Source organism: Marmota monax, unplaced genomic scaffold (assembly GCF_021218885.2).
Source record: "Marmota monax isolate L192 unplaced genomic scaffold, Marmota_monax_Labrador192_F-V1.1 WCK01_AAM20220418_F8-fsc00413, whole genome shotgun sequence".
Lineage (NCBI taxonomy): Eukaryota > Metazoa > Chordata > Mammalia > Rodentia > Sciuridae > Marmota > Marmota monax.
Genome location: NW_026694640.1, coordinates 1175 through 145353, shown reverse-complemented (window position 1 = coordinate 145353; position 144179 = coordinate 1175). Strand labels below are relative to the sequence as shown.

Below are 144179 nucleotides of genomic sequence, written 5' to 3'. Positions count from 1 at the left end.
TCCCTGGTTCCACTGGCCCATGGACCAGTTCCTTAGGACCACCCAGACCCTGTTTTAAATGTACTCAGATGGGTCACTGGGCTTGTACATGTCCCAAGCCTTGCAAGCCTCCAGGTCCTTTTCCTAAATGCTATCACGAGGGACACTGGGCTGTTGACTGTCCCCGAGCACATAGCAGTCCCCAGCAATCCAGCCCTTCTGGTTCCCCTTTCCAACTCTTAAGACTGGCTACAGAGGACTGATGAAACCCAGGTCCCCATTACCCAACCACTACCATCACTCCACAGGAACCCAGGGTCACTGCGAATTCCAGGTAGGCCTGTCTCCTTCCTCCTAAACACCAGGGCTACATATTCAGTCCTCGAGGAGTTCTGGGGCCTATGACTCATTCTATGACCTCTATTGCCGGGGTAGAGGGTTCACCTTACCAACCTTCATAACACCTAGCCTTGTTTGCGCTTTTGGCTCTCTAATTTTTTACCCACTCCTTTTTAGGCCTTCCACAGTGCTCTGCTCCTTTCTGGGAAGGGACATCCTCACAAAGTTGAGGGCTACACTTTCCTTATCCTCTCATATACGCTTCCATCCAAACTTGCCTGTCACTCCCCTGATCCTCACCCTTATCTTAGGACCATCCCCTATTCTGTCTGCCAGTGCCTTCCTATTACCCCCTTCTGAGGTGGACCCTACTGTCTGGGATGTTTCACCTCATACCATGAGCCCATTCACATCCACCTCAAAAACCCCCTCCATTTCTGGCCCAATCACAACATCCATTCTCCCAAGAAAAACTCCTAGGCTTACCTTCCTTCACAACCTCTTTCACCCTAACATCACATCTTTAAAACAATTTCTCACTTCCCACTTAAACTCTCTCCAGAAGACCTACAATTTCTCTCCACCATCTCTGCCTCCTAGGAAATCTGCCAAAAAATTCAATCCCATCTCCAATCTCCACCCACCTGCGTTCCCTTTACACCAGGCAAGAGGACATCTCCCTTGCTCGGATTTGCAGCAGGATTTCACCCATATGCCCCCCAGCAAAGCCGTACAAATACAAATTTATCTTGGTGCTCATCGACACCTTTTCCGGATGGGTCAAGGCTTTTCCTACCACCAATAAACGTGACCCCGCGGTGGCCAACATCCTCATTGAACACATTCTTCCTCGATTCGGCCTCCCCTCCCTGCTCCAGTCTGATAATGGTCCTGAATTTACTTTCCATGTTTCACTGTCTGTAGCTAAGGCACTCAACATCTCCTGGCATTTTCATATCCCTTACTATCCCCAGTCCTCTGGAAAGGTGGAATGTACCAACCAGACCTTGAAGAACATTCCCACTAAACTATCCCTTGAATTACATTTAGACTGGACTAAACTTCTTTCCTTGGCTCTTCTTATATTATAGATCCCCCCAAAAAGCCACTTAACATCTCCTCCTTTGAGCTCCTATATGGATGGCCTATCTCCCTGTTTGGCTCACTACCCTCTGATTCTCCAGTACCCCTTGCTCCTCATCTTTTCTGGCCCCTTCTTGCATACATTAGGAAACTTCTTTGGCAATACAGTGATGCTGTTCTGGCAAAGCCTAGTTCTGCCTCTTCCCTTTCTCCCACTCTTTCTCCTGGTGACCTGGTACTTTTTAACCCCCGCCCAAAAAACATCCCCTTCCTCCTCTCAATTCTCCAAGAGATGGACTGGACTCTATTGGATCATTCTTACCACTCCCTCAGTGGCCTGCCTTGAGAGCATTCCATATTAGGTTCATAACTCCCATTTAAAATGGTTTTCTTCGCCCTTTTAAACAGTGATGCTCACAGGCCTTCTCAAGGTGCATTTCTCCAAGGCCAGAACCCCACAAGGACACTGCAGCACCATGAGTATTATTCCAATTTCTAGGAGACTCACAGCAACTTGCTCAAACCATACAATCCCAGCCTGATTCTTTAGCTGCTGTGGTTCTGCAGGACTGAAGGAGCCTTGATCTTCTTACGGTTGACTGTACCTACAGGAGAAATGCTATTTTTATCTCAACCATTCTGGTATAAAGGACAAGATTAAAAAAAAACTTTACAGGACCCTGAATACCAGAAACAATAGCTCTCCTATTGAATGAACAATGGATTGCAGAAGACATCAAAGAGGAGATTAAAAAAATTCTTAGAGGTAAATGAGAATAATGATACAAATATCAAAATCTCTGGGACACTATGAAGGCAGTATTAAGAGGAAACTTCATTGCATGGAGTTCATTCCTTAAAAGAAGAAAAAGCCAACAAATAAATGACCTCACATTACATCTCATACATCTCACAGCCCTAGAAAAAGAACAAAAAAAACACCAAAAGTAGTAGAAGATAGGAAATAATTAAAATCAGAGCTGAAATCAATGAAATTGAAACAAAAGAAACAATTGGAAATATTGAAAAAACAAAAAGTTGGTTCTTTGAAAAAATAAATAAAATTGATAAACCCTTAGCCATACTAATGAAGAGAAAGAGAGAGAAAACTCAAATTACTAAAATCATGATGAAAAAGGAAATATCATGAAGGACACTACAGAAATATAGAATATAATTAGAAATTATTTTGAAAATTTGAACCCAAATAAAATAGAAAATATCGAAGACACAGAAAAATTTCTAGAGTCATATGATTTGCCCAAACTGAATCAGGATAATATCCACAAGTTAAAAAGGGCAATTTCAAACAATGAAATAGAAGATGCCATCAAAAGCCAAACCAAGAAAAGCCCAGGACCAGACAGATTCACAGCTGAGTTCTACAAGACCTTTAAAGAAGAACTAATACCAATACTCCTCAAATTATTCCATGAAATAGAAAAAGAGGAAACACTTCCAAACTCTTTCTATGAGGCCAATATCACCCCAATTTCAAAACCAAAGATGCATCAAAAAAAAGAAAACTTTAGACCAATATCACTAATGAGCATAGATGCAAAAATTCTCAATAAAATTCTGGCAAATCACATACAAAAACATCTTGAAAAGATAGTGCACCACAATCAAGTGGGGTTCATCCCACAGATATAAGATTGGTTCAACACACAGAAATCAATAAATGTAATTCATCACATCAATAGACTTAAAGAACTATATGATCATCTCAACAGATGCAGAAAAAGCATTCAACAAAATATAGCACCCCTTCATGTTCAAAACACTAGAAAAACTAGTGATAATAGGAACATAACAACATTGTAAAAGATATCTATGCTAAGCCCTAGGCCAACATCATTCTAAATGGAGAAAAATTGAAAGCATTCCGTCTAAAAACTGGAACAAGACAGGGATGCCCTCTTTCACCACTTCTATTTAACATAGTCCTCAAAATTCTAGCCAGAGCAATTAGACAGACAAAAGAATTTAAACAAATACAGAGAGAGAAAAAAAGAACTCAAATTATCACTATTCGCTGACAACATGATTCTATACTTAGAGGATCTGAAAAATTCTACCAGAAAACTTCTAGAATTAATAAATGAATTTAGAAAAGTAGAAGGATATAAAATCTATACTCATAAATCAAATGCATTTCTGTATACAGTAATGAATTCTCTAAAAGAGAAACTAGGAAAACTACCCCATTTACAATAGCCTCAAAAAAAAAATACTTGGGAATCAACTTAAGGAAAGAGGTGAAAGACCTCTACAATGAAAACTATAAAACACCAAAGAAAGAAATTAAAGAAGACCTTAGAAGATGGAAAGATCTACCTTGTTCCTGGATAGGCAGAATTAATATTACCAAAATGACCATACTACCAAAAGCACCATACAGATTTAATGCAGTTCCAATCAAAATCCCAATTACATTCCTCATAGAAATAGAAAAAGCAATCGTGAAATTCATCTGGAAAAATAAGAGACCCAGAATAGCCAAAACAAGTCATTAGCAAGAAGAGTGAAGCAGGTGATATCACAACACCAGACCTTAAACTATATTACAGAGCAATAGTAACAAAAATAGTATGGTATTGGCACCAAAATAGACTTGTAGACCAATGGCACAGAATAGAAGACATAGAGACAAACCCACATAAATACAATTATCTTATACTAAGCAAATAAATACAATAATCTCATACCAGACCAAGGTGACAAAAAATATATATCAGAAAAAAAAGATAGCCTCTTTAACAAATTATGCTGGGAAAACTGAAAATCCATACGTAGCAAAATGAAATTAAACCACTATATCTTACCATGAACAAAACTCAACTCAGAGTGGATCAAGGACTTAAGAAATAGACCAGAAATCCTGAACCTAATAGAAGAAAAAGAAGGCCCAAATCTTTATCATGTTGAATTAGGCCCCTACTTCCTTATCAAGACTCCCAAAGCATAAGAAATAAAATCAAGAATCAAAAAATGGGATAATTTCAAACTTAAAAGCTTCTCCTCAGCAAAAGAAACAATCCATAAAGTGAATAGGGAGCCTACAGAATGGGAGCAAATTTTTACTACATGCACATCAGATAGAGCACTAATCTCCAGGATATATAAAGAACTCAAAAAACTTAACACTAAAAAAACAAATAATGCCATCAATAAATAGGCTAAGGAACTGAACAGAGACTTCACAGAAGAAATACAATTGATCAACAAATATATGAAAAAGTGTTCAATATCTCTAGCAATTAGAGAAATGCAAATCAAAACTACTCTAAGATTTCATCCCACTCTAGTCAGAATGGCAGTTATTAAGAATACAAGCAACAATAAGTGTTGGCAAGAATGTGGGGGAAAGCCACACTCTTACATTGCTGATGGCACTGCAAATTGGTGCAAGCAATAGGAAAGCAATGTGGAGATTCCTTAGAAAACTCAAAATGGACCCACCATTTGACCCAGCTATCCCACTTCTCAGTTTATACCCAAAGGGATTTAAAATAGCATACTGCAGTGACACAGCCACATTAATGTTTATAGCAGCACAATTCACATTAATAAATTGTGGAACCGAAGATGGCCGCTGCGTACGGGGGTTGCTGAAGTGCTGAGCGTGGTGCTCAAAGCAGCGGCTTTAATAGAGATTTCGCACAGTCTGTTAAAGCTCCTTTCACCGTTAATCTGTAGTGGACCACTTTGCCAAGGAGCAGGAAGAACAAAGAAATCGAAAAAGAGACACTTGGCTGCTCAGAGCCGCGGGCGCTTTGCTCCCATCTGCTTCCTCTTTTGCTTCGCTCCGGGCGGAGAAGCTGAATGTGCAATCAGCAGTGGATTGTAAGTACCCGAGGCAAAGAAAGCTCAGTGCGCCCCGCCTTTTTTTTTTTTTTTTTTTTTTGAATATTTTTTATACAGGGAGAGTTTGTGGATTGGGATTGCTGGCGGGGCTGTGGTTTCTGTGCCGAAAATCCACTCCGCGGGAGCCGCCATTTGCTTTCTGCTTGCTGTCTTGATGGCTCCGTATACACTGTCCGGCAGCCGCACCTAGAGGTTGCAGGCAGCTGGGCTGCGTGCCGAGCCCTGTCCTCCGAAGGCTGGACTGCAGCCTCGAGCGTCTCTGTGGCCTGTTCGCCGCTGCACCTTCGGGCAGAGCCTGCTCTGGGGTCGTTCTGCACCCCCCTGCCAGGGGACCCGTGCTCCGGAGGAGGGGGACGGAGAGCCGCGGCGGCAGCCGCTTGGGCCCCTGGGGCCTGGCACCGGGCTGAAGAGCTGCGGAGGCCAGGGCGGCTCTGCTACGGGCGCAGACAAGCGCGGACGCTTGCCAGGGCGGCTCTGCTACGGTCGCAGACAAGCGCGGACGCTTGTCAGCGCGGCCCAGAGTTTCATTTCTAGAAATCTGGACTGGAAACAGAAGCAGCAGTTTGTATAATCCCAAGAACTTGCTTATACCAGGAAGCTGTAAGGGCAACATGAATATTACTGAGGAGATGTAACATGGTGGCAGGCGCAGAGAGATCAAGTCTCTGACATCTTCAACTGTGAGGGCATAGGGAGCCGTAAACTGTCTAAATGCTGTTTGCTCAGGATCACTAGGCAATGCTGAGCTGACGTGGATCTGGGGTGTACAGGCTGGGCCCCTCAGAACACACACACAGAGCCCGAATCGGAGGCAATTAAGCTCCGGTTCGCCTGCTTCATGTGACTCAGCACTAACGATCCCGCTGAAATAATTGGCCGGCCCTTAGGAACTTACAGAGGTAAAAGCCAACCGAGCCTTCATAGGCAGTGGCCACAGGACTGAAACGGGGATTGGGAGAGACAGTCAGGACCCACCCGTTGCATTGGTCATCCGGCAAAGGGAACAAACGGTCACCATTTGCATGGGATATCACCATGGCAGAGAAATGGCGTCATGGGCGGAGGAGATAACTGCAGTGAAACCAGCGCGACAGGTGTGTAATCCCCTAGCCATCTCTCTCCACACAGCGGGGGAAACCTTAAGGGCCACTCCCAGCTCTCCTGTGAACGCAATAACCAGACCGAGGGAACCAGGAGTGGCGCAGGACTCGCGGCGCGGAACTCCCGGCTACCGCTCCCACCAGTGCTGACAACTGAGGTCTCTTGCACCAGCTACCGGGGGCGTGGCTACAGGAGGGCAAGCAAATTCGCTGGGGGATCTCAGCCCCAAGCTCTACAAACTTAGGGTCTGAGGGAGGCAAACAGGGAGAGTGAGCCCAGGTGTTCATGAAAACAGGGCTCCCAGGAGCAGCAGACCTGGCGTGTAGACAGTATTGTGGTGAGCGCCACAGGTGAGCACGGCCTGGCTTGAGGAAACACAAGACAAGGCCCTAGACACTCAGGATTGGAGACCCGCCCAGTCTAGGAGAAAGAGCTGCTGCACAGTGAATGGTTCCCACCTATTGACAGGAGAAGCTTGGCCCAGTGGGCACAGCTCCACCTACTGGAAGAGAAGTTAATAGAACTCTAGGACTGCATTTATTATTATTATTATTATCATTTTTTTTTCTTTTCTTTTTCTTTTTTTTTTCTTTCTTCTTTTTCTTTCATTTTCAATTTTTATTTGTTGTTGTTCTTTAATTTTTTTTCAATGTTTCTATTTTTTTTAATTCTTTTAATTTTATTATTATTTTTTTTTAATTTTAATTTTCATTTTTTATTATCACTATTATTTTTGTTAAAATTTTTTTTCCGTCTTTTCTTTCTTTCTTTATTATCTAATCTTTGTTATTCTTGTTTCTTTTGTCTTTTCATTTCTTTTCAATCTTCTTATTCCCCCTTCCTTGAATTCTACCTCCCTACTCTCATTCTCTTTAGTGACTTCTTCCCTTCCCTTCTAATATCTTTCCTCTCAAGCATCAAATAAATCTATAAGAGTAAACAGTAACTCAGCAGTCAAACAGAACAAGAAGTAACATGAGCAGCATAAAAAAGCAAGGAAGAAAAGGAGTACAAACAATGAAGGACAGCCTAAATATTCAGGAGGACCTAGAGTCAGCAGAAAAATGGTCATATAAAGAACTCAAGGAACACCTTAGACAGATGGAATGGAACCTTAAAGAAGATACGAGACAGCAAATCCAAACAGTGAAAGAACACTTTGAAAATGAATTACATAGACAGATAAAAGAAGAAGTTAAGCATCTTTATCAGGAGATTGAGATTATAAAAAAAAACCAAACAATAATTCTAGAAATGAAGGAAACGATAAACCAAATTAAAAACTCAATTGAGAGTATCACTAACAGAGTGGAGCAAGTAGAAGCCAGAACATCAGATAATGAAGACAAAATATATCATCTTGAAAAGAGCCTAGCCAACTCAGAAAGGCTGGTTAAAAACCACGAGAAAAACATCCAAGAGATATGGGATAACATAAAGAAACCAAACCTACGAGTCATCGGGATAGAAGAAGGTACAGAGATTCAAACCAAGGGAATGAGTAACCTGCTGAAAGAAATAATTACAGAAAACTTTCCAGAAATAAAAAAGGAAACGGATATACAAATTGTAGATGCATACAGGACACCGAGCACACAAAATCACAGTAGACCAACGCCAAGACACATTGTTATGAAGATATCCAATATACAGAACAAAGAGAAAATACTAAAAGCTACAAGAGAAAGGAGGCAGATTACATTCAGGGGTAAACCAATAAGGTTAACAACGGATTTTTCATCACAGACGCTGAAAGCGAGAAGATCCTGGAACAACGTATTTCAAACACTGAAAGACAACGGATGCCAACCAAGAATTCTGTATCCAGCAAAATTAAGCTTCAGGTACGATAACGAAATAAAAATCTTTCATGATAAACAAAAGCTAAAAGAATTTGCAGCCAGAAAACCAGCATTGCAAAGCATCTTGAGCAAAACACTACACGAGGAAGAAATGAAAAACAATAACCAAAACCATCAGTGGGAAGTGCCTCTATAAAGACAGAGGGCGGGGGGAAAGCTAACCATGGAGAAACAAACTAAATTAAAAAAAAAAAAAAAGAAGATAAATAATCAAACATGGCTGGAAGTACAAACCATATATCAATAGTAACTCTAAACATTAATGGCTTAAACTCTCCAATAAAGCGACATAGGCTGGTAACATGGATTAAAAAAACAAATCCAACAATATGCTGCCTCCAGGAGACACATCTGATTGGAAAAGACATACACAGGCTGAAGGTGAAAGGTTGGGAAAAAATATACCATGCACACGGTCCTCGTAAGCAAGCAGGGGTGGCCATCCTCATATCGAATAAAATTGACTTCAAGACTAAATTAATCAAAAGGGATAAGGAAGGACATTATATACTGTTAAAAGGAACCATTTACCAACAAGACATAACAATTATCAATATTTATGCACCAAATAATGGTGCTGCGACGTTCATAAAACAAATTCTCCTCAAGTTCAAGAATCAAATAGACCACAACACAATAATTATGGGTGACTTCAACACACCTCTCTCACAATTGGACAGATCCTCCAAACAAAAGCTGAATAAAGAAACTATAGAACTCAATATCACAATCAACAACCTAGACTTAACTGACATATATAGAATATATCAACCATCATCAAGTGGATATACTTTTTTCTCAGCAGCACATGGATCCTCCTCAAAAATAGACCATATATTATGCCATAGGGCAACCCTCAGTAAATATACAGGGGTGGAGATAATACCATGCATTTTATCTGATCATAATGGAATGAAACTGGAAATCAATGATAAAAGACGGAAGGAAAAATCCTACATCACATGGAAAATGAACAATATGTTACTGAATGATCAATGGGTTACAGAAGACATAAAGGAAGAAATCAAAAAATTCTTAGAGATAAATGAAAATACAGACACAACATATCGGAATCTATGGGACACAATGAAAGCAGTTTTAAGAGGGAAATTCATCGCTTGGAGGTCATTCCTCAAAAAAAGGAAAAACCAACAAATAAATGAGCTCACACTTCATCTCAAAGCCCTAGAAAAGGAAGAGCAAAACAACAGCAAATGTAGCAGAAGGCAAGAAATAATTAAAATCAGAGCGGAAATCAATGAAATTGAAACAAAAGAAACTATTGAAAAAATTAACAAAACTAAAAGTTGGTTCTTTGAAAAAATAAATAAGATCGACAGACCCTTAGCCATGCTAACGAAGAGAAGAAGAGAGAGAACTCAAATCACTAACATACGGGATGAAAAAGGCAATATCACAACAGACACTACAGAAATACAGAAGACAATTAGAAATTATTTTGAAAACCTATATTCCAATAAAATAGAAGATAGTGAAGACATTGATAAATTCCTTAAGTCATATGATTTGCCCAGACTGAGTCAGGAGGATACTCACAACTTAAACAGACCAATAACAATAGATGAAATAGAAGAAGCAATCAAAAGACTTCCAACCAAGAAAAGCCCAGGACCGGATGGGTATACAGCGGAGTTTTACAAAACCTTTAAGGAAGAATTAATACCAATACTTTTCAAGTTATTTCAGGAAATAGAAAAAGAAGGAGCTCTGCCAAATTCATTCTATGAGGCCAACATCACCCTGATTCCGAAACCAGACAAAGACACCTCAAAGAAAGAAAACTACAGACCAATATCTCTGATGAACATAGATGCAAAAATCCTCAATAAAATTCTGGCGAACCGGATACAAAGGCACATCAAAAAAATTGTGCACCATGATCAAGTTGGATTCATCCCTGGGATGCAAGGATGGTTCAATATACGGAAATCAATAAATGTTATTCACCACATCAATAGACTTAAAAATAAGAACCATATGATCATCTCAATAGACGCAGAAAAAGCATTCGACAAAGTACAGCATCCCTTTATGTTCAAAACATTAGAAAAACTAGGGATAACAGGAACTTACCTCGACATTGTAAAAGCTATCTACGCTAAGCCTCAGGCTAGCATCATTCTCAATGGAGAAAAATTGAAGGCATTCCCCCTAAAATCTGGAACAAGACAGGGATGCCCTCTATCACCACTTCTATTCAATATAGTTCTCGAAACACTGGCCAGAGCAATTAGACAGACGAAAGAAATTAAAGGCATAAAAATAGGAAAGGAAGAACTTAAATTATCACTATTTGCAGATGACATGATTCTATACCTAGAAGACCCAAAAGGGTCTACAAAAAAACTACTAGAACTAATAAATGAATTCAGCAAAGTGGCAGGATATAAAATCAACACGCATAAATCAAAGGCATTTCTGTATATCAGCGACAAAACTTCTGAAACGGAAATGAGGAAAAACACTCCATTCACAATATCCTCAAAAAAAATAAAATACTTGGGAATCAACCTAACAAGAGAGGTGAAAGATTTATATAATGAAAACTACAAAACCCTAAAAAGAGAAGTAGAAGAAGATCTTAGAAGATGGAAAAATATACCCTGTTCATGGATAGGCAGAACTAACATCATCAAAATGGCGATATTACCAAAAGTTCTCTATAGGTTTAATGCAATGCCAATCAAAATCCCAACGGCATTTCTTGTAGAAATGGATAAAGCAATCATGAAATTCATATGGAAAAATAAAAGACCCAGAATAGCAAAAGCAATTCTAAGCAGGAAGTGTGAATCAGGCGGTATAGCGATACCAGACTTCAAACTATATTACAGAGCAATAGTAACAAAAACAGCATGGTACTGGTACCAAAACAGGAGGGTGGACCAATGGTACAGAATAGAGGACACAGAGACTAATCCACAAAGCTACAACTATCTTATATTTGATAAAGGAGCTAAAAGCATGCAATGGAGGGAGGATAGCATCTTCAACAAATGGTGCTGGGAAAACTGGAAATCCATATGCAACAAAATGAAACTGAATCCCCTCCTCTCGCCATGCACAAAAGTTAACTCAAAGTGGATCAAGGAGCTAGATATCAAATCAGAGACTCTGCGTCTGATAGAAGAAAAAGTTGGCTCCGATCTACATATTGTAGGGTCGGGCTCCAAATTCCTTAATAGGACACCCATAGCACAAAAGTTGATAACAAAAATCAACAAATGGGACTTACTTAAACTGAAAAGTTTTCTCTCAGCAAGAGAAACAATAAAAGAGGTAAATAGGGAGCCTACATCATGGGAACAAATTTTTACTCCTCACACTTCAGATAGAGCCCTAATATCCAGAGTATACAAAGAACTCAAAAAATTAAACAATAAGAAAACAAATAACCCAATCAACAAATGGGCCAAAGACCTGAACAGACACTTCTCAGAGGAGGACATACAATCAATCAACAAGTACATGAAAAAATGCTCACCATCTCTAGCAGTCAGAGAAATGCAAATCAAAACCACCCTAAGATACCATCTCACTCCAGTAAGATTGGCAGCCATTATGAAGTCAAACAACAACAAGTGCTGGAGAGGATGTGGGGAAAAGGGTACTCTTGTACATTGCTGGTGGGACTGCAAACTGGTGCGGCCAATCTGGAAAACAGTATGGAGACTCCTGGGAAAGCTGGGAATGGAACCACCATTTGACCCAGCTATTGCCCTTCTTGGACTTTTCCCTGAAGACCTTAAAAGAGCGTACTACAGGGATACTGCTACATCGATGTTCATAGCAGCACAATTCACAATTGCTAGACTGTGGAACCAACCCAGATGCCCTTCAATAGATGAATGGATAAAAAAAAATGTGGCATTTATACACCATGGAGTATTACGCAGCACTAAAAAATGACAAAATCATAGAATTTGCAGGGAAATGGATGGCACTAGAGCAGATTATGCTTAGTGAAGCTAGCCAATCCCTAAAAAACAAATACCAAATGTCTTCTTTGATATAAGGAGAGCAACTAAGAACAGAGCAGGGAGGAAGAGCAGGAAGAAAAGATTAACATTAAACAGATACATGAGGTGGGATGGAAAGGGAGAGAAAAGGGAAATTGCATGGTAATGGAGGGAGACCCTCATTGTTATACAAAATTACATATAAGAGGTTGTGAGGGGAATGGGAAAATAAACAAGGAGAGATGTGAATTACAGTGGATGGGGTAGAGAGAGAAGATGGGAGGGGAGGGAGGGGGGATGGTAGAGGATAGGAAAGGTAGCAGAATACAACAGTTACTAATAGGGCATTATGTAAAAATGTGGATGTGTAACCGATGTGATTCTGCAATCTGTATTTGGGGTAAAATTGGGAGTTCATAACCAACTTGAATCTAATGTATGAAATATGATATGTGAAGAGCTTTATAATGTTTTGAACAACCAATAAAAAAAAATTAAAAAAATAAAAATAAAAATAAATTGTGGAACCAACCTAGATGTTCTTCAATAAATGAATGGATAAAAAAACTGTGATATATATACACAATGTAATATTACTCAGCATTAAAAGAGAATAAAATCATGGCATTTGCAGGTAAATGGATGGAGCTGGAGAATATCATGCTAAGTGAAGTAAGCCAATCCCCAAAAAAAACAAATGCCAAATGTTCTCTATGATAAGGGGATGCTGATCCATAATTGGGGTTGGGGGGAGCATGGGAGGAATGGAGGAACTTTGGATTGGGCAAAGGGGTGGGATGGGAAGGGAGGGAGCATGGAGGCAGGAAAGGTGGTGGAATGAGATGGACATCATTACCCTAAGTACATGTATGAAGACATGAATGGTGTAACTCTATTTTGTGTACAACCAGAGAAATGAAAAATTTGCTCCATTTGTGAACTATGAAATGAAATGCATTCTACTGTCATGTACAACAAATTAGAACAAATAAATAAATTTTTTTAAAAAGAAATTTATACTTGGTGGTGGGCAGGCTACAGGAAACCTGCCGTGCACCATCCACCCACAGAGATTTGTCACCCTGACCTATGAGCAGAACTCTGTGTAGACACTATAAACCCAGATGCCCAACCAAGATCTATATCTACTCAGCCCTTGGGGTGCAAGGATTTAATCACTGTGCAGTACATAACCCAAAAAAAGATCCAAAGTTCTATTTAGAACTCACCTTCAGAAGCCATAACTTTCCAAATAGATCTCTGCAACTTCCAACTGGGAAGAGGAGCAGTCTAAGATGTTAAACAATATCCCAGCAGACAGTACTTCCAGTTCCATTCCCACCATACTCATGAACAGAGAAGCTGAGAGCCATCTCAACCAGCTATATTTCCAAGCTACTCCAGCAGGCAGAGAAATGAAAATCACAAAAGGAAGTTGGGTTTCATATCACCAAGCCCTGGCTCCCTTGGAGAGATACACAGCCCAAGAAGTAAGGAATAGGCTGGGTGCAGTGGCACATGCCTGTAATCCCAGTGGCTCAGGAGGCTGAGGCAAGAGGATTGAAAGTTCAAATCCACCCTCAGCAAAAGTGATGTGCTAAAGCAACTCAGTGAGACCCTGTCTCTAAATAAAAATACAAAATAGGGCTTGGAATGTGGCTCAGTGATCAAGTACCCGTGAGTTCAATCCCTGGTATCCCAAATGAAAAAAAAAAAAAAAGAAGAAGAAGAAGAAGCAAGGGACAGGATTTCAGCTACCTTTATACACTTTTAGTTAGAGTGGGGTTTTTTAATATTTCTTTTTCTAATTGATATATTTTAGTTTTTATTACTAAAAAATCTGTTGATTGGTTCATGTATATACATAGACGCATGTTTCTGGCATGGGGGGGGGAATGGTTTCTTTTCCTATTTTATCTAGTTTTTTTTCTTTTATTAACCATTATTATTTTATTCTAGTTTTCTAAGAGGTGGTGACTTTCTATTTGGTTGGTTGGTTTTGGTGGTGGACATTTTGTTTATTTGTTTCTTTTTAGTTCTGTTGTCTGACATGGGGGGGTTGGTGTTGTTCTGCTTCTACTTGTTTGCTTGTTCTGTTACTCTTACTCTTCTTATCTCTCCCTCTATAGCAAAATATCTTGTTGTCTCTCTTCTACTCCTTCACTTCCTCCTTATGGCCTTCACACATTACCTTGCTTCAACTTTCTCTCCCTTTGGATATGCCAACCTTTCAATAGACTTCAACCCCCAGCTTCTTTAATATTAATGAACTATATTTTTAACATTCTTTAAATCCCCATCCTGTTGGGGAATGGAATAAGGTCTTCAGAGGAAACCACATTATCATAGTAGTTCCCTGGGAGTGAATCAAAACAGCAATTCAGCACCAGAAGATTTAGTCTACAAAGATGAGAAAAGTGAAGAACTCTTTCACTTAAAACAGGGGCTCTAAGCTCTGGGATGAGGGTCCTGGCTGTACTTGGATGGGGTGGGTAAGGGACTAAGACCATTTAAATTCATACCAAATCTGGTGACCCCTGAGTCATCTCCTTCAGGCCTAGAAAAGGCTGGAAGATATACTGATATATTCTACTCTCTTCCCTACAGCACATGGTGTGAGATTTCAAGAAAGAGGGGTGTATCAGAGCTATCTGGCCAAAGAGAGGAAATCTCTGCAGTAAAACTCTGAATAGAGACTCTGCTAACAAGTTTGACTACTTTGGGTCAAAGCTGAGAATGAACATACTGCACAAGAACTGAAACCTCAGAAAGAAAACACTCCATTTTAAAAACCTAACCAAGAAAAGTAAACAAACAAACTGGATCCCAGAAAATGATGGAGGGTAGATAGTAAGTCCTTATTCCTATACAGCCCAGAATTGAAGCAGTAGGAAAACAGCTGGCCAGAGAGGAAATATAGTTTGAAAGCAATTTTGCCTTCCTTATTATCTAATTTTCCAACTAATTCAAGGAAAATCATTCCAATTTACCACTCAGATTAGTGGACTACTAAGAAAATGTTGTTAATAAATTTGAAGATTTGACAGTATAGGGTATTGTTCTGAAGTGGCTATAATTACTGGGGATGTGTATATTTTCTCAAGGTAGTGTTAGAGACTAGACATAGTAGCAAGTTTAAATGAAGTAAAAAGTATTAACACTGAGACATTTGCTCAAGACATGACACATTGTCAAGAAAAAGCAGCTCCCTAAAATGTAGAAGAGATAATTATCCAGGAAGATGGGTAAAAATATAGTAATATGAAAAATCAAGGAAACAAGTCACCCCAAATAGCTCACAACACAACTGACCCCATTGACACTATAGTGGAGGATATGCCAGAAAAAGAATTTAGAAAGTTGATAATTAAAATGTTAAGTGAACTAAAATAAAATATAAGTAATGAACTAAAACAGAATATAGAGTAATTTAAATAACATTTTAATAAAGATATAGAGATTCTGAAAAAGAACCAAACAGAAATCCTGGAAATGAAAGACTCAATAAATTAAATTAAAATTTCAATTGAAAACATCACCAATAGATTAAATGACTTTGAAGACAGAATCTCAGGCCCAGAAGACAAATATTTAATCTTGAAAGTAAAGCTAATAATAAAGATGTTAATAGACCATGACCAGAATATTCAAGAAATCTGGAATAACATTAAAAGACCAAATGTAAGAATCTCTGGCATAAAGGCACCAAAATACAAACTGAAGAAATGTACAACCTTATTAATGAAATAAATATCAGAAAATTTTCCAAACGTAGAATAAGATGGAAATCCAAATACATAAGGCATTTAAGACTCTAAAAAGACAAAAGTCAAAAAAGTGTCTCTCTGAGATATATTATAATTAAAATGCCTAATATACAGAACAAGAATAGAATTCTAAAAGCCATGAGAGAAAAATGGCAAGTTACACTGTGAGGTAAGCCTATTAAAATTTATACTGATTTATCAGCCCAAAACTTAGAAGCCAGGAAGGTTTGGAATAATATGTACCAAGTCCTCAAAGATAACAGGTGCCAACCAGACTGCTATGTCCAGCCAAACTATCCTTCAGAATTAAAAATGAAATAAAAACTTTCCATGATAAGCAGAAATGAAAAGAATTCATAACCACTAAGATAGCACCACAAAACATACTCAATGAAATAGTTTTCATAGAAATAATGAAAAATAAATACCAGAGGCATCATATGGATAAACTCACTAGAAGAACAGTAAATTAAAGGAGAATCAAATCTAAATTAAGCATTAGAAATAAATCAAAATGGCAGAAAACAAAAATTATCTGTCTATAATAAAACTGAATGTAGATGGTCTAAATTCTCCAATAAAACAACATAGATTGGCAGAATGGATTAAAAAATATGGCTCAACCTTATGTTGTTTATAAGAGACTTGCCTTATAAGCAAAGGCATCCATAAGCTGAAGGTGAAAGAATGGAAAAAGATATGCCATGCAAATGGAGACTGAAAACACCTAGAAGTAGCTATTCTTATATCTGAAAAAGTAGGCTTCAAGCCAAAATTAATCAAAAGATACAAAGAAGGATACTTCATGCTGGTTACAGGAATCACCCAACAATAAGATACAATGATTGTAAATGTTTATTCCCCTAACATCAGTTCACAAATGTACATAAAACAAATCTGATTCAATATAGATCCCAATACAAACAATACTGGGTAATTTAAACATACCTCTCTCACCAATAGATAGGTTATTCACACATAAACAAGTTAAAATCAAAAAAATACTATTAATCAAACATACTTAACAGACAACTAAAGAATATTCCATCCATCAACTGAAGTCACTTTCTTCTCAGATGCATCTTCTCTACAATAGACCATATTTTAACAAACAAAGCAAATCTTAGAAAAAAAGAGAGATAATTTATTGCATCCTATCAAATCATAATTAGATGAACTTAAAAATCAATAACAAGATAAAAAACAAAGAATTTAAACAATATTAATCTGGAAATTAATAATACAATTTACAGTGAGGAATGGGTGATGGAAGAAATAAGAAGAAATCAAAAAAAATTTAGAAACAAATAAGAACAGAGATAAAACATGTCAAAATCTCTAAGACAGTATGAAGGAAGTTCTCAGAGGAAAGTTTATAGCATTGAGTTCCTACATTAAAAGAAAATAAAAGATCCCAAATAATCTAATATTATACTTCAAGACCCTAAAAAAGGAAGAATAAACTAATTCCAAAATCAGTAGAAGACTGGAAATAATTAAAATTAGAGACAAAATTAATGAAACTGACAATTTAAAAAATACAAAGCATCAATGCAACAAAGAGTTGGTTCTTTGAAAAGATAAACAAGATTGATAAACCCCAGCCCAAATCAACAAAATTAGAGATGAAAACTTTTGAATTTCAGACACTTCTGAAATCCAGAAAATCATTAGAAACTATTTTGACAATTTATACTCCAATAAGCAGGAAAACTAGAAGATATTGACAAATTTCTAGACATATATGATCTACCCAAATTGAATCCAGAGGATATATAAAACCTAAACAGACCAATATTAAGCAATGAGATTGAAGTACCACAAATTAAAAACTTTCCAACAGAAAAGTTCAGGACCAGATGGATTCACAGCCAAGTTCTATCAAACTTTTAAAGAACTAATGCCAATATTACTCAAATTATTCCATGAAATAGAGAAGAAACATAAAATTCATTCTATGAAGCCAGTAGCATGCTGTTACCAAAACAACCTAAAAGCACATCAATGAAAGAAAACTACAGACCAATATACCTGAAGAACATAGATACAAAAATCCTTTTTAAAAAATAGCAAACTGCATTCAAAAGTATATTAAGAAGAAAAAACACCTGATCAAGTGGGTTTCATCCCAAGGAAGCAAGATTTGTTCCACATATCAATAAATATAATTCACCACATAAACATAATTATAGAATCATGTAATCATCTCAATAGATGCAGAAAAAGCCTTTGAAAAATTCAGCAACCATTTATGTTAAAAATATTCAAGAAATTAGGGATAGAGGAAATTTACCTCAACAGTATAAATGCTATATATAACAAAGCCAAATCAACATCAAACTGAAGTAGAGAAAGTGAAAGCACTTTCTTGAAAATCAGGAGCAATACAATGATGTCTACTCTCACTACTCTTATTCAGTATAATTCTTGAAACTCTAGCCAGAGCAGTCAGGAAAAAGAAAGAAACTAAAGGGATACAAATATATATAGGAAAATTCAAATTATCTGTTTGCTAATGACATGATCATATATTTAGACACCCCAAAAACTCCACCAAAAGACTTCTAGAGCTGATTAACAAATTCTGCAAAGTAGCAGTACACATTTTCAACATACGAAAATCAATAGCTTTCCTATACTCCATAAAGGAGAAAGAAATGTTTTCTGGGAAACAAATCAGAAAAAAACATCCCATTTACAATAACCTCAAAAAATAAAAATAAAACACTTGGGAATATATTGAATCAAGGAGGGGAAAGACCTCCACAGTGAAAACTATAAAACAGTGAAAAAAGAAATTGAAGAATCCCTTACAAATTGTATAGACCACCATGTTCTTGGATAGGCAGAAGTAATATTGTGAAAATATTCATATTACCAAAACCACTACAGAGATTCAATTCTCATAAAATTACCAATGATGTTAACCATAGCACTAGAAAAAAATCTTAAAATTCATTTGAAAGTATAAAAGACCCAGAATAGCAACAGAGTGCTGAGCAAGAAGACCTATGCAGGGGCATCACAATACCCGATCTCAAATTATATTACAGAGCTATAGTAACAAAAACAGCATGGTTATTAAAACAGACATGAAGACCAGTGGAATAGAAGACACAGAGACAAATCCACATAAATATAGGCATTTGATACCTGATAAAGGTTCTCAAAACATATGAGCTCCGAGGGGACTGTTAAGATCCAAACCTAAACGCTGCAAGTGAAGAAGTTTTACATTCTCCTACCACAAACAAAATGTCCTTTAAAATCCCCTGTACACTTTTCTATTCTATTCCATAAAGTTTTCCTAGTGCAGCCACCTCCCCCTTATCTCTGCTCACAGGCTCCTCTCTGCAGCTTTGGCAGCTCCCTGGACACAGCTTCCTCCTCCCTCTCCCAGTTCGTCCTCAGCTTCTCTCCATTGAACGTCTTAAGTAGAAATTCACTAGCTTGCATCTTCCCCTTCAATGCCCAGACCCACAAATAAATGCTTCATTAGAAAACAGAATTACACCTCCAAAATAAGAAAGTTTTCACTGAAATATATTTCTAGATGGGAGGTTTATACAGAGTAGGGATGTTTTAGTCAGCTTTTTCACTGCTATGCCTAAAATACCCAACAGAACAATTGTAGAGGAGGAAAAATTTATTTGAGGACTCAAAGTTTCAGAGGTCTCAGTCCATAGACAGCTGGCTCCATTCCTCAGAGATCAAGGTGAGGTTGAACATTATGGTGAAAGAGTGTGGCAGAGAGAAGCAGCTCACATGATGACCAGGAAGCACAGAGAGATTCCACTTACCAGATACCAAATATATACCCCAAAGTCACGTCCCCAATGACCCACCTCCTCCAGCCAAACCCCACCTGCCTTCAGCTACCACCCAGTTAATTCCATCAGGGGATTAATTCACATTAAGGCTCTCATAAATAATCATTTCTCTTCTACACTTTCTTTGCAATGTCTCCACATGAGCTTTTGGGAGACACATCTAAACCATAACAAAGGATCATGTCTATTTAATCAGCCAATACAATTCCACGTGTCATCTACCTTCTGGACTCCAAGCCTGAAAGATTGATTAAGAGAGATTTCATTTTATTTTAAGGGTTCTATGACAATCACCTGTTTTCTCAGAAATGAAAGGGGATAGACGTTTAATTAGAAATCATTTTAAACATGTTTCAAGCACCTTGAAATACCTTCTACCGTGTGAACATAAAATACTATGGTTTATAATTGTCTTAAGGCTCAACCAGAGAAATAGAATCAGTAGAAAATTTATATAGTAGAAGACTACTACAGGAATGACTTATGCACCTGTAGAATCTAGCTAACCAAGTCTAATACTCCTAGGACAGGGAGTCAGAAAAGAAAGATCTTAGTCAGGATGGAACCCAAAGTCAGAGACCAAGGTGGTTGCTAGAGTTTGGATCTGGACTCTCCCCAGAAGGTCCATGTGTTAAACAATGGATCCCACCTTAGCACTTTGGAGAGGTGGTGAGAACTTCAGAAGATGGGCCCTGATGAGGAGCTAAGTTGTGGGAGTATGCCCTTGAATGGGATTTCAGAACGCCATTCTCTTCTTGGCTTCTTCTTGTTCTTGGTCATGGAGTGAGTTTTTTTACTCCTCCAAGCACTCCTACCATGATGTGCTGCCTCACTGCAGGCCCAAAAGCCAAATGTGGACTGAACCTCGAAGACTGTGAGCCATAATAAGCCTTTCTTCCTCATAAGGTCATTATCTCATGTACAGTAACAGAAAATTGAATAGCACAGTTGTCATCCATAGGCAGAATTTCTCTTTTCACCTGGGAAAGCCCCAGCCCTCTTGTTGAGGCCTCCCAAAAGTTTCAGTTAAACTCACCTGGGATATTCAGAATAATGGCCCTTCTTGAAATCACCTGATAAGGGGCACTAATTACAGTTGCAAAATAACTTCGCAGCAGGACTAAGTGATTGATCGAATAATTGGCAACTGCAGCTAGTCAAGTTAACACAGCAAAGGAGCCATCATGCTGAATAAAAACAGCGAGAAAGAGAAGCACTTACGGACTTCACATTCCACTGTCACCATCACCCAGTCTGACATTATTATCTCCATTTTACACAAACTCTTCAGGCTGATTATTAGTTAAGATGCTATTGTAAGGCAGCTGCTTTGTATCTCAATCCATTGCAGTTAGTACCCAACTGCTCTTTATTAGTATCTAGAAGACAAAAAACACAGGAAAGAAAATCCATTTTTCCAACATCCAGCCAGAAAACCTGAGAAACAGCTTCTGACTTGTGCCTCAGTATCCCATCTACCACTCATCTCAGGGGGTATACCTCTCATCTCCTACTGAAAGTGCTCATAGGCCAGAGGCTCATTATTTAGTGTAGACATTTCATGAAGACCAGGGTTCTCAACAACAATATTATTGACATTTGGAGCTGAAAGATCCTTTGTTGTGGGAGCTGACCTGTGCATTATTAGGTGCTCTGCAGCATTCCGATTTGTACCCCCTGGATGCCAGCAGCACCCTCCACCCCTCCAGTTGCAATGGCTAGACACTGCCAAATTCCCAGGCAAACAGTAGAAAGGGGCAGCAAAATTGCCCCAGTTGGGAACTACCAGTGCAAACAGAGCTCAGGTAGATGATGCCTCTAAAGGAGAAGGTGAGGAGTACAGCAAGGTTATTTTGAACCCAAGGACCAGCTCTCTCTTCAGGGAAGCAGCCACCCCTATTGAGGTACAATGCTCTTTCACACCTTCAGGGATGTGAAGCTTCCTCAAACACTCCTCTCCTTTGCTTTTGTTCATCATTTTGATACCATGTTCAACGTGGTATCTGATCATCATTTTGACTCCCTGAGCCCCTCAAGTTTGGGAAAGGATCCTGTGGAGGAGCTGAGGCACTTCTTGCAGGTCTCCTTGCTTATTGCCCCCATAAGACCTAAGTTCCACTCCAGAAGCAACTGGATCTTAATCAGCACTCCATGTCCTCTGCCCACCAAGTGCCTAAGGCTCTTGCCCACTTCAGGCTGTCTTTAAAATAAAAAAAAAAACCTAATTGCACTGACTATACAATGTTCCTAGCATTGTGTTAAAAAAGAATGAAAATAGGTGAGATGTAGCTCAGTGGTAGAGCACTTGCCTAGCATATGTGAGGCCCTGAGTTCAATCCTAAGTATGCAGGAAAAAAACATAAAATAAGCTATATAGTTTCCATTAAGGCTAGAATTGTGCTAATTATCACTGAAATTATTCCTAAATTCACAATGTAAAGACTAACAATTTTTAAAGAACTGGTACCCTATGAAATACATTTTATATTAAAACTTTTATTTATTGATTAATTAATTTATTTATACTGATTAAGTATATATGACAGCAGAATGCATTTTGACTCATTGTACACAAATGGAGCACAACTTTTCATTTCTGTGGTTGTACACCATGTAGCGTCACACCATATGTGCAGTCATACATGTACCTAGGGTAATGATGTCCATCTCATCCCACCATCTTTCCTGCCCTCATACCTCAATCCCTCTTCTCCCTCCCCTTTGCCTAATAAAAGTTCCTCCATTCTTCCAATGTACCCCCCATTGTGGATTGGCAACCACTTATCAGAGAGAACATTCACCCTTTGGTTTTTTGGGATTGGTTGACTTCACTTAGCATGATATTCTCCAACTCCATCCATTTACCTGCAAATGCCACAATTTTTTTTCTCTTTTATTGCTGAGTAACATGCCATTGTGTATATATACAACATTTTCTTTTTGTTGTTTTGGGTTTTTTTTTCTTTTTATTTTATTTTAATTTTTAATTAATTTTTTATTTATATGTGCCAGCGGAATGCATTACAATTCTTATTACACATATAGAGCACAATTGTTCATATCTCTGGTTGTATACAATGTATATTCACACCAATTCATGTCTTCATACATGTACTTTGGATAATAATGTCCATCACATTCCACCATCATTTCTAACCCCATGCCCCTCCTTTCCCCTCCCACCCCTCTGCCCCTATCTAGAGTTTGTATATTCCTCCCATGCTCCCTCTCCCTACCCCACTATGAATCAGCTTCCTTATATCAGAGAGAACATTGGGCATTTGGTTTTTTGGGATTGGCTAACTTCACTTAGCATTATCTTCTCTAACTCCATCATTTACCTGAAAATACTGTGATTTTATTCTCTTTTATTGATGAGTAATATTCCATTGTGTATATTTGCCACAAAATTTTTTATCCATTCATCTATTGAAGGGCATCTAGGTTGGCTCCACAGTTTAGCTATTGTGAATTGTGCTGCTATAAGCATTGATGTGGCTGTGTCCCTGTAGTGTGCTGTTTTTAAGTCCTTTATATATAGACCAAGGAGAGGGATAGCTGGGTCAAATGGTGGTTCCATTCCCAGATTTTCAAGGAATCTCCATACTGCTTTCCATATTGGCTTCACCAATTTTCAGTCCCACCAGCAATGTATGTACCCTTTTCCCCACATCCTCACCAACACTTATTGTTGCTTATATGCATAATAGCTGCCATTCTAACTGGAGATGAAATCTTAGAGTAGTTTTGATTTGCATTTCTCTAATTGGTAGTGATGATGAACATTTTTTCATATATTTGTTGACTGATTGTACATCCTCTTCTGAGAAGTGTCTGTTCAGGTCCTTGGCCCATTTATTGATGGGTTATTTGTTTGTTTGTTTGTTTGTTTGTTTTTTGGTGCTTCGCTTTTTGAGTTCTTTATATACCCTAGAAATTAGTGCTCTATCTGATGTGTGAGAGGTAAAAATTTTCTCCCAGGATGTAGGCTCTCTGTACTCACAGATTGTTTCTTTTGCTGAGAAAAAAATTTTTAGTTTGAATCCATTACATTTATTGATTCTTGGTTTTAATTCTTGTGCCAAAGGAGTCTTATTAAGGAAGTAGGGGCCTAATCCCACATGATGAAGATTAAGGCCTACTTTTTTCTTCTATTAGACACAGGGTCTCTGGTTTTATTTCTAAGTCCTTGGTCCATTTTGAGTTGAGTGTTCTGCATGGTGAGAGATAGGGGTTTAATTTCATTTATTGCATATGGATTTCCAGTTTTCCCAGCACCATTTGTTGAAGAGGCTATCTTTTCTCCAATGCATGTTTTTGGCACCTTTGTCTAATATAATTGTAGTTTTGTAGGTTCGTCTCTGAGTCCTCTGTTCTGTACCATTGGTCTACTGTCTGTTTTTGTGCCAATACCAGGCTGTTTTTGTTACTATTGCTCTGTAGTATAGTGTAATGTCTGGTATAGTGATGCCTCCTGCTTCACTCTTCCTGCTAAGGATCGCTTTAGCTATTCTGGGTCTCTTATTTTCCTGTATGAGTTTCATGACTTCTTTTTCTATTTCTATGAGGAATGTCATTGGGACTTGGATTGGGGTTGCATTAAATCTGTATAGTGCTTTCGGTAGTATACTCATTTTGATAATATCAATTCTGCCTAACCAAGAGCAAGGTAGATCTTTTCATCTTCTAAGGTCTTCTTTTACTTCTTCTTTTAGGGTTCTGTAGATTTCATTGTAGAGGTCTTTCACCTCTTTCCTTAAGTTGATTCCCAAGTTTCTTTGTTTGTTTGTTTGTTTTTTGTTTTTTGAGGCTCATTTCCCTTTCTAAGGATTTGTCACTGATATACAGAAATGCCTTTGATTTATGGGTATTGATTTTATATGCTGCTACTTTGCTGAATTCATTAACTAGTTCTAGAAGTTTGCTGGTGGAACTCTTAGGATATTCTAGGTATAGAACCATATTATCAGCAAATAGTGCTAATTTAAGTTCTTCTTTTCCTTTACATATCCCTTTAATTTCTTTTGTCTGTCTAATTGCTCTGGCTAGTGTTTCAAGAACTATATTATTTTTTTTAAAGAGAGAGAGAGAGAGAGAGAGAGAGAGAGAGAGAATTTCAATGTTTATTTTTTAGTTTTCGGCGGACACAACATCTTTGTTTGTATGCGGTGCTGAGGATCGAACCCGGGCCGCACGCATGCCAGGCTAGCGCGCTACCGCTTGAGCCACATCCCCAGCCCTCAAGAACTATATTAAATAGAAGTAGTGAAAGAGAGCATCCCTGTCTTGTTCCAGTTTTTAGAGGGAATGCCTTCAATTTTTCTCTATTTAGAATGATACTGGCCTAGGGCTTAGCATAGATAGCCTTAATGATATTGAGATATGTTCCTCTTATCCTTAATTTTTCTAGTCTTTTAAACATAAAGGGGTGCTGTATTTTGTCAAATGCTTTTTCTGCGTCTATTGAGATGATCATATGATTCTTATCTTTAAATCTATTGATGTGGTGAATTACATTTATTGATTTCTATATGTTGAACCAACCTTGCAACCCTGGGATGAACCCCACTTGATCATGGTGCACGATCTTTTTAATGTGTTTTTGTACTTGATTTGCCAGAATTTTATTGAGAAATTTTGCATCTATCTTCATTACAGATATTGGTCTGAAGTTTTCTTTTTTTGATGTGTCTTTGCCTGGTTTTGAAATCAGGGTGATATTGGCCTCATAGAATGAGTTTGGAAGTGCTCCCTCTTTTGCTATTTCCTGAAATAAATTGAATAGTATTGGTATTAGTTCTTCTTTAAAGATCTTGTAGAACTTGGCTGTGTATCCATCCAATCCTGGGATTTTCTTTGTTGGTAGACTTTTGGTGGCATCTTCTATTTCGTCATTTGAAATTGATCTGTTTAAATTGTGTATATCATCCTGATTCAATTTGGACAAATTGTATGACTCTATAAATTTGTTGATACCTTCAAATTTGTTGATGCCTTCAATATTTTCTATTTTGTTGGAGTACAAGTTTTCAAAATAATTTTCTAATTTTTTTTGTATTTCTGTACTGTCTGTTATGATATTACCTTTTCCATCATGTATGTTAGTAATTTGAGTTTTCTCCCTCCTCTTCATTAGCATGGCTAAGGGCCTGTCAAATTTATTTATTTTTTCAAAGAACCAACTTTTTGTTCTGTCAATTTTTTCAATTGTTTCTTTTGTTTGAATTTCATTGATTTCAGCTCTGATTTTAATTATTTTCTGTCTTCTACTGCTTTTGGTTTTGATTTGTTCTTCTTTTCCTAGGGCTTTGAGATGTAATGTTAAGTCATTTATTTGTTGACTTTTTCTTCTTTTAAGGAATGAACTCCATGCAATGAACTTTCCTCTTAGAACTGCTTTCATAGAGCCCCAGAGATTTTGATATGTTGTATCTGTGTTCTCATTCACCTCAAAATTTTTTAATCTCCTCCTTGATGTTTTCTGCAACCCATTATTCATTCAGTAACATATTGTTTAGTCTCCAGGTGTTGGAGCAGCTTTTATTTCTTATTTTATCATTGATTTCTAATTTCATTTCATTATGATCTGATAGAATGCAGGGTAGTGTCTCTACTTTTGTATTAGCTAAGAGTTGCTTTGTGGCATAGTATATGGTCTATTTTAGAAAAGGATCCATGTGCTGGTGAGAAGAAAGTATATTCTCTCATTATAGGATGAAATATTCTATATATGTCAGTTAAGTCTGTTATTGATTATATTATTGAGTTCTTACAGTTTCTTTGTTCAGTTTTTTTGTTTGTAAGATCTATCTAGTGATAAAAGAGGTGTGTTAAAGTCACCCAAAATTATTGTGTTGTTGTCTATTTGACTCTTGAACTTGAGAAGAGTTTGTTTGATAAATGCAGATGCTCCATTGTTTGGGGCATATATATTTATAATTGTTAAGTCTTGTTGGTGTATGGTTCCTTTGAGCAGTATGTAGTGTCCTTCTTTGTCCTTTTTGATTGACTTTAACTTGAAGTCTATTTTATTTGATATGAGGATGGAAACTCTTGCTTGCTTCTGCAGTCCATGTGAGTGGTATGATTTTTCCCAACCTTTCACCTTCAGTCAGTGGATGAGTCTCTATGTGGATGAGTCCTATGAGATGAAGCTCTTGGAGGCAGCATATTGTTGGATTTTTTTTTAATCCAATCTGCTAGTCTGTCTTTTGATTGGCGAGTTTAGGCCATTAACATTCAGGGTTATTATTGAGACATGATTTGTATTCCCAGCCATTTTGTTTATTTTGGGTATTTAATGTGACTTGATTTCTCCTCTGATTAGATTTTCCTTTAGTGTAATCCCTCCCTCTGCTGATTTTCATTCTTGTTTTTCATTTCCTATTCTTGGAATACTTTGCTAAGGATGTTCTGTAGTGCAGGCTTTCTAGTTGTAAATTCTTTTAACTTTTGTTTATCATGTAAGGTTTTTATTTCATCATCAAATCTAAAGCTTAATTTTGCTGGATATAAGATTCTTGGTTGGCATCCATTTTCTTTCAGTGCTTGGTATATGTTGTTCCATGATCTCCTGGCTTTGAGGGTCTGGGTTGAAAAATCTGCTGAGATACAAATTTGTCTCCCCCGTATGTGTTCTGATTCCTCTCTTTTGCAGCCTTTACGATTCTATCCTTATTCTGTATGCTAGTCATTTTCATTATAATGTGACTTGGTGTAGATTTGTTGTAATTTTGTAGATTTGGTGCCCTGTAAGCCTCTTGTATTTGGTTTTCTAATTTCTTCTTCATGCTTGGGAAATTTTCTGATATTATCTCATTGAAGATAGTGTGCATTCCTTTGGTTTGAAAATCTGTGCCTTCCTCTATCCCAATAACTCTTAGATTTGGTCTTTTGATGCTGTCTCATAATTTTTGTATGTTCTGTCCATGGTTTCTAACTTCTTCACTATGTAATCAACTTTATTTTCCAGATTGCATACTTTGTCTTCATTATCTGATATTCTTTCTTCCAAGTGATCTAGTCTGTTGGTTATGCTTTCTTTTGAGTTTTTTATTTGATTTATTGTATCCTTCATTTCAAGGATTTCTGACTGGTTTATTTTCAGAGTCTCTATCTCTCTCGAAGTAATCTTTTGCTACCTATATTTTCTCTCTTATCTCTTTGTTGGAGTGATCAATTTTTCGCCTGTATTTGCTCATTTAGGTCATTCTTTAATTCACAGATTATTTTAATTATGAACCTCTGAACTCCTTCTCTGACATTTTTCAACTTTGCTGTCCATGGGCTCTTTTACTATACTATCCTGGTTTGTTTGGGGCACTTTCCTCCCTTGTTTTTTCACAGTGTCTATGTGTCTTCCTTTCTTGCAGTGTGGATCTGAGATATTATAGTTTCTTCCCTATATTCTTTTAGTACCAGTGCAGATTGTCTGTATCTCACCTTGATGTTAGGCTTACAAACCCTGCTGGTGTCCCTCAATGTATGCTACTGCATCTAAAGGGGGTGGCAGCAATAGCCAAGGTGACTCATGATAATAGTTAAGGTGTCCCAAGATGGAAGCAATGTCTTAAAGAGATGGGGTGAAACTGTGGGCCTCACATTCCTTTTGGGATGCCTGGTCTGAGATGCAGCTGCTTCTAGGCCCTGTCTGCTGTCAAAAAGTTAGGGGCTACTATGTGGGGAAGGCTATGGTGATGAGTGCAATGTCCCAAGATGGCAGTGGGTTAGGCTTAGGCTTCCAGGTGTGTGTGGGGGTGGGGGGTGCCAAATTCAGACCTGCTGTGGACCTGGGTCCTGTGTAAGTCAGTGTGGACAGATCTGAGCTGGTCCTGGGCTCCTGCAGTAGTCTGGTGTTCAAAGAGGCAGTCCTGTGCAGGAGGCTGGGCTCTGGTGGGTGTCTGCCCCATGGTGGAGGGGTGGACCCGGGCCTTCTGTGAGCCTGGGTCCCACGCAGGCTGATGTGGGTGGTCTGGACTGGGCCTGGGCTACTGTGGTATTCTGCTGGTCGGAAGGGATGGTCCTGCGCCAGAGGCTAGGCTCCTGTGAGTGTCTGCCCCACCAGTGGAGGGGTGGACCCGGGCTTACTGTGAGCCTGGGTCCTGCATGGGCTGGTCTATATACCACATTTTCTTTAACCATTCATCTGTTGAAGGACACTTAGGTTGGTTCCATCACAATAGTTTAACTATTGTGAATTGAGCTGCTATAAACATCAATGTGGCTGTGTTACTATAGCATGCTGATTTTAAGTCCTTTGGGTATAGACCAGGGAGTGGGATAGCTGGGTCAAAAACTTTAATGAACCTAATTTGTCCATCTGTGATGGTAAAGGGGGTTATATAAGAATTTCTGTTAATAGGTCACTAGGAGTTTTTGTTGTATTTGTTGTTGCTTGTTCATTTGTTTGTTAGTATTGAGGATTGAACCCAAGGGTGCTTAACACTGAGTCACATCCCCAGCCCATTTTTTACTTTTTATTTTGAGATAAGTTCTCACTATGTTGCTAAAACTGGTCTAGAAGTTGAGATCCTCCTGCCTCAGCCTCCTGAGTCACTATGCATGCACCACCATGCCTGGCTAGTAGGAGTCATTATTAGAAATATCAATAATCACATTTCATGGACAGGATAAAGAGCCATTCAGTATTGAGTATTTGTTGATAGAATGCCAGATACAGTCTTTTCTGTAGCATAGACATAGTTTTAACATAAACTGAGTCACTTCTGAATCCCTAAATCATGGTGAGAGAACACCAAATTTTCTCTCCCCAAAGAGGCAACTATGGTGAACCCAAAGAGACATTTCTGTTCCTTAGCCCAAATTTTACATAAGGGACTAAAATATTATATTGTTTGAGCTAGATTCATCAAAACTAATGAGCCCTTTGCACTTTATTGTTCTTCTTTTCCATCACAGACTATTATCAGTAATCCTGTGAGCCCTCCACTTCCCAGAGCTGCTCAGGGGCTCAGCCACACAACTCATGCTTAACTGCCTCCCGATCCTTCTACAAGCAGCCCTGCATTTTTGTGCAGATGGCCACACTGGAAATCAATTCATCAGATGACTCCAAAGAGCTCAGTACAATTAAAGATACACAATCTGGAGAAATCCCAAACCCTGTCAATCTACCCAGTGCTCCCTGGGTCGACCCTGATCCCACAGTGGTAAAGGAGTGACCTAGAAGAAGTGGGACAGGTTTATTCCTGTTCAATTCTCAGTGGCCATTTTGAAACTACAGAAGGAGAACAGATGGAGAAGTAACCTCAAATGAATATTCATAAAAAGAAAATCAATTATCCACCTTCTGTGCCACCTGCCCTCTCAACCCAACTTAGCCCACAGCTGTGTAGGGCGGGGGTGGGGGTGGAGGGGGGCATAACCCAAATCACCTCAAAGGCATTCACAGAGGCCAAGAGTCCAATGCCAAACCTGGAATGTTGGCACACCTGACCCCCAAAAATGGAACGTTTTGTATTTATGACCTTTAAAACAAGAACCAACGCCATAGAAAGGCGGCATGTGGGGATGAAAAGAGCCAAAAATTCCAAATCAGTCAAGCTGGTCTGGGTCTCAAATCTCAGTACCGACCCTTAACTCCTGCCCTTAGCTCTGATTCAACTGGACAGGTGACCCACACTCTGAGCCTCGTGTTTCTCGTCTGCACAGAGGGGATAATACCTCTTTCTATGGGTGGTGGAGTAGAGGGACTATGCAAAGGGAGTAAATGAGAAAACAAATATGAAGCTCCATGCATGAAAACATTCATTTCTCCTCCCCTGAGGATACTGTCCTAGGAGAGAGATCTGATACTCAAGCACCAAAACTATTCCAACTGTCTGTCTAGCAGCGAATGAAGATATGGGAGCCCTAGACGTGTCATGGTTCCAATGTAAAACTTCTAGGGACATGAGACATATTTAAAGGATCTGACGTTAATATGGCTCTTAAATATTTGTCAGTAGTTCTGTTTAATAAAGGCACAGATCCTTTATTCCCTCATCCAGATCTATACCATGGACAAGGACACCAGGGAATCTAGAGAGCTCCAAAAGTATAAATTGTGCTTTGAAAAGGATTCTATGAAATCATAGAAATGAATGGAATGAGATGTCCAGGATGGGGACCCCCATTTGCCCAAGAAGCTTTTTGAGCTTGGCAATTGCAGCCCGTCCCCACCCCAGTCTTACTGGAAAGAAACTGACTGCTCTATATCCCCTGCTCTGCCTTATTCTCGGGAAGAATCAAAGGAGACAGTTGCAACTCTGCTGCCCCCAAGAACATACACCCTGGCCCATACCAGAACCTTATTCCTAACCCCCAAAGTAGGACTCCATCTTCCTACAATGAAAACTCCAGCTCTTAACATACTTCCCTTAATGTGGAAAGGGAGGGGTGGGGGTCCATGGAGGACACAGCAGTCAAAAGAGTGGGGTCCTGGTGAAAGAAAACCATTTTTACTCTTCAGAGCTCCTGATTTGCATCCAGTCCGTCTCCTTTCTCTCTTCATTTTCCCAGTTTGTTAATCTGAATTGTGTTTGAAAAAGCAAAAGGTGGAAGGGAGATGAAGAAGAGCATGTGTAACTGATCACCTCACCAGATGAACACTCTGGCCTCTGGATTCAATCCTGCAGAGTTGAATTATTCTAATCAAACAGCTTTCCTTAGTCAACCTATAATAGGCAGCGAGTTGTTGGACGCACCAGGGTCCCTCCCTGGATTCCAGCCAGTCCGACGGTCACTTCTCTCCACAACCCCTCCAAACAAGGACCAGAAACCACCCAGAGCCGCCTGGACATCGTAATGTGTCACACTCGTCACTGGAAGTGGGACCAAGCCTGACTCCATGTGGCATGCCACATACCTGTCCTCCCTCCCAACCAGCCTAAGACTTCACCACCACCCCCAATGACCATGGCTGCCTCTCAGCTCCCAGACTCCCCCAGTCCTCCATAAATAGAGACTGACCCTTGGAAGAGGAGGGGCAGTAAAGAGAACCTCTAATCCATTCTTACTGACCCTCTTCACCAGAGAGGAGTAGCAGACTCTCGCAGCCCATAAGCAGCAGCCTTAAGGTATCTACAACAGAATATCAGCTTCAAAATCACCAAGCCATGTGTTTGAGGTGGAAACAAAGTGCAATTTTTTTTCTCAAACATGGAGGTTTTTTTTGGAGTTCCAGGTAGGAGGCAGGGGGGAAACCTTAGAAGAAGAAGAAGAGGAAATCAGGAGAAGAAATGGAAAAGTTAAGAAATAAAACTCGGGCTGGGGATGTGGCTCAAGCGGTAGCGCGCTCGCCTGGCATGCGTGCGTGCGGCCCGGGTTCGATCCTCAGCACCACATACCAACAAAGATGTTGTGTCCGCCGAAAACTAAAAATAAATGTTAAAATTCTCTCTCTCTCTCTCTCTCTCTCTCTCTCTCTTTAAAAAAAAAAAAAAAAAAAAAAAAAAAAGAAAGAAATAAAACTCTACTGTTTCCCATGGAGCCCCCAGTCAGGTCTTTGTAGAAGTTCACAGACATCCTCCTCCACTACAGCATGATTCCTACAGGCTCTGAAAAGAGCCCTACAAAGAAGACACACCTTCTGCCCTGTACCTGGCTCTCTGAAAGCCCCCCTTCATCTCACCCCTCTGCACACACCGTCTGGTCTCTGGTCCCTTCATCTCACCAGTAAGGTGTATCCGCACCCTTCTTCCTACCTCCTTTCAAGTTGGCTCACATGCTGTATCACCCAGCCTCAATCGATCTGTCACTGCCCAATTCAACCCATCAACATTCCTTATGACCCAATAGGTTCAAAATTCCCTTCTCTGGGGCTTTGAGAAAGGGCTGTTTTATAAAGCACAAGGAGGAGTCCTTTGAACTGCAAAGCTGGTATTTGCCAACACTGTCCCGTGGTTCTCTTCCATAAATTATCCTGCTTTCATTATTCCACAGAAACCCTGATGAAAGTCACTGGGGGTGACTAAAGCAAAGAGGGAAAAGCTAAGTCCTCACGCATCCTCCTCAGGAGATACAGGGTCCTTGGATGGCGGGCAGAGCTTTTGTGTGATCCTCAGGCTCAGCCCTGGTGCTTATCAGTGGAGCCTGATCCAGCTGGAACACCAGTGAGAGGCTGGAGGATTATATAAAGGGAAGATGGATGTGCCCCCTGTGAGTAGTAAGGAGGTCAACAAGTCACTTTGTTCAGCTTTAAATCTATGAGGTGTGACATATTGGCAGGCATGGAGATTGCCCTTATTTTCTTTTTGATAGTGACTCTGGACGTATTACAGCCTGGCTCACTGTATATATTCAGACCCTGACTGCCCCCCGCCCCACAAAATGCCTTTCCCCACACAACTGTGGCATTCTCCATTGGAGCCTGCAGCCCAAAGCTAGGGACAGAGCCACTATTCAGGCCCTTCAGGAAGGCCACTCAACTGCAGCGGAGAAAAGGGTTCACTTGTCTGTTCAGAAGGTTCAGGAAGAAGTGAGGATCCATGCTGGCTGGTTGAGATGGTGAGCAATCACATTAATGTTCAGCTTCAGAGAGGCCCACACCTGGCTTTCCAAAAAGCTGTCCAGAGACCCTGTCATCCCCTCCCTCACTGTCATGCAGGGAAAAGAGATTAAGGCTAAAATTCTACATCCTATATCACACACTCTCATACATACAAAGTAACTTGGGGTAGGTAGCATGTACTACACTAACAGTAGTTGGACATACTAAGATGTGCTTCTCGATCCCATACCATGGACCTCTCTCTTTCTCCTTTCCACCTCCAGTCACCAGCCTGTATCTAAAAATGTAGGATTCCCACTTAGTGAAATCTCCTCCCCAACTCTGACTAGCTATGGAAATCTCATAACTGCTTTTGCATGCACTATTACCTCCGCCTAGAATGTTCTTCTCTCCCTCCATGCCCTTTTGCCCAATAAGAAATTCCCACTTCCAAACTCAGTTGCAAGGCCTTCTCAGATTTCTGCCTCTTGCTGACCACCCCCTGCCTCCCGACCCATGTAAGTTCCTCTCATAAAACAGTTACTGCACTCCTTTGCAAGTACATGTTCACACATGTCCTCCTGGGAGACTAACCTCCCTGAGTACAGGAGTATTTTAAGTCCAGGAGTATTTTATTTTATCGGACTTTATTTTATTGGTCTCTGAGCCCCAGCCAGCACAGCGTTTTAGATGAACTGAATATATGCTTCGAGGCCGTGGTCTCTCTATTGAATTTTCAAGACTCTCCCATAACCAGCATCTTTTAGCCAGCGGTACATTTCTGCCCTGTTTTTCAGAGCAGAAAGGGAACTCAGAAAGGCTGCCCATCACCCCTGACTGGTTTCTGTCAAATCTCTCATTCTAGATAAATTTCTTAAATGAGCCACATAAAGGATTCTGTCTTCTTACTAGTGGTGATATTCTTAGTCCTCTGGACACCAACCTGAAGATCCCAACCCTACAATTAGCTCCACAAGCCCCAGCCCAGCCCCTTTCCCCTGAGGACCCCTAGGCAGAAGCACTTCTCATTTGGGGTACCTGAGGATGGGTGACCAGGGAAGCAGGATGCTTCACCAGTCATCTTTACCCTGCTGGCTTCTGCTGGCAAATTACTTTCTAAGGACACTTGGGTACATTTCTTAACCCTCTGGGACCTTAACAGATGGAAAAGAGAGACAACTAGATGGAATTAAGATGGGGGTGCCATAAAGGCTGTGGGGCCTCTGCTCATCCATCTAAACATCACTGCACTCCAGGCCCAAGGACAGCCAGCTCATCATCACAATCATCCTTGCATTTATGGGCCCTGGCCACCTTTCAAGCATTTCTCTTGGCAGAGATAGATTCCTACAAGGTGGATGATCTTGACTGTATCAACATGGAAGAAAAAGAATATAAAACTTGTACCTGATAGGGCCCTCAAACTAAGCCCCTTAGCGTTTCCCCCACCACCACCCCTTCCTGCCTCCTTTGTTAAAAATGGGAGAGGTGTTTTAAAGTGTGGTAAAAAGAGGATGTGCTCCAGGCAGCACAGAGTGAGGTTCAAATCTCAGCTGCACCATTAACTAGCTGTGTAACCTTGAGCAAATGCCTTGACCTTGCTAAACCTCAGTCTCTTCTTCTATAAACTGGAAAGGAAAATATGTAATTCAGAAAGCATATATAAAAAAAATAATTATGATAATATCTGTAAAGCACCTAACAAACAAGTTTCCTACAATGAAAGAATCTCAGTAAAGGCTGGGCATAGTAGTGCAGGCCTGTAATCCCAGCAGCTTGGGAGACTGAGACAGGAGGATTGAGAGTTCAAAGCCAGCCTCAGCAAAGGCAAGGTGCTAAGCAACTCAGTGAAACCTGTCTCTAAATAAAATTCAAAATAGGGACGGGGATGTGGCTCAATAGTTGAGTGCCCCTAAATTCAATCCCCGGTACCTCCCCCTACCACCAAAAAAGAAAAAGAATCTCAATGAATGCTACTTCCCATCACTTTAACCCAGATTCCTATAATTATTATATATGTAAAAATGGTTTCATGGACAAATAAGCTTATAAAACTTTTTAACAAATTTTAACAGATTTTTTTAAACAAATTTAAACCAGGTTCTTCTCTGCGGACTTCTCAGAGCCTTTAACCTGCTACCATAAGCTATAAATCTCCAAGAGCTTCTAGCATCCTTAGGATTCCCCCAGGCCACTGGGACCAGTTTCTTTACTATGGAACATTACTAAGGGGCAATGCAATGTTCTTTAAGAAATAATGTTTTAAATGAAAGAGAATATAACAATTAAATGTCACAGCTTCTCAGATGTCCCCTTTTTCTGAAGTCTGTAAAAGACCATTATTTCCCTTTAGAAAAGCCATCACCAAAGAAAATTCAAAGTCAACTTCCTTCCCCAATTCTACTGCTTAAAAGGACTGCTTATCCCAACCCTCACTTTTTCTTAGATACGTACCATCCAGCACCACCCACTGCCTCAGATCTTACTACTCTTCTGCCTGTGAAATTTCCCAGCACTTACCTCCCTGGTGGGGGTAGCAGAACCAAAGACAAAAACAAATATAGTGGGTTGAATTGTTAAACACTTTTTTTGGTTCTGGGTCTGATTTTATGCACCACTTACAAATTTACACTAACCAGGGATTTCTGGGCCAATTTGTAGCTGCAGAGAAATTTCCAGGTACCTTATTAACTTTGCCGACCCCTGTAAAGAAAGCAGGCTGAAGACTTCAGTTGCCAGTTGGCAAAGAAAGGAAGAGAGAATCAGAACAGTTGAGCCAGAGAGCAAGCTACCACCAGAAAAGGGCTTGGGCTCCCCAAGGCTATGGTTTAGCCCCCCAAAATGAATTCTATGATCATCACTTCTATTCATCAATTATGGATCCTAGCCTGTTGTGAACCAGTCAATACTGCTGCAAGAGGATTTGCATTTGTAGAAGCAAGGAATTAATATGCACATCAGTCCTTCCAAAACTATCTATCGGGTATGAAGAGACACTATACTCACTTTCGTCCAATAAAGTCCTGCCTGGAGTTCTGCCGAATAGCTTTTCACTTTAGTTCGCGGATTAGACTCAAGGACAGTTTATCCCTTCATGCAGATAAGAATGTCAGATGGCTCACCTGCACCATCACGGTCCCCTGAATCCAGCAGCACACTTAATCCTGCCGCTAAGTCAGATGCGAAGCACGAGAATGTGAACTTGGAGAGGTGGATGAACAGGAGAAAAGGAACCTTGAAAAGAAGAGTTAATGTTAGCAAGGTTGGGTTTCAAAATCCCCATCTACTCCCACTCCCACTTCTTCACTGCTCCCTAGAGCTCCCTCCAGATTTTACCTTAGTAATATCCACCCCAGCCTGGGACAAGACACACTGAGAAACCCCATGTAGAATCTTATCTCCACACCAGCTCTGTAAATAGAAGCTTCCCATTAGCCAAATGATAAAAATTAAAGCACAAAACACACCTAAGAATGCCCAGGCAGCATCTGTATCCCAGGTGAGGCCAGAGGTGACTAAGAAAATAGATAGCTCACCTGCCTGCATCTGCCTAGTCATTGTTGTGTTGCCATCCCAGGGTCTTTTAATATCACTGGACTTGAAAACTATAGAAGTGCTCCTATTGCAATCTTGCAAGATATGTCTCATTCATAAAGTGCTTCCTATTTACAGTGTACTATTCCACATAATTTACATTATTTTTATATATTCTGTGTAATTTGCAAATTTCATCCTCACAACAACCCAGTGAACCAGGTACATCTCTTATCCCTGTTTTGCAGAGGAGAAAGCTAAGTTATGTAAAGGTCAAATGCCTTTTCAAAAGTTTAAGAACAGGACAAGAACTGAACATACTTTTCAAAAGAAGAAATACAAATGGTCTCTAAATACATGAAAAAAATGTTCAATATCTCTAGCAATTAGGAAAATGCAAATCAAAACTACATTGAGATTTCGACTTATTTCAGTCAGAATGGCAATCATCAAGAATACAAATAATAAGTGTAGGTGAGGATATGGGGAGAAAGGTAAGTACTTAATAAATGGTTAATTCTTACATTAATTAACCCCACATCTTTTTCTTTTGGTACAATCCTGTTTTACAGGTAAGAAGCTATGTTTTGTTTGGGCTCTGGTTTATAGTCAAGAGGTTACTTCATCTTTGCAGCAAGCTTTAGAATTCACCAAAACATAAAAGGAGATGAATGGCATAAGCCATATCCCAGCCAAAGCTCTCCCAACCAGACACTAAAACCTCACTAGGGGATTCAGGAAACTCCCTGGCAAATCAGTGTGAGACACTTTCAGCAATGATCCCCCATCAGGTGCCAAAGCACAAATAATGTTGGAGAGCCTCTTCCCCACCAGGCTTTTGACAAGAGCCTCTTTTCACCCTGATGGCCTTTAGAACCCCCTGGGGAGCACTCATAATATAAAGGATGCTCAGGCCCCACCCATGCCCCAGATGCTGGTTCTGTCCAGCCAGTGAAGGACTCCAGCAAGTGAGCACCTTCTCAGAGCTCCCAGGTAGTTGTAACTTGCAGCCAGGCTGAGCTGGAGGGTTGGACCCTGATGTACTGCACAGTCTCTCAAAGCTTCCCTACAACCACAGTCCCAAGGATGAGCCTCACTACGGAATGCTTCTGTTAAGTTTCTCAGGGAGCCTTCCAACAGAGGGTCGCCGACTTCTACCCACAGAAAATTGAGATAACCATGGAGAGATAACCAGATAATTGAGGTAAGTCCACAGTAGATAGAGTGCAGTCAGAGTGAAGAGTCCCAGAAAGATCACCATTTCACCAGCAGGGGGTCAGGTAGGTACTCAGGAGCCAGGCCACCTGAAACAGCTGCCTCCCCCCACACACACACTCATATAGTGATAGTCCAATGCATAGTCCACAGCTGCCTGCTCAGCCTAAAGTGGGACCTTTAGGGTACAATCACGTGGCAGCCACAGCCCTCCCATCTGTGTTTCCCAGTGTTCTATACTATACAGTGTTCTCAGGCACATGGCAATGAGCCATTCACTGGTATATCTATCTCTTCTGAGGCAGAGGCCAGCGCTCAAGCATGGTTATCTCTCCAACATCTGGCCCTGTTCCTGCTGTGTGATTGGTTCCCACATTGACGTCATTGTTAAAGTTCATCCATAAAACCAACCAAATCAAGCAGCATCACCCAACATCATCTTATTTGTGAGAAAACCATCATAACTTTAAATGGGTTCAACATACGCTTTCAAATATATATTGAAATATGTGGGATCCTCCCTGGCCCCTTGTCTCCCCAGACACAAATCCCCAGACACACTTTCTCCTGACTTCTGTCTTAAGTTTTCCTTTGTTCATTTCCAACTTATCTATTGACCTCACATTCTGGGTGAGAGAATATGATGTTGTGGGAAGCGAACCTCAGTGTTGTCCCTGCCCCTCCAGCACCCCAGGTTCTGACCTGCAGGAGGGCAATGAAGCACTTCACCATTGTGCTGACTCTTATTAACACAGACCCACAGAGTGGAAAAAGCTGATCCCAGTTCTCGGATTTTGCAGGGCTCATCTCTATCCTAATTATTTTGGCATAGATAGCTCACCTACCTGCATCTGTCTAGTCTACAAAACCAAACTGCAGAACTCGAGGAAGGGGCACCATTAAACTAAGACCAGGTGCTGTAGGCAGTTGTGATTACCACTCACAACCTAAATCTACACTTGAGAAATAACCTGTGCTTCCCCCGAAGATTCTTCAAGAGATTCCTGGTGCCAATTGCTGACTCCAGATATCATCTCCAACCTCAGGAAGGAGAAGGTGAATATAGGAATGGGAAGTGGGAGCCAAGAGAGGGTACACATGACAAGAAGATGAAAACAGAGGTGAGGGCTTGTGTGCTCAGGTGTGTGTGACCCCAGCTGATTAAGTATATGAAGGATCCTATTTCTTTGCCTGGCACTCAGTCTTCCAGCAAGACAAGCTATGGTCAAATCTCAGCTCACCACTTACACACTGTAAAACTTTGAGCAGGTAATTTATCCTCTCTGAGCCTCTGTTTCTTCATGTGTAAACTGGGAAATCCTGGGCTGTGTCATAGTGCTGTCATGAGGTTTAAATGTATACACACACACACACACACACACACACACGTTGGAAAATAGCTTGGTACACAGTAAGTGTTATCCATTTATTATAATTATCTAGACTTTTGTCCTTTCTGGTCACCTTACTAGATGACATCACACTCCCTAACCCTAATCTATTCAACTTTCATCAATTCATTCAATAACTGTCTACTAAGAGCATCTAGACTGTGTCTGCATAGCCAACCTCAAATTCTTCCAAAGCAAAGCCACCTCCTCCCCAAAGCCTTCCTGGTTATCCTCTGTAGACATAGTTCCTACTGCCTCAATTCATGGAGCATTTCATTTTTCCTCTTTTATAGCATTTTTTAAAATTTAATTCAAATCAGAGCTTAAAGCTCCCTGAGGACAGAATCAGTGTCTGACTCATCTTTATGTTTTCCACAGCTTAATCTCTCATATAGAGTGTGAAGTCAATAAAAAAGTATGAGGTAAACAAAGGAAAACTTTGGATGAAAACTAGGAGAAAGCAGCTCCCTGATCCTCTTAGCAGAGCCTGTTTTTAAAAAGGTAGACAGGAAACCATCAATTCAATCCCCCTGACCAAAAAAAAAAAAGAAAATACTAACTACCTATTACATGCAAGGCATCATGCAAAACAACACAGAAATGTTTTTTGAAAAATGAGGAAAACCCAATTCCTTCACTATAAGAACTAATAATTGAGGAAAGGGTAAGGGCCCAGTGTCCATCCTCAGCCCTGAACATCTGCTCCCCCACCCCTACTCCAGAAGTTACTAAGTTTCCTAAGACTTTCCCAGCACTAAACTGCTCCCAGACCCTCCTCACAACCCTGCTAGGGCCTTCCCAACTGCCCAGAGCACTGAGATCAAACCTTCCATGCCCCCTAAAATTCCTGACTTTCTCACACTTCACCATGATCTTGGTAAATATCCCCATTTCCCCCAATTTATCCCAATCTCTGCCTCTCTACCACATTAGTAGAAGACACAACCCTCTGCCTTTCAAAAGCCACCTTACCTGGGCTCAGAACCCTTGGTCCTGGTTTTGACTTTCTTTCTCCCTCTCTCTGAACTTCCATAAGTTATTTCTCCTACACTTACCAGAACCAGTTCTGTCCCTGGACAACTCTGGACAGTTCACTTAACTTTATCTATAAGAAGTAAAATAATAAGACTGGGGTTATGGCTCAGTGGTAGAGTGTTTGCCTAGCATGCATGAGGCACTGGGTTTGATCCCCAGCACCACACAAAAAAATGAACAAATAAAATAAAGGTATTATGTCCACCTACAACTAAAAAAATATTTTAAAAGAAAGAAGTAAAATAATAAAAATGCCCCTCTGTGATCTGTCACATATCTGAAAGCATTTGTAAAGCAAAGGACCTACAAAAACATCAGCTATCTTCCGGTCTTCCTGAGGCTAGAGATCCTACTTTTATTCTTCTTTGGATTTTCTCAATATCCTGAAATGGACCTCGTTTGCAATAGGTATTCAACAGATAAGATGACTATCTGATTAATGAATAAGTCCCAGGATGAGGGAATCAAATCTCCTACACTAATTTGACCTATCAGTTTATCTCTAAGTGAGAGCGTTTTTACCTTAATACCTTCTCATTCTCAATCAAATAAGAAAATTCCTGCTGGGCCCCATCACTCAGAATACAATCTTTCAGGTTCCACTGAAACAGAATCTCACCCTTGAGCTCCTAAAATCTCTAGGTGGAAGCTAAGTTGTTGGGTATGTCTGAGGTTCATGAAGGGCATCAGCTTGTTATGGACTTTGAGTATGATCAATCATAAAGCTTCGTGTTACTGTAAAACATTATTTTTAAGCTGTTGTGGTATAAAATTTGGCTAATTTCTTTATGCAAGTATATAAATATTATTCAATGATATAAATAATTTGTTACATTGACTTGTTTGTCTGTGAACGTTGGATCTTCAGAAACCCCAATGAACATAATGTGGCATATACCCAGAGTTCTCCAACTTTGAGGAACAAAAACACTTTCCTATATCATTCCACTATCCTCTTACACTGCCATCCTCTGCCTTAAATTGTCAAATCCCTGTCACACTAGTCTGCATCAGTCCCAGTGCTTGAATCTGCCAAAATATTGTTGCTTCTATCTCAACTCAGCTGCATCCTCCAATGATATAATAGCCAAAGTTGGTGGCAATTTTTTTTACAATATTTATAACTCTATCCAGCCTTTCTTTCTTGAACCTCTGGGTCAATGCACAGGAAAAGATAGAAACTCCTCATTGCCTATTGCTCCTCAACCCTAATCCACACATTTTCCCCCCAGTTCAAGCTTCCGCCTCGGATCTCCTCAGCCCTCTGGGCTCACTCACTCCTTGGCTTCAGTAAGACCTTGATGAGGACACACATCATCTCTAGGGCCTCTTCCTGGGCACAGGCTGCAATTTCCAGCAGCATCTTAGACACCTCCAGCCAGGTTTCCTGCAGTTGAACAGGCCTAAAACTAGATTAGCTATCAATTTCCCCAACCAGGTTCTCTCCCAATTCACATTCCCAATCACAGGTGCCATGTCTCTGTCCTCAAGTACAGACTGAGCTCCTACCTAGTCTGTGCAGGTCCAGTCCAAGGGCAGGAAGTACAGAAGAAAGAAAGAAAAAGTCCCTGCACTCCTAGGGAGGGAACTAAAGACAATGAGCAAAAATAAATAAATATACAATATAGTCAGTCTTCTGTCTCTGTGGTTTCTGCATGGACTGATTCAACCAACCACATATCAAAACTATTTGGGGGAAAAAGCAAAGAATGATTCTTTACTAAACATGTACAACACATACAGACTTTTTTTATCATTTTTCCTAGACAAGGCAGTATAACACCTAATTTTTTGTAATATTTATATTTTAGTTGTAGTTGGACACAATACCTTTATTTATTTATTTTTATGTGGTACTGAGGATTGAACCCAGGGCCTCGCATGTGCTAGGAAAGCACTCTACCGCTGAGCCACAACCCCAGCCCAGTATCACAACTATTTACATAGTGTATACATTGTAGGAGGTATTTTTGATGTAGGACAGAGAGGCTGGATAGCTGATGATTTTCAGGAAGCAGGTTGATTGACTACAGGGTCCAGAGAGGTTATTGACCAAATCATTCTCTGGACCAAGAATCTGGAAATTCTTTAAACTTTATACCTATTGGAATGAGGGGCTTGAAGATTTTACATTTTTGTAGGGGTCTACATAACAGTATTACATATACATTTTGTGTGTGTGTGTGTGTGTGTGTGTGAGAGAGAGAGAGAGAGAGAGAGAGAGAGAGTGTTCACAGAAAGTACTTTTTGTCCCATCTTTTTTTAGACTAGTCAGAGGTTTTATAAGTTTTATCACCAAAGCAGAAGTGACATCATCAAGTCTGTGGCCAAGAGATAATTGCAGAAGCAAAGCACGTGGTTGAAGAGAAGGATAAGGAATCAGCCCACAGGAGGAGTATGGATGAAGACAGGGACAGGAAACATTCTCCCGGACTCCTTCTTCCATATATCCCTAACCTCTTATCTCTGGTCTATCATCTTAATGTCTTAAATCTTGAATCAATCAGTAAATGTGATTTATTCATCTCATAATGTTGATCATTTTTATTGCCATTTTTTTTCATTCTCATCATGTCACTCCCAACCAAATTATTGCAAATCTTCTGCTCTATAAAATATGATAAAAATGTAGGCTTTAGCCAGGCACAGAGGTGCATGCCTGTAATCTCAGCACCTCAGGAAACTGAGGCAGGAAGATCTCAAATTCAAGGCCAGCCTCAGCAATTTAGCTAGGCCCTCAGCAATTTAGGAAGACACTGTCTCAAAATGAAAAATTTTTTTAAAAGGGCTAGAGTTGTGGTGAGCACCACTGGGTTCACAAAAAATAATAATAATAACAATAATAATAATAATAATAATAATTGTGCTTTAATGTTCATACACAATCATGATGACCCCTTCCCCATGCATATTATTAGGAGGATCAGGATTTTTCCTTAATTCTCCTCTGCAAACACTCTGAGTACAATCCAAGGTTGCACAGCTGATCCGTCAGTCAGCCCAGGCAGAAAATCCAATGCTCCCCTGGAGGTCAACCCCTGGAGTCCAGACTCTGTCCCCTGCTGCCTGCTGTCCTTTCACTCTCTTGCTACAGTAGAGGCCTGAATCACTGCTGAAGCAAGAAAATGAGGCAGTGAAAAGATAGCCCCCAGTATCCCCCAGAGTCCTGTTGATCCTCAACATGGAGCCGCAGACAAGGGAAGAGAGTAGAAGATGGCCCAGAATATTTCATAAGCAAACCTGGAAGCAACATCCATCCACACCTAACTGCAAAAGAACCTGGAATACTGGACCTAGCAGCATTTCCAAGAAGAGAAAACAGATTTGGGGACAGAGGATGGTAATGACACATAACATTCTTATTAACTTGAGGCAATAATATTTGTCTCATAGCAATAGGCTGAGGATGGGAAATTATAGCCTTTTACTTGAGAATCTTCAGTGGATGAATGATCAGACTCCTGATTTCCCTTCCTGCCTCCTCTGTGGTCTCTCTTCTCCCCAACCCTTTGACCCTTTATTTCCTCTTCAATGTGTCTGAAAGTTCCACTTTTCTTAAGTCACTGTCAACTTTCCCCTTCATTGGTAGGGGTTCCCCATTGCCTCCAGGACAAAGTCTGAACTAAGGCTTCCACTCCTAAGGCTTCCACTCCACTGCCCTTGTGCAACTGCTCTGCTCTGGGAAGTCACCCCATGGGACTGTGTCCATTGTGATCTGACTCAGCCCACATGCACATCTGACTCATGTTTCAACAACTAACTCAGTTTCCCACCTTCTCTGTGAGCCTCTACTTACCACTCAGCTCTCCCTTCCTCACCTGGAGTCTTGTGGCAACATTATTTCTTCTTACTGGACATTGTGGCCCTTCTTCAAGTCATTCATTAACTCACTTCTGGGTTGCACAGCTTCTGGTCTTCCACTCTGTTGTAATTCCCTGAGACAAGGATCATGGCCTATTCTTCCTTTAATTCCTTTTCATTACCTATACTTTCACTGTCTGCAGAAAAAGTCAAATGACTACTATGTGTTGATTAAGGCATGAACTACAATAGTGAGATGTACTAGAAAGAGCTCAGATGGGAGCTTACAATCCAAGCACACAAGCTGCATGACTAGGGACAAAGTCATCCTCGAAGATGTCGCTAAATCAGAGCTAACTACAGCTACCTGACAGGGTTGGTGACAGCAGTGAGATAACTATAAAAAAACACCTAGTAAGTACCTAGAAAATAGAGTGCCCTTGACAAATACCAGTTCCCTTTCCCAGTCACCCTACTGGAAACTGATGACATAGAATGACAAGGGACCAACCTCTTAAGACATAAGCAAAGTTGACCAGTGTACTTTACATTCCAAAGCTCAGGGGTCCTGTTCCAGGAAGCTTTGCTCTTGGCAATGTGTGGTGACTCTAGGAGGGACTGGGACAAGGATCATCAGATGACAAGATGACACCAAGCTGAAAATCAGAGGTGTTTCAAGAACCATGTAAATCCCAGTGGTTTGACCTTGGAAGACGCAGGAGATTGATGGCCCACTCCTTTGTCACTACAGAAAGGGGGATGTTCTTTCACTAGTCCAGAAAGACCTGGTTGAGTGACCCAGTGGTTAGGACTCTGGTCTGTTCTAAACCAAATGAAGAAAGTTGGAGGTTCAGTCAGGGATGGACCTGCAGGCTTACATCCCCTGTATGTGCTGGCAAAGTTCATAACTGGCCAGTAGGAGAGCGTCCTGTGAGACACCCAGTCCAGCCCCAGCTATTTCTAACATGATAAATGTATGAGACCCAGGATAAAAACACAGCTTTCCAAGCTAGGACTTCTGGCTGTGATTTGCCTTTGTGTCCTCACATGTCTCCCAATGTCATAACATTTACCTTTCCAAGGGTTCTGAGCATCCAATGCAAGTTGCTAATGTTCCCAGAGTGTTGGTACCATGCTTGCTGCTCCGTCCCTGATAGCTATCATTACATTATTCCAAGCCACTAAACTGAAGAGCAGGACCATATGTTGTAACAATGTATTAAGCATGGATAGGGCTCAAGTTAGGGAAGTCATAAACAAACCAACAAACAAAAGTAAAAGGAATTAGAGTACTGGGAATGGCAGTTGCCCATCTCTGCCCCTGAGACCCCTCCTTGGGTTCAGCAGCTCTTCTGAGGTCAGGCATGACTGTCTGTCCTCTTTATTTTCAAGCCTTCTCCATTTCCCAGAACTGTGGACTCATTTTGGAGCAGCTCATGTGCAACTTTCCTGCCCACCTAATCCAAATTTTACAGGTGTGAACACAGGAAAGGTGAAATGAGATTTTCAAGGTCACAGACCTTGAAGAGTTGGTAGAGTTGGTATGTAGGACTATTGACTCCAATGTCACCCTTCACCCCATTCCTCCCCACCCTCTCCAAAGCAACCCTTCATCCAGGACTTCACAATGGTGGCTACAGTATGGAGAAAAGTGACCAGATATGACTGAACTCGCATGGGATTCAGTGATTCCAAAACCCACAGAGTTGGGTCAGAAAGCCCCCACTGAGGCTACTGTGGCAAAGGCACCAGTGAGTGAGCTGACCAGACCCATCCCCACAGAAGATGCTCCTGTCCCTGTGTTCATTGACTCGGGCCATTTCCATGTTACTACCTTAAAGTGATCAGTGCTACTGGTGAAAAGTAGATGCTTGGAAAGGTGATGTTGCCTCTTAAATATGTGGTCAGCCTCTCACAACTGAGAAGAGCCCAACCAGATCACCAAAAAATGCCCCCACGTTACAAACTCCCATCAACACAACAATCCGCCACAAGCTCACATCTCAGCAGCCAAAGGCTAGTGAACACAGTGCCTGGGTGACAGGGCCGTTCAGTCTGCACACATCATGGTCAGAGCCATATCCCAGACCTAGGACTGAGTCCCAGCTGGTTCTCATTTGCTCTCAGGCCAGGCCTGCTGCATGGTTTCTTTTAATTCATGTATTTTCATCATTTGATATCTGTAGCCAAAAGCCTGTGGGCAGTAAACGTCCCTTTCCATCAGTTCAAGCAAGAAAATGTACCTGCCATGGTCCTATTTGCCTCACTGGGCTGCTGACTTATTTTAAGAACTGAATCTTTCCTGTTACTCTATTTTTCACTGTGGGGCATTGGCACTCCCCAGACAGACATGAATAACTTGAGTCTAGGGCAGGAGCGTCCCCTCGTGTGGTGACCTAGCGCCACCTAGTGACCACTCGTTCAACAACAGCCAAATGAAATAACGGAGGTAACAAAGAACCATCATGTTTTGTGTTCCCATGAAGTTTTATACACATTCTTCTCTAGTCACGTAACAGAGTTTCCCTAACAGTATTATGTTCGTCTTATTTTTAAAATAAAATTCAAGGCAACAGCAAGAAAGCTGAGTAAGTTTTTCCCTTGTCAACTCTGTTTCATGCTTTCCTGCTTTGGTGGCTGTCATTTATAAATGATGAGCTCATGAGAGGCAGACTAATGCAAACTCCAGGTGCCCAGAGCACAGCCAGGGAAAGAGACAGCCTCCATGGGGCCTGATGCAATCGCCTTGTCTTTATTTAACCGTTGAGACCAGTGTTTCTAAACTTTGGGTGCAAGATTATCCCGGCAGAACCTCTAAGGGGCATAAATACCAGTGTTATTATTATCTGCAGACTGCCACCGCCATTCATATGGAAGAGGTGCAAAGTCCTTCTTCTGGAGCAACTGGGATTGGAGATGGGCTGCTCACGGCTCCCTCAAGTCATTGCTCCTTGCCTCACCAGTGGAATTATCCTCTTACCAAAGAGGCCCTCGTGTTCCCAACTCATTGCAAATATCTAAGCCAGGATTTCTTCTTGACCTTGGCACCATTGGGTGAGATAAGTGCTTGTTGCCTGGGAGACTGTGAATGTTTAGTTAGTATCCCTGACCTATCCAGATATCAGGAGCACCCAAGGCTGTCCCCACTCCCACCCCTGTTAAAACAATCAAAATATCTTTAGACATTGCCACACGTTCTCCGGGAGTGCAATCTCATCCCTGATTGAGAACTGCATATCTAGAACTGCATATCAAATATACAGGAAAGAAGAAGATAATGAGGAAGAACTCTTACTACCATTTAAAACACATGAATTAGGGATCCAACATGGCGGCGAGAGGGGAGGCAGCGCTTTCAGTACCTCCTCAACAAAGGGGTCAGAGAGACGCATGGATACGCTTAGATATGACCTGCTGAGAAACTCCTAGCAAAATTCCACTAAAGAGAGACCGGCCGGGAATTGGAAGGATTTTTTGGAGGTGACAGTCTGCGCTAGACGAGTGAATCTCCGCCACGCAGCGCAGAGGTCCAGACCCGCCAGCCGCTGCCCGCGCGACTCGGCGACTGTCGGCTGCCTGCACGCGGCCCCGCGTCAGGGCAGATAGCCTCCGAGACGCAGCGCAGCAGGAGTGGTGCAGGGACTCTAGGAAGAGGTCTCTCGCCAAGCCTTCATGAAATAGCAAACCGGGAGCTGAAACCAACCAGAGACAGACCAGTCCCACCCCTCCCTTCGGACACTCTGGCAAGGAGCCTGGGGCCTGCCATAGCAGAGTGGTGACATCACCAGAGTTCCGCCGACAGAATTCCGTCCCAGCGGAATCCACATTAGCAGGTGTGTGACTCCCACCCCCTCCAGATACAAGCAGCCAGGAAACCACCGGAGGCGTGTCTGTAGGGAAGCAGAGGGGATTCCAGATCCCCACCTCCCCTTAACACCAGCGGCGACACCCAAGATCTTAGCCGCCAGTTTCTGGGGGCGTGCCCACCAAAGGGGTCCTGAAAAATTAAACTGTTGGTTCCCAGATCACCCCACCACAGCACTGGGGCTTAATTGAATGACAGAGAGGGTGTTCATCGTTCGGGATATAGGACACGCGGTGGGGCTGCAAGTGTAATCAGATCCTTGGGGAACCGCCTCTGGTGAACAGGACCTGGCTGGCTGGCTGGGAGGAGGAACAGGGGGAGGGGCCGGATAAGTGAAAGGGCTCTGGACTAACAGGATTGAGAGACTCCCAGGAGCCACCATACAGGGATTTCTGTCAGCACATAGAGGGCAGAAGCTCAGCTCAGAGGGCACAGCTCCGCCTATTGGAAGAGAAGAAAATGGGATTCAGCCATAGAACAGGGGATGCCAGCATGGCAGAGATCTGATGTCATCGGAGAGCGGCCGAGGAGAAAACTTCATCGGTGCCAGCGGCGACGGAAACAGTTGGTCCCCTGGTAGGGAGGGTGAGTCACAGATACCCGAGTCTCTCTCGCTTTGTCGTCAAGCCAGAGGCGAGGAGAGGGGCCGCCGCCCACGCCCCCAAGGTAGGAAGACCTGCGACCAACCTGCAGATCAGGCCCAGCGGTCTGCAGGCGTGGTAAGAGGGGCAGGGCAGAGCCACCGCCCGCGCTGGCAAGGTAAGCAGACCTGCGACAGACCTGTGGATCAGGCCCAGCGGCCTGCCAGCGTGGTACACACTTCACCCCAACTGGAGTAGGGGCAGAGCAGAGCCTTAGCCCGCGCCCAGATCAGGCCCAGCGGCTCGCCTGTGTGGTGGTCAAGTGACCCCAATTGGAGTGGGGGCGGAGCGGAACTGACACCCTTGCCCACAAGGTGGGCAGACCTGCGACCAACCTGCAGATCAGGCCTAGCGGTCCCCGGGCGTGGTAGGAGGGGCAGGGCAGAGCCTTCGCCCCCACCTGCAAGGTAGGCAGACCTGCGACAGAACAGTGGATCAGGCCCAGGGGTCCGCGGGCGTGGTAGACAACTCACACCAATTGGAGGAGGGGCAGAGCAGAGCCCCTGCCCGCACCTGCAAGGGAGAATTTTCAACTATACAAGAGCAACATAAATATATAGGGGGGGAAAAATTTCAAAAACACAACAGTTTCACCAAGAAGAAAGAAACGCAAGCAGTATGAAAAGACAAGGAAAGAAAGGACTACAAGCAATGCAGGTCAGCTCAACTTTAGAAGAGGTAACAGCTGCAGCAGATGGAATGTCAGATAAAGAATTCAGGATATATATGCTTCAGATGATCTGGAGTATCAAGGAAGAAATTAGACAGCAAAATCAGACAATGAAAGATCACTTCGACAAGGAATTACACAAACAAATCCAGGAAGCAAAGGATCAACTATACAGGAAGATAGAGGTTATAAAAAACAAACAAACAGAAATCCTAGAAATGCAGGAAGCAATAAACCAACTTAAAAACTCAATTGAGAGTACTACCAGCAGAGTAGAACACTTAGAAGATAGAACATCAGACAATGAAGACAAAGTATTTCAACTTGAAAAGAACATAGACAGCTCAGCAAGACTGTTAAGAAACCATGAGCAGAACATCCAAGAAATATGGGATAACATTAAGAGACCAAACTTAAGAGTCATTGGGATACAGGAAGGTATAGAACTCCATACCAAAGGAATGAGCAATTTATTCAATGAAATAATACGAGAAAACTTCCCAGACTTGAAGAATGAGACAGAATCCCAAATTCTAGAAGCCTACAGGACGCCGAATGTGCAAAATTATAAGAGATCCACACCTAGACACATTATAATGAAGATGCCCAACATACAGAATAAGGAGAGAATTTTAAAAGCTACAAGAGAAAGGAAGCAGATTACATTTAGGGGCAAGCCAATCAGGATAACAGCTGATCTTTCAACACAGACTCTGAAAGCTAGAAGATCCTGGAATAACATATTTCAAACACTGAAAGAAAATGGGTTCCAACCAAGAATTGTGTATCCAGCGAAATTAAGCTTCAGGATGGAAGATGAAATTAAAACCTTCCACGACAAACAAAAGTTAAAAGAATATGCAGCTAGAAAACCATCTCTTCAAAACATCCTCAGCAAAACATTACAGGAAGAGGAAATGGAAAATAACAATGAAAACCAACAGTGGGAGGTAGGACAGTAAAGGGGGGGGGAATAATCAAAGAGGAAAACAAACCATGTTTAGTAACATAAATAAACAAATATGGCTGGAACAACAACCCATATCTCAATAATAACCCTAAATGTTAATGGCTTAAACTCACCAATTAAGAGACACAGGCTAGTAGAATGGATCTCAAAACAAGACCCAACAATATGCTGCCTACAGGAGACGCATTTGATAGGAAAAGACATACATAGGCTGAAGGTGAAAGGTTGGGAAAAATCATATCACTCATATGGACTTCGGAAAAAAGCAGGAGTGTCCATACTCATATCAAATAAAATAGATTTCAAGCCAAAGTTAATCAAAAGGGATAAAGAGGGACACTACATACTGCTTAAGGGAACCATACACCAACAAGACATAACAATCATAAATATATATGCCCCAAACAATGGTGCAGCTATGTTCATCAAACAAACTCTTCTCAAGTTCAAGAGTCTAATAGACCACCATACAATAATCATGGGATTATTATAATCCCATCACCTCTCTCGCCACTGGACAGATCTTCCAAACAAAAGTTGAATAAGGAAACTATAGAACTCAATAACACAATTAATAACCTAGACTTAATTGACATATATAGAATATACCACCCAACATCAAGCAGTTACACTTTTTTCTCAGCAGCACATGGATCCTTCTCAAAAATAGATCATATATTATGTCACAGGGCAACGCTTAGACAATATAAAGGAGTAGAGATAATACCATGCATCCTATCTGACCATAATGGAATGAAACTGAAAATCAACGATAAAAGAAGGAAGGAAAAAGCATACATCACTTGGAGAATGAACAATAGGTTACTGAATGATCAATGGGTTATAGAAGACATCAAGGAGGAAATTAAAAAATTCTTAGAGATTAATGAAAACACAGACACAACATATCGGAATCTGTGGGACACATTGAAAGCAGTTCTAAGAGGAAAATTCATTGCTTGGAGTTCATTCCTTAAAAAAAGAAAAAACCAACAAATAAATGATCTCATGCTTCATCTCAAAATCCTAGAAAAAGAAGAGCAAAACAACAGCAAAAGAAGTAGAAGGCAAGAAATAATTAAAATCAGAGCTGAAATTAATGAAATCGAAACAAAAGATACAATTGAAAAAATTGACAAAACTAAAAGTTGGTTCTTTGAAAAAATAAACAAAATCGACAGACCCTTAGCGATGCTAGCGAAGAGAAGAAGAGAGAGAACTCAAATTACTAGCATACGGGATGAAAAAGGCAATATCACAACAGACACTTCAGAAATACAGAAGATAATCAAAAATTATTTTGAATCCTTATACTCCAATAAATTAGAAGATAGTGAAGGCATCGATAAATTTCTGAAGTCATATGATCTGCCCAGATTGAGTCAGGAGGATATAGACAACCTAAACAGACCAATATCAATTGAGGAAATAGAAGAAACCATCAAAAGACTACCAACTAAGAAAAGCCCAGGACCGGATGGGTATACAGCAGAATTTTACAAAACCTTTAAAGAGGAACTAATACCAATACTTTTCAAGCTACTTCAGGAAATAGAAAAAGAGGGAGAACTTCCAAATTCATTCTACGAGGCCAACATCACCCTGATACCTAAACCAGACAAAGACACTTCAAAGAAAGAAAACTTCAGACCAATATCTCTAATGAACCTAGATGCAAAAATCCTCAATAAAATTCTGGCGAATCGGATACAAAAACATATCAAAAAAATTGTGCACCATGATCAAGTAGGATTCATCCCTGGGATGCAAGGCTGGTTCAATATACGGAAATCAATAAATGTTATTCACCACATCAATAGACTTAAAAATAAGAACCATTTGATCATCTCGATAGATGCGGAAAAAGCATTCGACAAAGTACAGCATCCCTTTATGTTCAAAACTCTAGAAAAACTAGGGATAACAGGAACATACCTCAATATTGTAAAAGCAATCTATGCTAAGCCTCAGGCTAGCATCATTCTGAATGGAGAAAAATTGAAGGCATTCCCTCTAAAATCTGGAACAAGACAGGGATGCCCTCTCTCACCACTTCTGTTCAACATAGTTCTCGAAACACTGGCCACAGCAATTAGACAGACGAAAGAAATTAAAGGCATAAAAATAGGAAAAGAAGAACTTAAATTATCACTATTTGCAGATGATATGATTCTATACCTAGCAGACCCAAAAGGCTCTACAAAGAAACTATTAGAGCTAATAAATGAATTCAGCAAAGTGGCAGGATATAAAATCAACACGCATAAATCAAAGGCATTCCTGTATATCAGCGACAAATCCTCTGAAATGGAAATGAGGACAACCACTCCATTCACAATATCCTCAAAAAAAAATAAAATACTTGGGAATCAACCTAACAAAAGAGGTGAAAGACTTATACAATGAAAACTACAGAACCCTAAAGAGAGAAATAGAAGAAGATCTTAGAAGATGGAAAAATATACCCTGTTCATGGATAGGCAGAACTAACATCATCAAAATGGCGATATTACCAAAAGTTCTCTATAGGTTTAATGCAATGCCAATCAAAATCCCAACAGCATTTCTTGTAGAAATAGAGAAAGCAATCATGAAATTCATATGGAAAAATAAAAGACCCAGAATAGCAAAAACAATGCTAAGCAGGAAGTGTGAATCAGGTGGTATAGCGATACCAGACTTCAAACTATACTACAGAGCAATAGTAACAAAAACAGCATGGTACTGGTACCAAAACAGGCGGGTGGACCAATGGTACAGAATAGAGGACACAGAAACCAATCCACAAAACTACAACTATCTTATATTTGATAAAGGGGCTAAAAGCATGCAATGGAGGAAGGATAGCTTCTTCAACAAATGGTGCTGGGAAAACTGGAAATCCATATGCAACAAAATGAAACTGAATCCCTTTCTCTCGCCATGCACAAAAGTTAATTCAAAATGGATCAAGGAGCTTGATATCAAATCAGAGACACGCCGTCTGATAGAAGAAAAAGTTGGCTACGATCTACATACTGTGGGGTCGGGCTCCAAATTCCTCAATAGGACACCCATAGCACAAAAGTTAATAACTAGAATCAACAAATGGGACTTACTCAAACTAAAAAGTTTTTTCTCAGCTAAAGAAACAATAAGAGAGGTAAATAGAGAGCCTACATCCTGGGAACAAATCTTTACTCCTCACACTTCAGACAGAGCCCTAATATCCAGAGTATACAAAGAACTCCAAAAATTAGACAATAAGATAACTAACAACCTAATCAACAAATGGGCCAAGGACCTGAACAGACACTTCTCAGAGGAGGACATACAATCAATCAACAAGTACATGAAAAAATGCTCACCATCTCTAGCAGTCAGAGAAACGCAAATCAAAACCACCCTAAGATACCATCTCACTCCAGTAAGATTGGCAGCCATTATGAAGTCAAACAACAACAAGTGCTGGCGAGGATGTGGGGAAAAGGGTACACTTGTACATTGCTGGTGGGACTGCAAATTGGTGCAGCCAATTTGGAAAGCAGTATGGAGATTTCTTGGAAAGCTGGGAATGGAGCCACCATTTGACCCAGCTATTCCCCTTCTTGGTCTATTCCCTAAAGACCTAAAAAGAGCATGCTACAGGGACACTGCTACATCGATGTTCATAGCAGCACAATTCACAATAGCAAGACTTTGGAACCAACCCAGATGCCCTTCAATAGACGAATGGATTAAAAAAATGTGGCATTTATACACAATGGAGTATTACTCTGCATTAAAAAATGACAAAATCATAGAATTTGCAGGGAAATGGATGGCACTAGAGCAGATTATGCTAAGTGAAGCTAGCCAATCCCTAAAAAGCAAATGCCAAATGTCTCCTTTGATATAAGGAGAGTAACTAAGAACAGAGTAGGGACGAAGAGCATGAGAAGAAGATTAACATTAAACAGAGATGAGAGGTGGGAGGGAAAGGGAGAGAAAAGGGAAATTGCATGGAAATGGAAGGAGACCCTCAGGGTTATACAAAAGAACATACAAGAGGAAATGAGGGGAAAGGGAAAAATAATACAAGGGGGAGAAATGAAGGTCAATAGAGGGGGTAGAGAGAGAAGACGGGTGGGGAGGGGAGGGGAGGGGGGATAGTAGAGGATAGGAAAGGTAGCAGAACATGACAGTCACAAGTATGGCAATATGTAAATCAATGGATGTGTAATTGATGTGATTCTGCAATCTGTATATGGGCTAAAAATGGGAGTTCATAACCCACTTGAAGCAAAGTGTGAAAGATGATATATCAAGAACTATGTAATGTTTTGAACAACCAACAATAAAAAAAATAAAATAAAAAAAAAATAAAACACATGAATTGCCCCCAGAAATCTTAACAGATAAGGCACTGTTCCCCTAAAAGGCACAGATTGTGTACTAAGACCTTGGTAGTCTCATCTTATTTAATCTTCACAACCAAGAAACTGGTCTGTGGATTCTCAGAGGAAACATAAGAAACTTAAGTTATGAGATGTTAAGTCACTTGGCCAAGGTCACAGAGCTGGTAGTGGAAGAACTACCATAGGAAACTTAAGTTTTCCTGACTCCAAAGCCAGAGTTCATCATCACCTCCGGATTCTGAGACGGCAGATGAAGGAGAATTCTGGAACAGTCTTAATTGTCAACAGACCTGCTACAGTGTGTAATAATAGATTCAGATTTAGACTTAAAGACATAAAGACTGTAGCTATTTTCTGTAAGAAATTTGATCCTAAGAGTTGGTACTAAAGGGGAACTACTGTAAGCTAATGGAGGAGCCCTGGGTCGTTTTTCAGACCCTGAGGCTAATATGTGACTGGATGGCCTTTATTATGGCTCAGTTAGTCACACTTTTAAAGCCTCTGCTCATTCCTTTACAAGATAAAAGCTTTGTTAGACCAGTGAGTCTCAGCCCTGGCTGCAAATAAAATCACTTGGGGAGTTTTTAAAAAGAAATGCTTAAGCCCTACCCCAAGCAATTAGACCAAAAATCTCTGGGGCCCCAAAGACATTTTTTTTAAAGCACCAGGTAAGCCTAAAGTGCAGACAGAACTGAGCCTATGGGGCTATATGAGCTGTAAGGTGCTCAAGTGCTACGTTTCTATCTTAGATGCCCACACCCCTTGGACTAGAGGCCATCTCTTCTCATCCATTGTGCTCTTAGGACGCATAAGAGATGGGGGTTTTGTTGGTTGGTTGGTTTGTTGTCACTGGAGATTGAACCCAGGAGCACTTTACCACTGAGCTACATCCCCAGCCCTTTGTGTGTTTTTGTTTGTTTTTGGTTTTTTGTTGTTGTTTTGTTTTGTTTTTTGTTTTGAGACAGGGATTCACTGTTTCACTAAGTTGCTTAGGGCCTCACTAAATTGCTGAGGCTGCCCTTGAACTTGAGATCCTCCTGCCTCAGCCTTGGAAATATCTGGGATTACAGCCATGCACCACAGTGCCTGGCATAAGAGATGTTTTGAGAGGTGGCTAGTTTCTCTCTCTTAGGACTGTCCCAAAAGTCTTGAAGAATTTCCTGGACCTCTCTCACTGTCTCAACAGCCCTCCTGTCTGTGAACCATTTTCAAAGTCTCATTCTACCACCAAAAGCCCCAGAGCCCAGCTCAGTCACTGTGGAACATGGGGGTTAGAAACCCATTCCAAAGGCTGCAAAGAACAGGGAACATGACAGGAAACAGCTGCGTCCACTGAAAGATGATCTTCTTCTTGGCTCCGTTGAACACTTGCCTGTTTGACTTTGATAAGTTTCATTCTAATCCGTGATCTTTCGAGACATGAGAGAACCTCCCCTTTCTGAACATGACTCACTGACCCCTGTATCAGCACCCAGGAGAGGGTGATAATGTCTCAATCAACAGGTGTCTGGGAGCAGTTTTGGTTACACTCGTGGAGCTCTAGACCAAATCCCCTGGTCCTCCTCCTTCCCTTTGCCTCCTGCCACCCCTCTTTCTGCAAGTGACCTCCTGCAACAGCTGCGCACAACACTCTCAGATTCAACTAATAATGCAAGTAATTAACATGGATGTAGTACTCCCCAGATATGGGAAAAGAACTTACATGCACCATTTCATTTGTCCTTCACAGATACACACATACAAGATAGTATTATTGTCATTATCGTCACTGGCACTCCCATTTTGAAAAGGAGAAAAGTGAGCCATCTGGATTTGCTCTTCCTCTTCCTCAGCTTTAGTCTCCATGATTCCACCAATTCTCTAAAGAATGAACATTCCCCCACTAGTCGATGAGCCCTGCAGGGGCAGGACCACACCTGGTTTGGCTCACCACACTGTCACTAAACTAGCAAGAAAGCCAGGTGCCACCCCAGGTGCTGTGTGCCTGACCTCTGCTTGGTGGAGGGTGAAACCGTGAAGGTTAGAATCAGGATCCTGGGAGAGGGCTGGACCCCAGGGAGTGCAGGCCTAAGGGCTGCAGGAGGGGGGATGAAGAGGGGAATACTCAGTGGTGTCACACCAAGATTTTATCCAGGTCACCTTTGACCTGGACCAATGACCAATGAGGATCTTTTCAGTGTACCTGTGGGGGCAGGTGTGTCAGGGTTTTTTTGTTCCTGGGACCAGAACAACCTAGAGGAGGAAATGTTTATTTTGACTCATGGTTTCAAAGGTCTGGATCCTTGGTTGTCTGACTCCATTGTTCTGGGCCTAAGTGAGGCAGAACACCATGGCAGGGAGGCTGAGGGACAGCAAAGCTGCTCAGCTTATGGTAACTAGGCAGAGAGAGAGAGAGAGAGAGAGAGACAGACAGACAGACAGACAGACCAAGAAGGAGACAGAGCAACAGAGAGGCAGAGGAAGAGTTCAGGGACAAGGTAAAAGTTCCCAAGGGCACAACCCCAGTGACCTAGTTCCTCCAACCATCTTCCACCCGCCTACAGTTGCCACCACCTCTGAGCAGTCCATTCAAATTATGAATCCATCAAATGGATTAATCCACTGATGAGGATAGAGCCCTTATGATCCAATCACTTCCCAAAAGCCCAGCCTCTGGACACTGCTGTCTTAGGGACCAGCCTCAATGCATGAGCCTTTGGGGGACCGTCCAGATCCAAATGGTAACAGAAGGCAGATGGGGTGAGTATAAAGAGGGGGAGGCAAGGGGCAGAAGCAACGTGTGCAGACAAGTGTTTGGAGTCAAGGGAGAGTTTGATCATTTTAGGTTACCATGTTTTCTGAGGCAGTCTGTCCAGGGGATAAAGAGAAGAGTGAGTGCAATAGGGTTCCTGAGAGGACAGAAAGGTAGAAGGACTGGCTATGTTTGGGAAGGCAGGAAATGGACCTGACCATACAGGTCCAGGTAGGCAGAACAGGAAAGGGAGGCAAGGCCAGCCCTCTTCTGATCTCTTCACAAACAGCATCATATTTACAGACACACCTCAGAGACACTGCAGATTCTGTTCCAGATCATGGCAATAAAGGAAATATCACAATAAAGGCAGTCACACAATTTTTTTTTTGTTTCTTCGTATGAATGTTTTGTTCACCTTATACAGTAGTCTATTCAGTGTGCAATAACCACATGATGCCTAAAGTATATACATATCTTAATTAAGCAACATGTTATGGAGCTGGGTTGTGGCTCAGTGGTAGAGTGCTTGCCTAGCATGTGTGAGGTACTGGATATGAGTCTCAGCATTGCATATAAATAAATAAAATAAAGGTCCATCAACAACTAATAAAAATATTTCTTTAAAAAAGAAACATGTTAATGCTTTAGAAAATGCTAATAATCATCTGACATATTAGAAAAATGGCTCCGACAAACTTGCCCAATGTACGGTTCATCGCAGGCTTGCACATGCTCCCAATTACTCTGCTCATGAAAACTTTCTTAGACCCACCTCCCAGATGAAGAACAAGAGCTTCAAATGTTAGGTAACTTGCAGGACCAGCAAGGGGCAGAGCTGGTCTGGGAACCAGGACCCTCTCACACTGAAGCCCCAACTCTGACAATTGCACAGCAAAAAATGAGCTGGAACCAAAAAGTGTTTTTTATGGACTCTGATTTTGTTTGGTTGTTGTTTGTGTGTGTGTGTGTGTGTGTTTGTGGCTAATGGCTTTGGTTTTTGTTTGTTTGTTTTGTTTTGTTTTTGTTTTTTAACTTTCTTTGACCAACTCTCAGAAGACAAAACCCATAGAAAAGTGCAGAAAGCCAGGTCTTTGATGTGGCTTCTGCTACCAGTTTGTGCATAATGTGACACCAGTCCTTTCCCTTCCTGAGTTGTAGCTCCCTTGTCTCCAAATTGAAGGCCACTCAATGAGCTCAGAGGTCCCTTCCGGCCCTTACACTCTCACATCTTCTGACCTTGAGCCTGACCTTGGACTAGCTGGTTATGGTCTGCTCCCAGGAAGAGAGGACTCAGGACATCCAGCTCTCAAGGAAGAGCTGGAGCTTCCAACACCAAGCAGGAAGGGGGATCATCATGGGCTCTGTCCTGCTTTTGCCCCACCTTGGGACTGTGGGAGCTTCCACCAGGTGAACAGGGGCAGCTGACAGAAAGGAGACAGTGTGGGCAGATGAGGAAGCAAAGAAAACGTTCACCTGGAAGCAAAAGAAGATCCTTTAACACAGAAAACAGCCAAGGGAAGTGGTTTGGACTCAACTATTTTCCATGTCCTTTCCACTGTTATGGATAAAAACCAAAGTGGAATAGCACTGGTTCAGGACACTTAAATGGAGCCCGGAGACCTTGTTAAGCAGACTTTGGCTCATCCATAACTGAACTTCTGAACTAAGGTGTCTGTCACACATACCCACTCGGGTACATGCTGACCTTGGGAACTGGGCTGAACAGAAACTTCTGGAATGAAATTCACTAGGCCTTGAGTACAGCTGCTAGGGAACAGACAGACTTGAGTGGTGGGAACACAAGGTTAAGGAAATAATTCCATAATATGGGCCCACATGCTTTCTCTTTTAAAAAGCAATTTACCTGCAGTCCTACCTGGCTTAAGTAGACAGGATATATTACATTCCTCAGCAAACTACCTGGTATGTGCAGGAGAAATGCAGGCCCTAAATACCAATGAAAAGAACACAAGTCACTCTGAAAAACGGGACTTCTGTGACAGGCCAGATCCCAGAACTCAAGGACATAAGACTAAAATCCCCTACCCATAAAATCTGTAAGAACAGGAGGTTCCAGTCAGAACCAGTCAGCCTGGACCAAAGTGACCTAGAGTTGTCATGGTAATGGGCACTTGAAAGCCTGATGTTATCCTGCTGTCAGTCAAAAGTCAAGAGGTAGGGCTGGGGTTGTGGCTCAGCGGTAGAGCACTCGCCTGGCACAGGCGAAGCACTGGGTTCTATCCTCAGCACCACATAAAAATAAATAAAATGAAGATATTGTGCCCAACTACAACTAAAAAAATATATTTTTTAAAAAAATTATAAAAAAAAGTCAAGAGGTGGGGGCTAAGGTTGTGGCTCAGTGGTAGAGCACTTGCCTTGCACATGTGAAGCACTGGGTTCTATCCTCAGCACCACTTAAAAATAAATAAAATAAAGATATTATGTCTATCTGTAACTAAAAGAGAGAGAGAGAGAGAGAGAGAGAGAGAGAGAGAGAGAGAGAGAAATCAAGAGGTGGACCTGGGGAGGAATTGTCTGGAAAGTTCCCTGGAACTCCGTACCCATCCAATAAAACTGAAGTACAACAGAGATGTACCATCCCTCTCCTTTCTGAGAGGACCCAGTCTCCCCTGAGGCCCTTTTTCCCCTTTCCCAAGCCTTCAAATAAACTCATGCCTGTTACTCTGAGCAACATGTCTGAAATCTTTTTGGCATGATTGCAAGAATTTGGGTTTGAAGGGGGTCCTCCACGCTGCCTCAGTTTCTCATTAGGCCTCGGCCCTGTAACAAAACCCCAACCCCCACCCCTTCTTCCTGAGACTGTGACCAATCGCTTTCATATAAGACAGTTTGACCTTTGCCACACCAATCACAATTCCCAACCAACAAAAGATGTAATTAGCAAACCCTTGCAATTTAATCTAGAAAAGCTGTCACACTAGGGAGTGTGGTCTTTATCCTGCCTAGAATAAGGCCCTGTAGGTTCCTGAAGCAGAGGAGGGAGCAAAGCCTTGCAGGGGGCAATAAATGTCAAGAGCAAGGTCAGAGAAAAGAGGACAAAGAAAAATCCAGACAAGCTAAAGAAGCTGAAGATGTTCAAAATTCCAACGGGGGAGAAGAAGCAGAGGAAGTAGAAATGAGGGAGAAGACATATCCCAAATCACATCCTGATTTCTCCTGTCTTAGTAAATTAATATGATCAGAGATGTCATTCATTCAACATTTATGGAGCATCTACTATGTGCCAAACACTGTTCTTGGTGCTAGAAATACAGATAAAAAGCCCTACCCTTAAAGACCTGACAAGGAGAGCTAAATGAAGAGTCATAAACATAATAAACACGTTACCTAGTAGGAAGAAGGTTAAGCCTTCTGGGGTGAAAAAGAGCTTGATAAGAAGGGTGGTGCAGCTTTAAGCTCAGCAAGATCTCACTGAGAGACTCAGCAGATAGGTGGAGATAAGGGAAGGACCCACTGAACACTGGGAGAGCATGATATTCATTCTCCTTTCATTCCTTATGAATGGATGTGCTGGGGCCACAACTTTGTTCCTTAATAAATGGCTCATTAAGCAAAAGGGAATGAGGCATGGTTCCCAATCCCAACCATTAAAAAAAAAAGAGCAGGGACAGAACTTTCCTTATTCGATCCAGTTCATCTGGTATTACATGAGAACTCGACAAATGAGTTGCATCAATTGATTCATTCATGATCAGTAATTCACTGGGAGAAAGACACCCCCTCCATAAGTCTCCCTTTAAATGTCAAACTTTTTTGACATACCATTTTTCATAGAAACAATATCAGCGGGTTTTTAAAGGCATAAACATAACTTATGATTAGAACACGATTTCATTTTTTATTTTCCCTTCCAGTCTTTGTGTGCATGACATATGTACAATTTCATGTGTTGTAACCACAAACATAGGATTTTGAGTGTTTTTTTTTTTCCCAATTACCATCATGTTGTAAGAATTAGTCTTTCGCATTTCCTAGCCCTTGTAATGGATAATGAATGCCAGGGGTCATTCACTGCCTGCCAGCTAAAGCAATGTTATTTTCAACATTTTTGAATTCTACAATGGCCAGGGTCTAGTGGGCTCCATAGCTCAGTTGTCAGAACACTGGCCTTGTAAACCAGGGCTCACAAGTTCAATCCTCCCAGGGGTCTTGTACTCAACGTGCTTTTTCAAATATCAGACCTGAAAACACACACACACACACACACACACACACACATACACACACACACACTCTCTCACATACACGAGTAAAAAATGCCAAAACGGACAAAGTGATTCCTGGCAATTTACTTTGACAATATTATTCCTACTGAAATTGATGTTATGTATCCCTAACGTGATTACAGGTTAGAAAAGACTTGAATGCAACCAAAAGCAGGAAAAAGGGAAACCACAAAAAGGAAAAGAAAAAAAAAAAAAAGCTTACACTGCAGCCTGAACTGCAGTCCACAACACCAGAAATGAGGTGTGAGGTTTCGCGGGCTTGTTTTCAACCCCTATCTCCAGGAACCATCCACCGAATTAACCGAGGTGTCGGACTTAGCCAGACAAGCGGTGAACTTGGCCGCGCGGGAACGGAGCGGACCAGGCGCTGCAGTAACGCCTCGCAGTCGGCGGGCGGCGCTGTGGCACCGCTCCCCATCGCCTGTCCCCACTGCCGCGGGTGCGTCCCCCCCACACCCTTCCCGGGCCCGAGCGGTGGCCAGCTCCGCCTGGATGCCGGCCGGCGCTGTGGCTGACACGTGGCAACCGGGCCTGCAAGTCCAGCCTGGGTCCAAGGTCCTGCCCTTTGGAAGGGCGGGGAGCGACTCCCAAAAATAGAGCCTTGGCTACTTAGAAGTCAGACGTGTGCTCAGCCTTTCTCTTTTCTTCGTTTTTCTCCCGAATTCCAGAAAGCCGCGTGACTCCAGAGTCACCAGAGGAGGATGCCAAGAATCTTTTATGAACACACGAATTTTCCCGACTCGAGATTCCGTTTCCCAGATCTTCGGACCAAAACTCGATAAAGGGCTGTGTGTAAGGTCGCCAGGAGTCACTTGTGCTCCTGGAGTATTTGAAATGTGGCAAACTTGAATTGAGATGGGTGAGGAGTGAAGTACACATCGGATTTAGAAAACTCATAACAAAAACTGTTGTGTTTTTTTTTTAAGTATAAACTATGTCATTGGTAAATTTTAATTGATTACAGAAATAATAATAATTTTCAACATGCTTGGTGAAATGGATATTTAAATTTACCTAGTTTTTAAAGGTGGCCATTAGAAATTTTCGAGTTACATCTGTGGCTCCCTTTAAGATCTCAGGTTATCTTTCTGTTGAATGGTGCAGGTTTAGTGTGTCAGAGTCCTATGACCTTATCTTCAAGTTAATTCTTAACCTGTGCTCACACTAGACAAACAATTGTAGGTGAACTCTTTTCACCTGTGGTCTCCAGGAGTTCTGCACATGGCAAGAAGTAAGCATCAAATTCTCTGAGATGAAATCAAATATCTCCCCAACATAATCTTAAAACTCTTCAAAGAGCAAAGAAACTTGCTCTTTAAATTGAGTTAACTAAGAGTTCTACAACTGTAAGACTTTGTATCTTGGCTGGCAAGTTTTGAGCTCTGAAGAAACACACTCAACACATTCATATTTTGTTGGTTATTTTGCTCTTCTGTGGTTGGGCAATCTACTGCTAGGAATGCTGTGGAGGTGATGTGTTCTGAGTGCCTAAGGGAAATAGGACATAGTGGTGCCAAAAAATTATCCATAATTATGGAAAATGTGTCAGAACTTCACTAACACCAAATGCTTTTTTGAAAAGTCATTTCAGATTCTCAAATACCTTAATACCAGATCTTCCATCAAAGAAACAGAATTATTAAAAAGGAGATCTTTGAAGCATTCTAATTCTACCTGCCTGCAACCAAGATGTCTCCTCTTGTTCCTCCCCATACTGGTCTCTGAAAAGAGCAAGCACCTGCATATATGTGTGTTTTGACTTTCTGAACTTTTCAACACCCTAGACTAGGCTACACGAAAGCTGAAAGCTAAATACATTTTGACTTTGCTACCCCCATAGAGATTTTCTTTTTTTTTTTTTTTCCTGGTACTGGGAATTGAACCCAGAGGTACTTTAACACTTAGTCACATCACCAGCCCCTTATTTTGAGACAGGATCTCTCAAAGTTGTTTAAGGCCTTGCTACATCGTAAGTGCATAAGGCCTCAAACTTATGATCCTCCTGCCTCAATACAGGCTTGTGCCACCAAGCCTGGCCCTCTCTTAAGTTCTTAATTTCTCCAGTACTTCATTCAAAAGCCACAACCCCTTCATTGACTGGCCTCGGGCTGAAGATGTGGCTCAAGCGGTAGCGCAATTGCCTGGCATGCGTGCGGCCCAGGTTCGATCCTCAGCACCACATGCAAAACACAACCCCTTCATTGAAGGCCCTCCAGGGAGGCAGATACACAGCAGTTGGTTCAAGTCCAACTGTAATCAATTTGTTTTCTGTTCCCTCCTCACCATGGTCAGGTTAGGTCAGGTAAGCCGCACCTTCCTCCTCTTCAACAGAGGTCCATGGCAACACATAAGAAGCAAGGTGTGGGGATTTCAAGATGAAATATATAAATCTGGCACATAAGAAGTATTCAGGTAGAATGGTAGAATGTAGTATGTTTATTGTGCCCTTCACTAAGGTCAAACAGGAGGGGCTGGATGTTTAGAAGTCAGTCTACTTTTAACCAGTTCGGCCTTGGGGAAAGGAGAACACCAGTTAGAGGGGCTTTCCTGAGAAGCCTGTCACTAAGAGGCCTTCTCCTGATCCCTGGATGTGAGAGGAGAACACAGTATGATTCTTGGCCAAGCCTGGTGAGGCATGCTAGATTTCCTGATGCCAAACAAATATCCAGGAGATCAAAGGACATATGTTAGTTTAAGTAAATATTGATTTATTATCTCAGGTTGAAGGCATTAACAAGATAAGATGGGCCGTCCAGTGGGATTGCAAGCAGGTTGACAGACTGGTGCATGGATAGTCCAGGTGAGGTGGGATACGTTCTCTTGTTAGAAGCACTACATACGGGCAAGGTGCAGTCCTTCATTCAGTTGATGGTGAGATTTCCCAGGGAGAAAAAAATCACATGGGCCCTGCCCCCAAATCCACACAGACTTCCCAGACTTCTAAGGCCCACATTCAGCAGCAGTTTTCCACTTGGCTCCCTGGGGTGGTCCTCTCTCGAGTCTCCATCAGCTACCTTGACCACAGCATCAAGGGAGACTTCTGCCTGATGGCCTCTGCTTTGCCGATGGCTTTATCCCACCACGGTGGGTTTGCGGGTTCTTCTTCCTCTTCCCCTGGGGGCCTGGGGACCACACTCTGGCTTTCTTCTTTGCACCAGGCCTTCGTGACGTCTTCTTACTGCTTGTGCGAGAAGCAGGCTTCTTGGAGAAGCCTCTCTGAGATGAAGCCTGGTGTGAGCTAGAAGCTAATGTGGCATTGGATGATTGTCTAGCAGCTTTCTCCGACTGCTCCTTTAGCAAGTCCAAGACTGTCACTGGGAGACAAGCATTTATTGAGTGAGAAATCTAAATCCTAAAAATAACTATAAAAGAAGCACCAACCAGAAAACTTACAACTGCATGAAGATTTTTTAATTAACTTTTTTTTTTTTTAAGAGAAAGGGTATCACTATGTTACCCAGGCTGGCCTTGAATTTCCAGGCCCACGCAATCCTCCTGCCACAGCCTCCTGAGTAGCTAGAATTACAGGTACACACCTCCATACCTGGCTTGCATAAAGATTCTTTAACCCTAATTCTTTTTATTAATGTTTTTTGTAGTATTTGGGATTTAATCCAGGGCTGGTCTCCCACTGAACTGCATCCCCAACCCATTTTTATTTTTATTTTGAGACAAATTCTCACTAAGTTGCTGAGGCTGACCTCCAACTTGCAATCCTCCTTCCTCAGCCCTCCAAACCCCTGTGAATACAAAAATTCCCTTCAATGGCCTTGATCTACATATCCTCCTTTTTTGATAGGGTCACTCCAGAGATATATGGCTCTGGAATATTTCCCTTAAGATGGTATCCATCTTCTGTAAGTCTTTCCTGTCTACCCACTTTGTCTGGAGGAAGAATTCCTCAAGTTAACTAGGGTACCTTCTCAGTGCCCTGGACTTATATAAGGGAACCTCAGGGCTATATTTACTTATGTGCCATCCCTCCTCCCACTTGACTCTGACATCCTACAGGTCCATTACTGTATCTCCAGGGCTTATCACAGTGCCCATCACAAAGTAAGCACTAAATAACTGATGCTGGATGAATGAATATATGGCCATATAAATAAATGAAAGAAAAAACCAAATGAATGACTAGAGGGCAATTAGTCACAGTAGAGGCAGGTGTCTCTCCCATTCTGATTTTTCGAAGGGATATACAGACTGAGCAACAAGTGGCAATCCTCTTAGAGAAACCAAGTCCCTCCACCCTGTTGTTATAGTGTCTTTGCTGAGGGCTCTTCCTGCAGCTCAAGGTCAAGATTGATACCTAAGACTCAAAGAGGAACTCACCAGCAAGTGGCCTGAATTGGATTCGCTTACTGGTGATCTTCACCAGCAATGGCTTATATTTGCACTTGCCTGGGGGTGCTCGCCTAAAAACACAGACAGAAAGGGTAAGGACAGCAAACTCTAAAGATGCAACCAGGAGATCAAGGTCACAGGAAAGCATATGTTGGCATGAATTGGAGTCATCCTTCTATTATCCCAGGGATTGGGTAGAAGGAATAGGAATACCCCACAGGCTCAGAGGGAGAGGAGAAAGGCATGGGCATCACAGGGCTTGGGACCTGGGAGACAGTGCAGTGTGGGGTTAGGAATATGGACCTGGGGACAGACAGAATCAGGTTCACATCCTGGTGATCAGCCTTGCTAATTTCTCACCTATAAAATGCAAACTATAAAATACTACTCATCTCACATGGATATGGCAAAGATTAAATAAGAGCTGTGTGCCTGGTGTACTATAAGTGATTAACAAAGAATGAGATTTAAAAAAAAAAAGGCACTCGGAGCAAGGCCTAGCACAGGACATGTGTTCACCAGATGATGTTGGTGGTGGTGGTTCCCCTTTAAGGAAAATCCCTCCCAAAATGCATGGCAGAGCCCTAGGTAATGCAAGCCTCTCTGTCCAGCAGCACACTCCTTCTTAAACTGCTCATCCCTGGGTGCATCTTCTGAAATAGAATGGACTTTGGGCAATGTGAGAACTCCCATTATGCAAAGCAGAGCTGAGACTCCCCCCCCCCCCCAGCAATCCCCACTTTTTCTCTATCTGACTCCAAATCTCCCTTTTGCTAGCATCATCCTTACCCCAGGTGGGGGAGAAAAAAGTAATCTGAATTATTTAGGAAGTATTTCTGTAGCACTTAGGCACTATTCTAAATATTTAATAAATATCAACTCACCGGATGCTCATAATAACCCTGTAAGATAGGTACTATCATTAGTCCTATTTATTTAGTTTTGATTTATTTTTGTTCCCAGGGATTGAGCCCAAGGGTGCTTAACCACTGAACCACATCCCCACCCCTTTTTTTATTTTTTACTTTGAGGCAGGGTCTTGCCAAGTTGCATACAGCCTCGCTAAGTTGCTGAGGCTGGCTTTGAACTTGCAATTCTCCTGCCTAGGCCTCCCAAATTTGGGGGATTACAGGCATGTGCCACGGCACCCAGCTACTTAAAAGGCTAAGAATCAGGCTCAAGGTCAAGATTAGTCAAAGGCAAAGCCAAGATTCAAAACAAGGCTCTAGGGTCCTTGTTCTCAAGCACGGTATTTGGCTACCTCTAAAGGAAGGGCAGGAGAAAAAGTCAGAAAGAAGCAAAGGATACAGAAATCCATCCATGCCACCCCGAATGCCGGGACAGGTGCACGAAGTGCAAAGACAGGCTGAACAAGCAAGCAGAGCTGAGTCTGGCCCACTGCAGCTTTAGAAGTCTGTGTGATTCAATGTAATGATGACTGAGCCAAGTAAGCAGAGCTGAAATAACTGATCCCAAAGGAGAACTGAGTTCCTATCTTGAGCCCCGTCTTCCTAGCCACCTTAAGGGAGTGATTTAACTTGCCTAGGCTTAGGTTTCCTTAGGCCTAGACTGAGCCGTTAACCTGCTTCACTGGGATGCTGCCACCATTCCAGGAGAACGTGCATGCACAGCACTGAGGGTAGCCCACCACACTGTAATAACTCAATAAATGCCACTGCCGAAAAAGGCGAATGAGTGAGGAGATGACTTCGGTGGTGGGAGAGGCCTTACTACTACCTTCTGTCTGGCCTCTTACAGCTGCTCTTCTGTAAGAGCTGAATTACCTCCAAACCAAATAAGGAAACTACCAAAGGAAAGAAAAAGTGATTCACACAGGAAACCTTTGTGTGGAAAGACCAGAACCCTCCACCCCAGGCATTATCAACTCACATGAGCACTCTCTCCCTCCCCTGAGTACAGGGGATGTATGCACAGAAGCAGAGACACTCCAGTACCAAGTTCACCTCTTGGCACTTGCTCTCCATTCTCAGCAGAGCCCCACAGGCACAACATAGGGGACTGAGCCTCTTCTAGGAATTTCTGGGAACACACAACCCCAGAGCCCAGTTAAATAGAAGCTGCACATAGGCCTAATGGCTACTGAACACCAGTCACATCTGGGAGACTGGAGCCTCAGAAGGTCATGTTACAAGTCTATCTGTCAGGTGATTAAATCCTGGGTAGACGATCCTGCTTTGAGCAAGAATCCTGAGATAATTGCAGTGCACTGCCCAGACTGCTCAGCGTGGACATACTGCCTCACCCTACAGGAGCAGAAACACTGACCAGACTCAACAACTTCACCAATGAGAAACTGGATTGTGGCTCTGACCCGTTCTGCTGGAAGATGGTTAGTCTCTGAGAGAAGTGGGCAAAGCAACAGCAGTAAACAAAAAAAAAAAGAATCCACTAAGTGATCAGATACTACCACTGATTCCAGAGAAGGTCAGATGGAAATAGAAAGAAAGCTGACTGCTGAAGGTATTGGCCAAATACCTTGAGACCTCAACCAAGTCCAGGAGACAGGGCAGCAATAGTTGCTCAGGTGGTTGGGGGTGTATTCCTGTTGTCATATTGCCTCCAGACAGAAATCTCCAGAAGACTATCTTTTAAAAAATAGGTGCCACAGGGATAGACCAGTCACCATGTAATGGCTCAAGGTCCTGGTTTCCAACTGCAACAAGACCATTTCCCAAGGAGCCCATAATTCCTAGGGACACATTGTCCTACACACTTGTTTGCCCAAACTACTCTCTTCTAGGGCATAGATGTACTTTGTGATCATTTTTGGTAATTCTTGGGAAGTAAACACTGTTTTTAGGTCACTTCCATGGAGAAAGGGGTTAATAAAAATTAATAAAAATGTGCCTGAGAAGAAATGACACCAAATCTTACCTTGAAGGATCAACAAATTTGTAAATAGATCCATGTGGCGCGTAGGCACTTGGGTAAGAGGTGGCCAGGAAATACAGCTCCCCTGAGTAGACAAGCAATAACAGGTCATCAGCAGGGCTGAAACAGGGATGAATGCACAGAAAATGAAATGAGGTAATGGTCCTCAAATGCAGTGAGCCCCAAGAACGGAAGGAACTCTGTAATCCTGATTCAGCCTTCACTGGACTGTGAGCTCCTTGAGGATTAAATCCACCTTTGAATCCTAAGACCAGCTCAGAGCCCAACTGGGCAGCACACACCTGTAATACCAGCAATTAAGAAGGCTGAGGCAGGAAGACCACAAGTTCAAGGTCAGTCTCAGCAACTTAGAATGATCCTTTCTCAAAACAAAAAATAGAAAGAACTGGGGATGTAGTGAAAGGATGCCCTTGGGTTAAATCCATAGTAAAACAAACACACACACAAACACCCACAAAGACCAGCTCAGAGGGTGGTCCATCAGAACCAGACAGCCTTCTCCTTTATCATCTCTTTGCACTGTGAAACTTCACCTCAGTGAATCTCCATTTCCCCCTGACCCAGCCCTCCATACTGATAAGATTCTCTGAGACTTGGAAATCCACCATCCATAGACCAAGGACCATTATTGGTTGCTTGTCTTCTGTTTTGTTTCCCCTCAGCCTCAATCTCTTGTCCCCCCACCCCCACCCCCTTCCTTCACTCCCTGAGCCATTTATTTCCTCGTGACCTTCCCTACTCTTCAGCCTTTCCTCTGGCTCCTCATTGCCCTCCAAAAATCACCTCCATGCCAGGCGCAGTGGCGCACGCCTGTAATCCCAGCTGCTCAGGAGGCTGAGACAAGAGTATCAAGAGTTCAAAGCCAGCCTCAGCAATGTTGAGGCACTTAGCAACTCAGTGAGACTCTAAGTAAAATACAAAATAGGGCTGGAGATGTGACTCAGTGGTTGAGTGCCCCTGAGTTCAATCCCCAGTACCAAAAAAAAAAAAAAAAAATCACCTCCATTCACCTTCTCAAGTGCCCCACTTCTCCCTATATCCTTCTGTTTAAATTTCAGAAAACGTTATCAATTCCATTCCCACAATACCTACCTTATTCCACCTGACTTTGTAGTTATCTGTGAGGGACAGTACAGATGAGCCCCACAGTTAGATAGATCTGGGTGTGAATTTTGTGGATTCTGATGACACTGGTTACCAGCTTGTTAGCCTGGGTGACCTCCTAATCTGAATAAACCTCCAGATAGTTATTCATTCATAAAATGGGGATCACAATTGTGAGGCATTCACTTAGGAAGTGTCTGATAATCTGATAATAAATAGAAAGCATTACTTTCTTATTTCTCTATTTCTTAAGTCCACATGTAATCTGGGTCATTCTCCAACAGGAGTCCCTCCAAACCATACAAAGACTTCCTAGTCTCAAAGGAGAATCGGAAACCCTGTCCTGCTGCATATTCCCTTCACATAACTACCAACAGTGTAAATTATACATCTTCAACTTGCCGTAGACTTCCCATGTATAGTTAAGGGGAAACAAAACTAGAGGGAATTTTCTTCATTTTATTTATGTTTTTTCTTATTTTTCTAGGGATCAAACCTAGGGCCTTGCACTCTAGAAGCAAATCCCAGCCCAACAGAGGTGAATTTTAACTGTAGTTTCCAATTGATATTTTCAGTATCTATTTTTCTAATTTTTTATTTGTTTTAACTGGTTACACATGACAGCAGAATGCATTTATGCATTTTAGTATATCATACCTAAATATAATTTCTCATTTTTCTGATTGTACATGTTGTAGAAGAATCACATCAGTCATGCAATCATACATGTATATAACATAATAATGTTTGTTTCACTCTATTATCCTTCCTATCACCATATCCTCTCCCCTCCCTTCACTCACCTTTACCTAATCAAAAGTAACTCAATTCTTCCACAGCCTCCCCCCATTATGAATTAGCATCCACATATCAGAGAAATCATTCAGCCTTTGATTTGGGGGGATTGGCTTATTTCACTTAGCAAGATATTCTCCAGCTCCATTCATTTACCAGCAAATGCCATAATTTCATTCTTCTTTAAAGCTGAGTAATATTCTATAACACACACACACACACACACACACACACACACACACACATACATATCACATTTTCTTTATCCATTCATCTATTGAAGGGCACTTGGGTTGATTCTATAGTTTAGCTATTGTGAATTGAGCTGCTATAAACATTGATTTATCCACATCACTGTAGTATGCTGATTTTAAGTCTTTTGGGTATAAACTGAGGAGTGGGATAGCTCAGTCAAATGATGGGTCCATTCCAAGTTTTCTAAGGAATCTCCCTACTGATTTCCATAGTGTTTGCATCAATTTGCAGTCCCACCAGCAATGTGTGAGTGTTCCTTTTTCCCCCAACATCCTCGCCAACATTTGTTGTTGCTTGATGATTGCCATACTGACTGGAGTGAGATAAAATGTTAGAGTAGTTTTGATTTGCATTTCTGTAATTGCTAGAGATGTTGAACATTTTTTCATATATTTGTTGATTGATTGTACTCTTCTGGAATAAGACAAGGATGCCCTCTTTCACCACTTTTATTCAATATTGTCCTCTAATTGCTCTAGCCAGAGCAATTAGACAGAAGAAAGAAATTAAATGGATACAAATAGGTAAAGAAAAACTCAAACTATCATTATTTGCTGATGACATGATTCTATATTTAGAAGAACCAAAAAATTCCACCAGGAAACTTCTAAAATGAATAAATGAATTCAGCAAAGTAGCAGGATATAAAAATCAACACCCATAAATCAAACGTGTTCTTATACATCAGTGATGAATCCACTAAAAGAAAAATTAGGAAAACTACCCCATTCAAAATAGCCTCAAAAACTAAAATAAAATACTTGGGAACCAATCTAATAAGAGGTAAAAGACCTCTACAATGAAAACTACATAAAACTAAAGAAAGAAATTGAAGAAGACCTTAGAAGATGGAAAGTCTGCCCATGCTCCTGGATAGGCAGAATTAATATTGTCAAAATGACCATACTTTCAAAAGCATTATACAGATTTAACACAATTCCTATTAAAATCTCAATGAATTCTTCATAGAAATAGGAAAAGCAATCATGAAATTCATTTGGAAAAATAAGAGACCCAGAATAGCCAAAGCAATCCTTGGCAAGAAAAGTAAAGCAGGAAGCATCACAAGACCAGACCTTAAACTATACTATAGAGCTATAGTAACAAAAACAGCATGGTTTTGACACCAAAATAGACACATAGGCCAGTGAAAAGTGTGGGAGGTCGACTAGCACGTGAGTGCATCTGTCTCCCCTTCTGATTGGTGTGGCATCATCATTTCGTTGGTCACTCTATGATCTGGTTGCCTAGGTAACCGAGAAGATAGCCCCAATCTTTAGGGTGCAAGGGACTGTGTCTTCATGCATGGGTGTGCCTTCCTACATCCCCATGGGTGGAGCTATGCTCACCTGTTCCTTTGTGATATTACCCCTTGCCCTGTTTGGGATAGAATGTTCCATGGAAACACTATTTGTGTGTCCCCTTCTCTTACTGTGCCCTTGGTGTGGCCTTCCTAGATGTCAGACAACCTGCTGACAACAACATCATGAAGCTAGACTCAGCCCCTTGAAACCTAACCCCTTGCCTCATTTGAATACCTTCTCCTCAATAAAAGGGGTCAACACATGTGGGCTCTGTCTCTCTCTTTCTGCAGACCCTTAAGGTCAGAAGAGCTATCACAGCACCCCCAAAGAGAAAGGTATTTCTGTCTCTTGTGTGGTTATTTCGTGCAGCCCAGTTCCCCTGGAGTGACCCCTGAGTGCTTTAGTCGCGAGCAACCCAGCAAAACAAAATAGAAGACACAAAGGCAAACCCACACAAATACAGCTGTCTCATACTAGACAATGGTGCCAAAAACATTTACTGGAGAAAAAGACAGCCAATTAACAAATGGTGCTAGGAAAACTAGAAAGCCACGTGTAACAAAATGAAATTTAACCTCTATCTCTTGCCCTGCACAAAACTCAATCCAAAGTAGATTAAAGACTTAGGCACTAGAATTGAGACTCTACCTACTAAAAGAAAAAGTAGACCCAAATCTTCACCATGCTGGCTAGGATCTCACTTCCTTAACAAGACCCCTATAGCACAAGAAGTGAAATCAAGAATCAATAAATGGGATTGGATTAAAACTAAAAAGCTTCTTCTCAGCAAAAGAAACAATCCATAACTTGAAGAGAGAACCTACAGAGTGGGAGAAAACCTTTACCACATGCACCTCCAATAAAGCATTTATCTCTAGGATATATAAAGAACTCAATAAACTTAACATCAAAAAAAAATATACAAATAACCCAATCAATAAATGGGCTAAGGAACAGAACAGACCCTTCACAGAAGAAGAAATATAATCGATCAACAAATATATGAAAAATTGTTCAACATCTCTAGCAATTTAGAATCTATTTTAAGGAGGAAAAACTACCATATATCATTTGAAACAAAATACATGCAATATGAATTTACTGCAAACATCATTACTTTGGCCAGCCCTCTTGGAAATGAGCTTAGGTGACCGACATTCAGAAATCCAATCAATCAAAACGGCAAGGGGTGGTCCCACACCAGCCATTCACTCAGCAATTATTTATTTATATCAGCTGTCAATTCTGAGCTCAGTAAGTAAACTGTGGCATTAGTTGAGGGAGAGTTCTGGTTCCACTAAAAAATAATTCACCTAATGCTGGTGACTGATAACATAAAATAATGAAAAATTTTTTTAAAAAAAAAGGTTTTTAAAAAGTCTCCAAGTGGAAAGAATATGCTAAAAGCAAAAAATACAAATTCATTTATGCAACAACAAAAAAACCCACCAGCTCTGGGAGAAATTTATTTGCCTGGGGAAGATTCTCACTGGCTTCAGGGCTGCCCTTGGGCAAATACCTGGCAAGTCCACTTCCTAGAATTCAGCCAAGGACACTTAGTTTTGTTTACCAGATGTACTGACTGGTTTTCCAAAACTACCTGCTTTCTCCTGAGTCGCCTGCAGGCTCAACAAACCAAACCACCAAACCGAGGGGTCTGTGGCCTCCTGTAAAATAGTCACAGAAGATGGCTGCCCAGTGTTCCTGGGCGGCCCTGCCTCTGGGGCTCCACCCTCCAGGGGGCTCATCCACAACCACCCACTTTCCATCCTCCCGCCTGCCTGTGGATCCTCTCCTTTCTTGTATGTTTGTACCTCTAATTTGGAACTCACACTGGTGTTTTTCTGTTAAAAAGGCTTGAACTTTCCAAAATGCCTTCTACTTCTATAAAACCTTCATCTCAAACTATCTATCTACTCATCTGCTAGCTGAGAGGAAAGAATCCAGGAGCTAACCGATCTCTTTATAAATTCTACTCAAGTAAAGATCCTGTACAGCCACCCCGTGGCTCAGAGTGGAAAGAAACCAAACACTCAGGAACTCTTCAAGGCTCTGATGTCCACCTACAGAGAATCCCAGGACTGGAAGAGACTCTAAAAGAGAACTTTATTATCTTCTTTGCCTCTAAGCATGTCTAGATCCAGTGCCAAATACTAAAAAGATCACTATACACACCTGTATAAAAACAAAACAGAATTTATTTAAAATTTGGAAGTGTAATCTCTCAAAATGAAACATAATGTGAAGCTAAAATTAAAAGTCAGTTCTCTAATTATAAAAGTCTTGGAAAATTTTTAGAGCTGAGTGTCTCTTCTCCCCTCTCCTATGTGAGCCCATGCCTAGCTTCAATGATGCCATTATCATGTACCTAGCCACTTCCTATCTACCTAGTTGTCTACTCTTTCTTCAGATTTCTCAGGAAATAAATTCTCCCTTACTCACAAATTCTTGGCAGGGTCAGGCCAACTGGTGAGCCAATCATAAGAGGTCCCTTCTGCTAGGCCATCCCAGGAGGGTAAGCGTTCACAATCCCTTTAGTCTGGCCCCCTGGCCTGCACATGGCCCTGTAACTGTGATTAAGAATAAAGAGGGACGGGCTGGAGATATAGCTCAGTTCGTAGAGTGCTTGCCTCGAATGCACAAAGCCCTGGGTTCAATCCCCAGCACTGCAAAAAAAAGAATAAAGAGGGAACCATTTGTGAATCTCTTCATAGTCAAAGGATCAAAAAGACCAAAATGCATACTTGATATGCCCCTCACAATGAGATGTGCAGGTCAAACAAGACAAGTAGGCTGGCACAGCAGCCTATTTATTTGTTGGTTTGTTTGTTTGCAGTACTGGGAATTGAACCCACGACCTTACATATGATAGGCCACTTTACCACTGAGCATCACCCCTAGCCTGAGCCTGTTTATTTGTTGGTGAAATGAACCTAATAATTACATCACAGAGGTGTTGTTGTTACCAGTTAAGGTGGAAAACATGAAGTGTTTTGAAGAGTACCCAGTATGTTAAAAGAGATGATTAAATGATAATAATAGTAGAAGCAGTATTTACTGTATAAATAATGACAACAATAATAAATGTTCAGTTGATACTTGTGATTATCCAAGTAAAGTAAGCAGACATCAAACTGCTCTGCACATGGATTACCTGCTTCATCTTCAGCAAAGGAGATGATGAACTTGCTATAGGTGCTGATCAACCCTGGGAAAGCACAGGACGAGGTGCTCCCCAGGCAAATGTCTCTCTTCTTCCATTTCTGGGTTTTTCTATCTTCCTGCAAAGCCATAAGTCGACTAGATGAAAAATAAAACCTTGTATTTTAGGAATCCATATTTCCACTCTGCAGGATGTTTTTCCACCTAGAATCAGCAATCATTGAGTGCCAAGGCTAGGTCTCCCACAAAGAGATCAATAACAAGCCTCCCTCAAAGAAGAACCAAAAAGCTGCTTCAGTGATACTTCAGACCCACTTATCCTCCATGGGGAAGCACATTTTCTATTATAAGTTTAATGCCCTGAGAAGACTGCACCACTGCAAAAGACTCATCTTGGGCTGGGGTTATGGCTCAGTGGCAGAGCAGTTGCCTTGCACATGTGGGGCACTGGGTTCGATCTTCTGCATCACATAAAAATAAATAAGCAAAATAAAAATATTGTGTCCATCTAAAAAAAACTCATTTTTTTATTGGTTCTATGACCTTCGGATAGTTGTCCAACATCTCTAAACCTCAGTTTCCTAATCTATATAATGAAAAAAAAATTATAAAGTGAACCAGTCACAGTAGTGCACATCTGTAATCCCAGTGAATGGGGAGGCGGAGGCAGATGGATTGCAAGTTTTAGGCCAGCCTCTGCAAATTAGTGAGGCTCTAGGCGATTTAGTTGACAACTTGTCTCAAAATTAAAAAATAAAAATAAAAAGGGCTGGGGCTTGGGGTGTGAGGCACTGGGTTTGATTATCAGCACCACATATAATTAAATGAATAAAATAAAGGTCTATCAACAATTAAAAAAAATTTTTTTAAAGGGCTGGGGATGTAGATCAGCAGTAAAGTGCCCCTAAGTTCAATCCAAAATACCCCAAAAAATATATAAAAGGAGGGTAATGATAATATAGTTTACCATGTATAAAACTGCAAATATTAAGTAAAATAAGCTATGTAAAGATCTCAACAATGCTGTGACACATAGAAAGGACTCAAAAACTACCAGCTGTTATTATTAAGTTATATGCATGCATGAATATGTCACAATGAATTTCAATATTATTCATAATCATAATGCACCAATAAAAAAAGAAAAACTCAACTAGCTGTTGTATTATTATTACTATTATTATTATTGATATTATTATTATCTATACAGAAGCAAGTAGATGCTCCATATATCTCTAGCATCTATCTGAAGAAGAAAAGGAAGCTGGGTAAGCCCAGGGTGCTTGGTGAATTGCCTGAACAGTTTTATAAAGACCAAGCTGCCCAACACCAGGTGATTCTGAGGCATATACTTCAATTAAGAATCACTGCAGGGCTGGGGCTGTGGCTCAGCGGTAACACACTTGCCTGGCATGTGTGAGGCACTGGGTTAGATTCTCAGCACCACATATGAATAAAATAAAGTTTATCAACAACTAAAAAAATATTTTTAAAAAAAGAATCACTGCATATCATCCAGGTGTGGTGGCACATCCCTGTAATCCCAGCAGATCAGGAAGCAGAAGTAGGAGAATCAAGAGTTCAAAGCTAGCCTTTAGCAACTCAGTGAGACTCTTGTCTCTAAATAACATATAAAAAAAGGGCTAGGGATGTGGTTTAGTGGTTAAGCTCACTTGGTTCAATACTCAGTACCAAAAAAAAAAAAAAATCACTGCATATCAAAAAGTGATATGTGAAGGGGTTATGTGTTTTGGGATGGATAAAGATAAATGAAGTCCCAACGATCTAATAAGTAATGATGAAGGACTAACCAATTAGTAACTATATCATCTCTACAACTAAGAATTGAAGCATGAAAATAACTACATCTTTCCTAAATAAGATGAAGTAATGGGGACTAGATTTACCATCCCACCTTAATGAGTCAAAACCTGTACAAAATAGAATAAGAGTGGTTTAAAAGATATTGACAAGGGCTGGGGCTGGGGCTCAGTAGTAGAGCATTTGCCTAGCACATGTGATGCACTGGGTTCGATCCTCAGCACCACATAAAAATAAATAAATAAAATAAAGGTATTGTGTCCATCTACAACTAAAAAAAAAAATGCTAAAAAAAAAAAAAAAGACATTGACTATCAGGCAGCATAGGTGTGTCTTCCCTGAGAGATAGAAAACAGATGAGATGAGCCTTGAGATTGTTCTAGATTCTTCCTTGAGAAAGTTCCCAGCACAGAGAGGGAATACATAGGCAGAGCCCAGTAGACTCCCTGAGTTGAAAAGATAGATCTAAGAGTCCAGGAAGATCAAAGCAGTAAAAGTTTGCAGGTCAGAAAATGGAGAGAAGAAAATTACACAGAGAATGATCTTCAGAGATCTTCAAATACTCATCAGTGGGCTCAACAGCAGGCATGAGAGGGGACTACCTGAAGCAAGGGAGAGAATTGGAAGGGAAAGTGCCTGATACTCGTTCGGGGTCAGGAATGGTGCATGCATCATTCACAGGACATTGGCAAAGCCTCAGGAAGGTTTGCCTTAATAGTAAGGAATTGAGAGCTCTAGAAAAAGTACCACTTTGGTCAAATATTAACAGCAAGAAAGGATCAAACTATTGTTGAGGAACTTGACTGTGACCCAGAACAAAACTCAAAAATATTTATAGGAACACAAAAATATGCAGCACCTACAAACTTATATTAATACTTTTCTGGTATTAAATAAAAAATTACCATGCAAGTAAAGAAGGAGGAAAATATAACCCATAATAAAGAAAGATCAATTAAAATTGACACACAACTGACACAGGCATTAATATTAGCAGACAAAAACATTAAAGTAGTGGGTATGGTAGTACATGTCATGTAAGTTACACCCAATAAAAGTGTTCAAATAAAAAAGGCAAAGGCGACATCAACACTTCTTACCCACTCATGAAGTCTCCAAAGATATAGAGGCCATTGAGATTTGGAGATTCACATCCACGATAGACATAGCCCCCAGTGACTGACTTCCCCACTGCGTGGCCATAAGCATAGATTGGCAGAATGTCATCTATCCAGAAACAAGGAAAGACAGTAAGTTTCATCACCAAAAATTAAAAGGAAAGAGGGGGCTTTTTTTCTTAGATGTTGATGGACCTTTATTTTGTTCATTTATTTATATGTGGTGCTGAGAATCAAACCCAGTGCTTCACACATGCTAGGCAAGCGCTCTACCACTGAGCCACAACCCCAGCCCCCAAAAGAGGCTTTATAATGCAGTTACCTGATTCAGTGCAGGTCATCAGTAGGACAGGTAGACAAATGGATTGTGTTTATTTTTTTTCAACAGGTCAGCCACAGTATTTGTGAGCTTCCCAATTGACTGTTATCTAAGCCCTACCCTCCCCCCATCTATAAAGCTGTGTCGTGGAAGATTCAGAAACATAAATTTCTCCCCAAGGTTGATGTAGTAGTCAAGTTTAAGAATATGAAAAGTATTGTGAGGATCTGTAAGACTGCTTTGTAACTTAAAGAATCAAAAAGACCAAGAAACAGTGATAGATTCAGCACACTGGAATTTTGATCCAGATGTGGTTTTTAAAACACTTCTTGATTATTGATGCTCAGGGATTATATTCTCCCTTGAGTATAGGTGGAATATCATTTCATTGGGCTGTTACCATTTGAGAAATAAAGAGAAACATGCAGCCACCAATTCTGCTCTTCCAGTGGATCTGAAAATAGTTTGCCCAAACCTCACATGGGTAACTTATTTAAAATAGAGATTCCTAGTCCATTCCAATCCCCCACCCACCCAAGATGCAAACCTATCAGAAACCAGAATAGAAACTATTTGAAACTAGAGCATCAAAATCTACTTTTAAAAAAATAGTCTTAATTAGCTTTATTGTTTTATCCTAGAATTGGGCAACATTCCATTTCATAATAGAACAAGTGTTCCTATGGTCTGAGCAAGAGTTTGGTTAGCTTGAAGAAATCAGAAAAACAAAAACTGGTCTTTCAAAGTTACTTTTTTTCTAGGGCTGGGACAGGGAGACAGAATAATAAGAAAATGACTGATGAGTTAACAGCAAAAATCCACTTCTTAACAAGCACCACTAAGGTGTCTAGGGCTAGTGGTGGGAGAACAACTCAGGGAAGCAGTGTCCCAAAGGACACAAGCAAGGACTTAAAGGACTTGCAGGACACTAGGATTTTATTCCTCCAGGAGGCTACCCACTCAACTCATTCAAGAAAGCACCCAGACAGCTTCTTACTTACCCAAAGAGGCATTGTGACCAAGATTTTTGTCGTAACACTCAAACCCTTCCTTTGCCCTCCATCCATAGTTCCCGCCTTTAACAATGAGGTCAACTTCTTCAAACCTGTTCTGGCCCACGTCGCCACAGAACATCCGGCCTCGGCCTTGGCGTGTAATGGGGTCCCCTCGGTCCACAGCACAGCGCCACATGTTTCTGATCCCATAGGCGTAGATGGTGGGTTGGGCCCCTGGCTCAGAAACAAAAGGATTGTCCAAGGGCACTCGGTAGCGCTTGCCCTCAGAGCCTGCCCTGTTCACATCAATCCTTAACACTTTCCCAAGCAGGGAACTTCTGAAAGACAGAAGACCAAGAATCCGGCTCAGGTAAGCATGGACACAAGACCAGAGGTGACCACCGAGGAGGGCTGATTAACAATGATGACAGGAAATGACTGGGAATCACATAAGGATAAGTACCTTTTTTTTTTTTAAATATATACAGGATGTTAAGACTTCCCTATTTTTGACTCAAGGAGAACTACTAAGCAAAAGGGTCCACGTAACCCTGAAAAAGTTGCGGCTTTAATTGTTTATTTTAATGATGAAAACTGTTTCTCTACAATTTGGTCTAATCATTGCTTTTAAAGATGGCTTTATTATTTTTCAGATAGCAAAGGGGTCAGCAAATAAAACAGAGACTTTTATGGAGTGGGGGATATCAGGGATTGAACTCAGGGGTACTCAACCACTGAGCCACATCCCCAGCCCTATTTTGTATTTATTTAGAGACAGGGTCTCACTGAGTTGCTTAGTGCCTCACCATTGCTGAGGCTGGCTTTGAACTCACAATCCTCTTGCCGTAGTCTCCCAAACTGCTGGGATTATAGACATGAGCCACTGCACACAGCTTTAGAACAGACTTTTAAGAGGCTTTGTCAATGACTTTGATCTCTGGGCTTTGGTGTCCTCAATTGTAAAGCAGAGGAGAGTGACATTACTTAACAGTGTGATTGGGTTCAATGAGTTATGGTGCATATAGTACTTAATGCAATTCCTGAATCATAGCATTCAATAAATGTTAGCTTTTATTATTATTAATTATAATATTTATAATACTAGGAATAATGGGAACCAAGTGCTGACTGGGTACAAAGGAGAGAAGAACCACTGACCTTTATAGGCAGCAGAGCATCAGTGAACTCTGGCACTATACCATTTCAAGCTAAAAATCTGGTTCTCTCACTTACTTGCTGTGTGACTTCTGTGCTTCTATTTTCTTGTCTGTAAAATGGCTCTCATAATACCTACACATCATAAGATTCACTCATTCCACAATATTTACAGAGTGATGGGTGTGCTGAAGGTAGATCAATTAACAAAATAGATAAAATTTCTTAACCTCAAAGGTTATTAAAATTATAATTCTCAAATACACATTACGTATTTGGAACCATCTCTGACACACAGTTAGCACCCTATATGCACTAGTTCTCTTTAACTCACTTTTTTGGGGGGAGGTTTACCAGGGATTGAACCTGGGGGCACTTAAACCTCTGAGCCACATCCCCAGCCCCTTTTTTATATTTTATTTGAAGACAGGGTCACACTAAGTTGCTTAAGGTCTCACTAAGTTGCTGAGGCTGGCTTTGAACTCTCAGTCCTCCTGCCTCAGCCTCCTAAGCCGCTAGGATTACAGGAATGTGCCACCACTCATGGCCACATTAGCTCACCACATTAACGTTTTTAGTGTCCCCAGGGCCTACTACCCTGAAACACTGAGCTTGGTAACATAATTGGATTAAAGATAATTGAATGATTGATTTCATGGATAGTGTTCTATTAACATATATTTAAAATACTGATCTTTCTTTACATAGTATCTGAAATTTACATTAGGCATCCATAATATTAACTACCAAAGTATATGATGTATATTGTTTATAGGACAGAAAACCAAATGTTCCTCTCATTTGCCTAAATGGGACTATATATTGCAGAAAGCACTCTGGGTTTGACTCCATGTCAACAAAAACACTATACCAAGGGTTCACTCTAAGGGGGCAGGGACCTTGCTTCCATCCATCTTACTTGTTCTGAGCATTTCCAAATTTGCCAAAGGGATCCCCAGCCTGCCCTCCATCCCCAGTGAATATGTACATGTAGCCATCCAGACCAAAAAGAAGTTGTCCACCATTATGATTTGAGGCTGGTTCTTCTATCTCCAAGATGACCCTGGAAAAGAAAAAGAAACTTCACACTTTGACACAGCTAAAGCTACATCCTCTAGAGATACCCCAAATAGACTGGTCCAAGTCACCAAGATCTGCAAAGTCAGCCAAGACCTGCTTCAGGAATCACAAAGCAAGTAGCTTGGGGTTCTGAGATGATCCTTCTTTCCTTCTATAACTCCTTCATGGATCATTTTTATTCAAGACCATGACTTCACAAGCTGAGACACAGTCAGCAGAACAACCCTCCCTTTCTAGCTCTTGCCTATTAGTCTCTGGCTCTATATGAACTTTCAATTTCTTTGTTTGAGCAAGTTAGCAGGGATGGATCTATCCATTCCTCATGCTTTCTCCAATCTTTCAATCTGTCTGTGGTAGAAAAGGAGGCAAGGTAGAAAGAAGAGGAGAAATGGGCAGGGTGGTAGAGTGAAAAGAACATGAACTGGGGTCAGCTAGAACTGGGATCATCTGATCTTGTATCACTAGTGTTATGGCCTTATGCCATAGCTTCTTGCAAGATCCCACATTCAAGCTAAAGGGCCTGGAATCTAAGGGCCACACAGTAATTAGAAGCTGTAATTATTGAAGCAGTGATTGAACTCAGGGGCACTCCACCACAGACCACCAGCCCTATTTTGCATTTTATTTAGAGACAGGGTCTCACTGAGTTGCTTAGCACCTCGCCATTGCTGAGGCTGGCTTTGAACTCACGATCCTCCTGTCTCAGCCTCCTGAGCTGCTGGGATTACAGGCGTCTGCTGCTGTGCCACCGCTCACTGTATTTTTTATAATCACTTCTCAATCCCTCTGGCTGCTAGTTCTTGCTTATCCTCTGTAAAGACAACTAAGTCAGGCTCTAATTCGGATTGTCACATGCCATAAAAACCCTTGCCTAAAGAGTCTAACTTGGGCTGTCCTCATTAATTGACGATTCCTTTAACATTTTAAGCTAGTGTTCTAAAACCAGCAAGGTTCCACCTCTATCATTTCAAAGGGCTGATCCGCATTATTTCAGAACACAGTAGAGGTGCATTTGCATGAGTCCATCTCACCTCTCCGATTTGGGGTCAGCTTTATTGGGATCAGCCTGAGAAACCTTCATCTCACTAATCCGGATCTTTTCTACCTTCTTCTTGCCCAGGCATGAATAATAAATATAGAACTTTCTGTTGCGACGGAATTTGGGGTGAAAAGCCAATCCCAAGAAGCCCCTCTCATCCCCGATCCATGGAGTGGTCAGTACGATGCTCTTGAGATCCAGGAAAGGTTGCTCCAGGCGACTCCCGTCAGGCAGGTACACCCACACCACTCCCACCTGCTCGGCCACAAAGAAGCGATGGGTGCCGTCCCCGGCGTGCACCATGGAGACCGGGTTCCTGAGCCCATTGGCCACCTCGGCCAGGCAGAGCTGCAGGCAGCCCTGATGGTCCTCGGCCACCACCCCCAGGTTGCGATTGAGATGGTCATTCCTCAGGACGTTGGGGAAGCAGTAATCCTTGTCCGGAAGATTGAGGAGTTGGCAGAAGTGGGCACCGTCCTTTTTGTGGGACTCTCGGAGACCTCTGTCATTGGTTAGGAGGGAGATGACAGAGTGACAGTCAGAATGGAATGCCGAGCAGTAGTCAAAGCAGAGCCCAGGAAGGTTCCGGAGGGGTGTGTGAGGGTTCTCGGCATCGTAGAGGTGGGCTGCATAGGGCGAACATTCCTGGAAGACAGCTGAAGGTCAGTCTCAATTTGAGCAAGCAGAGAAACGGCCAAGGGGAAAAAAAAATAGGATTCTGTCAGCAGTAGTGGTGCCTGCCTGTCATCCCAGTGACTCAGGAGGCTGAGGCAGGATGATTGCCAGTTCAAAACCAGCCTCAGCAATTTAGTGAGGCCCTAAGCAACTTAATGCGACCCTGTCTCAAAATAAAATAATAAAAGGGCTGGAGATGTGACTCAGTGGTTAAGTGCCCCTGGGTTTAATGCCTGGTACCAAAAAACAAACAAACAAACAAACAAAAAAACGGACTCTGGAGGGGATTTATTTTGTTTTGTTTTGTGGTACTGGGGATTTGAATCCAGGGGTGCACTACACTGAGCTATAAACCTTTTTTTTTTTTTTTTTTTTTTTTTTTTGAGACGAAGTCTCACTAAGTTGCCCAGGCTGCCTCAAAACTTGAGATCCTCCTGCCTCAGCTTCTTACTGGAATTATAGGTGTGCACCACTACCCTGGCTGGATTCCAGATTCTGGAGTTTTTATTACCAACTACTAATAAATCACTTCTTGGACCAACATTTTTTATCCGTTAATGCTCCTGGAAGGCAGAAAGAAAAGGGGAGCCAGGTGTGGTGGTGCCTGTCTGTAATCCCAAGTGGCTCAGGAGGCTGAGGCAGGAGAATCACAAGTTCAAAACCAGCCTCAGCAACTTAGCAAGTCCCTCAGCAACTCAGTGAGACCCCCGTCTCTAAATAAAATATAAAAACGGGCTGGGGATGTGGCTCAGTGATGCAGCACCTCTGGGTTTGATTCCTGGTACCAAAAAAAAAAAAAAAAAAAAGATAGGGGAGGGGGACACACTCTGTACTCACTATTTTTAGCATTTCATCTTAGTTCTTGACACTTGATGTTACTAGATAAACATTTTAAAGAGAAAATGGTATCAAAGATCTCAATTTTCCTTTCTTATAAATGCTATATCTGCAAGATTTTCTTTCTTTATCAGTTCTTAAGCAATTTGGCAAAAGTGTCACATTTATTAAATCTGGGTGTTGGAGACATGAGACATTATTTCATTCTCTGGTTCTCCATGTTTGAAATATTTTGCAGTTAAAAGGTAAATGATCAAAATGGACATTAGATGTACCACTCCCAGAGACTGGGTGTCTAGTAATTTCTTCAGGTATTTGTAAAACTATTTGTGTCTGATGTGTTCAAAGCACTGCGCTGGGAACTATACGTATTTGAATTGTGACGTTTGGGCAATATGACTACTCTTTACACAAATACATATGAACAGTGTGTCCTAAAAAGTATCTGCTACTTGGTCTTCCCTAGATTTACAGAAATTTTAAGGTGAAAATACAATTTTGTGGACAATCAGCTCCCAATGGTGATGAAAGAGAGTCAACTGAGCCTTGGAAAGTAAGAAAGACAGATTACCTGTGGAGTTTGGAGAGGCAGAGTAAAGGAGAGTCCATTAGCCAAACCCCACTGATTACTAATCTCTCTCCCAAGCCCACCTGTGGGCTGACTCAGTTGCCTGCACTCTCTCAACACTTCACAAAGGGAGCAGCAGCACTTTTTATGCATAGTTGTGTCCCTGTCTTCTCTTTTTTCCTCTGGACTGTAGATTGCAGAACAAATTCTTGCTTATTGGGCAAAGAAAAAGAATCCAGAGTTTCACACACAGTGTCTCTCCTGGGACTGTCTGGGTCAGCTGAGAATAATTATCAGAGTAACAACAAGCAAAATGACCTGCTCCTGAGTGTCACCTCACTGACTTCATCCAACTCTGGGAGGTGGAATAAAGGGAGAAGGGACACAAAAATAAGAACAAAATACTAAAGGGCAGAAAGGACGATGGAAATGTCACCACCAGCATGGCACACTCTTACGCAGCTGTTTATAGAGTTTGCAGAGTTGCTTATAACTAAACAAGCATTTTTCCAGTTCATGGGTAAGAAAATCCAAGCCCAGGCAGCATCTCTACTGCACGCCTTAACTATTGAGTCTCTCCTGCATGCCACATCCTGCTTTCGGCACCGGGCACCAGCAGCGAGTGCACAAATTCTCTAATGAAGCTCACGCTTCCAGGTGTTCAGAAAAGCAATTAATTGACCAATGCTGTTGCTACTATACTTTAATGTGATGTGATCACAAGGTCACAAGATCTGGAGTCTGAACGTCTAGATTTGTGCCCTAGGACTGTTTAAACTTGGACAAATGATTCTGGTAAAGGTGGAACTCATAATACCTACAAAATCATTGCCAAGAACACACTACATGTCTGGGGGAAGAAAGAGTGCCTTGTAAGTTTTAACAGACATGAGTCAAGTTGTTTGGCTGAAATTACTCTTATTCCTCAAATCTCTGAAACAAAAGAGATGTTGCATGTGACTTTTTAAAACATCACCAAAGAGAGAAGTTGGAAGGAAGAGACATTTTCACCAGGGGAGCTCTCAGAAATAAACAACCTGAGTACTGCTCATAAAAGCCAGGCTTCTGCAGGGTGCCAATGCACATGCCTGCAATCCCAGCATCTGGGGAGGCTGAGGCAAGAGGATTGCAAGTTCAAAGACAGCTTCAGCAATTTATTGAGGCCCTGAATTTAGCAAGACTATGTCTCTAAATAAAAAAAATAAAAAGGGCTGGGGATGTGGCTCAGTGGTTAAGAGCCCCTGGGTTCAATCCTTGGTCCAAAAAAGAAAAGCCCAACTTCTGACACCACATGGCTATCCCAGAGTTAATTCTAGAGGAAACAACAAGAGGTGGTGCTCTAGGTGAAAGAGTACAGCCCTGGGGCAGTGCCACCCAAGTGGAGGACTTCTGCACCAGGCTCAGTGGTAATTCCTGCCTGGACTCTGGGGGGCTCATATAATCTGTCTTTGCAGCATTCAGGGAGTTGGGGTGGCCAGTGCACTTCTGAATAGTGGCAGCAGCAAGGGACATGAATGCCCAGCAGGGTCTCAGATAAAAGGCCTGTCTGGACTTTTGTCACATCGTTAGAGTACACCTTCCTCATAGCCACTTCTTTCATCAGCTCTCTCCCTGCACCCCTAAACACCCTCTTCCCATAAAGTCTGTGTGCAGCCTGTACACATCAGGTTTCCAGGCTGAACTCAACTCAGGCGATGCCTCCCAGAAATGTGGATTTTGGCTACTGATGAGCCTGGAGAAGCAGAAACTCTGAGTCATCGCTTGTCAGCAGCTTGAAGCTCTCTCAGTCCAGTTCTGGAGTGTTGGGCAGCCAGTACACCACAGAGAGCCCCATAATCTCTGCCACCGTTACCATCACACCAGAGACCCCCTTGGCACAAAGCACCCAGCTAAGCAAGGGCTGGACCCCAGCAGATGCCAATGCTTCCCTCCCTCACATACTCCAGAAGTGTCACAGGTGTGCTGTGCCCAGCTCTCTGATCATTGCAGAGAGAACATGGACAGCATTGGTTCTGAGAGCTCCATGAAAAATACCTCTCTTATTCTTTTGGCTCCCGGGGAAATGCCCCAGAGGGAGATCTCTGAGGAACTTGTGCAAGCCAAACTCAGCACACCTGTGCCTCAGTGTACAGAGCACATAGCTGTCCGGCAAGGCACCTGGCAGACAGGTAAGCTCTAAAAGGCTGAGTGTCCAAAGCACCCTCCCGCTAGGACTTGCCAGCAGTCCAGCACCCTTTACCGCTGGGGTTGGAAGGCACATTGCCAAGCTGGCTCCATCGTTTCCCCTCGGGTTTACACTCAGGCCTACCTGGCAAAGGATGTCTTTAATGTAACCTCCGCACAGCTCATGGCCCTTCAGATCGAAATAGTTCATGATGTCCCAGTACCGAGTGGCGATGCGGTTGTCCTTGCGCTGGTCACAGCAGCCAAAGGACTCATAGTCGGAGCAAAACTCAAGGTGCAGGGGAGGCCGAAAGGGAGGCCCATAATCCAGGCACTGGGGGTGTCCCCGCAGCAAGCCCATCTGGCCCACAAATGTGAGACATAGACAGACAGTGCCAGGAGAGAGCCTGGGGCCCCAGGAACAGCGACCATCACGCAGATCGGGCTTGGGCTTTCTCAGCATTTTGGCCTTGGGAACACTCCCTCCGGCTGCGGTTTGCTCAGGTTGGCTTCCCTGCTCTGCCCACATTCCCTCCCTCTCTTCCTCCCTGCTCCTCAACCCCCTTTCTCTTTCTTCCTTCTACCCCCATCCCCGCCCCTAGTTCCAAGAAGTGGTTTCTGAGCAGTGTCCCTCCTGTGGGCTGGTGGCCAAGCGTCCCTTGTGGAAGGAAAAGGAAGTTGTCCCTACCTCCTCCGTCCCATCTAAACATGAAGCTTGTGCTATTCTCAATGCCAGCGCTGAGTCGTTGGGGCACACGGTTTCTTAGCCAAAAGTTGCAACAGTGTCAACAGCAGAGGGGCCTGATTCCTTAAAACTGCACAGAATTCTGTAGAGCAGGCCGGAAAATCCACACTTGTTTACTATTTCTTCACAGGCCGAGTGGCCCAGAGGCCATTCTGTGAGAACACCACATTACTGAGTCCCAGACAGCAGGCTCTGAAGGCAGGCTTCCAGGGCTCCTGTGGTGCTGAAGGGCACTGTGGAGACTCGAGTGTGGGTGGGGGGAGACGGAGGGAAGCTTCGTGGAAGCCAGGGTGCCCTATGGCCCCTGAGGTCTGATAAGGTGTGTATGTGGATGGGAAGAAGGAAGGACATGTCGTGAGTCTTGCATCTGCAGCAAGGAGTGAGGAAAGAGAAGACAGTAAAGGAAGAGGAGGGTGTCTTAGTCAAATCAAGCTGCTGTACCAAATATCACAGGGTAATTTATAAATGACATTTTTATCTCATGGTTCAGGAGACTAGGAAGTTTAAGATGGGGGACAAGTTTTGGTGTTTGATGAGGGCCTTATTCCTTGTTGATGGCACCGTTTGCTGCATCTTCATGACATCACATGGCAGAAGGGTCAGAGTGAAACAAATCAACCCTCAAGCCCCCTTACAGAAGCCCTAATTGAATCCTAAAGGCATCACCTTTTTTTTGTGTGTGTGTGTTTGTGTGTGTGTGTGTTGGAGATTGAGCCCAAGGCCTTAGCATGCTAGGCACTCACTCTAACAGAGCTACACCCTTGGCTGCTATAGTTTGTTTCTTTGTTTTTCCTCCCAGGTACCAGGGATAGAACCCAGGGATGCTCTGAGCTACATGCCCAGCACCCTGCCCTCCCCATCTTTTGAGCCAGTCTCACTATGTTGCCAAGTCTCACTTCAAAATATCCATTCTCCTGCTTCAGCCTCCCAAGTTGCTGGAAGTTATAGGTGTGCATTACCAAGCCCATCTTATAGTTTAGACCCTGAATGTCCTCTTAAGGTCCATGTGTTAAAGTCTTGGTTCTTGACTCATGGTGCCACTGGAAGATAGTAGAACCTCTTGGAGGTGGAGGAAGTTAGGTCACTAAGAACGTGTCCTTGAAAGGGATAGTGGACCCAGGCTCCCCAACCAACCATGGATTGAAACCTCTATAACTGTGAACCAAAATAAACCTTTCATCTTTATTAAACTGATTACCTCAGGTGATTTTGACAGTAACGGAAAGCTGAATAACACACCAGCCCAAGGCCCTGCCTCTGAATATTAACACACTGGCAAATTAGTTTCAGTATATTAATTTTGAGAGACACATTAAGACACAGGAGTGTGGCCCAACAAGGACTGTTTGGGATAATTTTACCAGGAAGCACAGGATGTTTGGGTTATTTTTGCCAAGTCTATACCAGCTTTAGGGGTACTCCTCCTCACTTAGTGTAAGTTCCAACACCACTTAAGAATGTGTTTTGCTCTGTATGTGTCCCTTACACATAACAGGCCTTTGGAAATTCTTCTTGAATGAGTAGACAAATAGCCACAAAACCAAACAGAGGCACAAATAGGGACACAGGTCCATGGGGACATCTGGTCCCTGAGCTTACTCTTTATTTTCCATGTTTCCAGTTCACTTTGAAATTTCCTTTCTTGCAAAAGCTTACCTTTGAAATGTAAGTTTTTAAATTTTTTATTTCTTACATACATGACAATAGTGGAATGCATTACAATAATAATTATCCATTCAAAGCACAATTTTTCATAACTCTGTATATAAAGTATGTTCACGCCAAATTATGCCATTATACATGAGCTCTTATTTTTTTTGCATTACAATTCTTTTTTTTTTCTTTTTTTTTAAATTTTTTATTGTTGGCTGTTCAAAAGCATTACAATTCTTAATACACCTTTATACCACAATTTATCATATCTCTGTATGTATAAAAGGTATGTTGACTCCAAACTCACATCTTCATACATGTATTTTGTATAATGATGACCCTCTCCTTCCACCATCCATGCTATTTCCCTTCTCCCTCCCCTTCCCTCCCACCCCTATTCCCTATCTAGAGGTAATCTTCCTCCCTTGCTCTCCCTCCCAACCTCATTTTGAGTCACCCTTCTTACATCAGAGAAGACATTTGGCATTTGTTGTTTTTTTTTTTGGGGGGGGGGGATTGGCTAACTTCACTTAACATAATCTGCTCTAATGCAATCCATTTCCTTGCAAATGCCATGATCTTATTCTTATTTTTAGTGCTGAGTAATATTCCATTGTGTATAAATGCCACATTTTTTTTTTATCCACTCATCCACTGAAGGACATCTAGGTTGGTCCCACAGTTTAGCTATTGTGAATTGTGCTGCTATAAACATTGATGTGGCTGTGTCCCTGTAGGATGCTGTTTTTAGGTCCTTTGGGTATAGTGCAAGAAGAGGAATAGCTGGGTCAAATGGTGGTTCCATTCCTAGCTTTCCAAGGAATCTCCATACTGCTTTCCAAATTGGCTGCCCTAATTTGCAGTCCCACCAGCAGTGTATGAATGTACCTTTTCCCTGCCACATCCTTGCCAGCACTTCTTGTTGTTTGTCTTGGTTCCAATGTGTTGCTACAGAGGGTACCCCACCTGGCTTCCACTCACACGCAGCCTTTGCCAGCATGTCAAGAGGGAAGCATGAGCCTCAACCTAGACAAGTCTACATTACAGTGTTCTCAATTATAAAAGCCCAAGCAGCATTTAAAATCCAAATATTTATAACCAAGGAAAAAGTCAGAGGGAGTACTCAGAATGATTGTCAATACAGCTCTGTACTGTTCAATATCAGACCTAGTTGAGTGTTCCTTCTTATTTGTGGTGCTAAGGATAGCACTCAGGCCTCATGCACACTAGGCATGTGCTTTATCTAAGCTACATCCCAAGTCCCTGCTTTTTAAAATATAATAAGGCATCCACGATTCACTGGTGACTGTGCAGTTTCCATTGGGTTGTTTGCCCAAAGGTCAGATAATTCATTGCTTTGTAAACCTTAGGCACGAAGAGTAAGTTAGACTAAGTCAAGTGAGTTCACAGCCACTGTGACCTTCTGAGAAAGGAGGCAACACCTGACCCAGAACTATGTAAGAATGAATGAATGCATTCTTTCCTTCCATATAGAACTGAGAGTATCTTTGACATTTGTCTCAGTTTTCCTTTTGCCATGAAAATATGGATATCACATTGTTTGGGGCAAAAACTCCCTGCAAGACTAGCAAGGGAAGGTCAGCTGGCAGGAGCTCATAGGATGTAGTGACAGTATGAGCTTCTAAAACATCCTATTTCAGATAGAATTACATAATGTATATGATTGTATCATAATTATGCAATAACTAATTTTGCAGTAGATGTTGTATCAATTTAACAAATACATATTCTTGTGTGTAAAGTATTATACTAGAAGAGGAATGTTTAATGGAAAATTGATAAGCAACTTTTATGCTGAGAAGGCTAAAAGTGACCCTACCCCCAAATAAAAACAGATTATACTAAGATAACAGTAAGGAAGGAACAAATTGCTATTCTGAATCCAAGGAAAGAGATGACAACAGGCTGCAAAGGAATAAGAAAATCTTCTACCTGAAGGTGAAGTACAGGTAGAAAAAAAAACAGAAAACGTTTTTAACTTGAGTGTTAGGTGAACTTAGTAAATTAGTCTGGAACTAAAAACTAGAACCAGACTGAATCACCTCAGATCTCATTCTGAAGCAAACTTTAAAAAAAAAAATCATTTTTAATTTCTAGGGCTGCCCTAACGAAGAACCACAAATTGGGTGGCCTAAACAATAGAAATTATCTCTCAGTTCTGGAGACTCAATGTCTGAGATGAAGGTGTCAGCAGGGTCGGTTCCAGACCTTTCTCCAAGCTTCTGATGGTTTGTGTTGTATTTCATGACTTGGAGATACCCAATCTGTGGCTTCATGTTGGGATGGTATTCTTCCAGTGCGTGTGTCAATTCCCTTCCCGTTTTTTTTTTTACCCCTTTAGTTGTATTTGGACACAATACCTTTATTTTATTTATATTTATGTGGTGCTGAGGATGGAACCCAGTGCCTCACACATCCTAGGCCAACTCTGAGCTAAAACCCAAGCACCAATTTTTCCCTTTTGATAAGGATACCAGTCATCCTTGATTAGGGCCCACCATAATATCTGCATTTTAACTTCATTATTCCTGTAAAGACTGTCTCCAAATAAGGTCATATTCTAAGATACAGGCTAAGGTTACAGGGGGAGTGGTCATCTGATATAGGAGCATGTGGGGACACAAAATGAAAAGCCTACCAATTGCTTGAGCCAATGGCCTCTGGGTTATGTATGAATCCCTTTCTATTCTTTTTCTGGCTACCCAGCTGTGCAGGTAGTAAAAAGTGACTTACCTGGGAGGCGATACAGATAGCACCAGTGTGATCTTCAGAATCATACTAATTAGGTTAGCAACCTTGCACTAACACCTACTAGCTGTGACCTTGGCAAGTTACTGGCATCTCCAAGGACTCCATTCACCTCCTTGGTAAAATAGGAATAACTCATAGAAATGTGGTGGTGTTATGATGAAATGTAAAGTCCATAGTGCTTCATAAATTCTGGCCATTGTTATTATTCACGGAACTGGCTTTACTTTCAGTGGACCTAAATAATTTCCACAAGGGTTGACTCATACTGCTTTTATCAAAAAGTCAGATATGAACATGCTAAAAAAATTCTAGGAAAGCTTTGTGTGAAAACCAAGAACTATATCTACTCACCTCACATTCTGAACCTCCATTCTGTAGCCATTTTACAGCTTTTGATAAAGGTTTCAGGGAGTAGATAGATGCTCTGGCTATCTTGGCCTATGTTTTGAGATTTTTGAACACATTATCTGGGAATTTCATTCCTCTAGTGGTAGTCTTTCATATACAGAACTCCTACACAACCCAATCACCCACTCCCAGCAGTAAAGTTAGACCTATTTATGTGGTGGCTTTAGCTTGATTTGTTCTGGCTCTTTTGGAATACCTACTTGTTTTATGTGTACCTTTTAAGGCTGGATATTTATTGATAGAAGTGTTTTTATTAAGTGCAAAATAATACTGAACTATAAATTGACAAAGCATAATTTATCCCCCAATTTTCTTGCAGATGCTTTAGAGTTAAAGTACAGGTAGAAAAGAACAGAAAACGTTTTTAACTTGAGTATTAAGTAACGTTCATAAAAAAAGTACAATGGAAAAAATGTGTGGCTTGTCATCTAAATATTAGGCTTACTGTAAAGTTAGTGAGCGTTCATGGAACTCAGTTACTGGTTATCTGAACACAAAATGCATAAAAGGCAGACATTTATGAAGCACTTCCTTGAACACCCGAACAGCTATCACAACATGCTATCATGCCAAGCTTGTGTTCTCAAAAAATTGTCCCTGGGCTTAACTGTGTGATGCCGGGTTACTACTGCACTGGTAAGGAGTCTTCCACCAGGCAAATGCTTACTGCTGCATTCTAGTTTCCAAGAAAGGAGTGAGGACACCTGTGTTCTAAAACATCTAAGACTGATGTGCTAGGCAATAACAAAACCTAACAGCCTTTTTTAAGTTATGCAAGTGCCAGTTGAAACAGCCAATTCCCACTACCTCTTTGATCCAAATTACTCCTTCGTGGTAGAAGGTTCTTTTTCTATCTGGCAGAAAAATTCTCAACCCTAAATTTCCATGTCTTAATACAAAAAAAAAAAAAAAAAAAAGAGTCACTTCCTAAAATCCATCTCTCTTTCCAAAATTCAACAGAACTCATCACTAATATTTTTCTTCATCGTGGTAAATCTAACATGGGTAAATTTAGAGTCTAAAAAAACAAAAATTCATTTTGCACCACTAGTTGTATTTTATTACATAACAGCAAGAGGCAAGTTATCTGCAAATAATAACTGCTACAGAGCTATATTCTCTAATTAAACATATTTATTTTTTCAATCGGAGAATCATTCCATAAAAAACGTTTTATTTTACATTACAAAAAAAAAGAAAATATGTGTGTGTATATATATTTACAAGGAACAAAGGCAGAGGCATTATTTTTCTAGTTATAACTTACAGTAAAAGGAAATACAAAAATACTTTCTATAGTCATATAAATACTTTCTATAGTCATACTTTCTTAAACTATCAAATAAATACATTTAGTAACAATCTACTGCTACTACAGTGTGGCTACAACTGTGAAATAACTAAAATTTAATATCAGACTCCTGGATTTACAATACTGTATTTTTTCACTGATTTCTTTATCCGCTTAATTTTCTTCTTTAACACTTGATGATCTTGTTTTAAAATATACCGAAAATATCTACAACCTAAAAAATAAAATGAGCAAAAAATTTTAATACTTATCATCCAAATTTTTAAAGTACATGTGTATAGTCTGAAATTTTTGCTTCAACTCTATATATACCAGTATGGCCCACACATATTCTAAGAGCTGCCACCAATGAAATGTATTACTTCACAAAGATGTTTTTGATCCATTATAATTAAGGCATATATTTTAGCTTTTTTCCTTCTCCTTCCCCAAACCCTATAGTGATATACACATTATTATGTATATTCGTACATTAAAGGAACATTCTCCAAGATCAAATTAGTACTACTTTCCTCTCAACTTTAGCTTCTAAGTCAGCAAAAGAGGCATTTATCACAGTCAGAAAAAGGTAAACAAACTACAAAATACACATCTTTGTAAATCCACTAGAGAGCTTAACTAGCAAAGCAACCAAATAGCTGAATTTCAATCAGAAAAGGTCCCTCCACAGAGCAAGGGCCCATCTTGTTTCTCATATAGCATGGGAAAAGCTAACATACCCCATTCTAAGCACAAAGCAAAAGCAGACCACAATCAGAATTTGAGTACTGTGGTGTAATGATGATAACCAGAACAAGAGGGAAAAAAAAGCTCAGCTTTTGAATAGATTCACTCTCTCCACACTAACACCCAGACAGGAGAGATGTGCCCATTTTCAGGCATAACAACACCTGATATTCCTAGACAACTTCAGAATTCATAAAGCCCTTTGATGTGATGTTCACTTGATATTTCACAAAGGACAATCCCAGTGTCCGAATCCCTTTGGACAATCCCAAAGGTTAATTGCTTGACCCAAGTCACATGACGAGTAGAGAATGAGAAAGTTAGTCTAGGTCTTTGGATTCCAAATTCATAAAGTAGAAGATAACAATCTAAATAACATTTATGTTCCTTGTCATCCATGTATTAAAAAGCCATTTTAAAATTACTTTCTAAAGCACTTTCTTCCTATAAAACTAATATTTTATTAATTTTAGTAACCATCTGAAACATATATTAAGGATACACTGTTGAAAACAATACAAACCATAATCCAAAGTGAACTGAAGAATCTCTTTAGGACACCTTAAACTCCCTAGCAAAATATATCTTACTAGTTGTTATCATACACATCATTTCTGTACATTTTGTAGCAGTTTCATTTCAGTACTGGCTAACTTTAATATTTCAGTGGTACAAAGCCAGTACGAATTTTATTGGCCAAAATATTCCATAAAGAAACAATCAATTTCTCATTCCTTTTAAGAGGACTATTTGACAAGTTAATGGGAGGTATTCTTAAGGAGAATTTTTCTCCTTACAGGAACATTTAAGTGTATATAATACAGATCTATTAAAGAACAATGAGGTATGAAAGAACATTCTTGATTAGTAGACAGTCTCAGTAAACCTATGCAACAAGGCCAAGCAGTCAGTGATTGTGAAACAGTCTTGCATGGTGCATCTTAATGCCCCCAACAACACCCAAGTCAGAGCATGAGAAATAATCACTATCAACAACATGAAAGCACTATTTCTAACCCTAGGGGATTCCTTATAAGCACATTACCAGTTCCCAACTCATGATCCACTCTTCATTTATTTTTGTTGTTGTTGTTTGGGGGGGGTACTGTTGACTGAATGCAGGGATACTCAACCACTGAGCCACATACTCATCCCTATTTTTGTATTTTATTTAGAAACAAGGCCTCACTGAGTTGCTTAGTATCTCGCTTTTGCCGAGGAGGGCTTTGAACTTGCAATCCTCCTGTCTCAGCCTCCAGAGCCATTGGGACTACAGGCATGCACACCCAGCTCAACAATTATTTCTTGAGCATCCAGAATCCTTATGGACCACACTAGATAAGCTCTACAATGAAAGAATGGTCATATTCAAAAGATAAAATTAAAAGAAAACAAAAATGTACCTTTTCCTAACAGTATTCCAGCTATAAAAGCTTTCTCACAGGTCAAATCTGTATCTTCCTTCCAATCACTTTTTGCCCAAAAGTAGCTGAAGTGAAAGGTTGGCCACCAGCTTTTCCTGGAATTCCATTCTTCTTGAACCCACGCAAGACGATTCCTAAAAACAAAAATGTCAAAAGGGAAGGTCAGTGATGGGGACAAATCTGTACATTAGAATTTGATTTTAGCTATAGGAAGCTATTTCTAGACTAACATCAGCAATAACATAAAATCAAATACTTTTTAATTCTCTTTGATCTCCACATTCTAATTTCCTCTTAACTAAATAGCCAGTTCATTACAGTAAAGTGATGCAGTGATTCTGAAGTAAAAATCCTTTAAATTTCAGATATTCCATTTACTATTGATCTTGAGCAGGTTGCTTAACCTCTCTGATTCTCAATTTCCTTGAGGATAAAAATGATACTTATTTCATGGCATTGTTATTAGGACTAAACTAGTCCAGTAGTAATAGCAGGTTTCACATAAAGCTCCTTTTACAGTATCTGGTACAGAGCAAATGTCCAATAAATGCTATCATAATTATTTGAAAGTTACTTTAAAACCTTAAATTATATGCTACCAAAATTTAATTAAAATGACATTATTATAAAATACATAAATACATGGATCTCACAGCTGAAGAGCAATGATAAATGTTCATCAATAATTTGAGGATATACTTATTTAGCACCTGTATGTCTCCTGTGGCAAAACTTCTAGAAATTTAAAAAGCAAACATTATGTTTCTTGGCTTTCAAAAGCCCTATGGTAGCTGGGTGTGGTGAAGCCCTGTAATCCCAGCGGCTCAGAGGCTGAGGCAAGAGGATAGCAATAAGCAACTAGGTGAGAGACTTTCTCTCTAAATAATATACAGAATAGGACTGGGGATGTGGTTCAGTGGTCAAGTGCCCCCTGAATTCAATCCCTGGCAAACCCCTCCCCTGCAAAAAAAAAAAAAAAAAAAAAAAAAAAAGCCCTATGGTTTAGCAGGGGTTTAAATAGTCCTTTATATTTGAAAGGAGTTTACATTGAGTGTACAATCGATCTGAATGCTTGCCCACTCTCCACAAAAATTCATGTTAAAACCTAATCACAGGCTGGGGTTGTGGCTCAGAGGTAGAGCATTTGCCTAGCTTGCGTGGGACACTGGGTTCGATCCTTAGCACCACATTAAAAAAAAAAAAAAAAAAACTAAAGATATTGTGTACACCTATAACTAAAAAAATAATGAATATAAAAAAAAAAAAACCTAATCACCACTGGAAATAATTAGGACATGCGGAGATGAATCATGACCTAAATTAGTGATCTTTTAGGAGAAGCCCCAGGCAATTGCCTTGCTCCCTTCCACCAGGTGAGGACATAGGGAGAAGGAACCCTCTATGAACTGAGAATCTTGTTCTTTATCAGACAATGAATCTGCTGGTACCTTCACTTTGGACTTCCTAACCTCCAGAACTTGTGAAAATAAATTTGTTATATAAAAGCCACCCAAATTATGATATTTTGTTACAGAAACCCAAATAGACTAAGATATACATTTTTCCCCCAAGATCAGTTTAAGTCTGAAACAAGTTTCCACTTACCCTGGGTACCTTATACAACTAAAATTAATATATAAACAATTTTGTGATATCCTTTATTCTGCCAAAAAAATAGGTAAAGTTTTATATATCCAGCTCACAATGGACTTACAAGATGTAGTATTTGATAGTACACAGTATCTGGAGAGAATTGTTGTATGTTAAGTTTGTGACTTTGTATTTTCTAGCTTCTGACACTCAGAAGAAAAGAGCTGAAGAAATCCCAAAATACAAGCAAATAAATGTTGTGTTTATTACTCACTCCATTAAGAGCTGTCTCAGATATCTAGCCAAATATTTCCATGCAGTTATGTTCTTAGTGCATCCAGCAAAATCCAGGACTCCAAACAATACTTTCAACCCCAATTTACGGAGTTCTTCTTTTTCTGCAACATTCATAACAGTTCAGGTTTAAATAAGGTATTGATTGAAGAAGTGCATAAAGCTAAAAAGGTATGTATAGCTGATGAAAATGAATTATGTAAGCCTTCTAGTTTGGTTAATGGTTTAAAACAATTCATTATGCTCATACTCCTGAAATAAATCAGAAGAACGCTCAATAATATCAAACATGCTAATGAGGTCCATGTGTTCAGTTTGATCCCTATATTGACTATATGCACTAATTCATATACTATGGAGAACATGGGTTAAAGTCCCTGCCCTATTTTCCCATCTTTGGAACATTCTCTTCCCTTAGGTAAAAAAACCGATGCAATCTTTGCACCGATTTATTTGGATTAGTGGACTGATTTTCACTAAGAAGCATGTTATTTTCTATACTGAAGCCCAGGAGGCATTAAAACAAAGTGAAATTACATAAATTGAAGGCAATTTTCTTTTTCCAATTCAGAACTGATGTTCTATAGCAGGAGTAGTCAAACTTCTGTAAAGGGTCAGATAATAAATATTTTAGCTATATTAGTCTCTATTACAACCACTAGTTCTGCCATTATAGTGCAAAAGCAGCTATAGAAAATGCATAAATAAATAAGTTCTAATGGAACTTGATTTATAAATACAGGCATGGGGTCAATTTGGCCACTGGGACACAGTTGGTTAATTCCTTGACTATAGCTTATCTGTACAAAGAGGCAGAAAACAAAAACTTGTTTACCTGATTTTCTAAGTAACATATGGAATTCTAACATCAGTCTATGCGAGGGTACAATCTGATACAAATTCTGGAAAAAAAATAATCTTGTAATTTATACAAAGACATTTCTCAAATTTCAGCTTACGTTCAAATAAAGCTCTCAAATATACTCTCAGTAAGTTAATCAAGGATTTAAAAGATATTTTGCTTTTATCCAATTTTAACTTGGGTATAAAAAGTATTCTCTGTAAAGAATTTTTTTAAATAAAAATCCTGCTAACATGATAGACAAGATTATCAGAGGAAACAGATGGGGAGAATTCTTAATTTGCATCTTATACATAGCTACAATATTTACCACACTTAAAATAATTTATTTTCAGAAGCAAGGACTGGCGGCGGGGAAGAAATCACACAGAAAATACTAATCAGAAGAGATCACAGATTACAAAGTTTTATATACACATTACATATAAAATATTGTGAAATGCCTTTATATAATACATAAAACAAAAATTCAAAAAGGGGCAACAATTTTGGAGACTGGACTTAGGAACACAGTACCCTAAAGTTATTTGGGTAAACAATTTAACAATTGTTTTAAAGTATTTATTTTTTGTTTTAGGTGGATACAATATCTTTTTTTATGTGGTGCTGAGAATCGAACCCAGTGCCTCACACATGCTAGGCAAGCACTCTATCACTTGAGCCACAACCCCAGCCCACAATTTAACAATTCTTCTACACAACAGGAACAAATTTAAAGGTTTTCCTCTCTGAAAACAAGGACTATTTTTATGAATATACAAAACCCCAAAACTTTAAATTATTTCTCATTTTAATACACATAATACTAAACAAATTCACTGTCTACTTTCCAACGTACTTTGAACTTAAAATGAAATAATTCCCAACAAAACAAAAAATAGTTTGTTAACTTCTCTTAATAATTTGTAAAAGATCAATCAACCATGTTCAATAATAAAGATCAACATACCAGTATCAGAGAATATTATTAAAACTTGGTTCCTACCAAAATCACATTGTATACGTCTTAAGTCACTTAGTTTTAACTTTTTATTGAAATATATGTACTAGAAAGGTATAAGTCCTATGACATTGAATAAATCGTCCCAAAATTTAACACACCCAGGTGACCAGTACCCAGATCAAATAAAAGACCATCAGAATTATAAAATTTCTCCATCAGGAAGATTCCTAGGAAAACTGGGAATGGAACCACAATTTGACCCAGCTATATCCCACTCTTTGGTTTATACCCATTTTCTGCCTTTTCCAAGACTCCGATTACAGTATACTATAGAGACACAGTCACATCAATGTTTATAGTAGCACAATTCACAATTAGCTACATTGTGGAACCAAGCTAAATGCCCTTCAGTAGATGAATGGATAAAGAAAATGTGGTATACACACACACACACACACACACACACACAATGGAATATCACTCAGCATTAAGAGAGAATAAAATTATGGCATTTGCAGGTAAATGGATGGAGTTGGAGAACATCATGCTAAGTGAAGTAAGCCAATCTCAAAAAAACAAATGCCAAATGTTTTCTTTGATATGAGGATGTTGATCCATAACAGGGAGGGGTGGGGGGAGCATGGGAGGAATGGAGGAACTTTAGATAGGGCAAGGGGAGGGGAAGGGAAGGGAGGGAGTATGGGGGTAAGAAAGGCGGAGGAATGAGATGGACATCATTACCCTAAGTACATGTATGAAGACACAAATGGTGTGACTCTACTTTGTGTACAACCAGAGACATGAAAATCCTGCTTTATATGTGTAATATGAATTAAAATGCATTATGTTGTCATATAACAAAATAAATAAATAAATATTTTTTAAAAAATTTCTCCATCAACTTTAGAAAATTCTTAGCCATTAACTGTTCAAATACATATATATTTTTATTATTATTTGTTTTTGTCCCATTTTCTGCCTCCTCCAAGACTCCAATTAAAGGTATCAGACGTTTTCACCAAGTCCCCAATACAATATTTTTATTTTATTTTTTTAGTATTTTTAGTTTTAGGTTGGCACAATGTCTTTATTTTATATTTATGTGATGCTGAGGATTGAACCCAGTGCCTCATATATGCTAGGCAAGCACTCTACCACTGAGCCCCAAACCCAGCCCCCAATACAATCTTTTTTGCACTCTCCACACTTTTTGCTCTGTCCTTTAGGCTGCTTTTTCTACACATTACACTAACCCTCTCTTTTGTTATACCCAATCTGCTATTAAACCCAACAATTTGAGCTCTTAGATCCCAATACTGTACTTCTCAAAAGGAAAACAGCATTTCTCCCTAAGTCTATCTTGTCTTAAGAATAAATGTTCACCCTATTGATTTCCTAATCGACTTTTAAAAGAAGACTAACAGATAAGAATTCTGTTAGTCATCTGTATAGGCTGAAAAGAACCTTTCTTCTTTCTCCTCTAAAATAGCAGATTAAAAACTGACCACTAAATATATAAAGGACTACTATAGGAGATGGGGGTGCAGTTTACAGCACCCGTAGTGTATTTGAGGCCCTGTGCTTAATCCCGACACACAAATTTCTACAATTCAATACTCCAAAACCAAACAATCTAATTCAAAAAAGGGCAAAGGACTTGAATACTTGGAATAGACATCTCTACAAAGATGATAAATGGCCATAAAAAGATGTCCTAGCATCACAAGCCATTATTATGAGACACCACACTGCTGGAATACAATACTACTAGAATAGCTACTATCAAAATGAAAAAAAGTTAAGAGTTGGCAACAATGTAGAAAAACCGAAAACCTCATGAATTGCTGGTAGAAATGTAAAACAGACATAACTAAAATGACTATAACCCCCCCAAAATCTAGAATATCAAACAATATCAAATGTTGGACAGGATGTAGAGAAGCTGAACTCTGAAACATAGATGGTGGGAATGTTAATGGTACAATCACTTCAAAACATAGCAGATGGTTTCTTAAGAAGTTAAATATCTATTTTCCTTACTCAGCAATTACACAGCTACCCAAGAAAAACAAAAATATATGTGCACTCACAGAAATACACGAATGTTCTTAGCAACATTATTCGTAACAGTCAAAAAGCCAAATGTTCATCAAAAATTTAATGTATAAAAATGAAGTATTACTCAGCATTAATAAATTGCTAATACAACATCATGGCAAAAACTCAACAATATGCTGAGTAAGAGAAGCCAGACCCCCCACACACAAACAAAAAAAAGTATAAAACTAAGATTACATTCATATGAAAATCCAGAAAAGATAAAATTAATCCATGATTTCAAAAAGCAGACCAGTGACTGCCTGAAGGCAGGAATATGTGGGTAATGGGTTGTGAAATAAAGAACTTTTGGGAGTGACAGCAATGCTTTATATCATATTATTATGAAAGTGACATGGATATATGTTAAAACATCCAAGCATATGCTTGCAATAAGTACACTTACTATATGTAAGTTAAATTTCAATCGTTGATTTAAAAAAAAAAAAATGCAGAATTCTCCAACCAGAGTGGCAAAGGGTTTCTAAAACATAGATCCTCTCTCCTCAGTAGAAGTAGAGTGTCTTCCTAGAGCCTGCAGAGGGAGCAACTTTCTCTGTATACCTCAGCATACCATTCATACAATGTCATTTTCTATGAGTGCTATAATATAAAAAGTTAGAAAACAATAACCCCGAAATGTTTGAACATAAACCCCCAAAACTGTTCAAATAGTGAAATAAAAAATCTATACCTTAAGCACACTTAACAGTTTCGCTCTTGGTGCCTTTTCCTTCTTTAGAAAATTGTATAAGTATATATGGGCATTCGGATTTGATGGGAACTTTTCATCATAAGCATAATTAGTAAGTATCTTTCGGGCTTCATCTTGATCACCATAGAATTCCAACATCTATATAAAATAAGTTATACTATCTTAGCTGAATTTTATAAGATACAAAAGATTACACAACTTTACTGCTGAGTACAAAATTGACAAATAGTACCACAGAAGGAACATGCTTCCACTAGCATATATATTACATCATCTATGAAAAAAAATCACCTTAAAATAGAGGACTATAAAGTTCATTTTTCCTTATGCTATTTTTTTACTGAAAAAAATATAGTAATTTCAACATAAGAACTATTCCTATAAGAAATTCATGTCCTCAAAGCAAGAATATATATAATTTGGGGGTGGGGGGACAGGGATCGAACTCAGGGGAACTCGACCACTGAGCCACATCCCCATCCCTATTTTGTATTTTATTTAGAGACAGGGTCTCACAGAGTTGCTTCACACCTCGCTTTTGCTGAGGCTGCTTTGAACTTGTGATCCTCCTGCCTCAGCCTCCCCAGCTGCTAGAATTACAGGAGTGTAATCCCATCTCACCCAGCTTCATAGCAAAAATATTAATGAAGAAAATATGATGCCTAATAACCTCAGTGCCCCACCTATAACTTCAGTCACAAAAGAGTGCATAACAATTATAGCTTCTTCCATTTTGTTTCCATCTTTTCATATTCAGCACTTTAAGTACTCAAACTTTCAAAGAACGATTTATTTTGAAAATTTATTCCTATTGTTCAGTATCAAAGCCCTCTGACAAATGACTTTTTTAAAAAAAGAATTTTTAGCTGTAGACACAATACCATTATTTTATATATTTACTATTTTTTTTAATGTGGTGCTGAGGATCGAACCCAGTACCTCACACATGCTGAGCAAGCACTCTACCACCGAGCTATAACCACTGCCCACAAATGGCCTTTTTACAATTACTGTGAGATGAGAGAGAATCTTCATAAACTTTCTAAAAGCCATTACTCTTCATCTCATATATTGTGACCTGGTTTCAGATTTTTTGTTCACTTCTTTTTATATCCCACCAAATCATAAAAGATCTTTCAGCTTTTAAGCTCAACAAGAATAATACAGAACAGACACTTACAATTATATTGTTATTTTCTTTGTAGATATTTGGCTATCTTTCGGGCTTCATCTTGATCACCATTTGGTGATCAGTCATTTGGTGAAGGCCCAGATAGTTTATCCAGTAATGAAAAAAAAAAAGTAACATCAACAGCTTATTAATAAACAAAATGCCAGGTGCAGTGATGCACACCAGCAATCCCAGCAGCTTGGGAGGCTGAGGCAGGACGGAGTTCAAAGCCAGCCTCAGCAAAAGCGAGGTGTTAGCAATTCAGTGAGACCCTGTCTCTAAATACAAAAAAGAACTGGAGATGTGGCTCAGTGGTTGAGTGTCCCTGAGTTCAATCCCTGGTACCTGCCACCACCTCCTCCCCCCAAAAACCCAAAATTATTTAGACCAAGAAAGAAATATGCCATACTCTTTCTCTATTTATTTAGTTAGATTTACAATTTTATTTTTTTTTTTTGAGAGAGAATTTTTTAATATTTATTATTTAGTTTTCGGCGGACACAACATCTTTGTTTGTATGTGGTGTTGAGGATCGAACCCAGGCCGCACGCATGCCAGGCGAGCGTGCTACCGCTTGAGCCACATCCCCAGCCCAGATTTACAATTTTCTCCATTAAATTTCCTCCTGATCAATAAAGATAATTAGGCATGCAATCTCTGCATAGGCTTAAGACAAAAATAAAACCAATACAATTTTATGAAAAGTCTACTTACCTCTACATAACTCTTCACAAAAGGGTCCCAAACTCCAGGAGTTTTAATCAATCCACAAATATTTACAGATGTCTTCCAGCTGTCACTGAGCATACTTTGGGTTGCTGAACTGTATGCATAATCATTTTCATCTGCCGGAAGATAAAAAATTTTTTAAAGTCATTTGGTGAAGGCCCAGAGTTCAATCCCCAGCATCATAAAAAACAAAAAAGAGAGAGAAAAGTTGTTTAGTATTGAGAACTTCTGTTAAGACAATAGTAAACTGAGCTATTGTTAAAAGAATAATACATCATGCTCAAGTGGGATCTATTCTAGGAATGCAAGGTTGGCTTAACAACTGAAAATCTATTAATGTAAATAAAGATCTACTGATCTAAACCAAATCAGTAGACCAAAGAACAAAAACAACATGATCATCTTGTGACCATCGACAATCTAGGAACTTTCCACAATCTGATTAAACAGTATCTATGAAAAACCCACAGTAAACATAAAATTTAATAGTGAAAGATTGGATGCTTTTTTCCCTAAAATCAAGAACAAGATAAGAATGTCCCCTCTCACTATTTCTATTCATTATACTGGAGGTTTTAGCTAGGGCTTACAGCAAATTATAGAAAAGACATCTAGACTGAAAAGGAAAACTATATTTTCTGTCTATAAAATTCTAAAATTCCATTAAAAATTTATTAGAATTAATAAATGAATTCATCAGTGCTGCCAGGTACAAGATAAATACAAAGAATGAATTTACAATGAAGAAGCAAACAATGAAATTAGGAAAACAATGCCATTTGTAAAAGCATCAAAAACTAAAAATAAAAGGTGTAAGTTTTACAAGAGATGAAAAGTTCCATTTGAAAAGTAATATTGTTGAAACAAATTTCAAAAGACCCAAATAAATATAAAGACACCTCAGGTACACAGGTTGGAAGACTACTATTGTTAAACTAGTCTACAGAGTCCTATAATTCCTATCAAAAGCGCCAAGTAATCTTTTTGTATAAATGGACAAGCTAACTATAATTTATATGAAAATCCCAGGGACTGAGAATAGAATAAAAAAATTTTTAAAAAGAACAAAGTTGGAAGATTCATACCATGACTTTACAAATTCATTACAAAGCTACAGTAAGCAAGACAGTATGATATAGGTGTAAGGACGAAAATACATAGATCAATGACAGAAAATTGAGTGTACAGAAACAACACCTTCATGTTTATGGTATCTGATTTTCAAGAAGGGTACCAAGACAATTCAGTAAGAAAATACTTGTTTTCAACAACTATGTTGGCACAACTGGACATTCACATGCATAATAATTTAGTTAGATTGTTTCCTAACTCATATCACACACAAGAATTAACTCAAAATAGATTAAAGACCTAAATGCTAGAGTTAAAATTATAAAACTCTTGTTAAGTGAAAATCTTTGTGTCCTTGAAGTGGGCAATGGTTTCTTGGATATGCCAACAAAACCACAAGCAACAAAAGCAAAAACACATAATTGGACTTCATCAAAATAAATTAAAAAAATTGTGTGTTTCAAAGGACATCAGCAAGAAAGTAAAAAGGCAACCTACAGAATAGGAGAAAATATCTCCTATTAAGAGACTTCTATTAAGTCTATCTATTAAGAGACTTCTGTCTAGAATATATAAAGAACTCATGACCCAATAACTAAAAATTAATGGTTTAATCAAAGTATATGCAAAAGATATAAATATAAATTTCTCCAAAGGCATACAAATGACTCACAGGCACATGAAAAGAGCTCAACATAATTAGTCCCTATAGAAATGCAAATCAAAACCACAGATACCATGGACTTTAGTACCCTTCCATTGATAATGGTGGTAATTTAAAATAGTGCAGCTATTTTGGAAAACAATCTAGTGCTCCTTCCAAAGGTTAAACATAGTTATATAATCCAGAAATCTCACTCTTAGGAACATATTCAAGAAAAATAAAACTGTACATAAATATTCACAGCAATATTATTCAAAAAGTAGAAACCACCCAAATGTCTATCAATTGATAAACGTGGAATGGTTAAATGTGGATACAATGGCATGTTATTCAACAACAAAAAGGAAAGAAATACAGTTACTTGCAACCTTAAAATCATTATGCTAAGTGAGCATATATTGTATAGATGGTTCCACTTGCATGAGATTCCCAGAATACATAAATCTCTAAAGACAGAAAGTAGATTAGTGGTTGCCTAGAAGCTTATGAAGAAATGGAGAGTTCAGGGTTTCTTTCTGGGGTGATGAAAATGTTCCAAATTTAATGGTGGTGATGATTACTGGGCAACTCTATGAATATATTAAAAACTATATGCTTTAAGTGGGTATATTTATGTGGCATATAAACTATACTCTCAATTTTCAATAAAGCTATTATTTTCTTAAAAAATATGAGACCACTATACCCAATAAACTAGCAGATATAAAAAAATTCTGAAATTAACAAATGTTAAGGAACATACTGACAAAAGAAAACCCTAATCAGATTACCAGTGGAATATAAATTGGTACTACTTAGGAAAGAGTTTAGCATATTATATATTGCCATGGTTTTTGTTGCCCAAAGACACACTATGATAACTGGCTTGGGCCTCAGTGTGGTGCTATGGGAGATGAAAACAGTGGGGGATGGAGCTTTGTGGGAGGTCCTCAGGTCCTCAGGCTAATTCTCATGTAACCTCCTGTGTTCTGACAAGAGGATTGTTAGAACAGAAAGAGCCTGGCTCCACCCTCCTTTTCCTTGGCACTCATATTCAAGATGTGACCACTTGCTCCTACCTACTGTAGAGCCACCCAATCTTGGATACTGAATCTCCAAAACTATGAACTAAACCTTTTCTCTTTGTAAAGTTAGCTTCCTAAGGTATTTCATACAGTGACAAAGATGCATATACTCTATGACAATTCTACTCCTAGCAATGCATGCTTATGAGGGGTTAATCTCAAAGCAGCATTAAACTATAATACACTAAAGGCCATCAATAATAGAAGGAATAATTAGTGTGATAACATATATGTTTTATAGCAGTAAAAATAAACTAGAGTTACATTCAACAATACAATTGTCTTAAAAACCAATGTTGAATAAAATATACAAGGCCCAAAAAATAAACACAATAAAAAATTTATATATAGGCAAGAAATTCATACATAAGCAAAACTAATTTTGTTTACCATTTAAAGAAAAGCAAGAGAATGAAAACCCTAAAAGACCTTACAATGATTTTCGTGATACAGAATGGGATGAAGTATGATCAGGAAAGCACATATAGAAAACTTTTACATTAAGGTGACAGCAATGCTGTGTTCCTTAATCTGGATAATAATTAGAGGGATGCAACTTTAAACTTATGCATTACAGCACTCATTTATTTCATATGTTTTTCTTGTCTACATTATATTTCATAACCTTAAGATTTAAACAGCTATAACTAGTAGAAGCACAACATAATACCACAATAAAAACAAGTGTTGATATTCTTTTCTAAGTGAACCAATATGGACTCCATATTGCTCCATACAGTATCTCATCTTCATCTCTTGTAGCCAGAGAACAAAATGTCAGCTGCATAAAAGTACTGAATCTAGTCATGAGAGTGACAGTCTAAATGTCATATTCCAATTGCTTTAGTCAAATATTTGCTCAAGTTTTTTCTAACCATGTATAAAAAAAAAAAAGTAAATAGTGATTGTAAAACTCACCTAATCAATTAATATCAACAAGCCTTTTTAGAAGGAAAATTTATACCAGAAATGATAGCAAGGTTAAAATAGAGGAAAAAAGAAAATTATATCAGAAATGATAGCAAAGTTAAAAGAAATAGAAGACAAACATGTGACATCAAAAGATGGCCTTAATCTAAATAAGATACAGCATAAAATATACCTGAAAAAACTCAGAACAATTAAAAAGCAAGAGATGAAAAGCCAAATGACATAGGCTGAACAGGCAGCTGATATAGAAGGTTTAAAGTATTATGAATCAAGTGCCAGGGCAGGTTTCAAAGAGTCTTAAAGGACAGAGGGTATGATAGATGAAGAAACTGCAAAAATGTCACAAGATTAACACTAGGGCCTCCCAGAAGAATCTTGGGAGACAAGAAGAGGTAATACAAGAAGAAGGATGGGAACTGAGATTGGTGAAATCTACATGCCTAGGGACAAAGGAAATATTACTTACTACATAAGGATAATAAGGAAATAGTGTTTATCACCTATAAGGTGATAAATACCAGGGCTAAAATTGGGAAGAAGGATGTGAAAATAGAAAAGACTTAATTCTGGAGAAGATATGGAGGAAAACTACACAAGGGAAAGAAAAGTGCAGAGAATCATGTAGCTTCAAAGAATGTATATCTGGGAGTAGGAGAGGATGATATCACCAAAGAAGGGTTAAGAGAAGGGGAACTCAGCTTGAGAACTGAGTGCTCAATTTTTGGTATGGCCAGTAAATCAAAAAAATTGCGTTACAACCTTTGTACAGAAATTACTTTTTATCTTGCCCTATTCTTTAAACGTTATTCTGGGGAACAATAATATGGAACAAACTAAACTCTAAACACACAAGAAGAAGAGTTTATTACATGAAATAATGGCTGCTAAAGAAAATTTATAACCTTTCTCATAAATTCAAAGACTTTCTCCTAGATCAAACTCCAACCAGCTCCTCTAAGTCTAGTCCCTCTTTGGACTATGCCCCAATCCTGGTCTACCTATTAAGACTTTAAGAAACACTAAGATAATTTCTTTTCTTTTTTTTTTTTTTTTTTAATATTTTTTAGTTATAGATGGATGCAATATCTTCATTTCATTTTATTTATTTTTATGTGGTGCTGAGGATTGAACCCAGTGTCTCACATGTGCGAGGCTAGTGCTCTGCCACTGAGCCACAACCCCAGCCCCAAGAAACACTAAGATAATTTCTAATGCGAGGCTATATCCCTAGGATGACCTTAGGGCTCCTTAAAGGGTATACTCAAGGCTGCTTAAAGAATTTAGTTTGTTCTAGCCAACACTCCTAAAGATAGGGCTCCTGACTCTTAACCTCTGTGGGAGAGTAGATGCCTCACTTGCATAAACCCAGTTAGTAAATCCAGATGGGTTTTCACATGGACTATTTCCCCCCTCTTTAGAATTTTTTACTTTTCTTACTCTACTCAAGGCACTGTCATCCCGCCCCCTTTTCTATTTAAGACACTGAATCGCCTCTATACAAACTGCAATGGAGCTTAGCTCTTAACCTACTGAATAAAATGTGTTTTCACCACTGAGGTCCAGCTGTTTACCTCTGACCAAAATTTAAAAAATCATTAAAATGGTCATGAATTTAGCAATGAATCATCTAATTTATGACCAAGAAGTTTTATGATATATCAGAAATATCATAAAGGATGATCAAGAATTTGTCTGAATGAAGTCAGTAGATGGATTACTAGATTACTCCTTAAGATCCCTTCTGCTCTTCAGTCTCTTCACCATAAGAAAATAATTTATTCATATTCACTCACCAAGCTTTGACAATTCAGCTTTCTTTTTGGACCACGTATAATACTGCAAAAGCCCTTTGTAGGCCTGAACAAGGTTGATTAATATTTCCTGAGAAGACGATTTTTCACCATATCTCCATGTCTCTGCCTGACTTAGATTTCTGTTTGCATCCTCAAGCATTCCATGATGCATAAGGTACAATGCATGTTGTAAGGAGATCTGCACCAGTAATAAGAAAAAGCCCACTGTCACTGAAGTCATTAAGATAACCATTACTCAAAAAACACAGTAAATATATGATGGACTAAGTCCTTGATTGGATACGAAAGATATGACACTGTCCCTGTCATCAACAATTTCAACCTAAGAAGAAAGACAGATGAAATGACACTATGTAAATGAAAGCTAAATTATGTAAACTTACAAAGAGAAGACAGTACAATAGTGAAAAAAACAAAAAACAGGGGTTTTGAAGACAGTGTCCTGGCTCATATGCCAATTAAATGCTAAATAAATCTGAGTAACTTATTCGTCCTTTTGTCTCACCTGTTTTATGAGGCAATTCTTAATCCTTCAGAAGGGTGTTGTTAGGATTAAATGAGATTTAATTTTAATTTAAAAAATTAAATGAGATTTAACTTTTGCATACTACTAATTCCTAGTTTGGGCTACAGTAGACAACCAATAATATAACTATTTTAAATATATTAAATCAGCTCAAAAGAAAACATCTTAACAGGGAGTGCTGGAGAATGATGTCAATTCCAATGGAAAGGAAAGTGCATGCTTCCACTTATCTAAAACATCTAGAATGGGCATATTCATAAAAACAGAAAAGATATTAGAGACTGTCAGTAGCATGGGGAGGAGTAGAAAATGGGGAACTCTTGTTTAATAAATATAAAGATTCTGTTTGGAGTGATGGAAATGTTTTAGAAATAGTGGTGATAGTTTACAACATGGTGAATATAGTTAATACCACAGAACTGTATACTTAAAATGGTTAAGATAGCATGTTCCATTATAAACAATCACAGTTTAAAATTCCAGAAAACAGGAAAAGTAAAAACAAAACAAAATTTAAAACTAGCTACAAAGTAAATATTTTAGGCTTTGCATGGCACATGACTTCTTCATAATTACTCATTTTCATTAAAAAAACAGCTATTGACAATATGGAAATGAATGTGTGTGGCTGTATTCCAGTAAAACCTTATGGCCTTGAAAAATAATTAAAAGCAAATTATAAAATTTTATTGAAAAGTACTCTGTTAGTTAAAAAAAAAAAGAGAGAGAGAGAGAGAGATAATCTTGGAAATGTCTCAGCCCTTTTGGTAATACTTTTAATAAAACATATTAACTTGGAGAGAAGGTTCCATGCAAATAGGAATTAAAATGTTTTTACACATTCAAATTCCCCACTTGTTTCGCTTTTTCCAAAAATACCAACTCAGCACAAATAACTTGGGCAAACAGTAGAAGCACAACGTCAACATCTGATGGACTGGTTTTGGCAGCCAGATAAACAAAGAGGAGGTATTTCCCATCAGACAACATGGAAGATGATATGAAACTAAGGAATGGCTGGCACAACACTGCTTTCTTTCTTATTTATCCCAGTATCTGACCCTTTCTTCATTATTGTTTACTTTACACTGATACAAACAATTCAGAAAACAATATGAACACTGTAAATATAAGTTCACAAAGTCTATATTCTTACCTTTACATAATTCAGGACACCAATATTTTTCATCCGGTCAGCAAAGGTATTGAAAGTCTCCACATTGCTTTTGGGGTGATAAAAGAGAATTTCACTTCCAAGCCTCCAAATAACCTGTCAAAGCAGAAATTATTACCCAATTTAAGTCCAACCCTGCCTTTATTCTATTTTTCCTGTAAGTTTTGTTTTTCTGATTACATATAAAAACCACCTAAAATTCCTTTCCCTAGATACCATAATTGTCTATGTTATCGTACTTTACCCAGTAAAACTAACGTTAGATCTCACATGACAAAATCTTTTCCATACTAGTTTTTAAATTCTAGGTAAGTATAACAGTGCTGTTATTAGATTAGCAGTCTAAAAGAGGAAGAGGCAGCTAAGATATCATTAAGTATAAAACTTAATTAGTATAGGAAGAATAAGTCAGAAACTAGGTTTTGGTAATATTGGCTTCTTAACTGGTCTCAGCCTCATCTTTATTCTCAGCAAAGTGAGTGCAACAGACTAGTTTCTTAAGATCTTATCAATATTGAGTATATTTATTCCAATATTTACAACACAAATTTAAGAACTATCATCAAATATAAACAAGTTTTAATAAAAAATATTTTCTCTTCAGATCACCAATCCTGGTGAAAGAACTTGGGAGTTCTTTTTACATGGAAGCAAATGTCTATTTCTCTTACCCCCATTTAAAGTACTTCAACCATACCAACTTTAAAGTGAACTTCAAAGTCAATTATTTCTAGAAGGCACACATTGGTTGTTTGGTACAATAACTTCATATTCCCAGTTAAAAAAAAAAAAAAAAAACAGGGCTGGGGCTACAGCTCAGTGGTAGAGCGCTTGCCTTCCATGCATGAGGCACAGGGTTCAATCCTCAGCACCACATAAAAAATAAATAAAGGCATTCTGTCCATCTGCAACTAACAAACAAACAAACAAACAAAAAACCAAAAACAGATCAAGACTTCATTGTAGAATATCAAAAGTAGCATTGAGGAGCTTAAAGAAACCTGCAGAGGGCTGGGGAGTAGCACAGTGATAAAAGCACTGCCTAGCAAGGCAGGTACTAGGTTTCATCCCCAGCACCACCAAAACAAAAACAAAACAAAAAACTTAAAGATTATCCATTATCTATAGTTATCTACAGTTGTTCTTAAACCCAGTCATAAGAAAGAATTACCTGGGGCACCTATTAAAACTAAATATTCTAAGCCACCATGCCCGTAATCCCAGCAGCTTGGGAGGCTGAGGCAGGAGATCATGAGTTCAAAGCCAGCCTCAACCATTCGGCAAGGCCCTAAGCAACTTAGTGAGACCTTGTCTCAAAATAAAACATAAAAATGGCTAAGCCAGTGGTTAAAAGCCCCAGGGGTAGGGTACCAAAAATAAATATACATACGTACATATGTATGTATGTGTGTGTGTGTGTGTGTGTATATATATATATATATAGAGAGAGAGAGAGAGAGTGCGCGCACACGTGATAGATAGATATTTATTTATTATTTGGGTTTTTCTTGAGAAGTATTGGGTATTTAACCCAGAGTGCTTAATCTAAGTCCCCAGTCCTTTTTATTTAGAGACAGGGTTTCACTAAGTTGCTGAGGTTGGTCTTGAACTTGCAATCCTCCTGTCTCAGCCTCGAGCTGCTTGGGATTTCAGCTGTACTCCACAGTGACTGATGGAATCTGTATTTTCAACACATGCCCTAGGTAGTTCAAAAGGATTCAAACAAGTAAATTAAATGAAGCCACTCATTTAATTTCTTCATTTTATAAAACAAAATCTGGACAAAAGAGAGGTATATAATGCCTCTCTGTAATGTAAATCATTACTAATGATTTACAGATATATATAACTTTAGTCCCTAAATTAAAATTTGTCAATAATTATATTTTCTTTTTACACACATACACACACACACACACACACACACACACACACACACACCAAGTAGCATCAATGTACTATTTGGTATTTTTGGTTTTGGCTCCATTAGATTGATGCACTGGTTACTATATTAGTAAAAGCACCTAAAATAGTCAAGTAAAGTTATTTGTGGAGAAACTGCTTTTTACGCAACAAATTTAGCAGTATATGCCAGGCATTATTTCAGGCACTGTTTTACCCCTTCCCTCAGAAATGTACATTTGATATGGAGAGTCACACAAGAAACAAAAAACATAATTATATTAACAAGTGTTACTGGAAAAGAGTGAGAAGGACATGGAGATCAAGAGTGCCAGTACAAAGTAGGAATAAGAAAGCAAGAAATGCAGTTGTAATTTTAAATAATCAAGGTAGACCTCAGAGAGGTCACAGAAAAGCGGTCATACAGAAGGGCAGACGTGATGATAGCTGAAGAAAGATCTTTCCAAGTAAAATAAATAAATAAATAAGGTAAAGATTGAGGCAGAATATGCCTGGCTTATTCTAATAAGAGCAAGGCTAGTAAGACTGGAAAAGAAAATACAGGTGAGCAAGTAACAGGAAATGAGATTAAGAAAAGAAAAGGTCAAATGGGAATGGGTGAACACATCACACAGGAACCCTGATTACAGTGTTTTCAGCAGAGGAGTGAATGAGGACTTAAGGTTTTAAAAGGTTTACTCTACATCATTAGACAATAGGAAAACAAAAATCATTTTAAAACCACGATAAGATATCACTTTAAAACCACCAGGATGACTAAAATCAAAAAGAGACATTAAGGCAAGGATGTAGACAAGTTGGAACTCTCAAATATTACTGATGGAAATATAAAATGGTGGAGTCACTTTTGAAAATAGTCTGGTAGTTTCTTGAGAAGTTAAATACAATTACTACATGATCTAAAATTCTACTCTAGGAATATACCCAAGAAAAATCAAAACAAACATCCACATACAAACACTTGTGCATGAATATTTATAGAAGCATTATTCACAATAACCAAAAAGTATTATCAACCCAAATGTCTAACAAACTGATGAATGGATATATAAAATGTGGTATGTCCATATAAAAAAACATTTGCCAATAAAAAGGAAAAAGCACGAATACTTTTACTACAACATAAATGAACCTTGAAAACATTTTACAAAGTAAAAGAAATCATTCACAAATGACCATTACATTATAAGATTCCATTTATATGAAATGTCCACCATAGAAAATAGTAGATTAGTAGCTTCCAGGGGCTACGAGTCAGTGGAGAAGCAATGAGGAAAGACTGCAAATAGGTACAGGTTTTCTTTTTGTAGAAGATGAAACTGTCCTAAATTTAGATTGTGGTTAATGTTTGCACAACTCTGTGAAAATATGTAAAATATTAAATTGTACAAGTCAGTGAATTGTATGGTGTGCTAATGTCTCCATAAAGCTATTTAAAAAACAGACAAAAAGAACACTCTGGTTGGAGAAAAAAACTTTCAAGTTTTGTTGAACGAGAGTACAAAACAGGTGCAAAACCTGTGGAGTAAGTGGGAATTAAAATGATTTCTAATGAAAAAAAGAATTAACACCTTTGTAGATGAAAGGTGTTGAGGGTTCCAGCTTCTCTACACCCTTGCCTTGTTGTCTCTTTGACTTTAGTCATCCTGGTGGTTTTAAAGTGATATCTTATCGTGGTTTTAAAATGATTTTTGTTTTCCTAATGTCTAATGATGTAGAGTGAACCTTTTAAAACCTTAAGTCCTCATTCACTCCTCTGCTAAAAAACACTGTAATCAGGGCTCCTGTGTGATGTGCTCACCCATTCCCATTTGATCTTTTCTTTTCTTAATCTCATCTACAAAGGTGTTAATTTTACCCTATACAGAGGGTAAAATAATACAAGGTAAGAAGGAATTATTATTGGAATGAATGAATACTGGGAAATTTGAGAATGCACAAATCAAGACTATTTTTAGTCTTGATATAAATTCTACATCCAACATTACTTTTAGCAGCTTTTAGTAAATTCAGTTTGAAATCCCCCTAAAGCTATTGTGAATGGAGCTAGAGGCAAAATCTTTCAGGAATCTGCTGTTTCTTTCAGCAGACTCACACTCTGTTTACCTCGGGTGCAGCCTGCTTTTTGTAGGTGTCTGAATCTTCCAAGGTCTGCAAATAGCTGTACATATACTCTGCAGCTTGCTGCCACTCATGCTTCAGAAGAGCTTCTTGGATAAAATTTAAACAAGCACCTGTTGTCTGAGCAAAATCTTTCTTCTTTTTCCCTCCAGTCACTGTAAAGATGAAGGATAAGGGTCACCCAGTGACTCCAATTCAACTATTACAAAAACTTAATTTCTGATAAATAGAACAGTAGGTATTATATAAATTACATTCTTGGGCTACTACAGTCACCAGATCCTTCAAATCTCATTCAATCATCCTTTCATCTTGGCATTAAGCAATTTGTTGAACAAGAGAGTAGAAAACAAGTGCACAACCCATGGAGGAAATGGGGAGAATCTCTCAATAAGATCCCCAAAAGCACAAGCCCTGGTAATTAGAATGGGTAAAAATCACCAGTCACCCTATGCAAGCACAGTCTTTATTATCCACCAATATTCTGAAAATTCCAAATAAACTTATTTATTTTTATAGTACTAGGGATTGAACCAGGAGTATTCTACCACTGCTAAGCTGTTATAGTCTTTCTTTCTTTCTTTCTTTTTTTTTTTTTTGTTAGACAGGTCTTGCTAATTTAGCTGCCTAGGCTGAATCTCAAACTTGCCATCCTCCTGCCTCAGCCTCCTAAGTATCTGAGAATACAGGCATGTGCCACCTCACCTAGCTGGGCTTTTATATTTTAAGTACCAATTTCCCAGTAACACAATAATATTAAATGCAAACAAAATTAAAACAGCTATAGTTAGCGGAACCGCCACCCGTGCCCGCAGGGTGAGCAGACCTGTGACCAACCTGCAGATCAGGCCCAGCGGTCCGCAGGCGTGGTAGGAGGGGCAGGGCAGAGCCGCCGCCCACGCCTGCAAGGTAGGCAGACCTGTGACAGACCGGCGGATCAGGCCCAGGAGCCTGCCGGCGAGGTACACACGTCACCCCAATTGGAGTAGGGGCAGAGCAGAGTCGACGCCCGTGCCAGGAACAGGCCCAGTGACCTGCCGGCGGGGTAGTCACAACACCCCAATTGGAGTAGGGGCAGAGCAGAGCCACCACCCATGCCCGAAAGGTGGGCAGACCTGCGACCGACCGGCGGATCAGGCCTGGTGGCCTGCCGGCGTGGTACACTCGTCACCCCAATTGGAGTAGGGGCAGAACAGAGCCGCCGCCAGCGCCCAGAACAGGCCCAATGACCTGCCGGTGTGGTAGTCACGACACCCCAATTGGAATAAGGAGAGAGCAGAGCCGCCGCCCGCGCCTGCAAGAAAAAAACGCAAGCAGTATGAAAAGACAAGGAAAGAAAGGACCACAAGCAATGCAGGTCAACGCAACTTTAGAAGAGGTAACAGATGCAGCAGATGGAATGTCAGATAAAGAATTCAGGATATACATGCTTCAGATGATCTGGAGTATCAAGGAAGACATTAGACAGCAAAATCAGACAATGAAAGATCACTTCGACAATGAATTACACAAACAAATCCAGGAAGCAAAGGATCAACTATACAGGGAGATAGAGGTTATAAAAAACAAACAAACAGAAATCCTAGAAATGCAGGAAGCAATAAACCAACTTAAAAACTCAATGGAGAATACTACCAGCAGAGTAGAACACTTAGAAGATAGAACATCAGACAATGAAGACAAAGTATTTCAACTGGAAAAGAACATAGACAGCTCAGCAAGACTGTTAAGAAACCATGAGCAGAACATCCAAGAAATATGGGATAACATTAAGAGACCAAACTTAAGAGTCATTGGGATACAGGAAGGTACAGAACTCCAAACCAAAGGAATGAGCAATCTATTCAATGAAATAATATGAGAAAACTTCCCAGACTTGAAGAATGAGACAGAATCCCAAATCCTAGAAGCCTACAGGACGCCGAATGTGCAAAATCATAAGAGATCCACACCTAGACATATTATTTTTTTTTTTTTAAATTTTTTTTTAATATTTATTTTTTAGTTATCGGCGGATACAACATCTTCGTTTTGTATGTGGTGCTGAGGATCGAACCCGGGCCGCACGCATGCCAGGCGAGCGCGCTACCGCTTGAGCCACATCCCCAGCCCCTAGACATATTATAATGAAGATGCCCAACATACAGAATAAGGAGAGAATTTTAAAAGCTACAAGAGAAAGGAAGCAGATTACATTTAGGGGTAAGCCAATCAGGATAACAGCTGATCTTTCAACACAGACTCTGAAAGCTAGAAGATCCTGCAATAACATATTTCAAACACTGAAAGAAAATGGGTTCCAACCAAGAATTGTGTATCCAGCGAAATTAAGCTTCAGGATGGAAGATGAAATTAAAACCTTCCACGATAAACAAAAGTTTAAAGAATTTGCAGCTAGAAAACCATCTCTTCAAAACATCCTCGGCAAAACATTACAGGAAGAGGAAATGGAAAATAACAATGAAAACCAACAGTGGGAGGTAGGACAGTAAAGGGGGGGAAATAATCAAAGAGGAAAACAAACCATGTTTAGTAACAGAAATAAACAAATATGGCTGGAAGAACAACCCATATCTCAATAATAACCCTAAATGTTAATGGCTTAAACTCACCAATTAAGAGACACAGGCTAGTAGAATGGATCACAAAACAAGACCCAACAATATGCTGCCTACAGGAGACGCATTTGATAGGAAAAGACATACATAGGCTGAAGGTGAAAGGTTGGGAAAAATCATATCACTCATATGGACTTCGGAAACAAGCAGGAGTGTCCATACTCATATCAAATAAAATAGATTTCAAGCCAAAGTTAATCAAAAGGGATAAAGAGGGACACTACATACTGCTTAAGGGAACCATACACCAACAAGACATAACAATCATAAATATTTATGCCCCAAACAATGGTGCAGCTATGTTCATCAAACAAACTCTTCTCAAGTTCAAGAGTCTAATAGACCACCATACAATAATCATGGGAGACTTCAACACACCTCTCTCGCCACTGGACAGATCTTCCAAACAAAAGTTGAATAAGGAAACTATAGAACTCAATAACACAATTAATAACCTAGACTTAATTGACATATATAGAATATACCACCCAACATCAAGCAGTTACACTTTTTTTCTCAGCAGCACATGGATCCTTCTCAAAAATAGATCATATATTATGTCACAGGGCAACTCTTAGACAATATAAAGGAGTAGAGATAATACCATGCATCTTATCTGATCATAATGGAATGAAACTGAAAATCAACAATAAAAGAAGGAAGGAAAAAGCATACATCACTTCGAGAATGAACAATAGGTTACTGAATGATCAATGGGTTATAGAAGACATCAAGGAGGAAACTAAAAAATTCTTAGAGATAAATGAAAACACAGACACAACATATCGGAATCTATGGGACACATTGAAAGCAGTTCTAAGAGGAAAATTCATTGCTTGGAGTTCATTCCTTAAAAAAAGAGAAGAAGATTACCACTAAACAGGGATGAGAGGTGGGAGGGAATGGGAGGGAGAAGGGTAATTGCACGGAAGAGGGAAGGAGGCCCTCATTGTTATACAAAATTACATATATGATGGTGTGAGGGGGAAGAGAAAAAAAAAAGAAACTACAAAAGGGTTGGGGATGTAGCTCAGTGAAAGAGTGCCCCTGAGGTCAATCCCCAGTACTGCAATAAAAAAAAAAAAAAAAAAAAAAAAAACAGCTATAGACATTAGCATTTATATCCCTTAAGTATTAGCGATTCCTTTAAGGATATCTGGACTTAGTTAACAACCTCATTATATAAGTGACTGGTTACTATGCTTTCCTTCCTACACAACTACCAGAGCCCTCTAGGCCAGCAGTCTTCTGGCTGGGTACCCTTACCCCTGAAAATACAATAGACCAATAGGTCCTCTTAAAGCAAAGATCCTCTTAAAGCAATCAATTTGCAGATTCTACCTCCTTGTATATTGCTTCCTGAAATTAATCCCCTAGAGTGCTATGCCCATAATCAAGGTCTCACAATCAAAATCATTACATATTACCTGAAGGTATTTTCAACACATGATGAAAACTGAATGATTCTAATATTTACTTTTGCAAGTCAAGTGATTCCCAATTCTTTTATCAAAACTGTAGAATGTTCTAATAATTTTAACTAGACCATGTAATTTTTTGTGAGTAACTCATGAGTTGAAAATCTGATACTTGCTTAACTAAATTCCATTCTACTTCCTTATGTGACTAAAGTTTCTCAGAGTTTACATTCATTAAAATATAGAATTAATGCCAGATGTTTTCTCATTCTAAAGTTAACATTCCTAATGATACATGAAGTAACTGGGGTAAGATTAAAAAATTAAAATACTTAAAACTTAACACATATCTCAACCCAAAAGAAATTTTAAAACTTAAAAACTTATAGGACGTTAAAAATAAGTGCAAATACAGACATACTTTTACTGCAAAATGTACTACAAAAACAAGAACAATACAAAATTTACATTTATAAAAAGTTTTTTCATTGAATGTTTTAAGGTTGGCAATGGAAGGACATTACATCTCTGCTATTTAGATTCTACCAGATCTACTTTTTAAAGTAATATAATTTAATGTAATTAAAACACCATCATGTGCTGGAAATTTGATAAACTTTTTAGAAGAAAATTTTTAAATTTTTAAATTGTACAAAGTAGGACACAGTTAAAAAAAAGAAATATGACAGTGGAAAAGGTCAAAGACTATATTGATCTAGGTACATATAAACCACTAATAAGGTACATATAAATCACCTTGGGATCCTGAGCCTGGCTACTGGATGTGGTTCTGAAACTAGCAACATTAGAATCACCTAGAAGCTAATTAGAAATGCAGAATACAATGCTCCATCCAGATCTCCAAATCAAGAGGCTGCATTTAACAACACCTATACTCAAGCTGTTTAATCAGCAACAATCCCTGGCAATTAGCCCAGAAAACTAACAAAACACACTTTCCTTGAAATATTCTTTGTTCATCTAAAGGAATATTATGCTCAGGTTAAGTTCCCTTCATCTCAGTGGTTAGAAGTGAATGCTCTAAAATCAGATAGACATGATTCCTGATAGCAATACTTAGGAGTATAAATTTGTGAAACTCAGTTTCTTCATATTAAAATGCCTACCACATAAATTTACTGAGGATTAACTGAGATCATCAAATAAAAAGACAGAGTAAAAATTTTTTTAAATGGGAGCTAAACTCTAGGATTCTTCATTGAAATAACTCATACCTATTCCAAACTGAGAATTTTAGTTACTTTTGGTATATCTTAATCCAAAAATTTCTGGATTGTACAGAAAAACAGCCACCTTTTCATCTGATAAATATCACGTGACCAGCAAGATTCATTGCAGTGATATCTCGGGTGGCAATCTAAACAAGACAGACAAATGCCAAAGTGAGTTTGGAATTAATCATAGGAGCCAAGGAATCACTGCCAAAGGGGAAAGAAGGCTGGGATAAGAAAGACATTTTGACACAATAAAGAAAGTGTTGATTCAAACGTATTCCTGGGGTTATACCACCTAACATGGCAATGTACAAATAACTGATTCTTGTATATATCTTTAAGGAATTTATCCTATAGAAAATTTTGCCTGTATTTACATTAGATAAAAATGAGGGAAAATATTATTTTTTTGAAAGCTATGTGCTTCTCAAAAGAAGAGACTATATCTTCTTCATGTATAAGTCCCCAATATTTAGACTTATATATTAGATATTAGTGCTCAGAAAGCACTGCTGAAAAAAAAATGTGGCTGCAACATAATATAGACTGTATATTAATTCAAAAGAAAAGGATTCTAAAAGAAAAAAGAATATTTATTATGATTCCCTTTCTGCTTACAGTCAAAACAAGAAAACAACTTATATATTCTTAAAAACTAAACCAGCATGGTTCATTTTGTATACATACTGAATCTACTACTTCCTTGCACTAAAGTTAAAATGGTTCCGTTATTTTACTTACCTACAGTTTCTAAATGCTTCTGAAGCCAAGGAAAATACATTCCTGTACCAGTGAGCACAGATGTTTCCACCTGGTCATCCTTTGAAATGGTCTTTGTCAATTCTTCACTGAAATCACTCATACCTATTCCAAACTGAGAATATCAGTTACTTTTGGTATATCTTAATCCACAAGTTTCTGGATTGTACAGAAAAACAGCCAATAATAAATATCACTTGAGCAGCAAGATCCAATGCATTGTAGGTTTTTAAAAAAAAAAAAAAAAAAAAAAAAATATATATATATATATATATATATATATATATATATTTAGTTGTAGATGGACACAATACTTTTATTTATTTATTTATTTTTATGTGATGCTAAGGATTGAACCCAGTGCCTCACACATGCTAGGCAAGGACTCTACCCATTTAACAACAACTCCAACCGGCATCTGGCAGTTCTTTTAAATAAAGAATGAATTTGCCAAGGCCTGTAATCCCAGCAGCTCTGTTCAGCTCAGTAGGCTAAAGCCAGGTGGATCACAGTTCAGAGCTAGCCTCAGCAACTTAGCAGGGCCCTAAGCAACTCAGTAAGACCCTGTCTCTAAATAAAATACAAAATAAGGCTGGGGAAGTGGCTCAGTGGTTAAGTGCCCCTGGGTTCAACACCTGGTACCCCCCCACCCACCCAAAAAGCATTTAATTATGTCAGAAACAGCCAAAATAAATAATCCATTACTCAACTATTACTACGTTCCAAGCACATAAAGATATTTCCCCTTAATTTTAAAAAGTTCAAGCCTAGAGAAAGAAACAACAAATGCAAATAACAAATACAGTACAAATAGTAGTAGCTAATATTTATTGGATCTTTACTACATACCCGGTCTATTTAATTTGGGGCTAGGGATGTAACTCAGTGGTAAAGTGCCTGACTAGTGTGCATGAGGCCCTGGGTTCTATCCCTCCCACACAGCATCACACACTCACACTACATACTAATCTCCACAACAACCCAGAGGTGGGCACTATTGTTTTCTTCCATAATATGTTGAAAAAAACTAAGGGAGTGAAATTATGAAACTTGTCACATACACACACACACACACACACACACACACACAAAATGAGGACAAGGAAGTTCAGAGAACACAAAACTACTAGGCATGACTAGAACTAGGACAAGGGATAGGTAGGACGCAATGATATTTCAGGTGGCAAACGAAACTAGAAATACAAATGCCAAAGCGAGTTTGGAATTAATCCTCAAGAGGCTCAGTGTCTCTCTCCCTCATTTCCCACATCGACCCAAGCATTAAAGCTTCTGATCCTACCTCCTAGAATTTCTACAATATTTTCTCTTCTCTGGAATTCTACAACACCCTGAAATTGTGTTAATCACTGAATTAGCTTTCTAACTAGTTACCCTGCCTAAAATACTGCTTTTCCACATTACTACCAGAATTAAGTCTTTTAAAGTCAATTTCCGTGGTTAAACACCTGAGTTTGAAATGTGACTCTGAATGAGACCCAGCATGTACTTTGAGGAGTTATAACACAAATTCTCTCTTGTCAAATCCTCAAAAACCAGAATCGGTAACACATGGTTGCCACAGTAACCAAAGCTTCTCCACCTTGCTCTCATTTCCCAGAACCCAAGGTTTTAGAGCATTAGGAAAAAAACTCGGAAGGAAAACACAGGTAAATCCAAGCACACCCTTTTTGTCTTCTTCTAAACACGGAAGCTCGTAATTACACTCGCAGCACTTACCCACCTACCGCCGGGGCTCCGCAGTAAACCGCCTCCCACTCCAGGAGAAAGCTCTCACCGGAAATTGTCAGCGTGCGCTTGCTCTGAGCATGCCCAAAAACCTGCCTTGGGAGCATGCGCAAAACCTAGCCCCGCCCCAACTCCTCCTTTGATGGTGGAAATGGAGTTGCCCGCCCGTTGAGCCGGTACCGGCCAACAGAAGTGAACCAGGAACTAACTATAGGCTGCTGCCTTCCCATTTGTTTGGCCAGAGATTTACATCATTCTGTCCCATCCAGAAGGTGTAAGATTTCCATTGCAAATAGAGATTGTGGAGAGGGGACGGCGGCTGGACCAGGGGAGTAAGATGTCACTTTAACCGATGGTCCTTTGGATTTTGCTTCGCTTTCCGACGCCCTGTGCAAACGGAAGCATGGCTGATGGTTCTTACAAGAAAAATACATGAGTAGTCTTTTAATTGGTTCCTTGATCATTCTTTTCTCTTTTATTGCAATTTTAGCTTTTAAGTGACTGGGCTGCCTTCTCTACTATTTGGTCATGAATTTCTTTTTTTCTTCTCAACAAGGATTGTTCTGGGGACCCAAGTGCTGTCAGCTTTTATAAGGAATGTTGATTACTTTATATGAAATAGGATGGAAGGAGGTTGATTAAACCCTGTGAAATGAGAGACAGTTGAGGAATTCTGGGAAAGATGGCCGTGGACAAGGATTCGTGGGATCACAATGTACTTCTACAATATTTGTGAGAGGGATGTGTGAGATAAGGATCAGATTTTTTTTTAATAGCATCAGGTAACAAAACCAACACTAATGAGTGAAAGCTAAAGGGAGGCACCTTGAAAGTCATTGCAATAAAGAATTTTGTTCATAACTAGGACTTCACAAATAATGACTCTCCCAGGATTCTCTGAATTTCCCCTCTGAGAGTGGACCATTTGAGTAGAACCAGAGTATCAAAGAAGAAATTTTAAAGTCTAGTAAAAGTTTATATGTGGATTTTTCAAAATGCTACAAATAGTTGATTCTTTGCTGTCTTTAAACAATATACAGTAATCACAAGAAAAGTTCCTTCTGTTCTTTGTGTCATTAGTTCTTGGCCTCACTCAAACCTAAATGATGATGTGGAGGAAGAGAGCACACAAGATAACATGGTTATTAGCTTCTAGTTTAGAGGCTTGACCTGGCGAACATTTCTTCCCTTTTCATGAGGTATAAAAATATAACCAAAACCCATCAGGACAGATTTTATATGGCTAAAAATTCATGCTCTCATGAAAATAGGGAAGAGTTTTTCTGATTTTTCTTAAAGTTCTCAAACACATCTAAATAGTAGATAGAAAAGACAGTGGAATGAGATTACCATCATTACCCTGAGTATATAAAGACACAACTAGGGGCTGGGGATGTGGCTCAAGCGGTAGCACACTCGCCTGGCATGCATGCAGTCCAGGTTCCATCCTCAGCACCACATACAAACAAAGATGTTGTGTCCGCCGAAAACTAAAAAATAAATATTAAAAAAATCTCTCTCTCTCTTTAAAAAAAAAAAAAAGAGTAGTTAGCAAATATTTTCTCCCATTCTGTAGGTTCTTTCTTCATGTTACTAATTGTTTTCTTTGCTGTGCAGAAGCTTTTTAATTTGATGCCATTCTGTTTATTAACTCTTGTCATTATTTTCTGAGCTTTAGGAGTTCTAATAAGAAAGTCATTGCCTGTACCTATATGCTGGAGTCTCAAACCTATATTTTCTTCCAAGGATTTGCATAGTTTCTGGTCTAATTCCTGGGCTTTTGATCTCTTTCAAGTTTGTACAGGGTCTAGTCTTATTTGTCTTCATATGGATAACCAATTTTCCTGGCACCATTTGTTTAAAAGCCTGTCTTTTCTCCCAATATGTTTTTGGCACCTTTGTCAAGGATCAGATGACTGTTAACTGTGTTGGATCTTTTTTCTGTGTCTTCTCTTCTTTCCCATTGGTCTATGTATCTGGTTTTATGACAGAGCCTTGCAGTGGTTATTTCAATAGCTTTGTAGTATAATTTGAAGTCAGGTATTGTGATGATGCCTCCAGCTTGCTTTATTGACTTATAATTGCTTTGGCTATTTTGAATATTTTATTCTTCCAAATGGATTTCAGGACTGTTTTTTCTCGTTCTGGAAAAATGACATTTATTATTATTATTATTATCTTAAATTTATATATGACAACAGAATGCATTACAATTCATATTACATATATAGAGCACAACTTTTCATATCTCTGGTTGTATACAAATTATATTCACACCAATTCGTGGGTATTTCGATGGGAATTGCATCAAATCTTTATGTTGCTCATAAAATCAATTTCAAACATATACAATCATATTAGTAGTGATTTTAGTGTCCAAAAAGAGATCTACTAAACAATAATTACTAGGCTGGTTTGGTGACTTGTAGTCCTAACTACTCAGAAGTCCAAGCCAGGAGGATTGCTTGAGTCCAGGAGTTGGAGATCAGGTTAGGCAACATAGCAAGACCCCCATCTTAAAAATAATAATAATTACTGATGTCAAAACACATCTCAATCATTATGATAGTCACTAACTCTTCATTGTTTTCCTTGAAACTCTAATATACAATTAGTGAATGTCAATTTAGGACTAATTGTGCTGTTTTATAGAAGAGAAAGCTGATTATAATGGTAAATGAAATCAGCTAGCATGAACTGATTTGTGTTTATTTAATTACAATTATCATGCTGATGACTCTACATATTAAGTCTCCACCTATAGTCCCCTAGGTGCTAATTTTAAAAACATGAGTTTTCATTAAAAATAAGAAAAGAAACCCCTCCATATGCATTTCAATAATTCAAATTGTATCATAATTTGACTATTAACACAAAGGAAAATCAATGCAACTAATTCAGATTTAAATTTAAGATTACACAGTGCAAAAGAGGAAATAGTCTTGGAAAGGGAAGTAGAAAAATGTAAGATCCCTCTTAGAGGTCAGAAAAAATAAATTCAAAAATGTGATTTTTTTTTTAAAAGGTAGTGTTAACTTGAAGTGGAAAACAAAAAGCAAAAAACCTTTGAAGCAAAGTCAGTTGTGTTTACAAGGGCCTTTGGGTTTCTTTGATGTTTTAGTGCTTCTGGTTTTTAAAATGTTGATTTGTGGAGGATGGGCACAGGGGATTGAATCTAGGTGCTTAACCACTGATCCACATCACCAGCCCTTTTTTACATTTTTTTAATTTTGAGATAGGGAATCCATAAATTACTTAAGGCCTTGCTAAATTGCTGAGGGTGACTTTGAACTCAAGATCCTCCTGCCTCAGCTTCCAGAGCCACTGGGATTACAGTGTGCATCATGAAGCCGGGCCTTAAATGTTGATTTTATAATCTTTCTTTTTAGCTGATAAGAGAAATTACAAAATACAGAATACTTGCAGACCAGAAATGAGAAGTTGAGGAAAGCCAGAAAGGACCAGTTGGCGGAGTGGGGGGGGGGGGGATGGGTGGGTGACGACTGGAATCACGCAGAGGGTCCCTTGTGAAAGGGAAGGAAAGGCAGGTGATTGGATGAGAAAGAGAGTCCTAGTTGCCACGGCAGCGACTAGAGGAGAAGGTCTCCACTAGAGGAGAAGGTCTCCACTAGAGAAAGACGGAGCTCCTGCTCCGTGCATTCTCCAGTAGAGTCTGTGCATCAACCCCCAAATATCCCTGCTGACGTGTCACCCGGGAAAGGCTTAAGCCTTCCCGGGCGCCACGCCTCCGCGCCTCGCTACCCACCCGCCCCCTGAGCCCCGCCTCCGGCTCCGCCCCCGGAGGCCCGCCGCAGCCTACTCCACCGCGTCACCGGCTCCCCGAGATGACCACAACATGGCTGCGGCGCCGGGGCTGCTCTTCTGGCTGTTCGTGCTCTGTCCGACCTGGCGAGTGCGGGGCCAACCGGACCCAAGCACCGGCCGGCGCTTCTCGAAGCACAAACTCTGTGCAGATGACGAATGCAGCAGTGAGTGCTCAGGCGGGCGGGCGGCCCGGGGTCTCCGTGGTGGCTCTTCGGGGCTGCATGGGGCTCCGATCCCAGGGTCCCCAGCCCCGCGGGCTGGGCTAGGGGGTCGCAGGACGACGGGTGGGGCGCAGGAGTGACAGAGCCTCGGGACCCTGCGTGTGTCCCCTCCGGCTCTGCTGGCGCCCCGGCCAGCCCACTCGGGTTGCAGGGGGCTTCGACTCCCACTTGTTGCCAGCGTTTTATTTTTCTCTACTGACAGAGGCGGGGGTTGGGAAACATGATTCCCCAGGGACAGCTCTCAGTTTATTCCCTTCCAGGATTCGCCTAGGATCTCAGTGGGTGATGGGGTTGCGCGCTGCGCGCCCGCGGCTCCCCACGCTGTAGCAGAGTGCTTTTCTGCCCCCGCCACAGGGACCTGGGCCAGTGCGGTATCAGGGCAGATGCTCTCCAGGGCTCGGTGGCCCTAATCCCAGCAGCAGGTTGATGGTGGGGCTCCTTGGGAAAGGCTCACTGGCCCCTTCGTCCTTTTGCTGCACTGGGAATTGGGCTGGTTTTGCCTTTTAACAGGGACTAGAGTTTAGGCTTGGGAAGAGCACCGAGTCCAGGCACGCAATGTGTTCCGAGGTCTCCGCCCGACTCTGCTTCAGTCCTGTCATTTCTGTGCATAGAAACCTCCCTTCATATTTGAGGTAGGGTAGCAGGTGGGCCAATAATCTTTTGCTTTTGAAAGAGGCCAAGGATCTGCACCGGCCACCTGGGAACTGCAGCCTCTTCTGTGCACAGGAAGCGGACAGAATTGCTTCCCAGTCCTGGATTGGAGGTGGGCGGTGGGGAGGATGTAGACATTCAGATTCAGATGAAGAGGTTTGTTGCAATAACAATAATAAATACTCCAAGATTTTTATAAGCCAATAATTCAGTTTTAGACTCAGTCGCTAGTGTTGTTGGAACCTCTTTCCTCTATATATTTACTGGCCCAGAATACTTTTTATGGCCTCCCGCTTGATTTCTAGTAACCTTGTAACTTGATGACCGTGTTGTCCATAAATTATAAGCAGTACATATTTTAAAATATTCATGCTAAAAAGGCCAAGAAGTTTACCATTGAGCTCTTTATGCCTAAATTGGTGTTACCAAAAACAAATTTTATAATTTGAATTGTTTGTTCCACTCCAATAAAGAAAAAAGATGTCTCCAATATATGTTAAGCAGTTCCTAGAGGTAACCCTAAGGCTGGAGTAAATAAACACTCAGAAAAGCAAAGCAACTGCCATGATATTTCCTTTCAGTTTTGGGTGAACAAAATCAGGCTTCCAGCATGGTAAAATGTTTGCTGTTCTTTGCTATCAAGCACTATCCTACGTGGGCTACCTGGACAATCTCATCACTGATGCTTCCTCAGTACTAAGACATGGTGTTGGTAAGGTTCAGTGGGGTAACATAACTTGAGAAATGGCCTGTGTCCAAACAGATGTGACCAAACACAGCAGGTGGGTCTGTGTTGTGTTGTAGGAAGTAGTGAGGTGTGTATGTCAGGTGTCCTTGTGTGCCTTCCAAATAAGTGCTCAAAAAAAAAGAACTAAATAGGTGCTCCATAGTATGCATTATGTTGTCACCTAATATATTACTGATTTGTAAATCCTTTATGACCTAAGGGGGAACAAGAGAAACATTGCCATTTCCACTTGTGATGAAAATTCCCTACCTTAAAGTGTCTCTCACCTTCAACATGGCCTCTTAATTATATATGAATTAGGATGCTGACAGTTCTGAAAATAGTCCTATTTTAGCTTCAAAAAAAAAACAAGTTACCCTCTCCAAATCTGTGTTTGTTCCTCAGACATATATTTTTATAAAACACACATTCTTGTGTATTTTATTGCTAATTGGCTTTTAGAAAAAGTGTTATTTCCATTTCTTCTTTGTGCTTTTTACATACATCTATTGTCCATTTCATCTTAAATCAGAAACTGTGTATTTGGTCAACCAAAAGAAAAATGTTGCTTCTACCAGTTTCTAGATCAATTGTGATTCTAGTCCTGCATTTTAAGCATGAAGGTATTGCCTGACCTTTTCTCATGGTTAAACTTGTTCCTTGTCAGATAGGATACCCACTTTTGATTTTGTTTATTAAAAAAAAAATACGAATGAGAATGTTTTGAAACAATGTTGAATATAGTCAACAATATTTGCTCAGAGAAAATACATTTCCTGGTAATTTACCCAGATCCTGAACACAGAGACAGCAACTCTGCTGCAAATGAAATTGACAGTGTTTACGGCTGCATGGTAGCACTTGCAGCCACTTAAAGGTAATGTCTTTTAGTGGTTAGTTCAAGTTAATTAACCCCTTGGGGGTTCCTGGATATTCTTCCCTCTTCCCTATTACCTCTGCATGAAGCCATACTTAAGCCTGTCCGTGTCTACACTTGGATTTACATATTTGCAAAATGAAGCTTTTTATGATTATGAAACAGAAAAAAATTGAGGCCTGCAAGAACCAAGAGTTTCACTGAAACCAGCCATGGTTGGTGGTAGCCACATTGCTTTTTATTTCTCAGCACAGAGAAAAATAGAGAAGCTTCCTTTTCCCTTGTCTAATTGCAGGGAATATTGTATTTTATAGCAATAAAATCTCTAAGGATTTTAGATACTTTGAGCAGGTGAATTAAAAGTGATTCCAGAGAGTACTGGAAAAACTTGATTTTTGTTCATAGTGGGATTCATATTTCCTGATGAGTCAATATGGACTGTGAAAAATCAAATCCTAATGTTTGTTTTTCTTTTTTCAATGTTCATATACAGTGTTAATGTATCGAGGTGAAGCTCTTGAAGATTTCAGAGGCCCAGATTGTCGTTTTGTGAATTTTAAAAAAGGTGACCCTGTATATGTCTACTATAAACTTGCAGAGGTATCACCAGAATGTTGGGCCGGAAGCGTAAGTAAAAGTTTGACAGGTGTTATATTCTTACTTTTGATGGGTTTTTCAGCAGTGTAGATTTAAATGACTGATTTCTTGGGGTCTTTGTAGAGTTAACCTGACCTCTCTGCCAGGCCCTGTGCTCCTAACACGACTTAGGCCTGGCACAGCATAGAAAGTCAGGAGACTTTCTGAAACAGAACTGAACTGGTTGTGGTTGCTACCCCTCACATCAAGTTCCAGAAGGCTCTACACATCATAAAGGTTGTCATGGTGAAAACCTGACAATTCTTAGCTTTGCTGCTTCAAAAGGGAAGGATTCATGGACATTAGAGTTAATCCTGTAAATTAAGTCTGAGATAGTAACTCAGGCATGCATATTTAAAGTTGATTTTTTGTGTATTTTACCTAATCATTTGTGCTGTTTTTACTCTAAAGAAGCAGAATGTTATGTTCATTATGTGCTTTTGTTTTTTCCCCCTTTTTTTCTTTTTTGCAACTTCTGGGTCATCCATTTCCTGCTTTTCCTATATTCTATGACTGAAGGTTCCCACAGGGGTTCTACTTCCAGCCAGTTGTATGGATCTTCTGATGAAAGACATGACATTGTTTATATCATGCTTTGATATTTTAAATGGGGAGATTCACTAGGAGTGACCTCATTGAGAGACTTATGAGTATTGTCCTTTTCATTTAAAAAAATGTGATATGTGGATTGTTTACTTAAAATAGTAGCAAGGGTCTTTGATGACTGTAGGAATGTTCCAGTTTAGAGACATTCCGGGTTGCATCCCTGAAAGTTCTCACCCTAAATAAAACACCACACAGCAGAAAATAAGAGTAATCCCTATGGGAAAACTAGTTTCATTTTGTTGCCATTTCTGATTCTTAGGGAACGATCTTGAAACATGGTGCCTCTAGGTACAAACTTTATATTTAGACAGAGTCCCAGTTGCAGTACTCCATATAAAGAACCATCTATTGTTTCTTTCAAGTATACCAAATAGGATTGGTAATCTTTAAACTTGGAACTGTTTTTCCATGTACCTAAGTGGCATTTTTCATATAGTAGTCATCTTTCTCCCCTTCTTTGAGCTTTTGGATAAATGGGCTTGATTTACATTTTCTTCTGTCACATTGTAGCCTGTTAACTATGTTCATCCCTAGGACTCTGGCCATTCTGGGTGGCAGCACTCATCTTGTCTTCCTGAGGAGCCCTGCTTTCAGCACCTGACCAGAAAGGATCTTTGCCGACTGATGAGTATTTGGGTGGCACTTTGTTTGCATTGCTCCTGTGGCATTCATTTGTCTTCTTTGCCTTCAGTCAGGTTGTGTTTTATCTTAGCTCCCTATAAAGTAAAAAACTCAGTTAGGAAAGGACCCCTGTCTAATCCATCTTCCTTTTGAATATTTCCTTTCAGGGCAGTGGCACTTAAGTACATTTGTTCTGATAGTAGCTTATGCAGAATTTGTTCTCTTGTGGCAGTTCTTTGCTCCCCACCCACAAATCAAATCAACAGCACCTTGGCAGGGATGATGTATGGAAGCAAAATTAGATATAAAAATTATTTCCAGTCATGAGCTTCCATGATTCTGCATCATTTCTTTTTCATATCACAAGAAATGGGATACCACCCAGTGTGTAATTATGGAGCTTTATATAATCTATGGTCTCAATTGACACAGATTAAGAAGAGATAAATGTGTTTCCTTTCTCCATACATCTCTGGTTTCTTTCCCTTTTCCAAATTTAACCTTAATAGAATTTTCAACAGAAGGGAAAATTGTATTTCCCCTCAGACTCGCCTCTCATGTCATGAGTGTTATACTTAGGAAATTAAAAACTCTTTATTTAGTTTTCAAAATGATTCTCCTTTCGAGTTTTTAGTTTTCATTCTGCAATGTTGTTGGTTTTCTAGAGTCTCAGACTTTATCTGCAGTGATGAAGCTTTTAATTGCTCCGTCTTATCTAATCTTCATGGCAGTATTCTACCACTAATACTGGCTCTCAGATGGTTTCTAGATATAACAAGAACATTCATGAATGGGGATATTTTAGAGGTAGTGATAAGATGCCTTTTTTAATTTTCTTTTTTGGGCATTTGATTTGCCTATCAGTTTCCTTTAATTATTGGCAAGAATCTTCTGTTCCTTTTAGTCAGTAGTTAGTAATAAGAGTGTCTTTCTCAAGGGGAACTTTATATACCTTTTGTACACTTTATGTAACTTCATATAATTTAGCTGTTGGTGCTGAAAATAAATGGCGTTCTTTTCTGCAGAGGATTTATTTTCGGTGAAACTGAAGCTTGATATGTGGTTTCGTATGCATTATATTGTAATTTTATTTTCTCCCCAAGTACTTGTAAAAGTAGATTTGGAAAAAGCTAGGAAAGCATATACTATCAATACATTTGCTATAGTGGTAATACATTTTAGAGATTTTGTATTGTTTTTACTTATTAATTTTCATGACTGCTGTGTATTGGTTAAGAAAGACATAAATATTGGTTTATGAGCAATGCTACAAAATGTACAGGTAAATTCTTGCTAGAGGTTATTTGGAATTGCATTTATAACCAGCTTTGATTTACATAGTTTTAACCATATAATATACAGTAATCTCCTATGCAGATCTTTTATTTACTTCAGAAGTCTTAACTTTATGTGCTCTGTGTTGAGAATTAAGCTAAATGTAAAAAAGAAAACTTCAGTGGTTGGAAATGTTGTTTTAACAGTTCTGTACTTAATTTTTATTTGGAATAATAATCTCAGTGTAATTGTTATAGCAACTTTCTTTCTTGGTTATACCATATACCTATCTATTATGTGTATATTTCCTGCCACTTCTGAGAAATCTCTTATTTATATTCCTTGTACAGAATTTATTTGATATTTGTCTCTTTTGCACTATAGGTTGGCCATAGTTTTGGATACTTTCCAAAAGATTTCATCAAGGTAGCTTGTGAATATACTAAAGTAGAGCTACAAATTCCAACAAATGTAAGTTATGGATTTCTTTTTTGTTCTCAATTGTAAACTGGCTTATAAATCCACCAGTTATATTCAGTTAACTGCTTCTGAAAGTTTTATAATGTGTTTGGGGGGCAATCTAACATTTGTGTATCAGATTTTCATTTGAAATCAGACTACCTGTAAAAAAAAAGTTTGAAAGGCATTCAAGGGTGATTATATTATAATCTGAAAGTTGTCTAATATGTTGAAACAGATATTCTTGTAGAAGGCTGTTTACTCAACTATGGGGCTTTTCTCTTCTGTTTTATATGTGAAAAATAATTTAATATATTTGTACTTGGCTATTAAATTTAAGAGGTAAATAATTTCATTTTACAGGCAAAACTCATTGGATAGTTATTAGACATTTTAAGTATATTTAGGTTAAATTAATAAACTCTAACTTTTATACTAGGCTAGAAATATGTACTTACAAAGGTTTTCTTATTCTTAGTCATATATGGGATCAGTCATGTTATAGATTTGGAAAAGGGGACCTGAGCGTTTCAGGTGATGTTCAGTCTCAGATCTTTTAAGGCCCCAACTGCTTCCTTTATACAGCATTCCTGTATGGTGCTCTGACTTAAATTGATTTTGTGACTGAAAGGATTTTGTGTTCTAGAATTCTCACTTCAGCTGATTATTTTCTAAAGTTTTAAATTGTATAGTAATGGATGCCCACCAACATTGAAACATCTTTGGGCAGCTCTTTGTCGTGGCTGTAGAATATGCAAGCTGCTAGGCTAGGACAGTTCTTAGATTAGATGGGCTGAATGGATAAAGTCATCCTGTTTGTTGCTGTTGTTCCTAAAATTTCTTCATAATCTCGGGCCATAAAATCACTTCTGTTGCTTGTTGGACTTCATTGTTGGTAAAGAGAGTTCTTGGGATTTAAGCTGTGACAGCAGTTCACTGATTACAGAGAACTCATGTGTTTTGAACTCTGCCTTCTCATTATATTTCCCATTACATGCATCCCTCATGGCTTAGAAATGCATGTGATGGGGAGAGGAAATCACTCATCCCTCCTACATTGAACTGCCTCCCCCACCCCCGGAACCCCCGCAGAATATTATGAAGATTTAATTAGGAGATGGAATTTTTTATTTTTAATTTCCATTCATACTATGGCTCCTTTTATATCAATTTGCTTACTAGTGGCAAGAAGGAAGACTAGATAAATATATAGATAGTCCTGAGAGAGATCTTAGTGACTGTGAAACCCTGATGAAGAGGAAGGTGTATACCTTGTTGAATCTTGTTTTCAGTTTGTTCTTGTGGTAATAATAATGTGAGGAGCCTCCTTAATATCATTCTTTATTCCATCAAATGTACTTGTATCTCAGTAAGATACTTTAAAACTGATTCATCTTTCTCAGTGCTGCAGGATCTTCCAGCTTTTCCTGAGCAAAGGATTAAGAGTTAAATTTCTGAAACATAGGTGTAGATATTAAGAGCTGGAGGATCCTATAAGTGATACCTTGCCTTTCCCTACTTATGCTCAGAGCAAATTGAGAGAGACCCAAGAGTCAGGCAGTTGGAGACCAAATTGTCACCATTTTTACTCATTATGCTTTTTAAAGAATATGACGAGAGAGAGAGAGCGAGAGAGAGAGAAAGAGAAAGAATAGACTTTTTAATACTGTAGTCTAGAAAAAGACAGATTTACTCAGCCATAGATGGAGTGAGCCAATGGGGGTTGGAGGAGGGTAATCTGGTTGATCCTAAAGATTCTTTAGAACCAATCCTGTATTTGGGAGCGTGGATGAGTTTGCTTTTGTGACTCTTTGTTATTGACACACTAATGTTTTTCTTTTCCTTACCAGGAGACAGATTTTGTCTGTTTTGATGGTGGAAGAGATGATTTTGATAATTATAATGTAGAAGAACTTCTAGGATTTTTGGAATTGTATGATTCTGCAAATGAAGATTCTGAGAAAGCTATAGAAAAAGTGGAACAATTTCCTGAAGTCTCCCAGGACGTTGAACCTGAACCTAAACCAGTAGTAGCAAACTCAGAGCAAATTGAAAGTGCATTCTCAGAAAACACTATGGATCTTGAGGAACAATTTTTGGCTCAGAAGAACCATCCTCATGCATATAGTCAAACAGATAATGCTCAGGGTGAACAAACTTCATTTGAACCTTTTGAAGAAATACTACCAGATAAATTGAAAGTGCCAGAAAGTGAAACCAACAAAACCAGCAATAGTTCTCAGGTCTCAAATGAACAGGAGAAGACTGATGCTTATAAGCTTTTGAAAAAAGAAATGACATTAGACTTGAAAACCAAATTTGGCTCTACTGCTGATACACTTGTGACTGATGATGAGATGACCAGACTGGTGACTTCACTAGAAGATGATTTTGATGATGAGGAATTGGATGCTGATTATTATGCATTTGATAAGGAAGAAGAGGAGAATGAGGAAAGCTTTGGGGAGCTCCCGTTACTAACCTTTATAAGTGAAGAAGACGTGAAATTCCCAGTGGAGTTTGGAGTGCAGAAATATTCAATAGGTGAAGAGCAGAATTCAAATGAAGAAGATAAGGTTGAGGTAACTCTGCCCCCGGGCATCAAGGATGATGATAAAAATATACTGACAACCTTGGAGGATACTTTATTTATTGGCACAGGTGGTGATGAGAAAACAGATATGATGGATTTGGAGAATTCTTATTCAGAAGAAGAAAAAGAAAATGAGGAAGCTTTAGTCCCAGATAGAAAACAGAAGAAACCACAAGCAGCAACAGATTATATTTATCCTGAAAGTGCAGAATATGGTCTTTTTGTGGAAACCTCTAAGATAGATAATGATGAAGAGCCAAAAGTGGACATCGAACTTCATATTAAAGGAAAAGAGACAGATGTTCAGGAGCCTAAGAAGCACCTGATGCAAGATGTTTCAGAATTAGAGGATGAGAAGGTAGAAGGGATGATTGCATATACTTCTCCCCAAAGCAATAAGCTCAGCTCATTGCTAGCTGTTGAAAAGGACAAGGACACATTAAAATCAGCCTTTGAAAACAAAGAGGATGACCTAAAAGAAGCAGTTATCCATACCTCAAAAGACTCAAAAGAAGTGAATGAAGAAATGTCTTCATCTGGAGAGAAGATTTTGGAAGATAGCTTAGAGAATAAATCTCTACATAAAACTGTAGGGAGTCTGATGACCCAAGAACAGAGTAAACCACCAGAATCCTTGGGTATTACAACATTCCTGGGAGATAATCAAAATGATGCATCCAAAGATGGAATGGAAGAGCCAGGTTCAGTAAATACACCAACCCTGCACATAGACTCAGGGGAGCATCAACCTCAGGAAATTAAAGAGGGACTAGTTCTGAAAACTGAAAATCAATCTGGATTCTCCTCTCCAGATGGAATTGGTTTGTTAAGAGAACCGGAAGAAGAGGTCCCCAGTCCCAGAAAAAATCTTTCTTGGCAACAAGAAAGAGATGTGGTTGTTACAGTTAGTCAAGTAAATGAGAAGATAGGGCTTTCCAAGGATGAGGGTAAAGAGCAGTCCTCGGCTGAAGAATTGATTCAGCCTAAGGCAACACAGGGGACACAGGAAATAAAAAAAACAGAGCAAACTGACGAGGTAGAAGTACCAGGTCTCCATACCGAAAGGACAGCAGCAGTAGAGGAGGATTATTATCCCCCTGAAGAGCTACTAGAGGATGAAAATGCTGTAAGTGCAAAACAGTCAAAAGAAAAACATTCTGGGATTCAGAATGTTAACCAGCACGTTCTTGAGAAAGCAATTTTAGAGACTATCAATCCTGATCTAGAAACCAAAGAAAACAAACAAAAAATGAATATAATTTGGAAGATTTTTAAGAAAACTGAAACCACATCCAAAAGGGTAGACATGATGGACAAGGAACGAGGTGATATGGAAATGGGAAAGGAGGAAAGTCCTCTGGCAGATGAGGAAGCCCAGGGACTCTTTGACGGAAGTGACGAAGAAAACACTCAGACTTCAGGGATAAGTGAAGTATTTCAGGGTAAAGCTTCTGACGATCTTGAAAAAGACAACCCTAAGGAACATCTGAACACTTTAGGGTCTACAGAAAAGGCTACTGGAAAAGAAATCTCAAAAGAGGACCTTGAGGACGTAGGGCATATCACCGATGCAAAAAGCCAGGGTCCTGCTTCTGCAGACCTTGAAGATGAAATATTCCCACAGAGTCCACATATAGCCCTAAAGTCAGAGCTTAGCGATCAGGAGGAAGACTTGCCCATAATCCGCAGCTTCTTTACAGAACAAAAGTCCTTGCAACGCTTCCTGAAGTACTTTGATGTCCAAGAACTGGAAGCCATGTTGCAAGAAATGTCATTAAAGCTGAAGTCAGCACAGCAGGAGAGCCTGCCCTATAACGTGGAAAAAGTTCTAGATAAGGTCTTCCGTGCCTCTGAGTCACACATTTTGAGCGTAGCAGAGCAAATGCTTGATAATCGTGTGAATGATAATAGAGACATAGGAATAAAGGAAAGTAACATATTTGAAGAGGCTGCAGTGCTTGATGATATCCAAGACTTGATCTATTTTGTGAGGTACAAGCACTCCACAGTGGAGGAGACTGCTCCATTGATAACAGCGCCTCCTCTAGAGGAAATCTTGGCTGAAGCTGAAGGTAAATACCTGCCTTCGGCTTGAGCTGGAGAAAAGGAGTTGTTCCATCCAGGTGTTTTCGTGTATTATTGTAAAGTTCTGTTCAGTTTCCGTGTGCCTAAAGGAGAAAGAAGGCTGACTCAGGGGCCCCATATGTTCCTTTATTCATTCTTTTGGGCTAGAGAATGAAAGGACATTGCTTATTCTTTTTTTCCTTTAGGACAGTTGGGATTGGTTAGCATGTTCAAAAAGAAATTTTATAAAAAGCTAAAGAGAAAGATATAAATGAGAAACTAACGCACAAAAGTAGACCTGTTAACAGTACAGATTTTATGTTAAAATTATAAAAAGGCTTTATTAAACATAATTTCTTAATCATAAAATACCTGTACTAGATCATGTGGGTGTGGAGTGACTAGCATAACTTTTTTTTTTTTTTTTTAGAATTTAATCTCTTTTTATGTGGTGCTGAGGATTGAACCCAGTGCCTCACCTGCACTAGGCAAGTGCTCTATCACTCAACCCTAGCCCTAGAATAACTTTTAATGGATAGCTTGTCTGAATTCCCCTCCCCAGCATTTATCTTTTGTGGATACCATGCTATTTCCAGTCTCTTGGGGGAGAGGTCACTTATTCTGGTTTTACTTCACTGGGTTCTAAGGTCCTTGCATTCATATTAATCAAGGATGGAACCAGGATGACAAGCCTTGTAATGTAGTGCTTGACACAAAGAACTGTCTTTCAATTAAATATTTGTCAGACTGACAATGAGCCAATATCCTGATAAAAGCTTTCTGTTTCCTGGTTTCATATTTGATCATCTCTATCCATTGTTTTTCAAAGTGAAATATTTCAACTGAGAGTATATGATAAGAATTCCAGAAGGACATAAAGCCATTGGAAAATTTACTTCCCAAGAGTGCTAATTTTACCTGATAATTGGGGGAAGAAAACAGTTGTACATTTAATCAAAGCAGATATATTTTGGATAAGAATGCAAAGTACAGGTGAATGTTCAGGGTAGAATATGAAGCTGTAAAGAGATAATCTTTGCTCTGGATCCTATTGGTTTATGTCCTGAGCTCAGGAAGGAGATAGGTTCACCATTTGGCTCCTAGGTTACTTTGAACATATTTGAAAGGCACATTAGCAAGCTAGACTTACGGAATTCCCTTCTCTATACTGGCTCGGTGAGACCAGCACACTTGTAGATGAAAGAGTTCCTGTTATTTCTGAGCAGAATAGAGATTTCACATTTTTGTTCTGGACCAGAGTTCTCTTCTGCACATTTATTCATGTGGGTGTATGTTGGTTTGCCAAGGGAAGGTAAGTTATTGAAGCCTCTATCATAAATGTATTTGTTTATGAAATACTTTGGATTAAAGGCTTCTTTATAAATTTGACTGTATAGTTCAGTCATCCTTTAAATGGGATGAAAACAATTAACCCTCCCGTATCCTTGCCCAGTTGTTCTCATGGGCGCATGCCAGGACATGGAGGGCAGTGTTGAGGTATCTGGAGCTGTGTGCTGAGGGGGAGTGCTGATCGTTGGGCTTAAGGTGGGGGTGGATAGTGTCATCCAGCTGGCTCAATGCATTCTTCTCCCCTGTAGAGATGCAGCCACCCCATGAAGATGATTTTCCTGAAGAGAACACAAATCTTCATGAAGAGTCTCTCCTCCTGAGTCTTCATTTTAATGTGAACCATCCTGAAGAGCCCAGCCTCTTGAGTCAACCTGTGACTGAGGAGGACATGGGTGTCTCAGAAGTGTCTCAGATCCCAATTACTGAGAAAGTATACCCAGGTAAATCTTGCCAATTTTTCTCTACAAAGTAGAGGCATTATCATAATGAAGGCTTTCAAGGATATTTGTTGCCAAAGGTATGAAATAGAGCAGAGAGTGATATAGGTACATGTGAGTTCAAAAAAAAAAAAAAAAATCTCTTAAGTGAGAGAAAAGCAAGAATAAAGATGACTAGAAATCAAAAATAGGTCAGAGACTGTAACTCACCTAAAAGCAAATGTTTAGCTATGACTAGCTTGTGTAAACCATTTACAACTAAAATATTATTCTTCAAAGGCCTTATGCTCTAAAACTGTAGTTTTCAACCAGACCAACAGCACCAGAATCTCTGGGGGTGGGACCCACAATCTGTGTTTAGCAGGCCTTCCAGGAAAGTCTGGCCTGGTACAAGTTAGCTTGAGAATCACTGTTCATAGTCTCATAAATTCTGTGTTTTTTCCCTTTTCTTCTAAATGGAATGTAATATAGCTCAAGTCCTGTTTTGACTTGCTTCCTGCACACGGTAATTAAACTTTTTCAAATGCAGTCAATGGTCCAGATCTTTATAATACTATATACTTACAGGAAGCAGTACAGAACTGCAATCCATTTTAGACTGACACTTATGAATACTTCATCATAGTGCACAGTATCCAGTGGGAGATGAGAAACAATTTTTCAAAAAAATCCCCAATAATGGCATCAACAGCATTCTACTTTTGTGTTGCTCACTCTTATTTTATCAGTAAATTAGATGATGACTAATTGTTTTATTTTATCCATCCAGTATGGTGCTATGAATCCATAATTACTGTATTTTGTGTTTTTAAAGGTTCTGGTCTGTAAGCATAGCTATAGCATTATCCTGCACCAGTGCAGGGCTTGGCAGCACTGATCTGACCCCTGCCCCCCGCCCCATCTGCACACACAGAGTGTAGGAGAACTCATAGCAGGGGGGATTCAGTTAATTTGAGAAGGAATAACATATCAGTTCTCCCATTTTCCAGAAGACATTGCATCCATATATGAACACTACTGACTTCTGAACTGTCTTTAACTCCATAAGGTTCTGAAAATGAATCACGCACCATTAAGATTTGTTATTTTCATGCTCCAAAACTTTCAAGATTAGGGAAAACTTGGCTTACAAAATTAAGAATGAATTATTTACCTAGCCTTTTAGGTTCCACCACAAAATGATGTCAATGACCTTTATGGGTAAAATCTTCCCAAATGTCATTTAATGTGTCTCAGGTGCTGAGATGCTGAGCCAATGGGGCAGACTTCACCAGCAGTCAAATTCATAGACCAATAGTGAATGGAGGGCCTGGGGTTGTAGCTCAGTGGTAGAGCGCTTGTCTAACATGTGAGGCACTGGGTTTGATTCTCAGCACTGCATACAAATAAATAAAATAAAGGTCCATCAAAAACTAAAAAAAAATTTAAAAAAATTAGGCAAAAGCTTAAAAAAATAGTAGTGAATGGAATCTCAGGGTTGAGAAAGACCTTAGAGGCAACTACTGGTCCAACTTCTTTTTTTTTTTTTTTTAGAGAGAGAGAGAGAATTTTAATATTTATTTTTTAGTTATCAGTGGACACAACATCTTTTTTTTTTTTTGTATGTGGTGCTGAGGATCGAACCCTGGCCACACGCACGCCAGACGAGCGCCCTACCGCTTGAGCCACATCCCCAGCCCAACTGGTCCAACTTCTTAATAACTGCATGTTGGACTCCTAGCTGTTTAATCAAACGTACCCCAGGCTCATGTAACTCATACTGAAATTCCACCCCTACAAGCTCTCAGGTCTAACTGGAATTCTACTTCATTCACAGAGCCTCAATGCAGGTCTGTACCCAATTCCCTTTAGTCTCTCTTGGTATTACTGTGTTCTTTTTAAATAGCTGTCATCTGTCCATTCAATAAATAGTTGTTGAGTATCTCTGCCAGGTGCCAGATGCTGTGTTAAGCCTTGGCTCATTCCACCTGCAAATCTGCAAACCAAGACTCCCTCTCTTTCAGCTTTCCTAAAATTTTTAACACAAAGTTTCACCAGCACTAAATCCATGTTTGTTGAATGTGACCCTGTCTATATATCTCTGGTTTTAAAAATTTTCCTTGAGTAAATATTGTTCTGATAGCAGTTGTATGGTCATGGAAGTATTGGAGAATAGACTGGAGATTGTTCATTTTATAATTGAAGGGTCTGACAGCTCTAATTAGGATTTTGAAGTTTTCTTCTCTGTGTTAATTGTCTTTAGGAGAGCCACATATTCCAGGCACTGTGACTCATATATTTAGTGAAACACTCGGTGAATATTGAAACTGAAGAGAGACAATTCTTATTCTATAGCATAAAATAAAACAGCCATTCCCCCTTTCAGTTTTAGAGCTACTTATAACAGAAGATACTCCTGTTGATGCTGCTGATACAGAAAACCATCTAGAGATAAAGGTGGAAGAGCCAGCAGATGCCACCCTTTTGGACAACATACTTTTCTTGTTATATTCATTCTTGCTTTATTTCTCTAAGACGGTAAGTTTGATATAGTTTCTTCAATTAGAATGTTGATTATTTATTAGTTTTTAAGTGGCTTCTGGTCATGAAGTGAAGAACTTAAAATGTCTTTATGAAAATGACTCCTGACCCTTTGAGTAGATAGCTCCTGAAACAAAAGCCATAGGGGTGTGGCTTAATGGCTACTTAGTTTAGCATATGAGGAAGATTTGCTGTCTACCAAGGCTGGACATTTGTACACCTGTAAAAACTTGGTTCTTCCCCTCAGAACCTTTCATTCTGGCAGGGAGATAACAGCATTCACTTGAAACACAGTAAGATAATGGCAGAAAGAGAGGTATTTATTTGATGGTAGAACATTATTGTCCATAAATGCATTTATTCTGGTTGGAAGGGTGATCAATAAGGTCAGAAAGTAGTTGAGATGTGTTTGAAGCACAGGCAAAGGGCAAACAGGAGTCTGACATGTGGTTTGTTGTTGATTAGACAGGCTGGGGTGGAGGACGGTGGGGGAAGCTGGCAGTCAGAAGAAATGTGTTCAGAGAAATGGAAACATGAAGAAAAGGGTATTTGGGGAGGCCAGGAGAATGTGAATAGTTGGTATTGTAAAGTGTAAAGTTGGAGGGGGATGGTCTGTTGGAGAGGCCAGCAAATCTTAAAGGAAGTCATGAGCCAAAGTAGCATTAGACCATTAATAGTGGGGATCCTTAGAAAGTTTTAAGAATGAAAGGAATTAGGTTAGATCTGTTTCTTAGAAAGAGTCACTTAAGGCTGATCTTTCTAAAGAAAATCATGATCCAAACAAGACATTTAATATGTCTAGAAGCTTATCTAAGCATTTTAGGACTTACCTCCCCCTCATGGTATTTGTTGATATTGGACTTTTAGAGTTTAATTATAGGAATGAGAAAGCTTTTAGAGATTGGAGGATAAGATGGTCCTAGGGCCATTGTGACAGTAATCCTTCTCAACTGAAGTTGTTTCCTATAGGTTGTGTTATTTCAAGGCTTGTGTAAGAAAGATGATGTTGTTGTTTTCCTTGTAAAATGTATAGATTTTGAAGCCAGGTAGATCTGGTTTCAAATCCCAAGGTTATCATTTAGAAGTTTGGGCAAATAACTAAACTTTTGAATATCAGATTCCCCATCTGAAAAATGTAGATAATGCTTACTCCAATCATAAGAATTAAATGATTTGACAAGGTAAAGTGTCTGGTGAGGTGTCTGGCATTTTGTAGCGTTTTACCCCCACGCACCCCCTAATTCTCATGTAGGCAGTCAGAGGTGGTATAAAGACAATGAATACCTGGGGAGGAAAGACCACCAGGGTGGAAAAGATGTGGTGGGGAGAAACAAATCATTTTTCAGTTGGCTCCATGTTTGTTCATGGTGGTGGCAGCCACCTGGGT

At 39.8% G+C, this 144179-nt stretch overlaps 3 protein-coding genes across 5 annotated transcripts; 1 reads left to right on the top strand and 2 right to left on the bottom strand.

Moving 5' to 3' along the window:
• Window positions 1–64508: 64508 nt before the first annotated feature.
• Hhipl2 (HHIP like 2) lies at window positions 64509–88522 on the bottom strand. The gene is made up of 10 exons (XM_046423086.2): window positions 88458–88522; window positions 87572–87833; window positions 83176–83828; window positions 81984–82127; window positions 79916–80247; window positions 78578–78704; window positions 75649–75794; window positions 69019–69100; window positions 66112–66194; window positions 64509–65093 (listed from the first exon to the last, which is right to left on the bottom strand). The coding sequence occupies exons 1-10, from the start codon at window positions 88520–88522 to the stop codon at window positions 64807–64809; spliced, it is 2181 nt and encodes a 726-aa protein (XP_046279042.1). The 3' UTR covers window positions 64509–64806.
• Window positions 88523–94037: 5515 nt separating this feature from the next.
• On the bottom strand, window positions 94038–124020 carry Taf1a (TATA-box binding protein associated factor, RNA polymerase I subunit A). 3 transcript variants are annotated; one of them, XM_046423081.2, is made up of 11 exons: window positions 123922–124020; window positions 122167–122299; window positions 116140–116309; window positions 112093–112206; window positions 110390–110588; window positions 104853–104983; window positions 102947–103105; window positions 99186–99252; window positions 98331–98454; window positions 96446–96600; window positions 94038–94530 (listed from the first exon to the last, which is right to left on the bottom strand). In XM_046423081.2, the coding sequence occupies exons 2-11, from the start codon at window positions 122285–122287 to the stop codon at window positions 94418–94420; spliced, it is 1353 nt and encodes a 450-aa protein (XP_046279037.1). In that variant the 5' UTR covers window positions 122288–122299; window positions 123922–124020; the 3' UTR covers window positions 94038–94417. The 3 variants fall into 3 exon arrangements, with proteins under 3 accessions (XP_046279037.1, XP_046279038.1, XP_046279040.1); XM_046423082.2 differs by having other exon boundaries at window positions 123926–123964; XM_046423084.2 differs by having other exon boundaries at window positions 122167–122289; window positions 123922–123963.
• Window positions 124021–127726: 3706 nt separating this feature from the next.
• Window positions 127727–142789, top strand: LOC124078332 (transport and Golgi organization protein 1 homolog; the record flags this gene model as incomplete). Its single annotated transcript, XM_058572311.1, is given in 6 exon segments — window positions 127727–127919; window positions 130725–130858; window positions 133754–133840; window positions 135679–138493; window positions 140084–140275; window positions 142638–142789. Coding segments are annotated over 6 exon segments (3513 nt in total), but the record flags the coding sequence as incomplete, so codon positions are not given.
• Window positions 142790–144179: the final 1390 nt, after the last annotated feature.

Coding starts and splice junctions, on each gene's coding strand:
- Hhipl2 (XM_046423086.2), bottom strand. CDS start 88,522: ATGTCCTTCCTTCTTCCCATCCACATACACACCTTATCAGACCTCAGG. Junction 83,829..87,571: donor TTAAAGACATCCTTTGCCAG/GTAGGCCTGAGT, acceptor GCTGTCTTCCAG/GAATGTTCGCCCTATGCAGC. Junction 80,248..81,983: donor TTTGGAAATGCTCAGAACAA/GTAAGATGGATG, acceptor TCTGTCTTTCAG/AAGTTCCCTGCTTGGGAAAG.
- Taf1a (XM_046423081.2), bottom strand. CDS start 122,287: ATGAGTGATTTCAGTGAAGAATTGACAAAGACCATTTCAAAGGATGAC. Junction 110,589..112,092: donor GTGTCCTGAATTATGTAAAG/GTAAGAATATAG, acceptor TTACTGGTGCAG/ATCTCCTTACAACATGCATT. Junction 104,984..110,389: donor AGCTGAATTGTCAAAGCTTG/GTGAGTGAATAT, acceptor ATCTTCCGGCAG/ATGAAAATGATTATGCATAC.